We start from the raw sequence: 144,179 nt of genomic DNA, 5'->3' as shown, positions 1-144,179 counted from the left end.
CTTCCTAATCAACTGGCTCATACAACCTCGCTGTTTTCCCCAAATCCTATAGCTGCCTCAGGTTTCTAGGCATTACATTAGGTGGAAGTTGCAGCCTCCCTTTCTGCATCGAAAGCTGTAGGATGAAGTTTTTACTGTGCCTTGACAGGTGGGTACCTCCTTTTACAAATGGCATGATGGTTTCTGAGCCCCATTGAGCTTGCTCCTCACCATATTTGTGGGAGTATCTGTAAGTGGAAATAGAATCTAGAGCCACATTTGTTTCTCTCAATTGACTTCAACTAGTGTTCTTTGTGCAGCTGTAGTGCTTTTTTTTTTTTTTTTTTTTTTTTTTTTTTTTTTGTGGCAAAATAATCAAGCTTTTGATCGATATTATTACACCAGGACGACTTGAGTGATGTTTAACTATAGTGTCAATATTCAGAACTAGAGAAAAAATGTAGAGCATTTTGGCTGTTTTTCATTACCTTCCTATTCTTCTATTATAGGAAAAAAATAAATAAATGAAAACCAATGAACTTCCAAAGGAAGCTGTAAGGTGTTCATATTCTACAGTGATAAGGACTTAAAAATACCCAGATAACATAACATTATGTACCTACAAACACTTCAAGAATATTTTCTAAAGTAATATTAATGACACGTTAGTTTGAATGCTAATGAACTGTTGAAGATAATTTTTTTATGTCATATCAACTTATATATTACTACCATTATACTGATTCTAATTGATTCTCTTATAGGAGTTACAGTTGCTAATTCCGTATTCATAGTACGTGAACTTCTTCATTAGCAATTATTTTATGGCTCATTTTAACTGTGAAAGGACAGTTTCATTGCATTTCCTTCTTTTTTTTTTCTTTTTTTTTTTTTCTTTTTTTTCTTTTTCTTTTTTTTTTTCTTTTTTTTTCGCTTGTCCTCAATAACAGCAATATGGAAATTTGTCACATCAGACTTCTGGAGAGCTCTCATTCTTGTCTCCCTCTCAGACCTTGCTATGTTAGCCAGGTAAATGTGATTCAGGGGTCATATTGTTAATCCCCTGTTGCAAAGCTACTCTGCACAGTGCTGCTAAGCTACAGATGTCTAAGCAGGAAGGTCTGAACTGTACTGAAATGATGTTGGTGTCAGAATTATTAGTGCTAATTTCTACATTTTCTGCAGGAGAAGATAATGTCAGCAGGACAGAAGGACCAACTGACATGCAGCCCATGTATATCTTCTTAGACCTGAGCGTCTCTTTTTGGACTCTTACGGTAGAAATTGGGTTCTTCCATGTAGACTGGAAGATGCACAGCATCAGAAACATCTAAAAGTGAGCACACCAAAATGCTCACCAAGAACTTTGTGCATCAGAGGATTTCTTCTCCTTGAGTCATGCAGAATTCTGTGCTCAAAGCAGAGCCATGGGCTGTAGCTTGGAAATACCCATTGTAGGCTGTTTTTTTCACTATTGGTGGTGGGGAAAACTGTCATTTTTTGTAGCTTATGTAAACAAGTTTGTTGTAAGAGAATTATATTTGCTAGACATAATCCGGAAAGTCAGCATTATTCTTTTTTTTATTTTTTCCAGGGTGGATGGAAGCACTTGTTGACTGCCCTCCCTTGCTTGGTCTGAGTGGACTCGTTGCATTTGTCATGTGTGTAGTACTAGATGGAAAGAGAGTTTGCTGATGAATGATGGTGCTCCGTGCTGTCAAATTTGACTTTTTTTTTTTTTTCCTTCTGCCTACCGTTGTCTTTTCATCTATCTTCCCTTAAAGAGAGAAAAATATCTGAAAGGCTTAGATGACTTTTATTTATTTTTTTTTTGGTAATGCTATTTAGAAACCAGGTTCACTAGCACATATGCGCTGAATATACCTCTGGCAAACAGAAACACATCATCCCTACTTCAGTTTATTTTCTCCAGCAAGGAGATTTTTGAAGACTTCGAGTTGAAAAGAGCAGAGCAGACAAAGCGAGGGATTGTTTTATCAACCCCTCTCATACTAGGCATGTGACATTTTTCTGAGTGGTAAGAAATTTGTTTTCAAAAGACACTGTCAAATTCACAGATTCATTGACTCTTGGTAGCAATGTAAGCTCAAGACAGTAGTGACAGGCTTTCTTCCAGGACACTGCATATCGTACAAAATAAGCTTCCTTCAGCTGGAATGATGTTTGAGTTACGGTAGCACCATGAAAATCAACAGCAATTTAGATCAGCCGAGCAAGAAGTATGCAGGTTTTCTGATCAGTCACATACAGCTCCTTTCAGCTTTGCTCATGATCCTTTCTGTAGGCAGCATCTGTGGGGTGAAACCTGCAGCTGAGCATCCCTGGCTTCTTCTTAGACCTGTTCTTCCAAGAACTGCAGAGAGCAGAGTGCTGCAGCAATACTCAAGTACTGATTTTTTTTTTATTTCAAATTTTATTTTATTTTTTTCCAGAAGGAGCTTATTTGGCCTTTGATTTTTTGTACAAACAATTAATAAATGGGGCAGTTTCAGGACTGTGTGTGTTTTATAGCACTTGGCAAATGAGTGCACAGGTACAGCTGGCAACTGAAGTGGTATAAAACTGTGGCTACTCTTTTTATTCAGGATATATGTTCACTATATATGTATATATATATCTTCATATATATATATTTATATGTATCTTTAATACAGTGAGTGGTGTATTAGCATCAGTAAGGTGACCTTCACATGAAGAAATAGGGCAAAGAAAAATAGAAGAAATAGAGAAGAAATAGGGCAAATGTTATTATCCCAGTGTTACACAGGGTTTGCATTTGGCTGCACAAGAAGTATGTTTACAGGGAGGAGCAGCCCGAGCCAGCGCGTAACAGTCTGCAGAGGCAGAGAGCCTGTGATAGGGACTGGTGCAGCTGGGGCATGTAGGGCTCCATGGTTGTGTCTGTACTGCAGAATAGACCATGGTGAGGGGATGAAATCCTAGTGCTGCTGACTGTCCCTCATAGCAGATACTTGTTTTGCACTCTGACACTGTTTTGGGTTGTCAGGACCAAGTTTGATTTCCCCACTCTCCAAAAATATCATAAGATGCTTTACACCTTTAAGGCTTTTGCTACACCACAGAGCACGCAACCTATAGACTCAATTTCATGCTGATAAATGTTATTTTGAGTTGTGACATAGCCATCACATTATTCAAAATGCTCTGAACTGAGAATAACGTGCAGAGAAAAAATACATTATAATAATAATAATGCTTATGCATTCAGGCTACGGAGCAAAACCATTGAACTAAAGGGAAGCCCTGGGCCAAATGTTACGTAAAATGGCCAGGCAACACAAGTCAGAGCCTTGAGCTTTGCTTAGCAACATAAATACAGTCTGAATCCCCAACTTAGTACATCTGAGATGGTGTAAGACACTGCCTGGTACAGTGGAGTTTGTCATCTCTAGTCATTTTCTAGCAGTCAAACAAAGGTGGATAGGTCAAGAGGGGCACGCCATGCTCATGCTGCTTCTGAAATGACTCTTTAAGAGTCAAGCTGAAATATCTGATGCGGGAGCAAGAACTGAAACCTCTGGACTCCCAGTCCTTGTGCTCCTCATCTTCAGAAAATGCTACACTGTAATACAGTAAAAGATTAAAAAAAAAAAAAAAAGCATCCAAAGAAGGTAAAATTTATGATACGTGATGGCATACTATTTCTGCCTTCTCATCAATTCAGTGGGTAACTGCAATAGAACAGGACTAGTTCTGCTGTCTGGAGCCCCTGGGAACTATGACTTTATTTGCAGTAGAAGTTGGATTGAATTCTGAAGTAATACAAAATTTAAGTCAAATGCATTACTAAAATTATGTGTTATGAATGCATGAGGGATTAAAGAGTTCAAAAATAACAATTTACTCAAGTCAGCCTTGAGGATCAAAGCTTTGGCTTCACTGCTGTCTCAAGGTGGACTTAGTACCTCATGGGATAGTTTCATGGCTCAGTGCAATGTTGATAATTTGGCATTCAAAGCTGTCAACAGCATGGATTAATAAAGCATTTACAGTATCTTTAAAGCTGTTATTGGAAGCCAACTCTCATACCCTTCTGAGTGCAGCTGTAACTGTTTTGTTTCTGAATACAGAGTTTCTAAGTTTTATTTTATTTATTTTTTATTAAGGAAAATATCCTTGAAAAGATGGGAATAGGCAATTAAGGCCAGCAGGAAATGTATAAGGGAATTGTTGGTGGTCTAATCAGGGATTTAGTCTCCAGCAGGGGAGAAGTATTTTATAAATTAAACACAAGAGTAAATAGCATTATCATCACTTTGCAAATCAGGAACTGATTCAAAATCATTATTCATAGCCCAGGAGTTCTTGTCTTTCTTTTCTTAGCTAACTGCATCATGCCCCTGCCTCCAACAGAAGGGCAGGAAGATGTGTATAAACTGAACTTCTTAGCTGGGATTATCTCATAAGGCAACCTTAAAATTTGGCAGCAAGTCAAAGGTTTACAGCACATCACTAAATGAAGAATGAGGACAGTTCATGGTACCGCTATCAACTCTCTCTCCATCAACTTTCGAAAACCAGAGGTCAGGGTAATTATCTCCTTGTCACTTTAGGGGTCTTAGTCTGATCGCTTCATTTGCCACAATGTGCTATGGAAGCATATTATAATGCTTGGGTAGTTTCAGGACAATGCAGTTCCCTCGCAAAGCTCCATGGGCCTTGCACAGCAAGCTCTTGGCTTGCTCTCCATTTTGCAAAGAAAGGGTCTGATGCTCTGTGTGTCTGGTTCCTCTCACTGAGTCTTCTCCAAAGTGAGAGGGAAATAGCACATGGTCTTCCCCACCACGGACTTGCTGGGACTGAGTTCCAATCATTTTGAAAGCATGCTTAAGGAAATGAATACACTGTGTATTGAACAGCTATACAGGTTTGGTGCCTTGAGCAGGAGATGTCCTAGACAGACCAGTGAAGTAATTGAGAGATGTATGGATAAAATGTAATTGCTAACTTCTAATATACATATGAACACTTAGACAAATTGAGAGAAAAGACAACATGACTACCTAACTATTATGAAAAATGGTATTCATGTTTTGTACAATTATGACTATATTAAAAAAGCCTATTTCAAGCAACCAATATGCAGATCTGAGTCAGGAGAGATTAATTGGTGGTATGAACACTTAAGCTATATAATTTACTCTGATTGAAGAGGCAATGCTAAAACGTGGAATTAGCAGATGCTGGCTGTAGTTTTGCTCTGAATCCATTCTCTGAATGTGCTAGGTAAAACTCCATTTATTCTAAACGCTGAAATACTTTAATCCCCGGGATTTGATTTGCATCTGTGTTTTTTGTTTCTTTGAATTATTCTTCAAGTGCTGTTGCTGTAGCAATACCCAGTTCTGTGATGAAATGAAGCACATTCCAGATTCAGTTGTTAAAGTCTGTAAGGGGGCCCTTTGGCAAGATCAGACGGGGTCTTATTAAAAACACCCGATCCTTTCTGTTTAATGTTCAACACCACATTTTCTTTCTCCACAAACTCACTGGTCATAACAGGGCATGTCTCTGGGCATTCCACTAGGTGCTGTGAATTATTCACTGCCACGCTTCTCACCTCAGAACACAAAGTACGCATTGTGTATCATGCTGGCCCTAGCACTTCCTTAAATCCACATTTTCTGAGCCATCTCCCTAATTCCATTGGCAACGAATGAGTTAAAGAAATAGTCATTCACCCAAGCTCATATGTTCTGATCCAGAATTTGATTGCAGTATGGATGCCCCTGAAAATTGAAGTGTGAACTAAGGGAAGAGATAGATGAATTATTAAACTGCAGTATCTCAAATATGCACAATAAAAAACTGGCAGTGGTCAGAGTTCAATTGGGGGCCAACTTTTTCTGCATGGTATAGTTCTGTTTCATTTGCTACAAGCACAGAAATTAAGCCTGGATTCCAGTAGATACTATGAAAATCTACCTTAATACTGTGAAGTCCAAACGAATTAGCAGAGAGGGATCCTACTAAAGCTCTATCCAAAATGCCTAAACATGTGCAGTTAACATATGTTAAACTGAACACTGCTCTTACTATTATAAATGACTGCTTGCTGTCTTTGTCAGCAGAGTTGTGGCATTCATCCTGTCACAAAGAATAAGAATAAGATGACCATCTGCATTTCTGCAGAGTGATAGCTACCCAGAGTGGGTTCAATAAAAGAAAATTATGGCTTTGTGCATTGCTACAGCCAATAAATCACGAGCGGGTCTTGCATCAAGGCAAAAAATGAAAAATAACGTTTTGTGGAAAGACTCTCCATAGGGTACCAGCTGAGCAGCCCCATGAATGATAATGCCCCTCCAAACAAAACAAACATCATACAAAGATGGCAAATAATGACCTATTCACGAGGAATTGAGCATACCAGGTTGTTAGGGACACTGGTGGATATACATCGGGGGAAAACTAAAGGTTCCCTGATGTTCTTTCTGTGAAACAATGATGAAGCATGGACACAAGCTATCAGACCATTTTCTAATCGGTTTTCATTTTCTTCAAAATAATGCTCTTTAATGCTGGTTCAGTGTATCATTCCCGTCCCTTCTCTCTCACCTGGGGTATTCTGCAGCAGCATGTTCCTGTAGCCTGAAGGACTATTCTCTGTCTCCTGTGAATCAAAGGAGGGTGAAAGTTGGCCTCAGGGACATCTTGGAGGTGATACAGACCTTCCTTTCTGGGTTTGAATATGCTGTATTGGTTCACTGAGCAGCCCTTACAGCCACATCACTGTAGGACCTCCAATTACCCTATTTGTCAAGTAATGAAAGCCTTTCTCAGAGGTGGAGAATCCAAAATCAACTGAAATCTAAGCAGGAGACTAGAATTTTTGGTGTCCTTAATCACTTCTTCCTAAATGCAGCTTTTTTTTTTTTTTTTTTAAATTATAATTATTATTTCTTCTTTCTGATGACCTTGAATCGGTAACTGGAGATCTGGTACTTCCCTCTCGGTTATCCTGAGTAAGGGTGGATTGCATGCATGGCTTTGCAAAAGAACACAAATATGTGCCAAATGAAGATGGAGTAAATGCTGTGGAAATGGTTTCTGAGTGAAGTTTTGACTGTCATTTTATAAATATTAGATGGGGTTTAAAACGCAGCTAGATATCTTATACATCTGACTGTAATACTAAACTACATTAGTATAAATCAAAAAGAAAGATTTTTATAATTTAAAGGCTATTTGCTGCAGTTTTCTTACAGCAATACATAAATGATGGTTTAAGGCCAAATTTTGATCTGAATGTAGTAGGAATAGCTTTAGGGGTCTCTGATGAAATCAGGTGTAATATGGATCATACTGTGGCTTCATATATTCAGAACTCTACTCCTATCTATCTCTTTTTCAATTTTACAGTCTCTGCTTAAATACCGTGGTAATTGTGAGTCAAGAAATGCCTTCGGGTGGATTTTCCCAAAGGACTCGGCATGATGTCAATGGGAACAGTGCTTTAGAAAACCTCAGCTTGAACAAATACAGAAAAGGACAACAATCATTGGAATTCGGTTATCTAAAGCCACTAGTAAGTGCACTGTGGGGATGAAGGGGGAGGAGGAGGGAAAATACTTTTTTTCGAATCCGAGTTTGTTATTTATCGAGAATTAATAAACGTTTGGACTGTATTTATTCTCTAACGGACCACTAGATGTCAGCACATATCCAGGCTATTGCAGTTGGACCAACAATCATCTGGTAGTAAAAAACAACCTTCCACCCTGTAACGGTGTAGGTTGGATACCATACTGTTGCTGGCTAAAAGTATTTTTGTTTGACTTCTTAAGACTTTCCAGTACCCAAACTGTAGCTGTGACTATTGTAGCCATCAAAGTAGGAGGACTTTATGTATGTTAATTCGTGCACTCATTCTTGTCTTGCAAACTGCGTTCGTTGTGATCTGTGCTCCGTGCATTGCTCCTCAGGAAGCACTTCTCACATGGAAGTCTACCAGGTACAGCTTTAAAGGGGATGGTTCATGTATTCGTAGCCAGATTTCATGGCCAAATTCTTTTGGAAGTTGGGAAAAGAAACAGAAATCTCAGCAAAACTTCAAATGTAATCATAGCATAGTACAATGTGAAAATGATCTGTGAGATCAGGCAAGAAAACTAGTATATTCTGAATGTGCTCAACTCATCTGTGGTGCATATAAGAAATAATGAAAAAAAATTACATTATTATACATTCAGCCTATTTAAAATGCATAGACACAGTTCACTGCTTACATTATTTTTAAGTTAGATCAAAAGCCTTCTTGATCAATTTTGCCACACAGTAGTAATGATTAGAATTAGAAGTTGGCCATATATGTTCATATGTTGTGTATTCATTACTTGTATATATCCAGATCCAAATTCAAAGCAAAGAAGTGTTCTGGCAGTTTTGACAGGCAATCCATTTTTTCTAATCATCTGTGGCTGCAGAACAATTGTATTTTGGAAAATCAGATGCCTGAACTGAAAATTGCCACTTATTGTTATTTTTTTTTTTTCCCAATACAATGGAATTCAGGGTCCTTAATTGTTCCAGCAATTCAGACTTTAACAACTGCTATGAACAGGAGTTAGAGGACATCATGTCACTGCTGAATCAGGCTGCAGGGAACTGTAGCGCAACCCCTGCAGTGTTGTCAATCCATTAGTTATGAATACAGGGCTCCACGCTCCCCTGCATCGGAAGCACTCAGTTGAAGCATGCGTGCTCATGGTAGTGCAGCTTACTTCCCTCCAGAGACTATCTGAAATGCCTGCTGAAGGGAGTTAGATGCTTCAGTTGAGCACCTGAAGCTACCTGGGGTGAAATTGGGTCCATAATATGAAGTTGCTGTGAAATGACTTGTCCTTTGGCCCAGGAGTGATTTACTAGTGGTAAATTTGCACTTGGCGTATTTGGCCTTCCCTGTCCCAGCCTGCCAAGGGTTCACAGCGTATGTTTTCAGTACACTGATGCTGAGGGGCAGAACATTCAGCAGGTTGCCAGGCTGAAGTGCATGCAGTAATCCACCTCTCCCGTGATGGCTGCACTGGTAAGAGCATCAGCCTGTGTAAGGACGTGCAGTATTTCAAAGCTGATAAAAAGCCGAGAGAGTATGGGGAGGGAGATATGCAGAGGAAGGGGAAACTTGGAGATGAGTGAGATCAAGTCTGTTACCCTATTTTGCTCACAGAAAATGTATCCTATTGAACTATAAACTTGATTAAGTCACCCTATTCATACCGCGCTTAAGGCAGGTTGCCTAGCAGCAGAGATCTTAGCAGGACTGAGCCACAAACAATTTCTTGCTGTCCAGGTCTCATTTGTTATTAACATTTAGGATTCATAGGAATTTCCATGCAAAAGGTAGAAGAAAACAAGGTACAGTCCCCCCGGACCTCATAAAAGCAATGAAAACCTAGGTAGATTGGCTTTATTGCTCCTGGTAAATGAAGACTGCTTGGATTGCACACACCACCTCATCTTTTTCTAAGGTGAAAGGAAAGAATTGATCTGTTTGTTTAAACAGATTGCTGTAAATTCTGCCTGTTTGAGCAGGGTAAATAATGGTGAAAGGTGGTAAGAAGTTGAGGGGGAGTAACTGTTTGGTTTAAAAGTAAATTTCACTGTGACTACTTGATGTCTTCATGCCATGTGAATACCTGAGAAGTCTATGAGGAGACTGGCAGAATAAATATGAATGTTGGAGTCTGTTAGGAATAGTTTGCCTGCCTGAGATAAAATCAATGATTTTTATAATTAACCTCGCTTGGCACCCTGATCCAAATTAGCACAACTGTGTACAGCTCTGTCCCCTGGCCCAAAGCTGAGGCTTGTTGTCAGCAATGCTAATGAAGTTATGATGGTATCCATTTAGGTGGTCATTGAGTCGAAAGAAGTTCAGCAAAGGGAAAGTTAGCCCTGCAGTTTTCCAGTGCATTCACTGTTCCCTGTCACTTACAGAATCGGTTTAGAATGAACCGGCAAGATTTTGTCTCACCCTCGATTCTTCTTCTCAGAATTGGTCTTTCTGCATGCTTTACTTCTAAGGAAAGTCTTTGGCTTTGCCAAGTTCACACCCAGACAGACAGATAATGTTATAATGCTCACAAATTTTAAAGCTGGTAAAAGGTAGGATGATCGCTTTTCATGCTAATGTGGCACCTGGAAACATTTTCAGTTCTGTTTGGTTCTAGAAGATAAGCTATGGTATCTGCTGGTGGAACCTCGCATATCCTCATTGCAGTCTACGCTGTGAATTAAAATCAGCAGATAATTTGGCCAAATATTTCTGTAAACTTCTGTGATGTAATACAAAATATGTTGGTTCTTAGTGTGTGTTTTAGCTCATAAAATGGCAACCACCTCAAAATCCATTCAAATCTACCCCTATGGCTGATTCCTAATTTCCTTATTGAGGGTCTGTGACTTTTTCTTGGTAGCACTGCCTGGTATTCACATGCTATGTTCAGCTTTGTCTCATTTTAGTGAATAATTGTTAGTTAAAAATAAAACCAAAAAAGCATCAAGCATCAGACACTCTGCTTTGCTGCTTAGGGCAGAAAAATATCTTCCTTTCTTTCCGAGTGAAAAAGCTTGTAGCAACTGATTTCATATTCACATCTTTAATGAGATGGAAACCTCTAGTCTCCAATTTGTCCATTGGACATAAATAGAGGGTACAAGCTGCAACGGGATCTATTTTGTCCCCTTCCTGACATCAGTTGCTTTTCCTTTTATAGATCTCTGTCTACACACAGAAGGACTCAAAAAAAAATTAAAAATTTTGTAGTGATTATCCATGCTGGTGGACGCTGGGATTCAAAAAAAAATAAGCAAAAATGTGCTAGAAATAAAATACATATTTCTAACAAAGAAGATAATTCATCACTGGAAAACATTTACGTAGAATAGTGGTGGGTCCTTGATGATAGCTAAGCTATTTTTTATTTTTTTTTTAATCATGATTTGATGTTTTCTTCTGAAGGATTTGTTCTGGTTCAGTTGCACAAAATTATTGGACTTGAAGCAGGAATTAATAAGGGAAGTGTTATGGCTTGTAATATTTTGAAGTTCATTAACCATTAGTGTGAAATCATTAGTCCATTGCTAGGAGGAAATAGCCTAAGAAGAGTGTCAACGCACAGTCCTCGCCTTTCCATGCCAAAGCCTTACTAAGAAATATCAAGGGAATTATGAAATCAGAGCTATGTTAATTAATTATATATTATTTTTCTGAAGTGAGAATTTCTCCATGTAGATCACATTCTTTCTATGCATGGCTTTTTGTTGTTGTTTTATGCATCTTGCGAGTAGTCTTATTTGCTCTAAATAGGACTAGAGTCATTCATCAAATACCCACCATGGCCACATCTTTTTGGACAAGCCTGTTTGGGGAAGCCGTGTGCTTTCTGCCTGGTGTATCCACAACCCCCAAATCTTTGTGTGTCAGGACAGCCATGGGCTGGGAGTGCTTTCATGTGCTAAAGCAACACAGGAACTCTGCAAGTTGAATGATGGTGCTAGTGTATTCCTAGTTATTAATTCTGGAGTAGTACGTGTATCTTTAAATGATGAATCAGACAGAATGAAGCTGGCTGTTAGAGTGCACTTGAAGTTAATTGAAGCCATGACTCACGCATTTGCATTTTTCTTTCCCACAAAGAATGTTTAAGTAAGACCCTTTGCTCCTTTTAAGATCTCGAAATCTGTGTCTAGCTACATATCATAGAAGCTGCTGATCACAAGGTGCTTTAATCTGGTAGTGTTTGTATTGTGATTTGAACTTCTTCAACTCAAAAACTAACCAGATTTTTGGACAGTCTGACTCTTTTGCTGTCACGATTGGTAACCAGCCTATGGATTGTTTGTTTTAAAGACCCATCTCAGTAGGAAACAAATGTCTCTGAGATCTCAAGAGCTGACTGCTGAAGGTAGAGAACAGAACTGGTTATTCAGTTGCTGCAAGTCCAGGTCACTTGGCAAAGGGTTGGTTGCTCTTTGCTAGGAAAGGCCACATGTGGGCTACCGGGATTGTTCTGGGTCACAGGCTGTACTACATGTGAAAACTGTCTCCTTGCCTAAAGTCTAGTTCCTCATCATGCACACACATTGCTGAAGAAAAAGGCAACAAAAACCAATATAATTTCCTTTACTTCTTCAGTTTTATTTTTCTTGCTGAAAAGCAAATAAGGATCAAGTCACGGTGAGCAAACTGGAAGACTAGTTAATGTAAATACATGCAGCAAGTGACAGTCCTGTGCTCAGTAAAGTTTCAATTTAAATAGAGCAGGCACTTGAAGAATAGGAAGAGAAACTATGACAGAAGAGTGACAGAATTGGTTGTATGTTATCTGGCAGTCAGGGACCAAACAGAGATTCTGTCTCCACCAGGCAGAAATGGACTGGCTTGAATTCCTGAAGTGTGAAAGCCTTGCTACAACAGATTACCTTTGTAAAATGTATCCTTCTTTATACCCTGGAAAAATAAAATCCTGTAGTGTTCTGGAGTAAGGATATAATTTTCAACCAAGTTCTGCAGCTTGCTCAAATGGCCTTTTAAGTTGTCCCTCCCTGCCCTGTCCCTGTCCCCCACACTTTTATTAGCTACTAACAGGAGCTACATAAACTAGGAATTAATTTGGCCCATTAAACATTAAAAGATTAATACTTTTCTCATTTTTCTCACAATTTCGAAGTTCATTACATTGTTGCATTAGGGTCATTCCACTTAATTTTACTTTTCATGTCAATTTTCTCCCAGCATTAATTTTGACCATGTTGCAGCCTTCAGCTCAGGGCATATCTCACTGCAGTCCATTATCTGACCAGCCGAGCCTGCAGCAACAGGGAATCTTACTTAATTGGAAAGGTGCACCGATGCAGAAAAAGTACATGTAACTTCTTGCACTAGCTATACCTTCTGAAAATGCATAATTACAAAGATGACAAACTGCCATGTATTCTTTTATCTGAAAGATTTCCAGAAGTTGCCAGAGTCAGGAAAGAGAAAGGTTGAAGCCTGTAATTCCTTCCATGTTGTGTTATGGCATAGACGTGTAAAGAATGACTGTAAGGGAAGCACCAGGTGAGAATTTTTAGAAGCTTTTCAAAGCAATCAGTGAAATCTGATTTAAGAGTACCACTTCATCCCGCACTTAACTGTGTTCTCCAGATAAACTGTATTCCAATATGCTTCACAAAGTTAAATAATACAGCTACTGAGATAAATAACAGCAGAAGTAGACAGTCACAGCAAGTTATAGGCTTGAGGAACAGCTGTTTTCAGCTGAGATTTAAAATGAAATGACAAAATCACAATGCATTATTCTGTACTACAGTGACCAGAGTTTTTCTGCAGACTCCACCACACCTGAAAGCTGCCAAATAAGTAAAGCAAAGTTAATCAGACAAGAAGAGTGGTTGGAAGAGTTCGATGACCTGAACCCTATTGACACTACTTCATTGAAACTGAAGCTGAATGACACTGTAAACTGGACTTAGCAGAAAAGACCAAGTGTTACGTGACATGAATTTTCCTCTTTCTGACCTAGCTTGACTGAATGCTCTGGAGCACTTAATCCTTCACACTCCCATCTGAAGGATCTAAGGCAAGAGTCTAGCAGTGGCCTGTCCAGTAACGCAATGTGAGCTCAGGCAGTTCATTCCTGGAGTATCATCCAAAATTTGACTATCCTTGGCAATTGGCAATTGTGAGCTCTGCCTAGTTTTATTTTCCTTAATCCTAATACCAGAGCAACTTTCCAAGCTCTCACCTGCAAGAGCAACATTATTCTACAGATAGAAAGAAAACAGCCTAAAAAATACAGTAGAGTTGCATTAATTTACACCTCCTGAGAAGCTGGCTATAGCAGCTATGGCTGATCAGAGTGTGCTATTAGTATAGATTCAAATCATAATCAAACAGACAATTTAAAAATTTTGAATACTATGGGGAGAGAAGGATGGAGATACTTGCCATAATATTTGATTTGAAAAGGTCTTGTAGGTATAGTAGCCAGCTGTTTAAAGATTTCACCATTCATATACCTTTTTTAATGGTCAGTTTCTTTTAAAATGAAAAGACATGCCTATACACTTTGGATTTGACTCAGAGAGGTGATATCACTACAGTACCATTTCCCAAGCCTGAAGAAACACAAATAATGCTATAAAAGTGGCATACATTTTACCACAGTCTCTCTCTTTCTCATTTTATTTATTTTTTTATTGCTGGAATGTTGATTTATTTAGATCCTTAACTACCTTTTCCCTGTAGTACCCTTGGCATCTCGGTAACAAAGAGCCAGCTGCTTTTGCCAGTCTCAATTTAACACTTGAGCAGGAGTCCTGTCATGGCCAGCATTCTCAGGGCTCACAAGGAAGAAATGGGAGTCTGTTCAGCATACATTTTTGGGTTTGCCTGGCAGCTTTGGAAATTATTGGCAAAATTCACTCTGATGCTAGGAGCTTGCACATACAGACATTGCTCATCTAAAAGGCAATTGCTAAAGTGTTACCCAGAGCTTTCTCTTTTAACCACAACAAAACCCACAAGATTCACTCCACAGAAATTTATGGGAGAAGAGCCCACTCCAGTTGTGACCAGAGCTCAGTTTAGAACCTATAAGATGCCAAACAAGACAACCTAATCTGTCGTGGTTTTCTTGAGACTGTGATATTGAGTCAACATGAATGACCCTGACGGGTGAAGAATATAACATTACATCTGATAACATAACATTACATTTGATGAGGATCAGATACGAATATCAGTTTTTGTTAAACTGTGTGAGTTGCAGCTGCTGTTAATGTCAATCTAGAAATCAGAATTGTAAGAAGGAGAATGGCTCTCTGATGATCTTTTGTAAATATTCACTCCTAGACAACACATTTAGTATTTGAGATGTTCTGCTTTGTCATTCCTGCAGTAGAGCTTTACTTATTTAGGCCTACTGGTTATATGTTATCGGCTTAATCTCTCTGTGGTTGAAAAGATCCGTGGACTGATCTTGGCTCATCATCCTTCTTGTGCCTCTTATGTCAGATTTGAACATGAACAAGAAATCAGTGTTCTAAAGGGATAATGACAAAAAAAAGGGTAATGACAATAATACTGTGTTGCAGAGAATTTTTTTTTTCTTTTTTCATATTAGAGCTGAAATGATGACTATTTTCAAGATAGGTATTTAAAAATGCTTATAAAATAAATGCTCTACTTGGCAAAATAATGGAATGCAATTGGAACTGAAAGGATGCTTGCAAGGGAATAAAAATCACTGCAATGTTAAATGGAAATGTCTGGTGTATTTACAAGGAAAGGTATTAGCTCTATGCTTTCTAACACTGCTTCTCATTGCCCAGTGTCTCAAAGTCTAACTTAGGAAAGATATGAAGAAATCAAACAGATTTGTAACCCATAAATTTTGAGGATCTAGCGGGTTTACCAGAGGAGAGAGAAAAATCTGATGTAGTGCAACTAACTGCTCTACAGAACTGGTGTAGGTGAAAGTAAGCTTTTAATAAACATCTGCCAGCAAGCACAATGTTGGAATACATGTGGTGGTAAACATTTGGGAATCCATAAGTCTTTCTGGGCTTCATTCCTGTAAATTAATGGAAACAATTTTGATGTATGTCTGGCTAGTGAGCATTTGGCCACCCACGAAGTCATCTGCTTGAAAGCAGCGTCTTTGGTATTCCTGAGTGCCTATATTTCTAAACAAGCTCTTATTAGAAGTCAGTCCAGCATGGAAATATTTAGGGGAAGAGAAGTAAAGATCTGGGGTGACACTTGAGCTACATTTTTAAGACGAGCAAAAAGCACAGATTGTTTGACACTCCTGAACTGGCAAACTGTTTGAGGTGATGAACGAAACATAGGTGAGATCGGCTTTTACAAACTTGCAGGAGAGTGACTTTGAGGAGATACCTCCCCACCTTTTTATTTCATTTTTTTTGTATCTATGTTGGTGACAACGGAGGGAGGATATATCTTCAGAGGGCTTTGACGTTATGGGTAATGGAGCTGAACACGGTGCTCATTGAAGCCTAGCCAAAAACACAGTTTGTCAAAGACACCCTGTTTGCAAAACAATTAAATGGATATTGAAAGCACCGTTGTGAACAATCTGTATTTTTAGCAACAGGAAAGAAGGACAGAAAACTCTGTTGCCAAGACGTAATATATGCAATATACATTTCTTCTGGAACTAATTATTATTTTCTGAAACTACTGCAGTTGTATGCTACTGTGACTGAAAAGAGCGAGTGTTGTATAATGTTAACATCAGGAGATAAAGGTTCTGGTTTCAGCCTCTGCAAGAAATTAAAAATGAGTCTAATTCCAGTAGGGTTTAGCCTCACCATCAACACTGGATTGGCTTTTTGACCGCTTTGCCCTCTTTTAAAATTGCCAGCCTGAAAAGATCAAAGAGCTTTGCGGGACTTCAGGAAGTAGACACCTACATTTATTTTTGCTGCAGTGAAAGCTGAGGTAGAAGAGCATGGTAGTCTGATTTTTCTAAGGAGTCCACTCACTTTAATATGTCTAGCAAGAGAGATGTCAGCATGTGAAAGAAACACAAGGTAAATGTCTTTTATGACACCAGTAAGTTCAATTTCTGGATTCAGAGCAGAATATCAAAGCTTGCTTTCACAGCGTATTTTATTTGTGCCTGTATATTTTCCTCAGCAAGAAGATTGCAACCCTGTGGTACATACATAAACATCTAAAACAAAGATCTACAGTGGGTCTTTAAAAAAATGCCTAGATCTGATTTCACAATTACAAGGTATGGATAGTTTCACGGCCTTTTGAAGGCTGAATATAGAATGTGCAGTCTGGAAAAATGGCTGCTGATGTGCCACAGACATTAATTGGTGAATGCGTCATCAGCTTGAGATTTCATTATGTTGTTAAAAACCAGACTCAGTGAAGGGAAGCGCCCTGGAAATCAACTTGTCAGCATGCGAGGTATCCCACATCATCAAGGAGAGTTGCTGGAGCAAAGAGAGCAGGCCAGTATGATCCCAGCTCCTGCTGCTGCTTGCTGGTGTCCGCTGACGCGTGCCAGGTGACTGAATATGAATGGGCTCCGGTGGGAGGGATGGCCTTTTACTTGCAAATATTTCTTCTGCTCTTATGTTGCCCCTCAGCAATAATGGTTGGCTTTTTATAGAACATTGTCTGATTTGTTGGCAACCTTTAGGTATTTTATCGATTTAACATTTCTTCAGAGACTTAATGAAATATATGACCCACGGACAATGTGATTTTTTTGAAAGCTGATGCTGAAGTGAGGGGTATATTGCCTGGTTCAAGCTCTGCTGTCTCTTGAGTTCATTAGATGTTGTTTTAAATACAGTTTCTAGTCTGTTTATGAACTACATTTCTTTTTCCACACTTGGTAATGGTGCTGTTTTACACTGCATTCGGTGTGTATTTCAAACCCACTTGCTGAATTGAGTCATTTCACGGTGAAGCAAGCTGAATCCAAGAGAAATATACCTTGGCTAGGACACCGTAGTTCAGTATATCAAAACAAAGTGAGGAACAGGTTGGAGAACTCTCAGAATCCATTGTATTTATTACTTAAAAGTAATGAAGCAAAATGTAGTTGTTTGTGCTCCCTGAATGTTAATCTACCCAGCTGTTGAAAACGGTGAAAGGTGAGAACTGGCTGTAAAAGTTTTGTGTGCAGTTCATCTGGACATACGGCTAGTTGGCTGGCTACTGAATCACAAACTAATGAGCAGGCAGGACTGGGATTTGGCGCGTGATGGAAGCGGGTTCACTACACAAGGGTTTCAGAAATAGCAGCGCAGTCCTGAGCAGCCAAGTCTGTGTCGAGACACAGGTGGGCTACCTTTGAAAGCTTCTGAGCATGCAGCAGCCTTCACAATACACTTTATGCTAGTGTCTAAAGGTAGCTCTAACTCTAGGCTTCTATTTCTGAAAACTCTGGCCCAAGTCGTCAGGGATTTTTAAATTGTGCTGCAAGGGACAAAATGTGTAGAAGAATAGAGATAAATGTATTCACTGCCTTTTGGCAGATGGCTTATAATACCAACGTGTCAGTCTGAGCATCCTTCAGCTCCTGTTCCTGTACATCTGTATCTATCAAAAAAAGATGTGATTGAAGGATCTCCTACTTTCTCCCTCCCCTTACACTTCCTTTCTCTCTCCAAGTATCCCCACAGGTATTAGCAATGCAGCTGCTGCTGTTCAGCCAGTATTGCTGCAGTCTCTGTTCCACACATTCTCCTTTCCCACTGTAGAGATGATGCAAGAAGATATTTGATAAGCTTAAAGTTTCTCCTAGTGAAAGCTTGGGCCAAGAAGCCAGCAGACAATGCAGCATGGCAGCAGCTTTCCATATCATGCGGGGCATAGCTCAATGGTGGCACTGAATGAGCAGCTCAGAAAACTGGAGTCAGAGCTTGCTGGATTTGGTGGTGGTGTTGTTGCTGGAAGAGAGCACTTGATTAGCAAGAGGTGGCAATAGCTCCATGTAGAAACAGAAGGATTTCCAAAACCGATGGGGCAGTTTCACATTAGAGCCAGCACTAGAGCAACACAGGCTGAAAGCAGCAGGCCAGCTGGCCTTTCCGAATCCTGGCACAAGCTGCAAATCACAAGGTCCCCCTCTTACATAAGCAGTCCTACTGTAACACACACGGCTCGTCTCCGAAGAGCTCTAAATAGCCAGGGCTGGAACAGCTCCCGTGTCACCCCAGGTTGCTGCTGACACATGATAAAGTTACACTGGGATAAAAATGCTGTGGTGAATCAGCTTGGAGTGTAAACACTAATGCCTTTTTGCACGTTTGCTTAAAGCCAGGTCGTAGCATGCTCTACACAAAAGCAAAGTGTAATAAAGTCTTCTTCATCTTGCTCTGTGCAGTGGCCAACTTCTGCAGCCAGTGAGGACTGTACTCATTGAACAGCTGGCCAGGAGGGCCAGAACGACCAGACTTCCCAAGAGAAAGTCTGATGAAAGCCATGCTGTGGTCTGTACCCAACCCTTCAGTGCCAGCAGCAGAACTAAGACCTGTGATAGGCAGAAAATGTTACAGACCCTTCAAAGTAGCTCTGAATATGTCTGAGGACTTCTCCTAACACAGGCACTTTGTCCACGCTTTCTAACAAATGTAATGTCTTAGAATTGATTCTGATGTTTTATTCTTTAAAGAAGGCAGCAGGGAGGACAATAAAGTTCAATCAAAAGCATTTGTTTTATCAAGTAAATGGATAATTGTGACATTTGATGTTCATAAGAGACTATTTCTTGAACATTTGCCTAATGATCTCTCCACTTTACAAGTTCTGTTCAGTCTAGTTTAACAGTTCACCACATAATCACTTTCAGCTCTTTGGAAACATTTTATTATTATTGCTGTTATTAGACAGTGCATTCTCTTGGAAATGTCAAGGATGTTGTCAAATATTGTACTAATTTCAGCCTCCTTTGTAACAGCCCTGAACTTTATTAAGAAAGAGCATACTGTAAGTAGGTTTTTCCAGCAACCAGCTCCATCCTAAATGGCAATGGGATCACTCGGATAAGAGGCTGGAGAATCTCTATATAGTTAGAGACTCATCTTAAGGTCCCTTGTAGCCTTATTTTCTCGGATTCCTGGACGAGGCATTTATGCAACGGTATCTTTGTGTTCCAGAGGCATGTTTTTGCCAGTGAATCTGTGCCACCTAACTATAGCTGTCAGACACTTGGCATTCATCAGGCTCCCTCTGAAGTTAATGAAGGAAGAAACAAGCATCTCTAGGATGCACCCACACACCTATGATGCCTGATCTTAGGATGAGTGGAATTTCCCTTTGAAAAGACTGCCTCTTCCAGCTAGTGAAGGAAACAGAGAAATGACTTAAAATAGACCTTTCAGATCTAGCCAGGAGAAGTTGGGTAAAATTAAAGCTGCCAGAAGGAAGTGTAGTTCTGTACCTGACAACTTTATCCAGGTTCCAAAAGTGATAGTACGAATTCATGGACTTGGAAGTAAAAGTACATTGTTAATGGTTCAAGAAGCTGCAAATTGCTGTTGGCAGTCACGGTACTTTGGGACGGTCTCTACATGTTAATTTTGTTCTTGTTTTCTTCCCAAAGCTCCTAATCCTGGCCCTTGTCAGAGAGAAGATTCTGGCAGGAAGGACCTCTGGCCACACCTGCTGTGACTGCTGTCCCGTTCCTGAATTTCACCTACACTGATTCTTCTTCAGTGTTCACTCAGGTGCAGTCACAAGGAATAGACGTTGTGGGTGTCTGGGGGATTACTACAAGGACTGCGTATCATCTGAGTTTGCTTTCTGCTTCAAGCAGTCCACAGACAGCATGCCAGCCCTACATGAAGTTGGCATTGGGTCCAGAGAGTGTGAGCTGGCTTCCTGAATGGATGAGAAGGCAGAAGGCAAGCCAAGTAAAAAAGCTAATTTTCAAAGCCTGTGACTGGAAAATGAAAGACATAGATGTATAAAGAAATAGCAGTATTATAGGTCTAGACAGACATTAATGAGCATGTGCCCTAACGATCATATCAAGGTTATAAGCCACTGCTTATGCACAAGACAAATCTAGCTCATCTAGCTCAAACACCGGCTGTTCAAACTCTGTCCTAATTACAAGATTTATGCCTTTGCCTTTATCCAAAGGGTTGATCTGAAGGAATGAAAGAGTAGTTCAATCTCTAAGTCCCCTTGCTTCTTGTTCTCATTACCATAAAGGTATGGGTGCCTGTTAGATTTGGTCAGATGTTTTTATAATTAAAGATTTAAACTTTAAAAGTGAAGGTACACTTTGGAACCTTTGGTTGCTCCATCAAATATTGTTTGTGATCTTCATAATGAAATGAATACAGCAGGGTGCCGGAATACTTCTAATAATTTGCCCTCAGGATTTTCTGCACTTGATCTCTGTTTTTGTTTTAAAACATTGCTTTCCTGTGGTGCAATGTTTTGTGAAGTTCTGGCAGTGTCATCTTCAGATACTAGTTCAGATACTAGTCCTGAGTCCTTTACAGGATAAGGAGTCCAAGTTGTACATGACATGTGGCCAGAACTCCTCTGAATCTGCCAGCACCTCTGCTGCTTTTCCTATGGTCAGTAAGGAGAAACGATGGCTAATTTTGTGTATTTATGGCTGGGGACACGGAGCTTTTCATTCATTCAGAAACTGGTTTTCCTCCTTTTAGATTTTCCTGGTCTATCAGAGTGTTGAGGGCTCAAGGCTTCTGATTTATACCAAAATATCTTTAAAATACTCAGGAAAAAAAATTGTCCTACTAAATTTGGTAGGAAAAATCTCGATTGTACCCCAAGTAGAGCTACAAATATCTCTCTTCTTGCACCCCTGATCGCATAGACGCTCTTATCCTTTCCCCTCTTCCTTCTCCTGCCTTCTTTTCAAATACACTCCCATTTTCTTGTGGATATTTCTTCCCCTCAGCAGTCCCACAAATGCTTTACGTGCTCTGCCCTCCCTCGACAGGTGGGACCGCTTGGTGGTATTTTGTGCTGGGGCAGCTTGCTCACTGCCCGACCTGTCCTGGCAGGTGGGGTGTCCTTCAGAGAGAGGTGAAGAAGCACTGCTGGCCTTGCACGCAGAGATCAGTCATTTCCTTGCCAGTAGAGCAGTGGCTTTAGAGCTCATTCATTGCCTGCCTACTGAGACTGACAGTTCAGATTATTGTGTACGTTCAGAGAGAGCTAGGAAGCACATAACAAGTTTCCCGTGCCTTGGAAGTTACTCCTTTTATGACACTTTCTCTGCTAGATAGACATAGACATTTTATATGAAGAAAATAAATCAGTATGTGTTTATTTTGAGAATACAACATTGTGGAATAGATTTAATTTCATTGCAGCATTACCAACATTGATAGCAAATATCTTTAAGGCAGAACAGAAGGGAAATGCATTTCTTCTTTTTTTTTTTCTTGTCTTCAGATTGTTTTTTCTCCTATTTGATCCTGCTTCTATAGACGGAGAGCCTTTGTGCCAGGCACAGAGGCAACTTCAGCTCTCATCAGATTACTCAGTGCTTAGCAAGACTGGAGTTTAATGGGTGCTATATAGAATGGAGGGTTAACATCACTTTGTGCTCTTCCATGACAGCATTATTTTCACATTCAAATCCTTGAAAAATGTTCTTGCATGCTGGCTGGGCCAAAAACTGGATTGCACTTTAAGAAGATCTACGATTCTTTTAAAAATGCCCTACTGAAGGCATTGATGATGGCCATATGTCCAGCAAGGTTAGCGCACCTTTTCAAATTAATGCAAAGTATGAGTCTCTCTTGAATTACAGGCATTTTATGGAGCACAGGTGCACTCGATGCCTTTTGGATACCATGTTTCTGCTCTGTTCCACCTAAGCAGTCAAACAGAATTGAAAATAAAATCCTCTGGAACACATAAAAAAACATGCACATTGCTTTTATGGCCCTGGCTGTACCAGAGTGAAGAGGCACAGCATGAATACACTTGCTTACCAGAACTAATCCTAAGGACACTTGTGCAAATGGGCAGGTTTAAGAGGAATTCACAACACCCCTCTGTTTAAAAGTCTTTATTAAAACAAATATCATCCTGCTTACCTGTAACATCTCTGCAGGTTTTCAAAAGGGTATTCATATTTATCCTAACCGCTTGGGAGGAAATTCAGCTCCATTCGAGAGGCAAGAAAAGGTATAGACAACCATTTATGTCTCACTTAGAGCCTTGTTTTGAAGGTTTAAGTGCAATTTTCTATACGGAGATGAATTTGATTCTCTGGTAGTTCTAAGAGTGCTGTTAAAATTGGCTATATGTCACACTGAAGGAACAGCTCATCTCATGGTCCCTGTTAAGTTCCTTTACCTGTTCTACATGTACAATACCTTAAAACCTGGAACAAAATTGCATCCTTCTTCCTTCCCTCCTTTAATAAGAAATAGACCATATTTGGTTGGTCAGAACAATTCTTGAGTTTGAGAGGAATTCCACAATTATGTTGGCTAAGGCAAGCAAACAAATGAAAAAGATAGTGGAAATGACAAGAATGGTTCTGATATTGTCCAAACACGAGTACTTCAGCATTAGAAATTTGATTCAGAAAGGAAATTGGATACTGCTTGCCATAACAAAAAAGAAGAGGGGGTGGAGGGAGGAGGGAGGGTGTGTGCCTTTCTTTTCTCCATTAATATCCCATATTCCAATGGTTCTTGCTTGGAGTTTAGTTAGGGAGGTTTCTAACCCAAGCCAAACCTAAATCACAGCAGTGGCTCTCATGTCTTGGAACAGCCTTTGTTGCTCATCTCTAGGACACTGTGTGCTGGCTTCCTCCCATGGGAACATCTTTCTGTGCAGTAATACAGAAACATACATCACTGCAGCAAAGCGAGGCCAGATAGCATTTTTACAAGAGAGCTGGGTCCATCCAGAGGGACTCTTACTGTTCTTCTCTTGTTAAACAATTATTTTAATATGTTCCATATTAAAAATAATTTTCAAATTAAATAAAAATTGTTAAGTGTTGAGTCAATATTTTTCCCCATTTTTTGGTTTGGTGGCTGAACCAGAAAAAAAAATAATATTTTTTTTAAATTTTATTCATGACTGAAGACAGAAGAGCTTTCGAAGAATATGCTTTTAGCAATGTACATATTAATTATGATGTGCACTAGTAAGTGCTAGAGTAGGAAGTTTTGAGCAGGTTAAATAATAGTTTAAATGGAGTATATTACACAGACATAGCTATTGCAGCAGCAAACTCCCACCAAAGATAAAAAACAATGTAAAACCATACAGACTTTCCATTAACAAGATATAGCTGAATCACCGTAATAGATTGCAGGGATAATAGAAATGGCCAGCAAAAAAATATTTGGTAAATCATTTCCAGTTTCCCAGGAACCTGGGCACAATAAGCGAGCTAAGAACTGGGCACGTTAAAATAATTAAGATAAACCAAGCTCTGAGCAGCCCTTAGCTCTGGGTTCAGTGAAACTTCTGTCATTAAAACAAAAGGCTGGAGGGAGAACCATGAATATCTACAGAGCTGGTTCTCCTCTGCTGCAGCTCTAGCCCCCTTTTTTTGGCTATGGCAATAAGAAGACAAAACTCAGTGCCTGCAAAATGGATGTGGTGATGATAATTATCGAAATCCAGCTGTGCTATTTCCTTTGTTCAACTCCTATTACATAATATCTTCCTGCAAATTCCCAAGATGAATTCCTTTTCATACACACTTTTAACTTCGGTGTAGAACTAATACTTTTCATGTTGTGTCTCTGAAAATTTGCTGAAGTAGGAAAAATTGCACAGCTTTTGCATTTCTTTTGTTCTGGGAAGGTCTCCAAAAATCTGTTCCTTAATACAGGCTAATTTCCCCCTTGCCCAACCTCTACCCCCAGCATTTACAACTCTCCTCTGTCTGGCAAGTCTATTATGTTTAAAATTAAACTTCTGTTAGCATTTTGGGTAGCATTTCCTAGTTGTCTTGTAAGGCTCTCTCCCATACAAGGTATTCTCTTTTTAAAGGTTGTACCAGCTGTCTTAGATGAAGGTTACTATCTACCAGGTACACCCTCCAGGCCTCTCACCCACAAGAAACAACTTCAAAGCCTTCTACTCGAATTGTTACCACTTCCATTTGGTTGACAGGCACGTTTTAAATGTGGACTGTCATTTCTTTCTTCTCTTCTTTCTCCCTGCTCTTTTCTTTCCCTCCCCCACCAAGTCCATTTGTGATATGCTTGTGGAGTTGTTCTTCTGCTTCATTAGAGCATTGTTTTTTTTAGGTTAATTTACCTAATTCCCAGTCAATTGAGGACATGGTACTTGTAAATCATTTAGTTTCTCATTAATCTCTTCCAGTGTTGGCTCCAATTTTCAGCTGTCTCCCTGTTTACTATCTCTAGCGAAAAATATCCACCGTTCCCATCGCTTGTCACAAGTAATGTCACGGTTGCTGTGGATCCATTGACCTGCATAATCAACATTTTTTTTTTTATATTAGAAATCAAAATATTTGCTGCTGCTGTAGAAAGCTGCATCTTAAGACCCATGCAAAGAAATTCAGTAAACGAAATGCAATAAACCAAAGATCTAAAGCTTACCCTGTTACTTCATGCCAAATCTTATTCATTAGATTTTCTTTAACAATAGCTGTTGAATTTTAAGATGCTGTTTAGAAGAGCAGAAATCCTGCGAGCTGCATCCTTATGCCTTGATACCTCTCTGGCAGAGATCCCACTGAGAAGAGGGGAACAAGGACTCAGCATTCATTTGCGAGATGCAAGTATCCAGCTACAGTCAAGCGCAGAGATAAAGAATTCTCTGCGGCTGTCCTCTACCATAAAACAGTAGTATCACATCTGACTTACAAGCTATTTACACATAGATTGGCAGGCCAGGCAGGGTGCCTGCTCACATTGCAAACTAGCAAGAAAATTTTCTCCTGAAATGAAGAAATGCTTTTCATGGCAATGGGTTGTGCTCCCCATCGCAGGTCAGCACCAAACAGGGCCTAGGGAGTAGGAAAGAGAATTAGGCTAATTCATTTCTAAAGGGAATGGCTGTTACTGCCCATAGCCATTGCATGGTCTATGTTTATGAGTTTTGTTGTTGAGGTAGAACAGGGCTCACCCTTCATGTCCCCATGCCGAATCTGTCCTTCAGATGGATGCGAAAAGTTGACTCCTTTGTCCCCTAACATTGCGCTGTGCCATATGACAGCTTTTCAATGTGGTTTTTGTTGCATTTCAGAAATGCTTGCGGGTTATTTCAGTTTAAGTCTATATATGCTTTGTGATCTTTAGATCATTAATCTCTTATTATTGATCTCATTGAAAATACTTTGAAAAGAGACAGATTTTGCCAATAGACTCTTGTTTGGCGTCACTCATCCTGACTTTTCCCACAGGCTTTGTGCAATAGTCACTGAAAACAACTTCAATGCCACTGTTATTTCAGTTGGCACTCAGTGACTCATCTTCCTCTAACTGTAATGGGATTTAAGGAGCATTTAATGTTCTCTGCCATTACGGGGCAGCCACTCAGCCAAGAGAATGATAAGCATCTTAGACCTACTATAGATAGAGATGTTAGGCTGATGGGAAGGATTAAAATGGGTATGTGTTTTGTATTGGAGATAGCAAATAACAACTACTGCCACTTTAAGAAGTCCTGCGTGGGGTAGATCAGGCCACAGGGTTCTTCATGTAGCAGCAAAGGCAAAAAATATCAGAGGAAATGGAAGGAAATTGATGAAGCTTTGTTTATAAAGTATGTGCCGGTTAAATTGCTGCCCCTTGCTGATCAGCCTAATCCTTTTAATGAGGCTAGGTAAGCAAAAAGGAGGCGGTAATGATGTTGATGACTCAGAGATTTCTCTCTGTGAAAGAAAACAAGCAGAAGCTGGTTGTCTAAACAGTGCAGTGCAGTGACTCTCCAGGTGTCCTTTTCACCTGTGAAATGGTTGCTGGATGGCAAGCTAACCGAACTCAGAGGCTCCTGGTGTCCCTGGGTATAAGTGCTAGAATACAAATCTATATATTGTAAGGGTGTGAGATTTGTTATCTCTCGGTCACCCTTCAGCTTGCAGTACGCATTTTTCTGAAGCCTAAATTTATGTTGGTCCTTTTTGTTTAAAGAATGATGCAGCACAACAGCAGCTTGGGGGCTAGGACCAGCATGCAAAGACGCTGGGACACAGTGCTCTGCTCTGCCTGATGGGATTTAACCCGTCTTTCCTCATGAAACTGCCCTGATCTGAGGGTAAAGGATGGTACTTTTTTGCACCTCCTCCTTCTCATTCTGGTTTGCTTAAATAATTAAAGACCCGGGGAAAGATATACCTTGTAAAAAGTGATTCCCCTGTGGAAGGCCCTGGGACACCATCTCTTCTCCATCATTGTTTTCACTGTTTTTTTTTGTTTTTTTTTTTGTAGGTTTTATTGCAAAATGTGTAGTCACTTCCATAGCCCTGGGAATGAGAACTCCCTAGGGAGGATCCTGACAACGAGGTGACAGAATCAGGTTTCTTTCCTTCACCCAATGCACTTTAAATTTTTTATACAAAGTGAAGGAGGCTCAGCCAGAGAGATGGTGAAGGCATCTGCCTCATGAAATAGCCAGACCCTTGTGATAAGAGCAGTTTTCTGGAGAGGCAAATTTGCATGCCACCAGGCAGAACGTGGCTTTGAACGTGTGTTTTTCTGTTGCCTCATTTGCTGAATTTACCACTAGATTGCTGTACATAAGGGGGAGCAGTACTTCATCTGTTAGCTGTGCTTCAAAAGGCAGAAGTGACACTCTTCCTTTAGACACGCTGGTAGACCACCAGCTGGATCACCTACCAGCTGGAACACCAACTGGTGGGCCCCAGCAGGGCTTGCCACTTGATTGCCAAGTCATGTTAAGATTTAAGTATCTATGTCCATGGCCAGAAGTACTTTAGATACTTGGGAAACACTCATGTTTACACTTGAGTCCCTTGAGGGACTTGGGGATTTATGTGCCAGCTGAGGAAGGAAGCAGCCAGCAGAAGTTTTTTGCATTCGAGCTACAGGGTTGGGTGGTATCTACAGAGACAAGTGCAATGTAGATGCCCTATCCTTTTTGTGCATCTGGTACTTAGCAGCTTTATTACTTGAACAACATGGATTTGTGCCATAGCAACCTCATGCCAAGAAAACCACAGCAATGCATGTTTGGTGCCAGCTGCAAAAGTTACACAAAGAAATCTAGATGGAGAAAAGTTTCGAAAATCTGAATGTTTCCTGCAGGGGATTCTTTTTTTTTTTTTTTTTCACCTGCAAGGCTTAATTAGCAAGACTCCAGATTGTAACAGCGCGGTGCTTGAAAACGTGTTGGACTGACATGCATTTTATGGGATGCTTTCATATGCAAGTTTTAATGATATAGTAAAGTTGTTGAAAAACCTAGCAGCATTTGCTCAGACAGCTCCAGCTCACGCACACTGCTTTGGATATCAGAACGCATTTTTTTTTGTGGGCCAGAGAGTTTCACTTTGCCTCCTTTTTCTTTGTATAGTCCTTGCAACAGTTTTATTTTCGGATTTGTCACTGTGGAAATCTACATGACCTTTACTATAATCTTAGGTAGTTGTAGCAAGCTCAGTACAATGTATGTTCAAATGTACAAGGCAGGTGAGAATGTTACATGAAGTGCAGAACATCTCTGTGCTTTGCCTGGGGAGCTGTTAGCATACGATGCAAAGGAAAGCAGAACAGAGCCCAGTGCATTTCACACTGCATAGGACTAGCTGAGCACTTAGGTACTTTCCCCCCCCCCCACTTTCTATCAATAAACTATGAAGCAAAAATGTTATTGTACCTATTTCTAGTCAACAGCGCATTTTTGCACATTGGTAAATACCATAATTCTCTTCTGCTTGTCAAGATGTACTACCCACGAGTGTGGGGCTTCAAAGGAGGCCATTTAAAATCATAATTTTCCAATCTGGATTGGCATGTACATGCCCCCTAAAAGCAAGTCATTGAGACAGCAATTTTGAAATCCTTCTCAAAAAACACGTCGCTCTCCTGATGTGTCTGTGCACTTACGGCTGGAAACCAGTTAAATCGAGGGAATATTTATAGCACCAGTGAGAGAATAAAGTTGGTCTCTTAACTGTGACAGAGCCCATTTGAGTCCTGTCAGCTGTCTTCCCTTCTTAGCCGAACATCAGAGAGCAAGTGCTGTTCAATGGTGGCTTCATGCTGCTCTCTGCTGCTAGATGAATCTCCAGTCAAAATCAGTGTGAGTTGGTTATTAGACTCTTCTGTCTGTACCGGCTGCAGCTCCTGCTCTTGATCCCTGCTCTCCTGCATCTAACATCCGCTTGCCCTCGTGATTGTGTAATGCTTCATGGCAGTTTTCTAGTCCATCCCTATGTAGGAGATTTTAAGTATATGCTAATGTTATTATAAATTATTGACAGGATGAACACGGAAAGATCTGTTTGTTTAATCCTTTAGATACAGGAGAAATCTGATCAGATGTTTCCATCCAGTAAGCTGCTTGTCCTGTTTTCCCCTCTTTGTGTGCTTCATTTTGAGTGCCTCCTGCTTGGCAAGTGGTATGGGAAACTAAGAATGAGCTCCCTGAGTATTCATAGCTGCAAATACGTGAAGGGTGCAAACAAGTTTAGGCAGCTCAGGCTGACTGCTTATGTTGGTGTCTGCACTTTGGCACCGTGGTGACTATCACCAATTCCCTCCCTGCAGGTTAGGATGAGGATGCCCCTTTCTCAGACATGTTCAAGAGAGCCCAAAGAACAGCATTTAAGGTGGTTGGATATCATTAAAATCATAAATGAACTAGCTTAAAGTTAATAGCAATTCTTGTTTGACCTTTCAGTTATCATGGGTTGATATAAGAATTTTTTTTTGGGTGTTATCAAGATGATTGTCATTAGGAATAAGGGGTCCAAGCTTTTTTACTCCAGAAAAGATAACATATTCCTTTTACTTGAGATTAAGGAAATCACAAATCTGTCAAATCTCATGATTGCTCAAGAGGTTCCTGCCATGGAGTCCCATTCTGTTTTCCTCACCTGCTTTCCTTTGTCTTAGCCATCCACTGTATAACACCCTATCCTTTCTCCTCTTTTGTGGAGGAGGTTGTATGTGACCGATGTGATCTGTAATCTGCCTGTTGTTGGACCTGGTGCATGGGCTGTGAAGGGTCAAGGCCACAGCGCTGCCATGAAGCACAGATACACCATCTCATGAGATCCAGTATATGAAATAGATTTCTAGAACTTCTTCAGCAGGAGCCAGGTCCATTGCTCTAACACACACTGAAGGCTTTGGCACTTGAATATTGGGAAAGAAACAGCTTGCAAAGACTGATATCAGGAAGAAAAAAACAAAGCAAAACAAGCCAAAATGATCTCCTTCATGATGGCTACAAACAAAAAATGTTTGCTATGCTAAGAAATCTGAAAGCACAGTATACAGAATACAGGCACTGCATAAATCACAGAATTTGAGAATATTACTCTGATGTTCCCTCTGCAGATTCCTGTTATTATCTGAGTTTTAGAGAATATAGTTTTTATTTCCCATCTGCAAATTAATCTTGCATATACTTGTCTGACATACAAACTTAAAAAAAAAAAAAGTTTTGATTTTTTTTTTTTTTTCAGGTACAGAGTCTGTAACTCTACATTTGCTGGCACCCCAAGTTCCTCCAATTATCTGCCAGAACTTAAATCCAGGCTCTTTGATTCATGACCATGTCTCCTTTCCATTATGCTTGAGCACTGATATCCTAAATATTGATTTCTGGGAAATTGATTCTCAACTTAACAGTCTTGGCCTCTCCATCTGTGTGCACATACCCAATGGGTACCATGTCCTTATATGCTCTCAATTGCTATCTCTGTTTAGGGATTCTTGTCTGATATTTCTAGAAGTTGGAATTTGCTCTTTTGGATTTTCTTGGCAGAGAGACCTGAGCTTGGTCCTCTGCCTGCTTCCTTTGGCCTTTAGCCTTTGCAGTGGTATGTTCTTCTTTCCTGAGACCTGCCTTCATCTCAGCTGCTTGGGAGAACTCTGTGACTTTTCTCATCCTTTGCCCTCTGAGTCTACAGAGAGTCTGATCTGATTGGGAACTGCATGGGTCACTGATATTGGAAGGAATGGATTAGAAAGAAGATTTCTGAGAAATCTTGCTCCTGATGTTCTTTTTTTTTCTCCATTTCCTTTTCCAAGTACCTATCTTAACATCTTTGCTTTTCACTTGGTCTCTATTTAATATTTCATGCACTTTGTCCACTTCATAGCATTTTATCTACCTGATCATGACATTAAACTAATTCAAAATGTTTAACAGATTGCTGATTCAGGTATATATAATTCATATATATAATATAATATAATATAATATAATATAATATAATATAATATAATATATAAAATATATATAATAAATCTTAAAATACTTTTAAGAATATCAATGTAGGGAACACTTCTCAAAGGAGATTAAAAAAAAAAAAAAAGCCCTATTATTGTCCTATTATTGTTTAAAAACCAACCAAACAAAAAAGTACATCTGTTGTACTTGGGTATAGACTGCTGGAGGTGAAAAGGTCCTTGTTAGATTAAAAATTGTGGAAAAATTTGGTCTGGGGTCATTAATGATTTCAAAATAGAACAGTTAATTTTCATTTCCCTTCCTCTTGAAAAAAAACAACACATGTAATTTGGTGATCTAACCTGTGATGATGTGAACTCTCAGTAAAAGTTTTACAGATTTCCTGAGTGTTCGATGATTTTCATTGTTGGAAAAAGTTGTCGTTCTGTCACACCTACATACATATCTATTTTCATTCAGAGAACCTTTTAAAAATAATTTATCTTGCCAAGTTTTAATTCATAAAGTCATAGAATGACTTGGGTTAGAAGGGACCTTAAAGATCATCTAACTTCAACCCCCCTGCCATAGGGTGTCCCCTAGGGGACACCTCCCACTGGATTAGGTTGGCCAAGGCCCCATCCAACCTGGCCTTGAACACCTCCAGGGATGGGGCATCCGCAGCTTCAGTGGGCAGCCTGTGCCAGAGCCTCACCACCCTTACAGTGAAGGATTTCCTCCTAATGTCTAACCTAAATCTATCCTCTTTTAGTTTAAGTCCATTCTCCCTTGTACTATCATTATCTACCTGAGTAAAGAATCCTTCTCCATCCTTTTTATAAGACCCCTTTAAGTATTGAAAGGTCGCAATAAGCTCTTCCCAGAGCCTTCTCTTCTCCAGGCTGACCATCCCCAGCTCTCTCAGCCGTTCTTCATAGTAGAGGTGCCCCAGCCCTCTGATCATCTTTGTAGCCCTCCTCTGGAGAGCTAATTATTAAAATTGCTTCAGTCTCGGTGAGGAGACAGACTGAATCAGAGTGAGTCTCACAGATTAAGATTGAACTTCTTGGTATTTTAAGTTCCCCTGTTGCACATTAGACGATGATTACTGTGATGGTAGGATCATAATGATGATGATTATCAACAACACTGACCAGCAAGGCAAAGAACATCTGCTATTAATAGCTAACAATTTCCATCAAAATTAAATAAACTTAGAAAAGATGTGAAGCTACTCCTGCTCTCCTTACTTCATTCGCTTTGGATGGATTTCATATTATGTGACTATGAATGTGTAAGTGGGGTAAGAAATCTTTGCTCCCTCAAGGAAAAAATACAATTAAATTAAAAAAAAGACCAGATGGCACCTTTGACTTGGAAGTGTTGCCACAGTTAGAATATTAAATGATTTCTTTTTGGTCTGAAATAATTTCTTCCTATGGAAAATGTGCATTTGCATGTTGCTACTCTGAGCCAAGTATTTTCAAGCTTTTGCCTTGAGGTACTCTGTCCTTGACAATTCTGATCATGTAGCCATAATTCTGTGCTTTGGTACAAGCTTTCCTTTTCATTCCTAAAAATGCTTTTTTTTTTTTTTTTTTTTTTTTTTTTTCAGCTCAGTTATAAGATGACCTAACAAATGTATCTCCCATAACCTCATCTGTTGTTGGAATGGTCAATGCAACCCAGCAACAAATGTCAGAAAATTTCACTCTTCCACTTTCTGTTGCAGTGAAAAGGAGCAGCAGTTCAACACGTGGTAGGTCAGAGGTGGACAGAGAAGCATAGCACTAATTAGCATTCCCTAGGTGATTTTCATCCAGTTCATTTTTTACAGCCTGGCAGGACAGTACTGTTTTCATAGGTCTATGATCTGAAAGTCATAAGTGTCAAAATGGATCAGTGTTCTCTTCCCCTAATGCATGACTATTATCTTAATTTTTTTTTTTTTTTGTTTTGTTTTGTTTTGTTTTGAGGAGAATAATGATAATCCAGTCACTTGGTTAAAATATAAAGGCCTCTGGGAATTCCAGGTCCTATTCTTTTTTCTAGAAAATTCCAGTTAAATTGATTTCTGATAAGCTGGTAAGTTGATAATATCCTTGAAAATTGTTGTTATTATTATTTTTAAAGTAGCATTTGATCATTTGAATGTAGGTTTTATTTATCTAGGAAAAGGCATGAGGAAAGAGCTTATTATGGTGCAGTTTTGTGTATGACTGCCTTTAATAACTCCATCTGACAAGGGGGTGGCTCCTGTCAGGCTTGTTCAGGGATAGAAACATCTATCTGTTCAGTCACCCCATGAAGACAGATGAGGACAGGAGGGAGCTCCACTGGGAAACTGCAGAGCACAGCCCTGCTGGTGAACCTGGACTGGATGCAGAGAGCAACATCACTGAAGGAGTAAGGAGGGGCAACCTTGCCTACAAGCCCTCTTCCTCTGGAGCCAGGCTGCTAATTTACTTTCATCACTGGTAGCTCTACTGAGAATGTGGTCAAGTAAAGGGATGTGGCAGGAGATAACAACTTATCATCCATTTGGTGAAGCTGCTAGAACTTTTTTTGTTTGCTGTTCAAGCTAAGCAGTTGCTAAGAAAACAGCTGCATTGGTTTAAAGCCTTACAGCCCCTTTGCTGTTTGCTACCCTCCCTCTGCCAGCAGTTACTGTTCCTGTAGGAGACCTGGCAGGAAGAAATGTGTACTCATGCCTCAGCCATTCCCGTTCACAGTCTGGCGTCTTCGTGGAAACCCACCTTCTTTGGTGTTGCAAACTACCAGGCACATTGGGAGATAATGTGATTTTGTTTGAAACTTGGTGAGCGGGACTTAAACTAACACACTTTGTGTTTGAATTAATTTAAATTAACTTAAATTTTAAATGACTTCAAATGAGTTGGAAACCAGTTTTGGCTAACCTAATGTTACTTCATTGTGAAGTTAAATCCTCTGATTCATATCTGACTACTCAGAAATGTGAGTTGTTGTGGAGATTTTTTTTCCTTAGCACGGAATTATGATTTTTGTTTCAGACAGGAGTAACAGTTTTTGGTACTGCGCCATCATAAATGTATGTTACTTGAATCTTTATTGCACCAGATCAAATGCTTCAATGCAAACCACAAAAATGAAATCCAAGAAAATTGCCTTCATTAAGGTATAAATGAAACCATTTGCTGTACTTACAAAGACATTCCCAACCTGCTTTTGGCATAAAACGAGTCTTTTACAACCTATCTTTGGCGCACGACTCTCCTGCCTCCCAATTATGAATGCCTTGGGGTGACCAAGTAAGCAATAATTCCAGCTGCTCCTGACAGAAGAAGACACTGCTGCACTGCATTATTTTTCTGATGAATGTATATTCTCGATAAGCTGAAATAGGTTTTGCATCAGCAACATCTGCAACAACGGGGATTTAGAAAGTGGGTCAGGTATATTGATGGATGGGAGAAAGCGAATGTGTAAAGGAGGGTGCGTGTGAGTATGTGTATAAATGTGGATCTACTTATGCCTTCATATTTTCCTCCAAATACCTCACTAATTGATTCAGGTCCTCTGACGGTGGTCATAGAGGGAGCTTTCAGCATAAAGTACTTTACTCAGAGCTTTAGTCACCACAGCAGAAAATCCGACTCTGTTGCAGTTAGTAGTGATTCGTTCTCTTGAGTTGTATGGGACAGCATTTTTCCTTATAATTCCTAAACTAGTTCAGGGCAGGAACTAGGTAGCACATTGATTATGCCGTTTATCCTCAATACCTCTCTTTACTGTTGTCTTTGGAATTGCACACGTGGCAATGATGGTAGGTTGTCTGAGGTTTAAAATGTCTGAAATGAGATGAAATTTCAGGAGAGAAAGGGCTAAAACCTGCAGACCAAGGACTAGGATCAGCTAGAGGAAAGGGTAGATGGAAAAACTGTGTTGTTTTAGTCTGGTGTTAAGATATCAGGCAACTGGGTGGGGGAATGTATTGTGTAAACATCTGCAGTGTGAAGTTTGATTCCCTGGGGTGAGAAAGGAGATGGTGGAAGCAGCAGCAGCTGCAGTCAGACTGAGAAATCTCTGCTTTTATTGTTTATTTTAACAGCAATATTGTGCTTATGCTGTGTTGATGGCTCTGGAGACTTTCTAGCTTTCTTTTCAGTGGCTGGGCAGGACAGATTTGGAGCACTTTTCCTGGGAGCTATCCTTGAAATTGGCTAATGCATAAACTGGAAGGGCCAACTGGAGGGAGCAGGGATCTGGATGGAAGCACACGAGCCATCAAATTTAGTCCTTTGCAGTAGCAGGCAGCCCTGTGATGAATGTTTAGTACAGACAAACCGACAGAAATGCTACTCTGTGTGTATCCCAGGAGCCACAGAACACTTCTGACAGATCTGTGGTAACATAAAAGCCCATAATACAAAAGCCTGAAACAAAAAAGCACACCATGCCACAGAATGAGAGCAGAAGAGACCGGGGGCATTACAAGTGTGTTCAGACTCTAAAGTATAAGGGAATTTGTCTGCTAAGGAAATCTGGAAGGTCCTGCAGAGTTAGCAATCCCTCGTGCTATTGATGCAGACCAAAACCTTCCAAGGCTTTCCTGCCAATCTCCCCTGAAAGAATTTTTGGGTTCCATACTTGGAGACAAGCTTAACTTGACGCCTGAGCGAGATGCATCATGATTTGGATTTATCCTCCATGCCTGTTCAGATTTGTCACTGGTCTCTGGCCTCTGAGACAGGTAATGAAGTTGTCTGGCAGTAGCAGTTCTGGATGCAGTGATATTGAGACACACTGTGACTAACTGAAAAAAATAAAAATAAATCTGAAAATAAGCTAACTTTCTATGTTTGTTTGTTTTCCAGTTAGTCCTTGCTTCGAGAGGAAGGAGAAAGAGCTCATTAGAGATTAGCACAAGAGTCTGGTCTGTTGGCTTGCTTCTGTGCCACCATATGTGTCTACCTTCATTTTCACAGTTGCTGCCTATAGTAACAAGGATCAGATAGAAAATCTGGCCTCTCCTGTGCATTTTTTATAAATTCAAACCCTCTAGGTGGGACTGCTGTCAAACTAGGCTAACTTTTAGACTCTGTGTCGTAGACAATGTCTCTTAAATTACCTCGTGGGGTTTCAAGAACACTAAGGACCATATGCTTCTGGCCTTTCAATAAAACAAAAGTATGCAGATGGGTAGATGTAAGAGATATCAAGTGAAAGATTCAGTACATCAAGAAGTTATATAAAGCATTCTGGAGTGGGACACCACAAGGAGGGGGCTGTGAAAGAGTCTATGGCATTTCAGCACACAAATCACCCATCAGTCTGAACTCTGAGTTGCAACCCTTTTAAAGTCTCACATATAAATGGATGACTTGTTCCTAATATGTGGGAAATACTTGGTTTCTAATACTTTAATGTAAGAAGAGTTCCATATTCTTTTTAGTGCCAAGTAGGTTCTGAAAACCCCCTGAATGCAGTTATGTTTTTACCATTTTGCTGTAACCTTTTTATTGAATTGAATTTTTGGGCTGGTAAGGGAGAAAATACTAATTAGCTCTCTCCTTTTTTGATAGCCTGCCTTATTATAAAACTAATTAGTGCCTGACTTTTATTGTTGTATTAGAATACTGAAAAAAGCCTCAGAGTAACAAAATTAAAAATGTGATATTTTTCTAATGATTCTGTGCCTGGTCAGACACTTAATGTATTTCTTCCAATAAACTTTCATTTTCTTTGTTGAAACAAAAAATGTACACTTTGGGACACTTGAAGTTCCATTACTGCACCATTTCTTAATACTAGCCTCTGAAAAAATGGGAGCAGTAAAGTGTAGAAGATATCCAGGGTTAGACTTGTTAAGTAAAAATTCCTGTTTGCCATCGATAGAGGTTTTTGCCTGAAAAATGATGGCACAATTAGTGCCATTCATTCTAGTACTGAGGATAATCAGGAATTTGTTAGACATCTGAAATGAAACTGAAGCACCCAGAATGGATCAAAAGCCCTTATTGCCACTCCATCACTGTGAATGAAGTGAGTAACAAGGGACCAGGATTGAAAAATATATTAATGGATTAACAGAGAAGGGTAAAAAATAATAGTAATTGTGTTCATTGTCCAGATATTGTAATAAAAAACAAACAAATGGCCCTAGTAGGTTATTTTACATAAGTGGAAGTAGTCTTAGACACCTATTTTTTCTGCAGTGGGTCAATTTATATTAGTGGACTAAAACTATTAATTGAAAAAATCTGAACAGCAGGGATTGACCTTTGAAGAGGAATCAAATAGCTGCATGATTAAGAAGAATTATCTATATCAATATAAGTAGCCCTATCTTGAAAGGCAATTAAGCATGCTGATTTGAGCTACTGATTTAGCACTTCTAAATGCCAGTCGTAGCAGAATCTGTTTCAGTGATTTTGTTAGTTTTTCTATGTTTCAACTGCTACACTGACAGTAAAATTCAAACCCTTAGAAATGGATTGCTTGTGTGAAGGATGCAACACAGATGATGCAAAATGGCATGTTTTGGTTTTATGTTGCTGTTGACATTAAATGTTTGGAGGCAGTTATGATTCAGGAGGGAATGTAACTGGTTTTAATGGAACACAGTTGGTTGAGGAGTATATAATTTAACGGCATCTTTATGCCTAAATGTGTTATATACCACTCCGTATTACTTTACATAAGTAGGCACTAAAAGAACGTGTTAAAATGATGCATTTGCTCTTTGTTTAATTTTTATCAGTATGTATGTTTATACATTTTAGAGTTATATACTTGTCAAATATTCCCCATAGTTCAGTTTGTTTGTTAAACGGTACTGGCTTCTTTCCTAAAACAAAGGTGGAAGGTCATTTTGATTTCTTTCAGTTGCACTGCTTGTACTTTGTGACTCATTATGCTCTGCTCTTTCTGATATGGCTGTAGAATAGATTTTTGTAGCTGTATCCTCCTGTGTTGTCAAGCACAGAAGACTACGCAGTGTTGTCATCCCTACTGTTTTGAGTACAACCGGTTGAGTGAGCAATCGCAGCCTGCATTTCTTTACCTGGACAGTCCAAAGAGAGCTCAAGAGAAAAGATGCCTTAGCAAAGAATTCCTGAAAGGTAGGAATGGAGGATGTCTATGAAGAAAGTCGGTTCTGAATGATGAAATAATAATAATAAAAACATTTTAGAAATAATGAATCCTTCTTCCTGCTTGGGCAGTCTGAGAGCAGCACACCCCATGGAAAAGAGTCCACATAACTGAAAGATCCAGGGCTCAAAACCATTTCTTCAAGCTGCAACTTTTGTTTTGCAGCTGACTAATTTTTTCTCTAATTTTCTTTCTAGAAAGAAGTCTTAAAAATATGGTGTGAATTGTTGTTTGCAAGAGACCAGATCACATAATCCTAGTATTTCCCAAAGTGTTTGATAGTGAAAGGAGTAGTATTGCTCCAGTTTAGCTATTCAGTTCTGAATGTCTTTGCCAAAGTGAAAATGGGGCTGAGAACTGTCAAAAGGCTCTCTGGGTTCAAACTTCTCCTTTGCACACTGCCATTTCTACACTGGAAATTCTAGTTTCTATTTGTCATTCATACATTAATCAGATTGCAAAAGCTCCGTAGGTGCCCATGTCAAAACTCTACTCCAGAAAAAAAGGTTGTGCTGTACTCATTAAGTACGACATCGTATGTTATATCAGCACCTTTCTCAGGTGAGCCTGAACTAGCTTTGCTTCAGCCCTATCAGCAGAAACAGCTGGTGCTTTCAATGGGGGTCTTCTTTGGGGGAAGTGGTCTTTCTAGTCCTTAAGAAGCAGAAACAGGGGTTGCAGTCTTTCAGTAAAAAGGATATATGCTTTTCTCCTACTCAAGGGTGTGTGTGTATAACAATTCTGTATCACTGTCTCAGTCTCAGAACAAAATGTACTCCAGATGCAGGGCACTACACAGGACACAGGAGATGAGAATACAGATCCCAGCTCTCTCAGGAGTGTACCAGCTAACTTAATTCTTGAAAGTCATTTGAAGTGACATACCCTGACCTTTCTGTACACCATATTGTCTGGATGCAAGCTATGCAAGCTGTTGTCTTTAATCTAATAATAGGGACTTTTGAAAAGTTATTTAAAAGCAACGTAGGCTAAGAGGAATGAGGGCTTAGCATAAAATTCTTGTCCAGAGAGGTGCTTATATTTCCTGTTTGTCTCCTTTGGTCTTAGAAAAGGTACTTTGTCACAACCTAACTTTTTATTTATTTATTTATTTTCCTCAGTAGAAACTAGTTACTGGGGGAAATATCAAAAAAAAAAAAAAAAAAGAGGTTACAGATATTCCAAATATGCACCATATTGTGCCCAACTCCCAGTCATCTCTGTTTCTTGATGTTTAGCTTGAATTTGCATGGCCAGCTTGTTGCATACGTTGCCTATTTGTAGAAGGCAATATAGTTCAGTGCCCTGAAAGCTACGTGACAACCCGATGGATCACAACAGATTCTCATTGCAGTTGAATGTGTGTCCATTGAAAGTATCAGGTCACTTCATGTTCTACATGGAGCCCTAGATATTAAAACTCTTTACAATTATCACAATAACAGCCTTTGGCATAGCTGTGCTTTTTAACCAACAGCATACAGGGAGCCAAAAGGGCTTTTTAACTCCCTCAATCCTGACAATCCTATCATGAGAGAGCTGACACAGGCCAGAAGTGCCTTCTGGTTTCATGAAGCTAACACTGTCCTGATAAAGTTAGTCCTATCCTTATTACTGCTTCTTTTCTCCTAAAAGCCACCTGACTGAAACTAGCTCTCTAATCTACATGTGATATTTGCGTTATTTAAAACATGTTACCATTAAAAAAATAATACTTTGTTCTTCGTGTGGGCTGGCGACATCTGTTTCCTTCTTGCCTTTGCCTAGGCTCTATATCCCAGCCACAACTATTACTGTGCCTACATACAGCAGATTTCCTTTCACCCTAGACTTTTGGCCAAAACAGGTCTTGGTACAATTACAAGAAATTGTACCAGGTAACATCATATCTTAAGATGATTCAAAGAAGTGTTTTATTTTGTTATTTTTTTTGGTCTTTCCTAATGCAGTTTCATGATGCCCGATGTTTGTACGTAGAATTCTACATTTGCCATGTACAGGTGAATGTTGGAGTCATTTCATTTGCAGAACCCACAGGCTCCTTTTTTTCTTCCTCCCTCTAAATAACACTGCTCAGTATGATTCAGAAATTGCCTGCTGCTTTGCATCTTTCTCAGTCTTCTGTGGTCCATGACTCTTATTTTGCAAACAGAAAGAATTCATATAAAATCTGTCTGGAATCAATATAAGCTTTATTCTTTTTTCTGAAGTTTACAGAGGCAGGAAACTCATGCATTAGCCCTCCTTGCTCGATGTGGTTACATGCTCTGGAAGGCATTGTAGATGTGTTCCTCTTATACTTCGAGGTGTCCGTATATAATTCCAAGTGTTTCCACACAGTGCCCTGCACTGTATGGAGTGTTAGACATGACGGTGTGCATTTCTTCAGCTTATATTACTTTTTGGTGGCTGCAGGTTACAAAGGACATCAATCCTGATTATAGAAACAATATTAATGCCTCTCGTTTTATGTGTTGCTAATGTGAAAATGGCAGCTTTTTCCACAGATGTATTTCAAGATTGCATACACTTAGCCTAGCTCAAAATTTCCTACTTGTTCTTTTAGAAAAATACAAGAGTTTTTGTTGTTGTTGCTGTTGAAGTAACAAACATGCAAGCTGATTTATGTGGAAAATCAAGTATATAGGGTATTTTGAAGAAAAAGTTTTCTGATACTTCAAAATGTAAGTAAGGGTGGAGAGTCTGTCTCTTCTCCACCTCATCCCCCCTACTGTTGTACTCTGCAGAGTTGATTCTCTCAGGAGTATCCAGTGAATCAAGCTTGATTTGAACATATTTATAAAATATCTTGGAAAGGAGCCACCATGGAAGAGTCTAACTGATGCAGCTGACTCTCATGAGTCAAAGCTTGTATTTTTGCTAATTGCACCTTCAACTTTTGTTATCTTCACACGTGGATTGTATCTGCTAACTTCCAAGGTCTGTTCTGCCAGCACATATAATACCCTGTGACAGCCTTGTGTATGGTGTATGGTGTATGGTAGTGCTCTGGCTACAGCAGAGTGTAGCTCCACGTGGGCCATGTGCAAAATACCCAGCCTTGACGAATAGTCTGTGGCTTGCCTTGAGCATTTTGCTACTTTTGCTACTCCATTAGCAATATCCAGGCTCGCTAGTTTAAAGATAGCTCATACGTGCCCACACTAGCTGCAGGAACTGCAGTAGAGCTGTATCTGGTGTTTCTCTAATTTTTCTCTGTCCCTCCTTTTTGATCCTTTTTCTCTTTTGATGCTTGAAGAAGCATGTTAACACAGTTGCATGTTAAAAAAAAAAAAAAAAAAAAAGGCAGCTATGTTTATTCTAGTACCTTTGTTTATTAAACACATCAAGTACAGATACATAAGGATGAAAACACCTTTGTTTTATTAGTCTTTTTTTCCCTAGGCTTTTCTGCCTGGAACACAATGAAACAGGCAAATACAAATTATATGCCTATCAAAGATTTTGATAATGGTATAAACAATAAGAATGAAGCTTATAGGCTCTTTTTCTTTGTAATCAATGAGATCTTGAGATGAAATTAGAGCCTGAAATTTGAAATAACCTCATTTATTTGTTACAATACTTGAGCGTGGTTTCCTTATTGCTTCTGCTCACTCTTTTGTCTGCCTGATTCAAATAGCACACAGAAGCCCTGCTCTAATCGGTTGATCGTCCTATTTTTAATTTGCAGGAGTGATTTAATCCCTCTGAATTACAGAAGGGGCAAGTGACTTCATAAACCTGAATAATGAGATTTGTTAAGCATTATTTTACCATAAGGATCTTTGCTAGAGAACATATCTACCCCAGAAAATATCTAATTAAAACACAGTGGGTGAAGCATTGTGTTGATCCCCAAGTCCTGCAAGGCTCCTCCTGCTATGAGGTGTTACATTCCTTTGCCTCCCACCAAAGCCAGCATTAGCAAAGGGATATGGGATGACCTGGTTTGCCATCACTGATTAAAGGAGAATGTACGAGATGCACAAGTTCTTCAAAAATGGTACTATAATTTTAAGATCAAGCATCTTGGGTAGCCTACACTTTAATAATGTATGGTGCAAGGCTTCTTTTATTAAACATGGGAATAAAAACAGTCAGATCTGTAATCGTTATTGTGTTGAATCAACAAAAGCCAGTCCTGAAAGTTTGCATGTTCAAGCGTTATAAATAGCTGCATTTAGATTTCAATTCCTTTTTTTTTTCCCAAGAAAATACAGACATGACTTACTAAATTTAAATACACAACATGGGTATCTAAACCAGGTCTATGAAACCACAAAAGACTTGCCACCAGTTTGAATCAGCTTCCATTTGAGCAGCAAGTGAGGGTGAAGCTGTTGACATGGGGTTGCTGGTTGACATGGTGACATAGTCCAGTCCGGGCCTGCGGTGGAAGGATGGGCTGTTCTCTCAGTGCCTCTGGTTCTTTTAGGCTGCTGTTGTCTCTTGCTCACCCTGCCCTGGGACCAACTGCAGAGACAGCAGCCAGTTCTGCCATTTGATAGCTCCTTGCCCTGCCTCCTAAGAACGTGGAGGCTTTTGCTGTTTGAGAAGTGTTCCCCGTGCTTTCCTCCACCTGGACTCTTCATAGTATGTGTGACCTTTGGGTAGCTGAAGATGCTATGTCTGAGAGAAGATGTTGCCTATGTGTGTCTCAAGGGAATGACATTTCATCACCTCTGATATGCCAAGTAAATCTCCAGAAATTGTCCTGTAGTGATATTTTGCTGCTTGAATTCACTATTCCTACTGCTGGCTCTGTTGTCTTTGTTGATGCCTTCAGGGTCCAAGCCTCACCTATTGATGTTTTGTTGTTTTAAGCCTTGCTGTTCTGAACAATGTGTTTTGCCAGCCAGCTAATGTAATAGTGCTCCTTTGAAGGCATCAGATGCTGCAACTTGAGAGTCTAACTACTTCTCCACTTTACTGCATAGAATGATCAAGTCTTCACCTTCGGCTGGCCTCCAGTAGCACAGCAACATTATGCCTCTAGGCATCGAAAAGGTAATGAATGCCCTTCGACCTCTTAATCCTTTTTCTTTCCCATCTCAGTTACCTGCACTGGACTACTAATGTTTGAATTCCACAGGTGATGTGGATACCAATAGAGGTAGCCATGACACTTCAATTATTAATGCCCCAGGATCTGATTTTCGGAAGCTCAGTGATCCTGCAGCTTTTGTTTACTTCATTTAAAGTTGGGAATACTTTGTAATTCTAAAAATGAAGTCCACAGTTTCTCCTGGTGAAAACACAAAAAGAGAGGTAAGATGCTACTTTATGCAGCTTCCAGGTTAGACTTGCAAAAGTATCTGGTGATTTTGGAAGCTTCTATCCTTAACACTTTCTAAAGGACCTGCATTTTTTCTGAATAATATACAGAAATTGGAAACAACAATAGGATACCATAGCATACCAAAATTAGGCATTTAAACATCTTTGAGATCTTTATGAACAATATTGTTTTCTTGTTTGGAAAAAACTGTGTTTTGGATTTTAGGGTAGTGGAACTGAAAAAAAGTTTACATGATAAGTCCAAAATTAATTGTCTCTCTCCCACTTTATTCTTTCTTCCATCAGTAAGGAATGTATTGTCGTTCCACTGTTTTGTTTTATCTATCTGTTCAGGGCTTTCAGTTTTCTGTGTAGGTTAGAGGAGGTTCTGTACTTGATGAAAAGGTTGTGTCTCCATGTAACAAACTTCAGAGAGAGGGGAAGATGATGAGAACAGAAAGGGCATTGAGGTAAATGTTGCCATATCAACTTTGTGAACAGAAGAGAGAAGATGCAGGTTCACATCCTAGCAAATACAACAATTTAAGAAGAATGTTAGTTCATTAATGTTTAAGCATAGTTCTCAATAGTTTATGTGCAACACAATTCAGTTGTGTGGTCCTGGCTGCTTTCAGAGAGCTAGGTATTACTTGTCAGTGTCAAACCTTTTAATCCTCATTGCATACCACAGCTCATTATGGGGGATCATAGCTTCAGGTGAAGTAACTTGATTCATTTATGCACAAGCTGGGCAAGAAACATATAAATATTTAAAACTGATGTATATTTACTAGTGTAATATTGCATATAGAATTAGTTGTCTGGTTTGTCTGCCAGAGTTTCAAAGCTTGCAGTTTAATTGTCATGCTAGCTTAATCTGACGGCCTGTTTTTAATGGATTCATTCTTCTGTCCCTTCAGCTTCTCCTTAAGCTCTTCTGAGCTCCTTTGTGACCCAGATGAATCGAAACCTTGTCAGCTTAGTGCACTGACAAATGAAAATAGGTGACTAATGTTGATTGTCTTTTGATATTTCATACTCTGCTTGCCAAGAATGCCTCCAGTCCTGTGATCATTTTAAATCCTACACATTGTTTTTCACACAGGCTGATTGCAGTCAGTTGATAAAGAATATCATCTTGAGCAGATGCTCACCGGTAGCCACCTCTTCTTATATTTACTTAGTATAACAAGAAACAATGAAGATCACTTAGTTATATGGTCCAATCTCCTCTGTCTCCTATGTCATTAAATTTCATAACGTACAAGCACTGAGGGCAGTAACCTGCACTTGGCTAAAACCTGTCTTCCAGAAAGGCATCTTGTCCTGGTTGGAAGACATAAAAACATTAAAAAATTCTTGTTGCCCTCGTTAGCCTGTTCCAGTGACATACTGTCAATTTAAGAAGAAAAATAGAGTCTATCATTTGAATTTATCTGACTTCAGCTTCTATCACAGCTTCTTGTTATGCCATTCTCCACTAGATTAAAGAGCCCTTCAGACTCCTGTATTTTTTCTCCACAGAGGTACTTATATGCTGTAATCAAGTCAATCTTTTTGATCTGATAAACAGATTGAGCTGTTTAAGTTTGACTTAACAGCATTTTTCTTCAATTCTCAGATCCCATTTTCAGCTCTTAATCTGCCTCCTCTGTAATTTTTCAGTAATTTTTTTTTCCAAAACATGGACAGGAACACAGCATACAAGATTGGTCTCATCAGTGATATATCCAGAGATAAAACTATCTCCCTATTTCCTACTCCCCTGATGCAGATTAATCCTTCGTTACACTGTCAGAGTGAGGATTTACGATGAGTTGGTGACTACAAGCCCTAAATCATTTTCAGCAAGTGCAATCTCCCTTCAACACACAGCACCTACAATCCTTCATGTTTATTATAGGGATTTACTAACTATAAGTGTACTTTATTGGATTAGGCCCAGTTTGCCATTTAATTCAGATTATTTCACCTGGCTACGTAGTCCTTATTACCCTTACAATTTCTCTCATCTTTACACCATTTTCTGATGTGACCACCTTTTCACAGAAGCATTCCCATTTGATGAAGGTTCCTTACTGTCAGCTACTTTTTGTAATCAGCCATTTAAGCAAGTCTTAGTCAATTTAGCGTGTACTTTAATGATATCATGGGGTACTATATTTTCTTCCATACTGTCATAAAAGTCTAAAATCATCAATATGCACTCACCCAAATGAGCAATCTCATCAAAGAATAAATTTAGAAAAGTTTGATGAGACCTGGTCTTCATAAAAAAGACTGGATTTATTTCTGTTCCTTTCTTTGAGACCTTTTAAAATTAAATGTGTTATTCACATTACTATTAAGGATTCTGATTTTGGCCTGTATTTTCTTGTCACTTGTCCTTTTCTGACTGCTGGTATAACATTAGCACCACTTTGGAATTTCAAAAGTATTCCAAAGTCTATTAAAACACCAGCAGGGGAGTAAAAATTATCCAAGTTTGGTGGTAAGGGAATGGTCACGGCTCCTATCTTTCTTAATTACGAGCAGGCTTGAGCAGTTCTTCATAGGCCCTAGCAGATCCATGTGCTTGTTTCTGTTGCAGTACCGAAGTATTTTCTAAACATACATTTCCTGCACCAGCAAAAAAAAAAAAATCACTTGGGAACTACATTTACTGATGGGTCAATATCACCTTTTTCTTATTTCTAACGCACTTAAAATGTTTCATTTGTCTTTAGCTCTTACAACCACAGATTCCTCCTATTAACTTCCCTTATCAATTTTTGATATTGTAACTTGTAATTTCTATCCACTCTAATTTCTATAATTTCTCTTTGTTTTTCATTTTATTTCTGACTGCCACCTTTGAGCTTTAAAGGGAAAGTTACTGCCTTCTGTGATTGCAAAATCATAGTGTTTTGGACATTTAATAGAAACTCTAAGAGAGTCCCTCTCTTGGTGATCTCACTAAATATATATACATATATATATATATATATTTGCTTTGTCAGTTCCCCTCAGTGTTCTCCTCAGCTTGAGGAAATTAGCTCTTTTGAAGCAGCAGAAATACACAGTTTTGATTGGGGTTGTCCTTCACTTACCCACGGTGAATGTAATCAGGCCAAGATCACTTGTTCCCAGGCAACTAGTAACTTTTAATTTAGTGTTATCTACCATTTCTATCTATCACCATGAGGTTCAAGTACTTATCTCTTGCAACGTAGGATATCCATAGGGCTACAAAATTACCTTCTGCAACTTGTAGAAGTTATTAATGACTTGGTACAGGCTGCAGTTGAATCTAGACAAGGGCTACATTTGTTTTCTCACAAAGAAGGAAAACAAGGATACTACAAGTGAATAAATGTTTAATTCACGCCTGAATATTTCAGTAGCTTCCAAAAATCTTTGCCAAACTTGAACTGGGCCTGAATTTTAATGAAAAATGGGCTTTTGGGGGCTCTGTTAGTTAATTTTTTGACATTTTCAGACCTTCTTGTGACTACAGTGCTAACACCTTCTGTCAAAAAGAAAGTTTTTTTGAATATATTATATATGATGGTAGTAGTTATCAGGAACTAAAGGGATTAGAATTAGAAATGCATGTATAGCGTTGAATAGGGTTCATGCCCTGGCATAAACTGGAATAATGAGGTCAGCCACAATTCACACGGAGGCCTGAAAATAGCTTGTGATGGCTGTGGATGCCACGCCAGGGCTTTGATTAGCCACGGTGCGTAAGCACAATTGTGCAGGCTTGGCAGCAAAGGCAGCTTCCCTGTGCCAGCACCACCGCTCATCCACCCGGAGGGTTTCTCCTCTGGGGGCCAGGCTCTCGGAGAGGAATTCAGTCACCATCAGCAGCAATCTCCCTCCTTCAGGAGGAAGGACGGCTCGTGGATGTTCAAAACTCCTCCATCCTACCTATTGCAGCTTCTCCGGTGCAAGCTGGCATCGAGGAGTCAGCCAGGGGCTGAGACTGATATTAGTATGTTTTAATTGTGGTGTAACTCTTCAAATTTGATTCAGGCATTTCTCATGTTGACTGAAGTAGTAGAGGTAGATGCGGGTGCTTCAGCAGAGCTTTTTTACCTCAGGCAGAAAGGTCAAACCAACTGAAACTAACTTGGGTCCCCCGACACCCCCAAACCACCCATTCCCATGTTACCCAAACCCCAAAATAACACACAGCACAGCCCCACTGGGCACCGGGGGTGGCTTTGGGTTGAGGCACAGGAGGCTCTGCGCCACCTCTCCCCTTCCCGGCCCCAAGCGGGGAGCTCGGCACCGCTCCCCTGAGGGCCGCAGCCTCCCTCAGGGGCCGTTGCCCCGCCGCCATCTTCTGCCACCCCCCCTCAGAGAAGGCGGCGGCTGGCGGCGGGCCAGCGGCGCTGCGGGTATTAATAGGGGAGCCCCGGGGCCAAGCTCCGGTCCCGGCTGCAGCGAGGAGCAGGAGGGCTCGGCACGGAGGGAGGCTGGAGGAGATGGAGGGTAAACGCCGCGGGGCCGCAGCCGCCCTTCTGTCCCCCCTCTCCCCTTCTCCTTTTCGCTTCGGTGGGGCTGGGGGCGAGGTGCCGGGGGTCGGGGCTTCGTGCACGGCTCCCGAGGGGCCGGGAGCTCCCCCGGGGGTGCGTGGGGAAGGGCAGCCGGGCTGCCCGCCTGCTGCATCGCTCCCTCGAGCCTCCCCTCGCTGAGGTGCTGCAGAGACGCGTCCAAACGCTTTAGGAAGGTGTAATGCTTGCAAAGACTGTGTTACAGTGTTTTTGTTGAAATAAATTATCTTTAAAGACTCGTGCTTTTTTTTTTTTTTTATATATATATATTTTTTTTAATTTAAATTTTTTTAGGCGCCAGAATAAAACAGGCATGGCGCTACGGTTATTCTCTTTGGAGCCAGCGGTCTCAGGAAGGGAGAAGTTAATCCCCTTTTAGAAATGTATTAGCAAGTTAAATTGCTTACCTGCGTTAGCAGGGAGATCTAATGTTATTATGTAACGAAAAATAAAAGTTGGCCGTGTGTTAGTGGAAGTTGGGAATGTGAAAGACCTACGGCTAGCGCAATAATGCGGTTTCTGGAGAAGCTGGGAAAATAAGTGGCTAAACTGTGGTACCCCCCAGCTGCAGATATGCCATTATTTGCAAGGTTAAAAAACGAGGAATTCCTTGGTAGTGTAGAAACTTGTTGCTAAGCCAGAAAACAGTACAAGTGTTTGCGGGTGGCTGTGTCCTCTCCTGCAAGATTGATGCTCTTAAGAGCTTGTCCATCTATTGCAAATTGGGAATCTCTTATGGAAACAGTCAAGAAGGCTTGGGATCTGCTATGTTTCTTTTAGTTTTATGCTAAGTATGGATGAGACTTTAAAAGAATAACAACAACAAAAAATTAGCTACCAAGTTGAAATAGTCTCCTAGTGTAATTCCCAGAAGTTTAGTGTCTTGCATTTATGGGAGATGTAAATCAGCATGACTCTATTGGTGGAAAATCTCCAAATAAATGAATGTATTTGAAAGAAAGCTCCAGAAACTTAGTATTCAAGAGATAATTTCCTTTTTGCTTAATTTGCTGTAAGTGAATGAGCTTTGTAGCATTGTATGACAATTTTCTTAGGCAGTAAGGTATGTGCTAGAGTGCACAGTAATGTAAGCCTGTACTGTGCATGTAGCAGTAGTGGTGCTGTGTGAATGGCAGCAGCTCCAAAAGTGCCTTCCAGTACCATTCATATTAATATCCTCTGACACAACACCAAAGATAAGCTTCTGGTGGTCACAGAGATCCCAGTATGCCTTTCCATTCAGTAACAGTGCAAATATTGCCCAAAGTAAGCTACCAAAAATCTTAATTTCCTTCCAAAACAAACTGCTTATGTTGGTAAACTGAGTGTAGCGATAATCAAATCCCCTCCCTTACTGCAGGTTCTTCACTCTTTTATTACCTTCCTCATCAGTAGTACCTGTAAGTGCAGCATGCTCCCCCTCATCAGAAATGCTTTATTCTCCCTGTCCTCTCTTCCCTTTGCCTTGGTGACTTGTGTTTTGTGCCAGGCTCTGTCTGGTGAATAAAACCCACATGGGTGGGGTGGTGAAGGAAGTTGCGCTGGTCTGTGGCCATTGCTGGGGATGTTGTCTGTAGCCTTGTTCCTGAACTCAGGTGATTTGGGAAAAGGTCTTGCTCCTGTTATCCTGAGCTGTTGGAGAAGGGAAGATCTTGCTTTTTTTCTAGCAAGCATGAACCTGCACTTAACTACCCAGCAAGATCTGTGGTTTATGTGCAGTCGTTCTTCTTTTGGTACCAATTTATGTACTCTTAGCTGGATCTTGCTAAATCTGCACAGAAAAACATCAGGGAGAAAACGACTGAAGGGCACGTGCCTGTTGCAGCAGTAGTGTTGGGTTTGTTTTGTGCTAACTAGAGCAGCTGGCAAAGGGACACAGTTGCAGTGGAGCCATGAGACATGGATGTGCTTTCCCCGTGCACAGTTATCCGTGCTCTGGTTGTGAATGCAGTGGTAGTGCTCTTGGGGAGTGACATTGATTTTAACACCCTTAATGTATCTGAAATTGTGCGCTTGTGAGGTTTATCTTGGATGTTGCTGATTGAGCCCAATTTCTCTCTGACATTATCAGTGCTATCCGCAAGGGCAGCCTTACTGACTGCACAGGGATGAGTAAGAGGACTCTAGGCTATGCCTCCGCTAACACCAAAAACTGCAAAGCCCCTTATTTAAGCAGGGACCAAGCTGCAGGTTCCCACTCCTAGCTAGCTGCAGAAGCAGATCCTGACTGCACGTATCCTGCAGTCATTTGACATCAGTGTAACTTTCTAAGGCTGTTTTGTCATGGAGAAAGCCTGGAGCATTCTGTATTTGGGGAGGAGAAAAAAAAACAAAACAAAACAAAACAACCATGAGATGTTCCCTTGTGGGGCATAAAGGCTGAGTCTATTAAGCAGAGTCTCAAGTTGTAACTAGTTCATCAAGTACAGCAAATAGAGTCAGAGCTGGAAACCACAAGAGGAAGGGAGCAGACAGCATTTGTGCAATATGCTGCCTTTTAACTTCTGAAGTGCTGGCTTCTCAGTGCGTGTATATGGCATGTTTGGGGTGTTACGTGACTTGAGTCTGCCAGCAGAATGGGGAGATGCGTCAGCAAACATTTATTTCATGTAAGACATTGCCATCTCAAGCAGGTGTAATGTGAAGCGTGGTAGAACACTAGGGTGACTTTAAGGCTCAGGTAATGTGACACTAGGGGTAGTATTTTAGTCAGAGCAGAGGGATAGGGGTCTCTCCTGGCCCTGGAGATCTGCTCTGGTTAAAAAAAAAAAAAAAAAAAAAAAGATACTAGGATCTTTGTGAATGTCACTTTTTGAGACGAAGGGAAACATAAATTTGCAAGAAATAAAGCTAGTATCAATTAAAGTAATTCTGCAGGAGTAAAATTAGTAAGAATGTTATTGGCAGTTAATGTTTAGCAAAGAAGCTCAATTTGATATTTGAGAAGTTCCAAAAATAATGTTTCTTTCGTCATTAAGGCATCTTTTAATTGTAATTATTTTCATTTGTATAAGTAACTTCTTAATGCATTGGAGGAATCTTATTCATACTGATTCAGCTATTATTGCCTATTAGACAGCTTAGATTTCATGTGCCGTAATTTCCCTGGCCTTAATTGTATCAAGCTGCCTGCTTCTGTTAAGGCCATTTGTATATCCATAAGCATTTAGCACATGTGCAAATGTGAGAAATGGACACACGGAAATACATCCCTTTGTATTTGTCTGTTTTCTCTTTCTTTTTTTCTTTTTTCTTCCCCACATGGTCAGATTCACGCTAGTCAGTCCTGATGTTCATCCCAGATGAGTACAGAAACCACCTCTTTAGGCTGAGCAAAACTCAAGAGCTAATTTTCTTCCATTCTTTTTCACTTTGTCTTGTCAAAAACTGTAGAGGTTGGTGGAGGTAATTGTTTGTAAAGCATTGATGGCTTAAGGAGACCCACGGGGACATGGCTAAATTGAGGCCATTCCCATTCTTTTTTTTTTTTCTCTTCCCTCTGTGCACACAAGTCGTCTTATTTTATGGGGCTTATACACGGGCAATGAGGGAATAATAAATTTAAAAGGTAAGTGGTGGTTTTGTGACATGTCAGTGGAGATTCCTTCTGTTGATGGTTGTTGTTGAAAAACATAGGATTAGTCAAAGGATGTTCAGTAGTGATTTTCACCTGGTTCAAATGTATGTATGTCCATCTCTTTTGCCGTTTCTTTTGTATATGTGGTCTTGATTTTACCTCATGAAGAGCTTGTTGAGCATTGGCAAATAGAGGTGTCTTTAAAGAATAAGTCACCGGACCAGAGGTTTTTTTTTTTTTCTTTTCAGTGCCACAAATATGATGAGGAAAGCAGTTTTTAGAGACCAAGCTCTTTTGTCAGGGAAGTAGCAACAATTCTAGTTGGTTAAATCTAGATGATTTGGAACAATTTTCAGCTCTAAGGCTAGGATGCCCCAGTCCTTTGTCGCATCTCACCTTATGCAAGCCGAAAAGCCTCATAAATATGATCTTATCCATTGGCAGATGTCAAGGTCTCAACAAGAAAAGTTGTGTCAAGGTTCTTGGCATTGCTCTCTTAGTTACACTGCAAGACAGCTTGTGTCTATTGAGCTTCTTATACTTATTTTTCTCAAGCAGACCCAAAGTGGAGGGACAAGACATCCTGTGACAGCAGAACTGCCAGAGGTTTGACTTGGTAGTAACCTAGGCTGTAGTCAATGCTGAACTGGCCTCACAACACATGTGGCGAAAACTTCTTTTGTCTTTGCACAAGATGCACTCATATCAGTTTTAGAAAATCTAAAACTGCCAACAAACTGTTGTGAAGCACTTGACCACAGATGATAACGGGCACAGCATATAACCAGGCTGGGGCAGCTGGCTTGCAGAGGTGGTGATCTCCCCTTCGCTGGGGATGCCAGCTAAGGAAACTTCCCTGGCACTGAGTGGCTCTCTGGACCTTGGAAGGTAAGCCAAGGATAAAATTAGCATTAGCATGGAATAGTGATTAATCTTCGCAGATTAGTAACCGCTGCGTGATGCTTGTTGCTAAACAATTAAACTGACACCTTAATAGATTTCTCTAATAAAGTTGCTGTGCTGAACCGACCTGACTGGTGTAAGTTGTTACCCAGAACGATCCCGGCATATGATCACAACATGTACTCTATCATTTGGGGACTATTGAGCCCACTTTGATGCCAATATATCATGTTAAAAAGCTCTGACACTTGTCTGAAAGTCAGAAATCACTATTGTGCTGTTGCTGTATGTTTTTCTTTTGTACTGCATTTGCCTTTAGGGAATTGTCAGTGTATACAATGGAAAGTTAAAGAGAAAGTAAATATTATCACCAACTTGCATGAGCAGGACCAATGGGTCTGTGACCTGGAGTACTTTGGGCTGGTCTGAACAGGGAAAGAGTAGTGAACTAAAACGTGAATTTATAGCACAGTAAGGATGCTGCTGAAGGAACAGGTCTGCATGAGGTAGATTGCTTTGTTTTGAACGAGGTTTGAACTACTTTGCTATACATAAGATACTAATAAATTATGAAGGTCTACATGGGAGCTGGTTCAGAGGACCTGGTGGGCTGGAAAGTTAAATCCTGATTTACAATGCACTACATTTCCTATGGTAGTAAATAAGGGTGTATCTCAGAGCAATGTTGTAGACATAAATTAGTGAACTATTATTATTATTATTATTTGTAGGAAACAAAATGTGGAAGTGTTTATGATATTAAGAAAAAGTGAGAGGGGGGGAAGTTTTGACTGCAAATTGAATGTAGAAGTAAAACTTTATAAAAATAAATTTACTCTTCTTCAGTTTTTACATTTAACTTGCATTGAATCCCAGACAACTCAGTTTTTAGTAAATTACCGCTTTCTTAGTTGAATTTTCAAAGACTGGCATTAAAAATTGTTTATGTTATGACTAAAAATATAGTTCTTGCATGAAATTACAGGCTGTCATACACTCTTTTAAATCAAGTTGCAGGACTTCCATTTGAAGAAAAAAAAAATAAAAAAATAACCCTTCTATTTTCACTTCAATCTTTTCCAGTGGGAAGCAGAGATTGGATTCTTTACATTCAGTGTGGGTCACACACACATTAGTCATTTGCATTCATACTCCTCTCCCTGACATTGCTAACCCTGTATCCCATGCACGGTGCCCAGGTCTGACTTGAATGTTGCAAAAATAGCCACTTCCCTGCAGAAAAAGGAAAGGGCATGAAAAGTTCCTTATTAATAAACAACTTTTAATTAAAATAAAGGCTGTTTAATGTATCAGATGCTCTCTACTCTGTTGACAGGTGTTAGAATTTTGAAAATGTGAGCTGAGAGAATTTTGTTGGGGTCAGGGAGTTAGGATTTCCATTTCAGAGCTGGCATCTGCCGTTCCCCAGCTTTGGATCAAGGTGAATTCCAACTAGATGCTGCTTTTTTTCCTGACTGGAAATGTTACAGCATGAATCATTCCTTCAGTTAGTCGGTGAGGCATTGAAATGTCATTATTTTAATATTAACATCTCTTCCTGAGGTTTGCCTGCATAAAGGTTCCCAATTCTTGTTCCTTTTGTCTGCTTTTAATTTTTGTTGTAGTGTGTCCTGGTGAGATGTCCATTGCTGGTGCCCATCTCCAAGATTCCCTCTAATCTCCCAGCCTTTCCTTTAGGAATGGGAAGTTCAGGCATGGGGTGGAGAATAGGGCTCGTTGTGGTGATGCCATTCAGTGCTAGCGGTGTGCTCAGAGTCCACTGAGCCTTTGAGTCCATGTTCACGGTCAGAGGATTCCTGTGCAGATGGCTGTTGCAGACTCTCAAGATGGAAGCATCCAAATTCTTCCCTGTCCACAGGCTGTGTCTGTAAACCTATCATCCAGGAGGGCACCATGCTGAGGCAATGAGCCCTGTTACACCTGTGCATATATATGTTTTCACGTGGGTCTTTCCCAGGGCACCAAGTCAACTTGTATACTGGATTCTAGATAGCTGCATCTCTCTTACTTGCCAGCAGACCCAAGAAATCAATTTGCTAAGAAACAGTGCATCTGCCTTAAAACTGAAGTGACTTTATTTCAGTCCTAGAGATATCTGTAGCAGTGATTAAAGAAGTGTCTGTGTAGATTACTTATGCCAAGGGATTCTAGTAGTTGCATAATGAGACAAATTTGCATTTTAATATCCCGATACATGATACAGCACCGTAATAATATATTAAATGTGGCGGTATGGAGTCCCAGTGGTGAAGTTCCCTTGTTTTCTTTTGCTTGACACACTGAAAGAAAAGACTGACATCTTTTGAGTGAAGAAGCATGGCTAGATCGTGCAGGATGAAAAATGTAAAATCCGTTTCTGATTGATGCTGGCAGTTGTTGCTGCTTTTGTTACAAAGCAGAAGCCAGTCTTTGGTCGAAGTCAGCCTTTTTCATTCACTTGAACAGCCAGTGGTACCAGTAGTATAAACTGAATAGGATTTGGTTCTTGCTTTCAAGCACAAGCCACTCTTTCACAACTACCCCCTTCTGTTTTTGTCACCTCCCTATGAGCAGTAAAGCTTTCTAGGCATTTTATGGTGCTCCCTCAATGTTGTCAGAATGTGCCAACTGCAGGGCTACAATTCCTTTTTACAGTGCAAGAATGTAGCAGAGAAAGTTTCTATATGCTTACAGAAACACACACAGCTTTTTAAGTACTTGTTTCTTACATATTGATAGGGCAACATCTGAAAAATATTTATTTTTCTGTGCGTTATTTCAGCTCCAATTAATTTCTTTTCTGCTGGGAAAATAATATTGATCATAAAAATGAAATGGTAGTTGGGAATCCTTAAGCTTCTGTAATATTTCATTCAGGATGAAAAATCAGAATTATGAGCTTGATTTTGCTTTTGGTGAAGCCAGTGGTTAAATCTCCAATTACCTTAAATTGGAGCAGGATCAAGTCTTCTCTTTTGCAGAAGGATATCTTAAACAGTCAATAATCCTTAATCTCTGATTTAAGACACTTCCATTTGGTAAAGTTTTTGTTCTGTTCCAAGCCTGGAGCCATTTGGCAGAAATTGCTTTTGATACACTTCCTGGAAGTCTGTTTTCTGAGTCTGTTTAGGAGTCTGTTTCTGTAATCTTAAATGAAAAAGATACATTTGTTGCTGCCACAAGCAATATAGATTGTTTGCATACCATGTTGTTCATAAACAACAAAAAAAGGTACATATGGGCTCCACATGGAACAGATGACTGGCTGCATTCCCTTAATGCAGTAAGGTGTTGTTTGAGACAAAGATATGCAAATGAACTAAAATATTTTTTTTTTTTTTTAAGCATTTTATTCTTATTTGATAAAGAAACAGTAAATTATCAGCTTAGAAAGATAGTGTGAATGTTTGGATGCAGTGCTTGGAGAAGGCATGTCATTTCACTTGAGTAATGTGACATGAGAAGTGAAACTTGAATGTTTCTTGATAACCATAAATTGTTCAAGGGATCCTTTTAAAAAAAATATGGTTAAAAAGAAAAGCAATTTAAACAATAGGCTCTGTTCTGGAAGTTTGGACTTGTATCATCCACTTGGTTTGCCTCTTCAAGGTCTTTCCTGCAACTAAGAGGAGACAAGTTCATTTTTGAGCAAAGAGGAGTTTAAGATTCTCATTAGAACTCTGGAAATCAGACTGTTATAAGTAGAGGATTAAGTATCATAGGATTTGCAGTAAAATCATGAGTATATTTATCCAACAGTAGTTTGCAGAACCTGAATACCTTTAGCTCAGAAAATGTGTATGCTTGCACCCAATTTAGCTGCTGATTTGTGAAACAGTTGTTTCTATTATTTTCCATTAATAACCTTATACTATGTTGTGGGGTGGAATTTAGCTCAGCAAATTCAGATTGAAATGGTGATTACCATTTTCTCACTATTTTTTGTTTAATAGCTGCAAGGTGTATTATTTCATGTACTATAATGTGGGCTAAGTCCCCAGCTCCTTACTAGAGCCTTACACAGGTAAATTGCTGTTGAAATCAAGGCTCTTTTCCCTCCCTTCCTTCTGACCCCTCTGCTTTGCATTTCTCTTTCAAAGACTGTGTCTGAGGTCCAACACAGATGCTTTGGGAGTTAGGAGTGGGCTGTCACCCATTTCCCAGAGGATGTTTTCCTCCTGAGGCTCCACAGAGTATCCTCTGGAGACTGTAAAACTGTGTGTAAAGGTTAATAGATTTGCTTAACATACAGAGCTGTTGTTAGACCCATCATCCTAAAGACCTGGCAGGAAAAAAAGCAACCTTAAGTTCAGTGTTTCCTTTGCAATGATCTTAGAGGAATTCTATGAAAAGTCATGGAAGCACTGGTAACTGCTTGCTATGCAAACATGTCAAAACTGGTGCTGATGGAGTTACCAAAGAAAAGCCTTTACATAGCTCTGATTTTAGCAGAGACTGGAGAGTGCAGCAGAGGAAAAAGAGGAGTTAGTAAGCTCTCTTGCTCCAACATCTTTGGGAGATTTCTGGAGGAAAAAAGGAAAAAGTTAGTACTAGTATCTGTGCTCTGCAAGAGATTATAATCTCCCATATAGTTTTTTTTTCAAATCTTATCCTCTTTTTCATAGAAACAAAACACCATTGACATACATGGAGATGGTAGCATCTGAACATAAGCCAGCAGTGTGCCCAGGTGGCCAGAAAGACCAAAGGCATCCTGCCCTGCATCAGAAATTGCGTAGTCAGCAGGACCAGGGAAGTGATCATCCCTTGGTACGCAATGCTGGTGAGATTGCACCTCCAGTAATGTGTTCAGTTTTGGGCCCCTCACTATAAGAAAGGTATTGAGTTGTTTGAGTGTGTGCAGAAAAGAGCAGTGAAGCTGGTGCAGGGACTAAAAACCAAGCATTATGAGGAGTGGCTGAGGGAACTGGAGTTGTGTAGTCTGGAGAAGAGGAGGCTGAAGGGAGATCTCATCACTCTGTACAACTAGGCTGCAGCGAGGAGGGTGTCAAGCTCTTGTCTCAGGTGACCAGTGATAAAACATGAGGAAGCAGTCTCAAGTTGCACCAGGGAAGGTTTACACTGGACATGGGGAATAATTTCTTCATGGAAAGGGTGGTCAGCCATTGGAGTGGACTGCCCAGGGAAGTGATGGGATCCTTGTCCCTGAAGATATTTAAGATACTTCTGGATGTGACACGAAGGGACATAGTATAGTGATGGGAATTGGTAGGGCAGGTTGACGGTTGAACTTGATGATCTTGGAGGTTTTTTCCAACCTAAATGCTTCTGTGATCTCCAGATGGTAAGACTGAGTTTTTCTGTGTTTATATTAAGCTCTGGTTAGTACTTTATGAAGCTGTTTATACATAAAAGATTTGACTTTTAATCCAAAAATAGTTCCTATTCTGCCTGCCCAAAGACCTGGTCTCTTCCCATTCCTTAATACATGATGTTTTAGGTCTTGTAAAGTTGGCCTACTAGATTGTCTTTTCAGAGAGGGACCTCTAAGACTTTAAAGCTGCAATTTCTATATGATGCCCCTGCAGTGGTATGCTAAGAATCATGATGTTCAGAACTGAGCTCTCAGATGTAGAGGATTTTCCCTCTTTGCTTGATGAAGATGGAATGTTGTTTACCTGCTAGTTCTGTATCTGTCCCACAAGAACATATATGCCTCTTCTACAGTAATATACAAAAGTTCTGTTCATCAAAATATTTCTCCTTTGGATCAAAAATAGAAGCAATTTTGGAAATGCAGAGGCTTGGTGTATCATTTGTCATCCTATGCTAGAATTTCATTTGTAATATCTGTCCTAACAAGTGAAAGTAAACTGAATAGCTACTCTGAGTTACCATGGGATTGACAGGGTTTCTTTCAGCCAATGGACTCCGAAGATCTTCACTTTTCCAGACAAGAAACATTGTTCTTCTATATCCTGGAGATGAGAAACTGTAATTATGATGAGCAAGATGAGTGTCAGACTGTCTTGCAATCTTCTGGAAACTCGATTGTTTGTTTAGACCTGTGAAAAAGCTCCCTTTCATCTGTGCTTTGCAACTGGAGGAAAAAGCAAAGCAGATGGTAAAGTTGTTTTGGGCATAAAATTTTCTCCTACATACATCCTTACCCATCCAACATCTTCACTGGAGCTTTGGCTCAAAAAGACCCTCCAAGGCAGTGCTGCCTGGCTACACAGATGGTAGCTATTCTATGGCAAGCTCATACAGATGCTGTCTGTAACCCAGGTAATTCAGATGTGGTAGTTACCGCTTCTCCTTTCAGCGCTATACTGTTTCAAATGTCTGTTCTCTTGGTATCTCCTAATGTCTCACTTTCGTCTTTATCCTCACGTTGATTAAAGCTGGAGTCCTGATCTCAGCATATGCAATCAATACATGAAATAGATACGCAGTTGCCTCTGTTGTCCAGTGTTGTATAAGCATCCTGGATGTGCTTTCAGAAGTAATGTAAAGGAAGGAGTAGCCATGTGTTTATGCAACACATCAGGAGAGTACATCTCATGGATAAAGGTGAGGGATGTGATCACCAGTGGAGAAGTGAATACACAGGATAATACAGCAAGTTAACAGGTGGCTCAGGTCACTTAATAGGGTAAGGAAAGAAAAGAGAAGAGCAGGTATGTGATGTTGATAGGAATCTCAAAAGGTTTTGTCTTTGTGGAGCTTTGTCAATGAAGCTTTGCAAAAGACATGGAGGACTCTGCGATAGAACTGGCTGGTGGGAAGGGTGAGCAGAAAGATGTGGGAAGTTACATCATGGAAGAAAGGGGGAGCTTGAGAGCTGATGTGCAGGGAGATGTTTTCAGCTGAGGAAAGTGCTTATTATCTCACTTCATTTCTGTTTATCCAGCTGTATCATGTTCTAAGCCAGAACTGCATTTTCCTCCCAGGTTGGAAAGTGCGTTGCATGCTTTCTTATGCTAGAGAAAGCAGCAGATACGCAGTAATAGCCAGCTATATGGTATATAGTACTAGTCTAGGTGTCAAGTAACACAAGCAATTTAGCAATTTGCTTGTGATGTTTCCAAATGTTTCCACCAAAATCTAGGATTTTCATACATGTGGAAAAGCCACATGATTTTTTTTCTTACATTCACTAAATAATCAGCAATGAACAAATATTTAGTACTTTATGATTTCGTTGCCCAGGCCTTGTCTAACGCAGAGCTTTTTGTCTTACAGTTGATATTTGCAAACAGGATATGCTCCAGAAGAAAAAGAATGCTGTCTTGGTGGATGGGGTCATCCTAAATGGTCCAATAATGGACTCAAAAGCAGGAGAGAAGTTTGTGGAAGAGGCCTGTAAGATTATCATGGAAGAAGTGATCCAGAAAGCTAATGATGTCACAGAAAAGGTAAAGCACTATCTGGTGGCATGCTTCACTCCAATGGGCAGTTCTGGAAAACAGTGCTGAATGTGGTGCTTACCTGGTACCTTTATGACTTTCTTTTAGCTAACCTGTTCACTGCTGGTGTCTCCCTCCTACCTATCATTAGGTTTGTGAATGGCGGGCCCCGGAAACACTGAAGAAGATTCTTGATCTGGAAATGAGAGACACTGGAGAATCTCATCAGAAACTCTTGCAACTCTGCCAGGATGTTATACAATACAGCGTCAAAACCAGTAGGAATGCAATTTCTAGTGTTGTCTAATTTTGTTGTATGCTAACCTAGGATAATGCTCATAAAGTTCTGTTATCTTCCAGAAAAAAACAGGGGTTTAAATGTTTGCTTTCTACTTGCCTCTACAAGCATGCAAATATTTGGTTGGGTTTCAGTCGTTTGACTGAATGCTAGTCACCATAGGTGTCTATGATTTACTAAAAGGTATAATCAAAGGAAGCTAATCAAAAGCTAATTCCTGTAATGCCGTTGTTGTTCATGGTAGATTCTGTCCTTTTGAAGTCTTGTGAAAATTGCCTAGACAGGTATGATATAACAGTCTAACAAAGTAGATAAGAGAAAAACCTTTGTATGTAATTTCATGAGTGGAGTCACCTTTGTACAAATAAGGATGCACTCTTAGTGATGATTATCCTGCATTTACTACTGCTTTCTATGGAGCAATAGTCTTATAGGATGTTAATTTGCTGATAGGCAGTAATTCCTGTTCCAGACTCTGTGAGAAGAAGAGCCTGCAGTGTTTTAGAGACAGTACATGACATCTCTGCAAGATTAGTTCTCTACAGCTAACCTTTCGGCAACATGTGAAGTACAATTCAATCTTAGCAAAAGAGGGATGAATAACATCTGTTCAGGAAGTAGTGCACTATATCAGAAGCTCAGGATTTCAGATGTGACACAGCTTAGGATGTATATTGGAAAGTGAGAAGGACATGTGATATAATAGCTGTGCATTTCCAGGGCACATTCCCTGCTACAGTCACTGTTGCTACAGTAAGTAAAACCATAAAATAATTTTGAAGGTGAACCTATGCCTTTGAAAACCATAGAAAAGTACTAATACTGATCTAAAGGGACAGTGCACTAATAATATGCAGATATCATTACTGAATTAATGGAAGACATTCTGTTTATCTCACTTTTGTAAATTGACTTCAAATTTCCATTTGTTGCACTGTCACTTTGGAAAGAATATTAAATATGAAAAATTTGCTGTGCAAATAGTTTTTAATCTAAGTATAAACATTTATTGAAGTCTCAGCTCTAATATGCATAGAGCCATACAGTTTATCTGACTTTGCATGTAGGAGTACTATGCAGTGGATTAAAATTTAGATGGTGACTCCATTGCCGAACTGACTTGCTAGTATAGTCAGCAATAATGTAGATTTTTCTCATAATTTAGTTATATCTCAGTGTTTTGAGGCAGGTAAACAATTCCTCTCAGCTTCTCATTCTAAGTCTGCAGCAAGCTTTTCCAGACTGTTACACTGCCTCCCTATACCAACACTGAGTCTCTGGTGGGAGCACAGGCACAGCTGCCTGGGATTGGCAGGCTCCCATATTCTACTGCTGAGCAAAACGTCTCTGAATGTCCATCACAGCCTCTAGAGACTGCTGGTAAAGGCCACCGTGCATACTCTGTTGTCAGTCACTTCTTTTTTGATTTGTAAAACTTGTGAATAACCCACATTCATTCTGCGCTCTATTTACGTCTTTCAAACCTTGTTTTGAGACCTGAAAAGGCTTGCGACTTTTACTTTCAAAGGTTTGTCTCTCCTGAAGAAAGGACAGTATGTCCATAAAATACTGAGAGAATGATGGAACGAATTGTGGTTTGCAGTGATCGGCATTCAGTTGAGAGAGCCTGTGATATATTCTCTTTTCATGTACATTCTGTCATTGCTTGCTTTTCATCTATATTTTCAGGTCATCCAAGATTTTTCAATCAGCTGTATGCTGGAATAGATTATTACTCATTAGTGGCTCGTTTCATTACCGAAGCATTGAACCCAAGTGTGTAAGTGTAGTTTTTTGTACTCTTAATGATGAATCTAGCATGCTTTTTGAAGTAACAGCTTCCTCCCTTCCCCCAGTCATTTTCTGTTTTCTGTGTTTTTCAGTGTTATAGAGGAGAAGGTAGGAATTGTGCAGGAATTTGGGAAAGAATACAGTCTGGATTGGCTGAATAGCTCAGCGGAAAGTTGGCTAAGCTGATGATTTTCCTAGTTTGTGAATTGGGGCATAAGAAGAGAGGTCTTTTTTCCAACACTTTTAAACCTAGACTTTTTTCTTACTTAGTGCATAAAAAATATAAAAATGAATTAATCAAACTTACTCAGTTGTTTGCTTCCTTTGAAACACACTGCACAGAGCTGAATGCAAATGATTACCTGTCTACTATTTACTTGCAGATATAAAGCCTAAACAAAAATGTGATTGCTGCTTGCAATAGATCATTATAGCTGAAGCTTAAGCATTGTGACCTATGTTAAAATCAAACTCAGATGTATTACTTTGAGAGTGGAACTGTCAATGTGATGCTGTCAGGAACTAAACAATTGCTCTTCTGTGTCAGATCCATGGTGTTTTTAGTTTAGAGTTTTACTGCTGATGGTGGTCTGCTTTTAATAAAGAAACCTCTAATTTTCACAAGATTCTGTAGCATGAGTTGTGTAATCTTAACACCAATCATTATGCTTTTATTTTTGTTCAGATATACATATGAAGTATCCCCTGTGTTTCTGTTAGTGGAAGAGACAGTCATCAAGAAAATGATTGAGTTCATAGGCTGGGAAGAAGGTGATGGCATATTTAATCCAGGTAAGAACAATACATATTTTCAGGATGAGTAATGATAAACCATCTAATATAGTAATTCAGTGGACATTTGATTTGTGTAGGCCATTTGAAAACGCATGCAAAATCCAGTGATGCACAGATAAAACTATGACATCCAGGCTTGTTTTAGGTATTTCTAATAGAATGTGAATCCGATCAGCATCTGAATGAAAACTGTTCTAAATATAATTGTGTGGAAATAAATTGCTTGCAACTGAAGCCCTTCCTGAACTTCATAACAACAATACCAACAGCTTTATTGGACTGAGTCACTGGTTGACAGACGGAGCTGATGTAGTTGCTAGACACCAAGCAGTGGTGCCTAGAGGCACTGAAGTGTGTATCCTGGGTATCACATGTGGGAGCCAGAGTTTGTTTTAGTGGGTTTGTCATGAGTTTGATTTCTTTGAGTTTTGTTAGTTTTTTTTTGAAATGTTACAAATAGACCAGTCAAACAAATATTTCTTAAGCTTCTTGATTGGCCACAGTTTTCAAATGTTCTGAAAAGCAGCATTCCAATCCCGTACCTGGAAATAATTAAGTGTAATGATATTATTCTAAGTTATGTTGGATGTGAAGCTTTCATATCTAAGTTGGGGATGGGAAAATAAATTAAATGAGGAAATGAACTTAGTGCCAACCCTTAAAAAAAAAAAAAAAAAAAAAAAAAAAAAAAAAAAAAAAAAACAAGGCCAGGAATTCAGTCCTACATGCAAGTGGTAGAAAAATAAATAAAATGGAATCCCCTGGAACATCTGTGGAAAAAAAATATTAATATGGATTTTTTATGTCAGATTTGATGTGTACTTTCAGTAGAATCCTTGCTTTAAATGCAGAAGTGCTTAATTCAAACTTACCAAGATACTGCCAATAGCTAAACAAATCGTACTTTTTAATGCTAGTTTTATGTAAGGTTTTTCTTATTTTGTTTTCTTTTTCCTTTAAGTAAATAAAACCTGTCCAAATCATACCTTGCAGACCTTTTCAGATCTGACTCCCTATGGATTTTCTAATTTTTTTTTCTCAATTTTCTTCTCATAATACTCTGGCTGCCTGAGGGATCTAGACTCTGTTAGGTACAGCCACAGTTGAGCTCAGTATAGGCAGCTGTGCTGGTGCTGCTTTGGTGTCTATCAGAAGACCCTGTTGCAGGGTATTTTCTGCCAGGGAGAGCTGCTCTTACTTCTTACTACTTTAATCCTTACTTCTTTAGGAAATGCCTCCATTCAAACCTCCATTCAAACCAGCTGTTTCCATAAATGCTGAAGAGCCCACAGTTCTTATATCTGCAGGTTTTTGGGGAGGAATTAAGTTATTATGGGTGCATACTAATATGTCAAGTACTCAGACACCAGAAATGTGCTAGAATTATGGTTAATATGATAAATGTATTTCTCTTTCGGCAGGTGGCTCTGTTTCTAATATGTATGCTATGAATTTGGCAAGATACAAGTTTTGTCCTGAGATAAAAGAAAAAGGGCTTTCAGGTTTGCCAAGACTAGTCCTGTTCACTTCAGAAGAGGTAAAAACAAAAAAAGCTTTTGTATTCATTTTAGAGCTTCTAACAATGAACTTTATTTTTCAATGGCTGCAAAATTATATTTGCCTATCTGATGGAGCCCTGGTGCAATGAGTTTGTCATCAGTGAATGATATGAAATATCAAAGCTATATGGAGAAGTTGGATGACAAATTTCCCTGCAGAAGCTCTCTTGTTAGACCACAACAACAGATGCTTGCGTTCTTGGGAACAGCTGATAAAAGAAAAGGTTGTATCTGGGGCAAACCTGAAGATGAATGCATGTGGGATGTTATAGAGGTCTGCAGCTTTTGATTTCCCACAGCATAAAGTCTGGCAGGAACCATGTGTAGGTTTCAAATGTCAAAGCTTTTTCTTGCAAGTTTAATTTGTACTGAGCTGAGCACTCATGGACCTGTGAAATGGCTCTCTGCAGCTCCCACTATACCCTGTATCTGAACACAGATTCTCTGTGGTAGAAATCCAAACCTACCATGAAGTATTTTGGCAAAAGCTGCTGGATCTTTAGACAGCTCTTTTTTAAATAATGGAAAAATGTGGCAAGTCTAAAGGGTTTTGAGTAATATCTGCCCTTGGGAAATAGAGTCACATTCATACATTTATTCTGAAGCAAATTTATTTTTTTTAGAGGCTCTTTTCTCTCACCTGTCCCTCAAATTTTATCATTGGATTAGTGCAGAAGTATTATTACAGACTCCACTGTTCAAAATTCCCAGTGGCAGTGAGGACTTCATTGTATTAGGAAGTATATAGTTAGCGACATAATTTTAGCTCTTAAGTTTTTTATGCCCCAAACAGTTTGCAGGGTAAGTAGGCAAGAGATGCTTATATTGAAGAGGCCTGAGGGACACAAGCATTGTGTAAGTTGCCCAAGACAACATGTATATTCTGAAACTGAATCCAAATGTCCTAAAGTTGTATTTTTATGTCAATATTTTTCTTTCTGAAAAACATGTATATGAAAATGACATGCCAGTTCATGCTTAATTCATCACATTTCATCTTCAGAATAGCTCAGGAGGAAAAAATGAGGTTGAAACCCTTTATTTTAATGCTTCTGAAATGAAGCATGGAGAATTTTCATCATAAACTAACATTTGATTTAATTGAAAATTTTAAATAAAAGTACGCTCTTACACAAAAACAAACAAATTGAATTTACTTTGGTATTTTTGCTTTACCAGAAAGATGAAAACCGTAAAACACAAAATTAACCAGAAAAAATAAATTGTTAAATTACTTGTGAGACAATGGTCTTCATCTGTTATACTTTGCTTGATTCACAAAACCATGTTGTCTTTAGTACTCAGTAATCATTTGCTATAAAACTGCCATATTAAGCAGCTAGATATTGTGACTGTTGTTTAATATCTCTAGCTCTTATTCTTCATTATAAGGGAGGAGATGTATGTATTCATGTATCCTTATTTTAGATTCATCTGTACCGAGTCCAAGTTATGTTACTTTTTGGAAGTTAGCTTAATTCAGATACGTAGTATTATTGCGATTATATTTAATAAATGGCCAACACTGAAAAGTACACAAGAGGTCATATCACACACTCTTCAGTTATCATCTTTTATCTTGAGGTTTCTTTTGTTTAGCATTTTGTTGTTGTTTTCAGAAGTACCTGGAGGGCATAGACCTGTTTTTCACTGTGGAAGCAATTAAAAAAAATAAATATATATATATATATACATAAAAAAAAAAAAAAAAAGGAAAAGTTACATCCAGTGTTTAGCTTTAATAGTGGGTAAGGCAAATAGCGTTGGCATGGGGAAGCCACGAGGCTGTAATGAACTGAGAGTATTGATAAGGAGTTAAAACACAAAAACACACTGTCAACTCAAGACACTCATGTTATTTCAGGGCTTGGCTTCAACACTGTGTTGAAATGAAATGATTTTTGCCTTGAGTTGCCAAGTCCCACAGTTCCAGTCTGGCACTTGGCAGACGGAAAGAGTTGCCGTGCTGTAGAGCAGGGGAATGCATGAACTTGTCACTGAGTTAATTTTATGTGACCTGGGGCTATGTATTCTGTGCATGTTTGTGGATAATCTGAAGGTGTATGTTTTAATGTGTGACCCACTAAAGGTCCTCAAAAGCTCTGTTTGGCCAACAGCAAAAATGCTCCTCGTTCCTACAAGTAAAATGCTAAGCTACTTAAAATTGTGGCCAAATGATGTAACCACGTTCTTTTGCTGGACAATTACAGTGATTCTTCTTGAGATAGAGTTAGCTGTAGACAAATTAATTCCCACTTTCTTGAGGCATTATCATTGTTTCTGTAATACCTGAACACAGCTGTAGTTGTAGAACAGAGCCCACATTTTGATTATTTTTCACTATTTGAATTCCATTTCAACTTTTTTTTCTAACCCAATAACTTTTTACATTGATCTGAAAGGTAGGAATTTGTGAAATTTGAGGCAATTTGAGGGTACAAGTGTATGTGTAAACAGTTGAAACATACATGCTGATACGAGTAATTTTTTGGATGCAATGAAACCAAATTCCTCCCCAATGCAACTTGATCATGAAAGTAATAAAGTGGGAGAACACAACATTAACGCACCATGTTGTCCCCTGTTGAAATTACAGCAGGCAAAAATGAGTAATAAAAGTCTCATAAAATTGTAATTGCTTTATGCAATCATGTTTCTAGGAAACTCTTCAGAATCAAGAAAATCCAAATCTATCTTCTGTTTTAATGAACACAGTGGCAAAGTACTTTATCTTTGCAAATGTCATTAGGAAAAGAAAACTGTCTAGCTGTAGTTAAAAGACTACAGGAGCACATCTTAAATGCACTGTTTTGGTTTGATCTTGTGCCTAAAGGCATTCACTTCTCACTCTTAATGGCTACCGATTGAATATGTCCAAACAAAACCACAGAAGACATGGCAAGAGAAATCTGAACTCATAGTACTAAAAATTATTACTTGATATTATGTATATAATCTAGGTACATATAATATCTTTTATCTGAGTATTCCTTTCTCTTTGGAAAGGGCACTATGAACAAATGAACTAGTTGACGTAGTGACTAGAGCTGCTAAATGTTCTCTGGTGTGTGTGTGTATATATATTTAAATGACGTGGAGTAACTTAGTGTAATAGCTTCTGGTTATGATAGTGAAAAAAGGAAATTCTTGTATGTATTCAAACAATAAAACCGAAAGATTATTCATCAAAGGAAGCATATTTCAAGTCTACGTTTTAATATGTCTTGTCCCTTTTCTGTCTTACTGTAGACCTACCAAATTTTTTCAGGTCTTCAGTAGGACAGAAGGAGGAACAGAAGCATTTGAGAAACAGTGTATCTTGCAACCTGTTTTGTTTTGGTATTCCCTTTATTTTGCTCCTTCCTTCTGCTCTCTGGTATAATCTCTGATGTGCTCAAGCCTCTTATCTCTCCCATCCAATTTTTTATATTAAAATACTTGATTTAGTGATAGCTTCTTTGTTAGTATGCTGATTTTGCAGACCTACAGCTTTCTGAATGTGAAGCAGTCATATTATTCCAAGTGATTCATGTGGAGGAATGGTTAAGTGAAATAGGACACGTGGATGTTGGGCAGTTAAGAGGCAATGGGCTAGTGAAGTACCGTACTCAACTCACATGAGTCTGGCACGTACACAGCTGGCTGAGAGCCAATCAGGCTCAAGGACACGATGCCCTTGAGCGATGGGGAAAGTCCCTAAGGCGGGACGGTGGCTAAAAGAAGGAGGAACTACCTGAAAAGAGCGGGAAAATGTTAGCCAATCCTGAGCTTAGTTTTTGCAATATGTATGAGTTGATTATGTTCAAACTAGATAAAAGGCGACTGAGCTATCCATTAAGGTTGAAGTTCACTGTTCACTCATACTGAGCGTCTGTGTCTTCCTTCCGTCGACAACAATTTGGCGCCCGAACAGGGACCTATCTGAACGGGATTTGGACACTGCTGGCAGTGATCCTGGGCCACGTGTTCGACGGAATAAGGGAGGAACTGGTCCTGCAACGCAGCCCAGGAGGTGGAAGGGACAAGAATCCCCGCACCCGCGTCGGGAAGGTGAAAGGGACGTGGAGTCCCCGCACCCGGGAGAGGATCCCGACGGTCACGCGTCGCCAAGGTCTGAAAGGTGAAAGGGACAGGAGTCCCCGCACCCGCAGCTCAGAAGGTGGAAGGGAGTCCCCGCACTCGGGATGAGCCTATAAAGGGTCCTGCCGGAAAAGCGCCGCCGAGGTCTTTGGAAAGGCTGTAACTGTATATATAAAGGTATGAAAAACAAGCGGCGTATAATTTGCTCAGATGCTTTTTAGAAAAGCGGAGTATTTTAGATATAGATTGTAGAAAAAGATTTGCCAGGGTTATTAGCATATGCAGTAGCGCAGGGTTGTTTTACAAATCCTGATACAGTTTTTTGAACAAACAGAGTGGCGTAAATTTGGAGATAAATTGTTTGGTGATGTTATTAATGATATTAAGTCTGCTAAAAAATTTATTGAAGCCTTGGAGAACAGTCACTAGCGCTTTAGCTACACATCAGGCTGAGCAGAGAGTCGCTGTTGCCGCTACAGAGCGACTGGGATTGCCGGGAAGTGCTGGAGCTGGGCATTGCCCACTGCCGCCTTCAGAGAGAATGATAACGCTGCCTTGGGGCTACGGGGCAATGGGAGCCTCCCCACCCCCCTCAGTCACCGCCACGAGCAGCGCTGCACTTGGAGTTCACCGTGTGGCGAGTCGGCACAGAGCAGAGGGACGGACATCAGGACCCTGCAGCCTGTCTGACGTAACCATGGAAGCAGCGGCGGCTGTGCTGCTTCTCTCTGGCATGTTTTTGATCTGTGGAGACCGTGCATGGCAAGGAGTACCAGCCAATGCTTTTGGAGGACCGTGTTACCTAGGGCGACTCACACTTTTCACTCCAGATTTACACTCGTGGCAGAACTCGACAAGGAGCAGAAGAATTAAACGAGAACTAAAAACTTTGGGTTCTGACTGTAATGATGATGTAGAATTGTGGGGTCCAGCAGAAAGATTCTTTGCTTCTTTGGTGCCTGGTGTGGGAACTGCACACGCTTTGACTAACATTAATAAGCTTGCTTGTTGGGCTGTTAAACAATCAAATGTAACAACACAAGTTCTTTCTGAAATGTCACAATATATGGAGAGTCTAAGACATGCTGTATTGCAAAATAGGGCCGCTATTGATTTCTTACTGCTGGCTCAGGGACATGGGTGTGAAGATGTAGAAGGAATGTGTTGCTTTTATCTTTCCGACCATGGTTAGTCAATTCACGACCAGTTGAAATGGTTAAGGGATCATATGCAAAAAATTGTAGTACAAGATAGTTGGTTTGAAGGTTGGCTTAAATCTGTTTTTGGGAACATGGGTGGATGGGTTTTGTTAGTTAAAGAGGGACTTCGCTTTCTACTTATAATTATATTGATTATAGTTGCTGCACGTATAATCTTTAACTGCCTAACTAAGAAACCAGAGCAACTCACAGAGAAGGTATTTGTAGCGCAAAATAAAAACGGGGGAATTGTGGAGGAATGGTTAAGTGAAATAGGACACGTGGATGTTGGGCAGTTAAGAGGCAATGGGCTAGTGAAGTACCGTACTCAACTCACATGAGTCTGGCACGTACACAGCTGGCTGAGAGCCAATCAGGCTCAAGGACACGATGCCCTTGAGCGATGGGGAAAGTCCCTAAGGCGGGACGGTGGCTAAAAGAAGGAGGAACTACCTGAAAAGAGCGGGAAAATGTTAGCCAATCCTGAGCTTAGTTTTTGCAATATGTATGAGTTGATTATGTTCAAACTAGATAAAAGGCGACTGAGCTATCCATTAAGGTTGAAGTTCACTGTTCACTCATACTGAGCGTCTGTGTCTTCCTTCCGTCGACAACAGATTCATACCTTTCATTTGAACCAAATGGACAGAAATCAATGATAGAGGCTACTTGTATTTCAAATTATTCACTAAGTTGTTGAAAGCATCTCCAAACTTCTACTAAGCAAAATGTAACTACAGTCATGTTGCCATTATCGATATAATGTATGACTAATTATCTACCTATGTATCTTGTTATTCTTGTAAAAGTCTAAATAAATGAGTCCTAAAAGCTTTGTGGATGTGTCATGTTACAAAACCAGGAGTTCTTAGAACTACCAGATAGTATCAGGTAGTATTTTTGCATGCCTGTATTTAAAAAGTGGGCGATGATGGGGAAAACCTTTTTGTCAAAAAGAAAAAGAGGCCTTTGAGATCATCTGTCTCATCAAAATCAGCATGACAGGCTTTAATACCCCTAATATATTCATACCCACACATTAAAATGTTGTACATTTTTCATAATTATGTTCTGCTGTAACTGCATTTATGTGAACTCTCTGGAAGAAAATTGAATTAATTATCCACCTGGCTTCACCTCCTGTATGAAAAGCAACAATTCTAGACATCTTCACAGTTGCTGGAATATGAGTTATTTAACTCTTCAGTAATAATGTTAAATTTTTTTTTTTTTTTTTTTTTTTTTTTTTTTTTTGAGAAGAGATAATCCAAGGCATGGATGATCTTTATTCTGAGAAGAGAACTGTATAGTCCTATGAGATGCTGATATTCTCAAAACTGACTCCACTGACATGAGTGGGTAGGCATTTGTCATGCTACAAGTTGTTCAGAGTAGTTTTGATATTTAATAATGAGTTCAGATTAAGAAGGTTATTGCATTTTGAATTCCCAGGCAACTCTTGAAGATGGATTAAGCTGCGTGAGTTCAGCATACTATTATTTTGGAATAAGACAAAATACTCTTATGCTGGAACAACAGTATCCACAACAGAGCAGGTCCTAGCATATAATGGTGAACATTGGAAAGATGGTAACATAAAGCCTTGACTATTAGTTTAACAGAAAAAAAGCGTACAAAGTACAGGGTGGACAGTGAGCTCAAGTATCCTTTTCACCTGAGACATTTCACCTCTTTATGATTGAATAAAAACCAATTTCTAACATCCTTTGGTCAGGTGAAGGGACATCTTTTACAGTCACATTACAGGCTTCATACACTAATGCCCTTTATTCAGTGTAAAGTGAGAAGTGCACTGTGTGTTTCTGTACTCATTTGCATTCATTTACAGACATTTCTGTGGTGAGACCTAGCTAAAATTCTTTGCTGAAATAATAATTAGTGGAAACGTAGATAGGTCCAAACTGGAACTTCTTGCAAAATCCATGTTAATTTATGTGCTAAGTCCCATGTAAAGCCTTTTTGCTTTCATAATGGCTTTCAAGATCAAAATTAATGTGGACAACCTTGGTCTAAACACCAAGATTTTCAGGTCTTTTTTCAGAGATAGGAATTTGAAAGCTTTGGAAGTCCTGACTGTACCACCTCTAAAAACATCGGTAAGTCCTGGGACTTGAACTCCTTGAGTCTATGAGACCAGAATTGCTGGATCAGACCAAAGGTCAATTTAGCATGGTATCCTGTCTCTGGCAGTGGCCAACAGCTGATGTTGAGAAAATGTATAGAAAACATTGGAATTATGAAGTGGTAGAAGATTTAGGCATTTCTATATACATCTTAATTAGTCCCAGTTTACGAGGAGTGGTGCTTTTGGGCTTTCAGACCTATAGGTTGCCTCTAGGCTGTTGTGTTCAATAGCCTTTGGACCTTCCTTCTTGTGCATTTGCCCTTTATACCTATTGATACTTTTAGTTCTGTTCTATTAAAACATGCTGAAACAATTAATAATTCTTTCCTGATGACATTACAAACTTTCTATTTTTCATTCTAATGGAGAATCAGCTTAAAAAATGTGTATGTAATAGAGCTTTTTATTTCTAAGTTTGTGTTTGAAACGTGGCACACATCTTTTTTTTTTGTTGTTGTTGTGTTTTTTTTTCTATTATTTTCCTGCTCTTTAGTGTGTCATTAATTGTGAAGTATGATATGTCTTTTTGCTGCATAGCTTTGTCAATTTGCTTTTTGTGTTAGATTATACTGTTGTCACGACTGTTATATGCTGATATTAAATTAATTTCAGTGTCGCTGTTTCCTATACTAAGGAACTTTTCATTCTTTTTACTTGTTTACTCACTCTTTTTTTTTTTGCATGCTCTTTCTTCTACAGTGCCACTACTCCATGAAGAAGGCAGCCTCTTTTCTGGGTATTGGTACAGAGAATGTTTACTTCATCAAAACAGATGAAAGGTAAGCAAGCAAAAGCCATGGCTGTGATCTGTGAGTCTTTTAAAATGCAGTAGTGCTGTACTAACCAACCTATTTGAATGTAACTGAAAAAGTTTTACATCTGTGTCCCTTAGAGGTAAGATGATACCTGAGGAACTGGAGAAACAAGTCCAGCGGGCCAGGAAAGAGGTGAGAGGGGGAGAGAAAGCATGAAGGAGAGAGGAGGAGTGCATGCAGACTGTGTGCTTGCGTCTGAGTGAAAGGAAGGAAAACTAAGAGTGAGTGAACTCTTAAAAATAGGACAGTTGATGTGCCAGTGTTTTTCTTACAGGTGTAATCCAGCTGCCCCAGACTTGTGGAGCGAGCCAAGGCTCTTAGGTGTTATGCTGCTTCTGGAGAGTAAAATTCCACAGGGTGTTCACTATTAATGAAAACCCTGAGTACAATGCTGCTCTGAAGTATTTAGCACATTTCTTCTATACCTAGGATTTATTTTGCCCTTAATCCCTTTTCAAACGGAATATATGCAGTATCTGCTTTCCTTAAAAGGCAAATGAAAACTGTAGGTTTTTCTGTTATTACAGAAGCTATTGCTTTAGTCTCTGCAGTAAGCAAGAGCTATAAGATAAGGCTTTTTGTCTCTGAAACTATCATACATGCTGAAAATGCTAAATTTCATCCTTTCTGGTGCTGCAGGAAAAGTGTAGAGATTGCATTCTGCCTCTTTTCCCACAGGGACTTTACCAAGCAGAAAGTGATAGATCACCATTTGGAAATGTACTCGTGTATATTTGGACAACATTAACCTACATTACCACGTTCTGTAAGATAGAACTTAATATAGTCAATACAATTTACTTTAGAGAACTTAGGGGATTCAATGTGACTTAAAAGGCACATTGCATCTTCTTTTGACTTGATTGGGTCACCTCATTTCGAGTTTGTTCATGACAACAGTAGGATTCAGAGCTCAGCCCTTAGTCCATGATCTGGGAATACTAATCAGCTAGTGCAACATCCATAGTGTGGACATTGACTACCATGAAATCCTGCTTTGGAAACTATTGTGGCTGACAGAAAAGGCATGGCAGTGCTGTTGTGTTATGCACTGGCACGGTCACAGTAGCTTTCAGTAAAATGTTCCTTAGACACATCTTCTGCCAAACAACCATCTCCCCTTGGAGTTTCATGTTAGGTATAATAGCTAATGATATATGGTGTCCCTAATTACTTAGGAAAATCTTGCTTACCTCTCTGTGCACTTTGCCTTATCCATGAAAGACAATCTGTACTTTGCTCATCTGAGTGATCCACAGGAAAAAACTGAAATATGAAGCAAGAGAAACCAAGCAGGAGAATGAGATCTGTGCTCTGCAAAAACAGATTTTTTGTTTGTTGGTGTAATAAATTTGGTTGTTATTTAGAAAAGATTGCCTGGCATCTATGTTAATAATAAAAAAGTCAGCCTCAGTACAGTACTCTGCAATTTAGAACCAATGTTCTGTATTAAAATGCTCCACTTACAGGAGTGTTACCTTTGAGAAACACTTACTATTTCACTTGCCTTTTAATGGAAGTTAAAGGCATCCTGGAAGTTTTCCATCTCACCTGAGCTTCAGTAACTGTCTGTCCTTGATAAAGTGCTATTTTATAAGTTTTTTACAGAAGGACACTTCAGTGAATTACAGTGTGCGTTCTAATGACTCTTAAACAACAGAGGATGCATTCGTAGAATCGCAGAACCATAGAATGATAGTATTCACTAGTGGTAGGAGCACAAAATGTTCACTGACTGTGAACAGCAAGAGTCTTAGACTTGTTTTTTGAGCATCTGGTCAAGAAAATCTATTTAATTTTATTGGCCAAAAGAATAAAAACATGATTTCCTTCTTTGCAGAAAGGTGTAATGGTAACAATAATCTTTTGAATTTGTAGAGATCCTAGACTTGTCCCCATATTCAGTCATGTTACCTTCTGGCAGCTGAGGAAGCTTTGTCATTGTGATGTAGCTGTGGGAGAAAAATGGTGAGAATACTAACAGAAACTGTTAAGTGTAGCAGATAAGTCTTTGCTTCACTCAGAAGTGTTTTGTACTTGAGCTTCAGGCTGGTTTGTAAGTTTGATTGACTTTTTTTTTTTTTTTTGTAGTTTTTAGTAAGAATGACCATGCAGTGAATTACAGGCTGGTAATCCTTTGTGAATGTATGAGATGAGTTTAAATTTATTCCAAGGCTACTTTTCACTGCTTTAGTAATTTATGATTTGTTTTTAAAATTTCCTTACAATTATGCACCATCCTAACAGCCATCTACACTGTTAAAGAAATATAAAACCGTCAGAATGCAGAAGTTAATCAAGCCTGCCTGTCTCTGTAGTAGATTTTAAAAGCAGCAACAATTAAAAAAGAGGACAGCAGAGGAGATCAGATTTCAGCAGAAGTGAAGCTATATAGAAGACTTGCGTGTAGAGTTTGATTTTTCAGCTGGTGTCTGATTTCAGTGAAGCTACAGTACGTTACATCAGCATAGAGATTTATATTGAGAGATTTAATTCGCTGCAAATGAATCCAGGGATCCAAGATTATACGATTTATAACAACTTTAGTGCCTCTTCAGTAGCAGCATTGTTATGCTGCAGGCCAGATGCTGAAACAAGCAGAACAGTAACTTCAGCATGTGTTTACCAGCACGTGAGATTGGTCAGTTATTGCTAGGGCTGACACTGTCAATGTCATAAAGTCACTCCAGACCCCACCAATTCTTTTCATTACTTTGGTTTCTGCTCCTGTGTACACGCAGGCACGTATATTTGCAAGGGTAGGTACAAGCTGCTATATTTGACCTGCTTTGCTATTGCATACCTGGTATTGGTTGAATGGGAAAACGATGAGCAAAGCCATTAAAGCCAAAATGGATGTCTTGTGATAATTGTCCGAGGCTGCAACCTGACAACAGTCAGAATTGCACTTGGCTGTAGACCAGGCATTTGGGTCAGATAGCGATGACTGTCCCAGTTGTGGTGTATGCCAGTGCTGCCCAAGGCAAGTCATGTTCCCTAAATGAAGGTTCCTTTTCCCTCAGCAAAGAGCCATAGGCATTGTAGAGGGAATGCAGGTGAAGTCCCTAGAGGGGTGAGTCATGTCCCTGAGGGGTAGCCTGCTGGCTGAACTAATAGCTTGATTTGTGTTTGGCAGAACGGCAGCAAAATATAGTAGTAAAATGGGGAAGACTGGGAAATGAAAATCAATGTACAAAGAGATGTCGAATATCCAGAGTGCTTTCATCTTGACAAAACTAACATCTGTCAAAACAGTCTGAAGCTGGTGAAGTCTGCCCTGTGATGGTGTTAGCTGGAAATACTTTTTTTTTTTTTTTTTTTTTTTTTTTTTAAATAGTCAGCACTTTGTAAATGCAGTAACTTCTACATGAGGCTCTCAGTGCTGGGAAACTAAAATGTAGACTGTCACATTTCTGTCCTACTTTCCAAGACCTTGTTATACTTCAGCTCTCCAAATATACTGGAGGAAATGAGCAGTGCGAATGACAATTTTTTGTTTTGAATCCTATTGCAGGGGTCAGCACCATTTCTTGTCTGTGCTACTGCAGGCACAACAGTGCTGGGAGCATTTGATCCTCTGGATGAAATTGCTGATATCTGTGAAAAGCATGGCCTCTGGCTTCATGTAGACGTGAGTTTGTATACTGTGTAGTTTTCTTTAATTTTATTTTTTTTTAATAATTGATATTTTTCTTTGACTGTTAATGTTTTTCTGTATAGTAGTAAGCTGGGCTTTAATATATATATATATACATTTTGCATAGAGAGCAGAAAAACTTACTGATTTGTCTGTGTTCCATCAGCTGAAAACCAGCAAATAATTTGCTTGTGACAAGCAGTCAAAACTTCCTTGTCATTGTTAGGTTATATTTCAAAATGATTTTAAAATCAATTTCCTGTTCCTTCTTGCTACTGCAAAAATGATTCAAGGATGATTATATACAACTAGAATTTTAGATTGTTTCCACAGTCTATTGGAGAATGGACATGTTAGAATTGTGGTGCATGGTTCATACAGGTTAAAATGAAGGTATGCTTCTGGCTCAAATGACAATAAATTATTCGGTTTCATATTCACAGGTTAGTTTTCTGTAGGTCCCCTGAAGTTTTCCTAAATGGTTCAAATTTTTTTTATTGAGTCATTTCTTTATAATTTTAGCTTTGGCTTTAAAAATCCATTCATGAGCCTTTTTGGAATAATCACTGAGTCCTTTTATTACCTGGAGGAGTTAGCTATAAATGTATTTTTCTAAAAGTAGGTCTCTTCATATTTTCTAAAACTGGATTCTCTTTATAGTGATAATGCCACAAACCTAGAATGGCTGTGCAAAAATCCATGGAACAATGAGAGAATCTGGAGCAACATTAATAGAGACTTTTAGACCTGCTTTAAATTTTTAAGTATTTGCTTAATGTTGAGTATTTAAAGAAAAATAACATAGACACGGATGTGCATTTCAAATAAAAAATGGCTCAGACATTAATAAATAAAGTTTCTGTGTGTGTGATTCAAAATTTCGTTTTCTTGGAGGCAAAACGACAAAATTCAGCCCTAGTATTTAAAGTGCCTGCAGAACTTCCTTGTGGTTGTATGCTGGTGAGGATGACCCAGCAGATGTTCAGCAGGAGGATGATGTGTAGTCTCCTAACCCATTCCCTGCAGCTGAATAACTTCAGTTAGGTGGGATGAACCTGGGCAGTACTCTGAACTATATTTCATAAGCAGTTGCTAGTGTTTTGTAAATAATTACATTTCTTCTTCCAACTTTACCTCCTGTTAAGCTAGGGTAAAAATGTCAGTGAATATCTTAAAGTTAATTTTCTGTTTTCACAGTGACTGTAGCTGTCAGATGTTAATTGATTGCTGGTAGAATAACAAATGTACAATCATAAATTGGGTAGCTTTTGGTCTAGAAGACTAATCTTTCTATTAAGATGGGATTCATGTTATGAACCTCTCAATGAATTCTCAGCCTTGATTGGTTCTTAGGAGTTCTATCAGTGCATTTTCCATTTTTTCTTTCACCCTCTGTTGAACTGTCAAAAGTTGAGTGCATGGATATTTTATTTTCGTTTAAAGTTTCTGACTATTTATATGGGAGCAGGGCATAGGGAAGAGACTGGAACCTTTGCGTGTAAGTGATATCAGACATATGTATATATAAAAATGTGATATGGTAAAATGAGCAGACTGTAATTCATAATGTGACCTTTTTATCTCACAGCACCATTAAAAATAGGTTTACTGGAATAATAATGGGAAGAGTACAGTGAGATCAGAAACAGTGTATAAGAAACATAGTGAAGAGTTCGAGATTTTTTTTTCTTTGCCTTTAAGCAAGCCTACCTTCTTCTAGCCTTATAGACAAGAACGTAGCGTTGGGAAGCTTTGAGGATCTGCATTCCTCTGAAAGGTCTGGTTTCCAGCTGAATGATTCTTACAGCGTGTACTACTTTTTGGGCCTGCTGTAACTTAGGAGGAAAAAAAATATACAGTACTATTAAAACAATCATTTTAAAACAGGGAAAGCTGTAATTTAGGACCAGCATTGGTGGGAATCAGCATTATCTACTGCAAATGATCTTGAGAACAGTTTATACAGTTATTACATGAAAGTCTGTGATGTTACTTGCAGTTTTACACTGATGTATCTTATTTCAGAATATTTTCTGATACCAAATATTGATATGGTTGCCTTAGGGAGGCTTTTCATTAAGTGTGAAATGATAAAGCTCATGATTTGTAGGAGGGGTGAATGTGAGAACATCAACATAAAATTAGTGGGTTTCGGGAAGTTAAATTTAATTGGAGTCAGAAATTGCAGATAAGTTCTCACATGGAGACAAAACTGAAGAGAAAAAGGGACTTAAGGAAAAAGTTTCAGGACAATACCAATAAGATGAAACTATCTCAGCAGTCAAGCCACTCAACAGCCGGTGCAGTAACCACATTTTGTGCACATTACAGTATTCATACATTGGTTATGGCAATCAAACCTTCTTTCTCTAGTCTTGTGCAAGGAGAAGAAGCAGTTCATTTACTGTGTCTTGCCAATAACTCATAGGAAATTCTCATCAGAAAGCCTGCCAAGCTGCAACAGTGGCAGTGAGTGAAAACCTGGCTGGAAAATCATACTTGGAGAGCAGTTATTAGTGGTTCACTGCTGAAAGGTGGAGAATATTTTGAGTAGAAATCAGGAGAGGTCTATCCTAGGTTAGAAGTTACCCAGTATTTTCATTAATAACTTGGATGAAAAAAAATTCCACTGACTAAATTTGAAGATAACATGAAGATGACACAGAACTGCAAGAATTAGTGGGAGGACAGGATTAGAAGATGGAGATCTTGACAGTTTAAATAAAAAAAGTGGAAAAAACAGGCTGTAGTTCAATGTAGATAGTGCTCTAGGTTTAAGCTCCAATAATCAGCTGCACAAACATCTGGGGAATGTTGGCTAGATAGCAGATCCCCAGAAAAAGATACAGGGTTTGCAGTGCATCACAGATCATCAGTCTTAAGCCTGTGCAGTTGGGATAAACATCTTGACAGCTTCTTTGACTAAAGATACATAAAATAATTCTTTCTGCTTGGTGCTTCATCTGCCTTATCCAGACTGTGTCCAAATAAAAAGCTGCATATCAAGGAGGTTAAGGACCTACAGGATAAAGATTAGAAAGGAGTAGAGCGGTGAAGATAAATGGAATCATATCCAGAAGTTATGACCAATGAAGAAAGATTAAAAGCAGTGATGTTGTTTAAACTAGAAAAGATAAAGAGACTATATGCAATACTCTACAGATACTTTAAAAGCTGCTACAAGAAGAAAAGAATGTGTTTTCCATGGCCACTGCAGATACAAGGGGTAACACCGTGTACATTTCAATCTGTAGGGTTGTTATTGTTAAACATAAATTAGGTGGCTAAGTTTTGCAGCCTCCATCGTTAGAGCTCTTTAAAAACAGACAAAGCCAGTGATTCTCGGTATCCTTGGGTGCCTTCTCGTTCACATTTGGTTTTTGCCAGCCCTGGATCTCTAAGCACTTAGTCTATGAACTGAGTAAAGAAGCACAGAGCACAAATACATCTTGTGGTACTGTGGCTCCAGGAGAGACTGGGAGGTGGTAGAGATGCCTGGACCTATCATACCTCTCTTCAAGATACATAGCAGTAGTTTTTAAAATGAAGGTAGACGGAAGTACCAATCGGGTTGTGTAGGCAGCAGTTTCACCTTATCTTTCACTCTGATATTAATCCCAAAATGGGTGTGTTCGTTGGTTAATAATCTCTACAAATGTTTGACAGGAATGCCATAGGTATGGCTGATCCTGCCTTTGGGGGTGGCACACAGGTGAGATGAACACTTGAGTGCCTTCCTAGTCCTATTTTTTTCAGAATAGTGTGAAAATGTCAATTATTCCAAATACCAACAGCATTGGATGCAAATTTTTAAAAGATTTATTGTCTGCCAGTGCATTGCTTATGAATTGTAAAAACTGGGGAATAATTTAATGACTACTTTGACTGTATTATAGAAAGAGAAGAGCAAAATCTAGCTATAAAGAGTTGATCGTCCTTCAGTAACATGGCTAGTTTGGGCTAGCTGGGGAACCCAGTTTGACATCATGGTTCTGTCACTGGTTTACTGTGAAATTTGAGGCAAATAATTTCCTTTCTTAGGTTCCAAAAGTAGATTGAGCAGCAGCCTTTTTCTCAGCACGAATGTTGTGAGCATGACAACATAAAATATGATGTGGTGTTTGTGTTTTGCATTAATGAGAATGATAAGTGTTAGGACAAGTTTTTAACCGTTCATTTCCCTCATGAGCTTTTACTATTCCTGTCTCCCAGAAACAGCAGATTTTTTCCCTAATATATGACCTATAAAGCAAAAACTGACGCTTAATTCATAGATCAGCTCTCACAGCTGTTTTGTTTGTTTTCAAGCAAAAACCAAAAGCAACTCCCCCCCAAGCACCCCCGCCCCCAAAACCAAACCAAACCAAAACCAAAAAAACAACCAACAAACGGAGCACCTAAAGGCGAGCAAGTATGACCGCATTATATTTAGATCAGGAATCTTCACAGCAGTGTTTTCTTCCTCAGTAATCCAAAATATATGAATCTTTTTTTTTATGATATGCTGAGTCCGGGTGTTTTTTGGACTGATGCCTCTTCTGCATCTCTGAGGAGTCTTGCTCATTTCACAGGGAACTTTCTTTTGTGGATTCTGTCTGTATGAATGCTGAAATCCCTTTTTTCATATTTAATAATATTTTCTCAAATGCAATATATGACATGCATTCTGTTTTTTGTTGTGTGCTCTCACTGCACCACCCTGACCCCATGGATAAATGTTGCTTGAGAAATGAAGATTTACTGCAGCTAGTGGGTGATGTCTGGTCCTTGCTGAATTCATAGACAAGTCACCTTCCCTAACTTAAGGCGGCCAGAAGTCAAACTTGTGTAATTTATGCTTATTGTCTGAGCTCCTTTTGTAGTGCATGGAGAGAGACATCTGCGAAGGTGTCACTCAAAGACAGGTATCTAAAATAGATAAGAGGACACTTGATAAAGAATGCCAGTGGAGAGCTACTCACTACAGAGAATGCCTCACTGATGCTTAGGCCACACAGCTAGTTCTTAGATGACCTGAGATCGATGTGGTGAATGCTACACCATTTTAACATCAGTAAGATTGCTGGTCACAGAAATGCTGCTATTACCTACTCACTGACTTCACTTTTTGTATCAAAACTCCACTGAGTATTTGAGCCTGGGCTTTGCAATTGGCAGAGATTATCATTCTCTCTTCCTTTGTGAGAAACTCTCACAAAGGAAAAAGCTAGGAGGAGGAATGTGTACAAAATGGGTCTTTTGACTGTCATTGCTTAGGTTTAGGCTGGAGGAACTGAACCACCTCCTATGTCCTGGTTATGCAGAAGCCCTTCAATTCTTGCTGTTGCTTACACAGAAGTGAAAACATAGCTTGTGGTTCACATAATGGCACAAACCCTTGGTTCCTCTATTTTAGGCGTAGTCTCAGGCAACCACCTTTGTTTGTAGCTGCTGCTAAAAGCAAAATTTAGTCCACTAACCATGTAATAAACTAAATTTCAAATAAGATAAAAACATTGTCAGTAATCCTTGATTGAAGCATTATCAGAGAGCACCAAGAACTTTATACAAATAACATTGTCTTGGCTTTGTAATTTTTCCAATAGGCTTCTTGGGGTGGCTCAGCTTTGATATCAAGGAAGCATTGCAGACTTCTTCGTGGCATCCACAGGTAAGTCAGTTTTAGTTTATGGGCACACTTACAGGGATTGAGATAGACAAGCCTCCATGAGAGCTGTATTTTTCAGAATGCGTATTGTCATTAACTGGAGGGATTGCTAAACCTATGGGTATGCGGAAAAATTGGAAAAACTGATTTATCTGCTTGGGTTGCATTTGGGCATTTTTGCCTCTCGTACCAGTGATTATAGGTGCAATTCCTATGCCTTCTCCCCTATCTCCTTTTATGAATTTTGCAGGGCTGATTCTGTTGCTTGGAATCCCCATAAAATGCTGTTGGCTGGAATCCAGTGCTGTGCTCTTCTGGTGAAAGACAACTCTGTAAGTCCTTCCGTTTTTGTTTTTGGTTTTTTTTTTCCTAATTTTTTAATGCAGTAGACTGTCATTGCTGCAATGAGGAAGTGGAGATAAGAAAACAGCTGAGTCAGTTTTACTACACTGTGGTGCAAAAGCTGTATGACACTGTTTTGAATTTCACCAAGAAATTAGTAAAGGGTGACTAAGAGAAGGGCCAAGCTGATCCAAGTCACTATACTCATCAATGGTCAAATGCAGCTGGTGCCCTTTCTAGTTTGCTTCTGTGCATTTATATTCAGAATTGAGTATTTTGTCACCTGTGTCTCTAGCAGTTTAAACACTAAGCTCATCAAAGTCACCAGAACAGCTATCATCCACTAGGACTGCAACAGCACTGCATCTCTGTTTAAAGAATGCCATGTAGACAGAGCTACTCTCTGTATCACCTTGCATGGGTGTACCAGGGTGAGAAAGGAGTTGAAGTGCATGCAGCCAAAGATGCAGAGCCTTCTTTCCTTGCTGTGCTCATTTTTTTCTTCATTACTAGGATGACTGGGACTTTCCAAAAAACATGCATAGTGAAAAAAATCTAGCAAATAAACAGCAAAGCTCTGATGTCAAGTGGCACAAAAGACACTTTAGTCTGCAATGTGATTGAAGTCCCTGTTTATATCTTTATGGAATTCTTCTACCTTAATAAAGAAACTAGTAAGAGCCTAATTATTTGAAGCACCATTGCAGACTCAGCACTGCAAAAGCTTATGTCCATTCTCTAGCATCGGGATAAGTTTTATCTACGTTCATCAATGACTGAACATTGTGAGGATATGGAGTCCCTGAGGTTTGCGTCACTGTTTTGTGGCCATGGCTTGTAAATCACTTTTATAAGTCTCTGTCAAAGCAGCTGATGGATTCCATTCAGCTGCTAGTGGTTAGCTGTCCATGTAGCTGCTTACTAACTCCTGGTAGTAAGAACTAATGAGGACTGAAGAGCATAGATGCTAATCAGTGCTCCCTTGGAGCAGATCACTCCAAATCATGGGTGAGATGTGGCAGGGTAGCAAGGAGAAGTGTGCTTCCTCGTTTCCTTAGACTAGAGTCTGTGGGATTAAAGAGGATTACAGATTCCAGAACTACCTGTCCATCATTTTACCTTTATTTCAGGATGAAAAACAAGCAGAATGAAGTTATTGACTAAGGTTAATGTAGTCTCTAAATTGCAGGCTTGGGAAGAATTCAGTGCTGTATTTGTAACTAATTAGGCCCAGTGTGTAGGTGTAGCCTCAGGTAATGATTAGACTACTTTTGTTGCATACTGGAAACTTCTCCGAAAGAGAGAGGAAAGAAACAGAGAGGAATGAAATATTCTAGCTGCCTTGGCATTTAGAGTCAATTTACAAACATTGTTCCAACTGCCGGGCTCTCCTTCCATGAAGAGTGATGGCTGGTAGAGCAATCCTATTCCACTTCCAGATCACAGCTATGCAACATTGTGCCAGAAATACTTGTAGATAACAATTTTAGGTAGTTGGTCAGCAATACTTCTGTGTTTTCACCTCTCATACAATCAGATCCAGTTGTACAGTGAGATATGTTCTAGAAAATAGAACACTTTGCTGCATGGGGAGGAGAAGGTGTTTTAGTCAGGGTTTAACTCCTAGAAAACTGGCACTTATGCATTTTATGTTTGTGCCAGTGCAGACCTTACGCAAAAAGAAACATGTCCAAACTTGGGTACTTTCTTCAGCTTTTTGAAAAAAGTAGAATATAAATCTTTAAGGAAAAAAAAAATCAAATGAATATTTATGACACTTTACTGGAAGAACCTTGCTTTACTTTCATCCCCAGATCCTCCTCCTCCTCCTCTGCACAGCTTTCCAGCCACTCTGCCCCAAGCCTGTAGCGCTGCATGGAGTTGTTGTGGTCAAAGTGCAGGACCCGGCACTTAGCCTTGTTGAACCTCATCCCATTGGCCTCTGCCCATCAATCCAACCTACCCAGGTCCTTCTGCAGGGTGAAGCCATTTGGTTTGGCAATGCCAATAGTCTTAAGGCTAGATTGCAGCTAGATTTTTAGAATGAAATACTGTGTTTATCTCCTATTTTGAAAATCTATATAGGAAAATATTTAAACTGCAGAGAAATGCTGATAAGAGGCAATCTTCTCACCTCGATGAAAGTAAATAGGAGTGGTTTCTGAAGAAGTTAGAGATAGAAGAGAGAAATATGTGTTTGACTTGATTAGAAGGGAGAAGTGTTTTCACCAAAGGAAAAGAGAGATTGGTTAATCCTCTGAAAAAGCTCAGATCAATGACAATGGCTTTTCAGTGCTTAAATCACTCAAGAAATGCACAGCTATCCCTTGTTCACTGCCATGCACTGAGTAACTTTCATCACTTTTGTGATGAGAGACTTACTCAGAACATACCTGTATTGCTCTGATGTGAATTGCAGTGACAGTTTAAACACACAGCTACGGGGACTGATATTCTCAAAACTTTAGTAAGTGAACTTTGTTCTTGAATGTTCTTAAAATGCTATGAATCAGTTTTAGGTTGTGCATTTTCTTTTAAAACCAGACCTATTCCAATTTGTTTCTTCTGTAGTCTGTGTAAACATGATTACTGTCACCATATACACGGGGAACTAATATTTATTACAAATGCCAAAGTTCTGTGATTCTTCAGATCTTTAAGTGCAGCACTAGGTTAGGTAATTAGTAATCAGTTCTAGGAAACCAAGAGAATTCTAACGAATAAAGTTAAAAATAAAATCTAAAAGAATGTACCTAATGAAGTCCTAGTTTAGCACAGAGCATTACTGATTGATCATGGTAAACATACCTGCAGTGTAATCTCTTCCTCATCGTTAGCAGTGTCACAAAGATATCTACTTCACTAATTTCTTTCCAGAGCAGCTGCAGGAAACAAACTTGTTTTCTATTTGGGTTTAGTACTACTGAGAGCTCCTTCTCACCTCTTGAAATGAATTACAGGGATGGCCTTTTGTAATACACTGCTTTTAAGAATTTTCAAGTATGCCATTCGAAAGATCATCCTTTTTGCTTCAGATGAAGCAAATCAAGAAGACGTTTGTCTTGGGAGGAAAAAGCTGTTCATGTTTTGTTAACAAAATTCAAGTTCACTTAGTAATGGAAATGGAGGGAGATCAGAAGAGTTGCTGTAGATAAGTCTGTTCAGTGAGGAAAAAGGTGTTTTGAATTATGTACCATAAGAAACTGCAGCTTGTCTATATTTGTTTTAGTATCAATAATTATTCATTTATTTGCCACTAATTATAACACATAACAACTATCTGTAGACTTAATCGAAATGAAAAGTTGCTTGAAACTTCATAGCGGACCAGGGCCTTTATGAAAATAGTATTTCCATTTTCTGAAACTCTAACAGCCTCAATATAAGGCAGAGAACTACCGTTAGCTTCTGATCAAAGGACAGAAACAGATAAAAGATACTGAAGGAAGAATCACAAATTTGCAAGCGAGACAGTTCTAATGAAATGGTTGCAATTTTCCCAAGTTGCTGGAGCAGTTCAGTTACTGTGCGGACAGTCATCAGGATCATCTTGGGACTGATAATATTGAGTTAGAAAGCGTATTTTTCTTTCATTTTTTTCTACTTTTCCTTCATTTCAATGGGAAAACTGAGATGACATCTTATGTCCTCAGCTTGTTTGAGTCTATTCCTTTCAAGACACTAGAGATCAAGGAGTAACTGCTTTTTTGAGCAGAAAATTTATCTTGGATTTTTTTCTTTTTCTTTTCCTCAGCCCAACAGCCTATCCTGCAACTTTTCCGTTCTCCTCCCCCTTTGTTCTCCACCTTGCTTTTTGCACTGGTCTGGAATATTCCCTTTCCCTTGCACAACACATGGTTTTCATTTCTTCTCCTGTCTGCTCTAGTGATGTGCGAGGGGACATTACTGTCCTTGCCTCTGGAGATTGACAGTAGGCAACATCTTCAACGGGTTTTCTTGAGCATGTTGTGTTATCAGTAAAATGAACAGATGGAAAAAGATCATCAAGCCAGCATGTCTTGTCAGCTTTGGATGCACCAGGAGAGTAGGAGAGTACCTGTGTTTTTGTTTGTTTGTTTTTTAGATGAAAGATCTTCTCAGGAATTTGAATTCACTGAGATATTTGTTCTTGCTTGGCTTTTCACTCTAGAACATTTGTCTGACTCCTTCTGTAATAATACCAAGTTAAAATTTCTTGTGACAAACAGAAGTTATTTCTCAGATGATGGACATTAGGGGAGCTAATATCCTGTGGTGTCCACCGTGCAGCTGTATCATGTTCTGATAATGCAGAAGATAACCCCACATTAACTGGCCCTGCTATACACTCGCTGCAGAAACATGATGCAGAACTTTAAAGTCAGTGATAAACAAAGCAATTAACTTCAATTTGGGGGTGTTGCTGACTTTTTTGTTTGCTTTCTTTTCTCTCTCTCTCTCTTTTTTTTTTTTTTTAATTTTAAAATTTATTTTTTATTTAAAGATTTAGGTACAGAGATCTAAATGAGCATGGCACAATGTCTTGACAAATAGATTCCCTTTCCTGTTGGGCAACAGAGAACACAGAGCTGTATAAAAGCGGTGAAGGATGGATGTGTCAGTGCTTGACTTTTCTTCAGTTTCCAGTGTCATCTTTTTGCCTTTTGTTTTTCCTCTGAAAAAGCTGGAAAGTGTTGTGAGAATCTGAGGTGCTGCAAAAATACTAGGCCCAGCACTGTCTTTCCAGCTAATGCTACAGTGAGCTGCAGCAGCACATTATAATTCTTAGCAGCCACTATCCCTTTCTTCCCAAGCTGTCACACAAACTGTCCTCTCACAAGGCTGAATGTGCTGGTCCTGGGGCTAGAGAGTTCATACTGAATTTGCTGTCCTTTTTGCAAACCGGGGTATTACAATAGGATTGTCAAATCCCTGCAGAAGTAGTGGAGAAGCTTTCTTCAAGGTTGTTTTTCTCCTTTTGTGCTTTACAAATAGGTGTTCATGGCATCTTTTCTTTCCTTTTTTTTTTTCTTTTTCTTTTCTTTTCATTTTTTTTTTTTTTTAATATTGACAGAGGGAATTGAAAAGGCTAGGAGAGAGGGAAACTTTATCCTGTTTATGCCAGTGGACTATTTCTCATTTTCATGTGTTCTTTGAATTCCTTGTCTTGAAGTCTTTTTCTCTATTTTACTGTCAGTGCTAAAGTTACCAGTAGTGTACTGTAACATTGATTAAAAACTGTACCTCTGTTGCAGGAATATCATACTTTGACTAAGAGAAATGTCAGACTCTGTCTGCCGTTTCGAAGTCAAAGTTGCTGCAGATGCAGAAAAATGGCTGTGATATGTGAAAAGCCTGTTCAGTTGGTTCAAAACTGAAGAGTGATGTTCAACTGAGAAATGAATTGTTATTTGCTAGAGTAGTTTAGCATCTTTTACCATGTTGTGTGCTTCTGTTCCTTGGTCTTTGCTGTATGGAAGACTTCTGGTTCAACTGTCGCTTAAATACACATTTGCAGATCTGAATCGGATGCTGTAGCCATGTTTTGAAATTCATTTGAATTTCTATTCTAGTATCACCTTACAGATTTTTTTTTCTCACCCTCTTTTAATTTCCCTGACAAATCCACAAACCTGTCCTGTCTCCTGGGCCCCTTGCAGGACCACCCTCATCTCTGCTCTCATAACTTCCTTTCTGCTAGCCCTTGTCTCTACTTCTTATTCTTCAGCCAATGGGCCAGTCCTGTGTCTCCTTTCCTCACCTGCACCTTTAAACATCTAACAGCCTCTCTGCTTTCTATTTCCCAGCTTTGTTCTTTGCTGGAGCATGCCACTGTACTCATTGATTTTTGTCTGTTTTCTGCTGGCCATTTCTGCCCAGACAATCTCCTAGAAGTTGGAGGCTGGAGATTGCTGAATGAAAATAATTTCATTAACAAATCATAGTTAGTTTGCACTAAAGTAATTTTCTGAGACTTATTTTCAAATGTTAAAGTTGTCAGAACTGTGAATGGAGATGAGACATGGGGTTATGCTAATCTGTCGGTGGTGTTTCCACTAAAACAGTCAGATTAACATATGCTAAATCTTCAGAAGCTCTCTACTGGTAACAGGAAAACACTGGATTTGGGGCGGAAATATTCTTTACCCATAACTAACTGTGCCATATGTGAAGTCTTTTGTCAGAGGAAAGAAGAAACAGACTGAGCCATTTCTGAACTTCCTGGAAGCTTTTCAGGCTGTTCTTCCAACCTACAGGCTGTAGCAGTGGACACAGGCTTCCCCTTCTCCTCCTTACCCACACATTCATCTGTTTGGGCAGCTGTTTCTGTGGTACCTGCTCCCATGGTTTCTTGAGATTTGGGGCAGAATTGCTCTTCAACCTACAGCTCTTCAGTGACACTAGGAAGTAAATAATCAGAAAAAAAAATATTAAAAATTGTGTGGTCAATGCTGACTTTACTGGGTTCTTCCAGGGTTCTTAAACAATGCTGTAAGCTGTGAATGGTGACATGCACATCCAGTTCTCTTTTACTAAATGATTGGTACAGACAGGAAAAAATGCTTTGGCTTGTGAAGATAAAAAGATTTAACAATGCCTATCAGCAATCTAAGCCTCTGTTGTGTTTCTGATAGGGTCTCCTGAAGAAGTGTTACTCTGCCAAGGCTGCGTACCTGTTCCAGCAGGACAAGTTCTACGATGTCAGCTATGACACTGGTGACAAGTCCATTCAGTGCAGCAGGCGTCCGGATGCATTCAAATTCTGGCTGATGTGGAAGGCGCTGGGAACCACAGGCCTCGAGGAGAGAGTGAACAGGGCACTGGCTTTGGCTAGGTACCTCCTCACAATTTTGAAGATGTCTACTCTGTGTCATTGACTGTCTGAAATGTTGACAGTGCTAACACTTCTTATCTTGGAACAGACCAAACTGTTACTTTTTCCCCCCTTTTCTTTCTGTATAATACAAGAAAAAAACTATTAGCAATAGCAGTAATAACTAGTGTGATTAAATTTGCTGCAATATTTAATAGTAATTACTACTTGTAGCAATAAGCATAGATGTCGGTTAAAAAAAGAGTCTGAATTCAACTATTGATATACTTTGCTTAACATCCATGTTATCTGAACCATATGTAGGACAGCATCTACCAGCATCCCCTCCCTCTTCTAACTCTTAAATGTATGTTCTGGTATTAATGTAAAACAGGCACCATGTGCCAGGTTCTAAGCTGTGTCTAGCAAGAAGTGAATTTTCCATTCTTGTGTCCACTTCATTCCTCATGACTGAGAAAACACAGAAAAGTATTGTTGTGGGGAAACATGAGGATGCTCTGTTAATGTTAGGGTGTAGTAGAGCTATACGAAGATAACGGCAGGTTGCTGAGGTTGCTCAGAGCTAATGTATGTTTATTTTTTCTTCATGGGTTTGCTGAAATTCTTAATGCTTATAGTATATTCCATTAGGGACTGAAGCATGTCTTTTTCTGGTGTTTTTTCTCCATTTTCAATTTTTACTATCTTTTTGGTCCTGTAGCACATGGTTTCACAAGTGAATTCCATAAAATTCTTGCTAGAAGGTGTTTCTAAAGTGATGATGATGTCTCAGTTTCTGGAAATAAACTTCCATACGAGTTGTTTTGTCTTCTAATAGAAAATATGGTCTTGAAATAAGATAATGTCCCATTAGAAACAATTCAATTGAAGTATGCTCAAAATGTATTCAAGATAAAACTGCATCAACATCTTCATTCACTCCTGGGCTAGCTACACACTACTATAATGCAAATCATTAATATTTAAAAACAGTCACCTCTATCATATTGGCATTATATTTTTGATATGAACTGCCAAGTTTAAAAGAACTGAATGTTTACAGAAAACTAAAGGAATGTTCTCACTTTAAGAAAGTCACTTTAAAGAAGAAGTTGAAACATATATGACGTAAAACCAGAGTAGATTAGAAATGGAAAAAAAAAAAAGTAAGAAAGAAGCAAACCCAGAAAATCCCAAATGAGCTCATGAGCTCTGGCCTTATTCTCTATTTCTTCAAAGCCGCTCATTATTCGACAGATTATGTGTTCTTAAAATCTTCTGGTTAGATTGCACCTTGTTTTTGTTCCTGAGCATTGTAGTGGTCTGTGTCTGTACAGACTATGTAATTCATTGCACTATCAGTAGGCGAATTCAGCCTTATCAAGGTCACTGGCCAAGGTCAACTAACTGAACGTAGTGATTAATGACCTTTCTGGGATCGATATTTTCTTTGAATGTTAGGATTCAGCTTCTAAGCTGAATTTGTTTCTAAGGACAGAATGTTTTTTTTTTTTTTCCTTGTTTGAAGAAGAAAATTAATTCTTTGTCATTATCTGATGAAGTGTATTCTTTACAGTAGCTGCATTGCTATCTGGAATTTGCGTGGACATGGGCACTTTGCAGCTGAGACATCAGGTTTACTGGGCACTGTGCCAGGTCTCTGAACTACTCAACAGCTGTGCAGCCTTTCTCCTGTTTTGTTACAGTAGGTTTTCCTTTGATGTTGCAAAGATAGTATTTCAGTGTTCCTGAACAGAGACCTGGATTAATGCTGGAACTGGTGCATTGGCTATACAATTTGAGAGCAAGATTATTTTCCATGGATAGGCAGAGCTGCAAAGGCTTTAGGGTAATTGCAGTCATGCATTTCTGTTGCATCAAACTTTGCTTATTGGCTATTCCATCAATTTCTTCTTGGTTTAGAGGTGAATCATGTTTTCAACATGGTAGATAGCCCTAATATATTAGATGTAATTATCCACCTCTTCACTTTATGCTTCAGTATCTTTGCAGTTTTTATGCCTGATCACTCTGTTGACAACACCTACTTTTAACAGACATACATCCACGTTTGCTGCAGTTCCCCACCCCTCACTTTCTGCAAGGCTTAATCGTAGCAAATAGCACTTCTCTGTGCACTCCAGTCCTCACTGAGACTCGAGCCCTTCTGACATTCTGCAAACGTGACATGATAATAAAACTCCTCTGTCAACTGTGGAAAGATGCACAGAGTAAATTACTCCACTGCCATCAAATGGTCCTGGCAAGATAAATCATGGGTGATGGATTTTTCTAATGGCTGCCTTCTTAGGCCATTGGCAGTGTAGTTAGGAACATGATTAACGGTGTTGTGAGCTTGACCAGCATCAGATATCCTATGTCAGACAGTGGTATAAGAAAAAAGGTGCTTGTGGTAAGAGAGCAGGGTATTATGAAATGAAAAGTAGCTCTAACACACTTTAAGACCTCAAAAAAATACGTGTTCATACTTAGATCTCTTTGAAGAGTTTTTTTTTGTTTGTTTGTTTGCTTTTTTTCAGGATTAAATTAAGAAATGGTTTGAGGGCCACTGTTTTGTGAATGGCCTGCTGATTATGATAGATGTTTTTCAACACAGACAAGAATCTTCTAATCAACAGAATGGAAGCACTAAACTTGTTTTTGCTTAAATTCACCTACAGAAGCAGGTTCCCTCCCCAGTTATATCTATCCTCCTGCATGCCTTTCAGTATGCCTTGCTTTCAACCTAAACAGTAGCTTGGGAATTAACAGCCAGGTAACAAACAACAACACACAGTAGGATTTCAATGGTCGTGGCAGACAAGATCCAGATCATTGACTTATTGCAGTGAAGAGAAACACCTCAGCAGTGCACAGTTTGGTGCAACTCATAGAGCTGTGCTGTTGGGAGCTGGCACTTTGTCACAGCAATCATTTTACGGGGACGTGTGCTAAGAGGTAATGAGTCACATGCACAATACTTGTTAATGATAAACAACGTGGCAACTCCCCATGCTCTGTTTTGAAAAAATTAGACCATCTAGGGTATTGTTTACTGCCTTCCTAGCCAACCAGTTTCTGCAGCACGTCTGCTGAATCTCAGGCTTTGTGGATACAGCTGTGCTAGTGGTGTCCCTGTGAAGGCAGATTTCAGGCATGTGAATAGTACCAAGGGGGGTTATTCTAACAGTATTTTTCTTCCTCTAGGAGTGAATAAAAGAATTATTCGTGTGATGACCAATAAGGCAGCTGCAGGCAGGGAAGTGCTGAATTAATGAAACAAAAGAGCATATTTATACAAAATCTGTAGTTTAACTGCCTCTGTTTTATTACTATTAGACAGCAATACCTTTGTGTAGAAGACTAAAATTCTGTTGACATGGGAATGCTGTATGAGTTTGAGGTAATTTCTTTGGAGTTTTCATTGGGAAGGCTTTGAGAAGGCATGTAATTAAAAGAGCCCTAGCTATGACAAATTGTCCTCTTTGCTTCAAAAAAATGCTGGAGTGACACCTGCTAGTGGCAAAGTTGAAGTCATGTTTTAAAAAAATTGGTGCTGTTTGGATCCAAAGTTTGAATTCAAATCCATCAATCCATCTTTGTATTGATTTTTTTTTTTTCTTTTCTTTTTTTTTTCCCATGCTGACAGGTGAATGATACAAGAAATATTTATTTTAGTGCATTGTTAGCATAGGATGCCCAGAGATTATTGTGCATCAGCAGAGGCTCACTGAAGGGAAATGTGCACTGTTTTGTGAAGTACGGGACAAGGACAGTAGCAGGAAAACTGACGGTCTTTTGAAGTACGTGGAAACTTATGTTCTGGGCCAAGATCCTGGTGACAATGGTAATAGTGCAAGAAATGTCAGGGTGACCATGAAATAAGATGGCAGCACAGCATCAGCACTTGAGGAAAAGAGATTGAGGAATTAATTTGTAGAGAACAGCATCAATAGAAATTTGCATCAGGAAAGTTCACAGCCTGATGTAAATAGGATCAATTTGTGCCATGTGGCTCCACTGAAAATCTGTGCCTGAGGACAGAATTTGGCCTCTTCTCAGTACTCCTTGGCTGGTTGTTGCCTTTATTTGTTTCCAGGAGCTGATAGCTACTGTATTTTCACAGCAGGTAGAAATGAGGTTTAACTCTGTGGTTTCTTCAAGTCGGGCGGGGAAATAAAATAAAATAAAATAATAATTAAAAAAAAAAAAGATGTTTATGTGTTTAAGGCCTTTTCTGTTGTTGCCTCTAAGTATTGTATTGTTCAATGTCATAAAACCCTGTGTTTTTAATTACAGATATCTAGTGGAGGAAATTAAGAAAAGAGAGGGATTCCAGCTTCTTCTGGAGGTAAGTGAAAATGGAATTTAACATTTTTTTTGCCTGTTGTTTGTCTTTGTTCTTTTTAGCCAAATGCCATTTCGTATTTGAAGTGTGTAACTTAATAAGTTACGATGCACAGATGTGCTTGGACACATAGTATGTTCTGTATTCCCTACCACCAGTCTACCCATTTTCATAGGTAGCTTCTGGGCCTGTATTGCCTTAGGGTGTATAAATGGAGCATTTTCCTGTGAAAGAGAAGAGTCTGATTGCAAAAAGGCAGTGCCTGCCAGGCTTACAGATGAGACTGAGTGCTGGAAGAATAATCAGAATATCTTGATCCTAAAATGAACTTTTCATCATTGAAGTCCATATTTTTTCCTTAATTCTATTTCTACATCCATCTTCCTAAAAACTACCAAAAATAGGTAGTTTTCACCCATCTTTGCTAAACCTGTCAGCTTTTTCTCTTATGATGGTCTTGCTTAGGAGAGAGTGAGCAGGGCTAAAGATCTCAATTTTTTCTTCTATCCCCAGCTCTTTGGTAAGTGAGGTTAATATCTTGAGAGGCACTGAAAAGATCTGTCATTTTTAGAACATATAAGTATGTGAAAGACAGCTGGACGAGTACCATGGGGAGGAAGAGAGCTCATGGAGAACAATAAATGTAATGATGAACCAAATTTCCAAATTTGGTTTACATTTGTTGATCCAATAAGCATTCCAGGTTAGGCTGGAATTAATATGAAATTTAAAAACTATTTTATACCACTTGTAAAACTTTTCTGTTTACCTTTGAAAACTGCTAATTTGGAAGTGCATACTGGGAAACTTTACATGAAGGGTGCTGGTAGCAACATATGATGGGCAAATGATGACACAACATATGATGAGTAAAGTGGCAAGTTCATTAAAAAGATAACCCTTCTCTGTTGTGTAGAGCTTAGTGTAGAGGGTAGATCCACCTTAGGCGTGAAAGGTGCTGGTGAGAGCAGAGGTTGTTGTTTGGTTCCTGCAGGAAAAGGACACATGGATTGAGAATGGGATTGGAAGGAGTGTGATAGTATGGGCTATGAGAGGGAGGTTGAGCAAGGGTTAAGAAGAAATTTTCAGGAGCACAGGAGGACAAGCAGTGAGAATTTAAAGAAAGACAGCTAGGTAGGCAGCTAGGCCCCGTTAAGTGAGTCCTTTATGAAAGGAAGTTGGACTTCGGACAAGAAGCTTGGAAGATGATCCTCAGATACATGCAGTGAAAGTCCTGTAGCGAGGACTCCTCTACAGCCTGGAAATGCCAGTTGTGCGTCTGTCATCTTGAACTCCTCTGTGGTATAATTGCTTACCTGCTTGGATAAGAGCTGTGAGAAGATGACAAGTAATAGTGAAGCATGGCTGGGGGTAGTTATTTCTTTCTGGGATGAATGGTATTTTCAGAGGGGGATGAAGTTATCTGATGTGTGAAAGGAAACTGAGACAATCAAGGAGGCAATATGATAATATATGCCATCTGCTTAGTCCTGCCATCTGATTTTAAACAGCTTTAAAATAAACCCTCCAACAGTCAACTAGTGCTTGCATTCATGAGGAAATCGCTGCCTTTTCAGGGTCCGTGTTTGTGTGTACTCAATGCATGCTCTTTGGGGAAAGAAATGGGACTTTAAGCACTGAGCTTTATTTCATTCAATGACAGCAGGTGGCAGGTTTGCAGTTCTGTTCCAGCTGACAACGATATTCTCCTTGATGATTAAATTGTATTTAATGCATTCTTTGAAGTGAGGCGGAAAATGATATGAGCAGTTCTCAGTGCTCTTTCATGAAAGAGCATGTCTCAGCTGGTGGGCTCTCCTCATTCAGGAACTGCCTCAATTGTAAGAGCAGCCGCAGTCACAGTGGGGCAACGAGATGGTGTGACCCAGCTATCAAGCTGCCTTTTAACTTCTTTTTTTTGTTTGTTCAGCCATACTAATGAGGATGGTGTGTGTGTTGGGGGGTAGGGGCGTGTTAGTTTATAATCCATGTTGTAATTTAGACCCTAGGTAAATATACTGCATTGAAAACAAGGTAGGTCAACATTAACTGAGTGTTGTTATGGGTAGTATTGGGTGGGACTGGAAAACACATCTATTCATCATGCTCTTGCTATCTGTACAGGTAAAAAAATAAAATATAATTTGTTCCAAATTAGCAGGAAATGTAGGCAGATCCTGGGTTGGTCTGCTGGAACATTTTCTCAATCATGTACAAAATAGAAACCTCATAAAACAAAATGCTTTATTTTATAATGCATGATGAACATCCATTCTGCTTGTCAGGAGGCTTGCAGCTAAATCTCCGCTGAGTTTAAAGGCAAATTTGCCCAGGAGGGAAGCAGAGATGTGGAGTCTTTGCTCAAAAGGCCTGCTTAGTTATTGGACAAGATATTTTCAGGCATGTATCGTACAAAGCATCCTGAGATTCTTAAAACATGAGAACTGAGAAGGCCAGCACTAACTCCAGAACTACATAGTGGGCTGTATGATATAAAAGGAGAGTAGTCATTCAGTAGAAAAAATGACTAGGCGTGCAAACATTAAATAGTACCAAAAATAATGAGTTTGTGTGTTTTGTGTAAAATGCATCACAGGAAATTTCCATTCCGAAAAGAATATGAAAATTTCCCTTCTGAAAAGGAAATGTATTTTTCTCTTTCAACTTCCTTCAGTTTTGAAATCCAAGTTAGCTCTCAATGCCTCTCTTACACTTCTTTTTTTTTTTTTTTTTTTTTTTTTTTTTTTTTTTTTTTTTTTTTTTTTAAAATTATTAACCAAGGCAAAAGAAGAAATAAAGAAGGAACCCCAGCAGGCTTCCTCTTCCTTCCTTCCTTCCAACAGGGGGGAGATAAGTGGACAATGTTAAAAGTGTTTCTTGTTTCAGAAAAGGGAAACAAAATGTGTGTTGGAGAAGGAAGTCTTGATTAAAAAGGTGTAAACTCCTTCTGTCCCCCTGATCCCTCAAATAAAGCACAACTTGCTGATGAGCTGCAATATATATCTCTCTCTCATTTTGTTATATTTCATAAGCAATCACTTCTTCTCTTGTTTAGCCGGAGTATGCAAATGTTTGCTTTTGGTACATTCCACCGAGTTTAAGAAAAATGGAGGATGGACCTGAATTTTGGCAGAAGCTACATGAGGTGAGTGCCACATGAACGGTGTTATCTGTAGCTTACTGATGTATCTATGTAAGAACGTGAAATAGCCCCTGGCTTTTCCAGACATTAACCTATCAGTGAAATGGTGATTTAATCCTCAAATAGATGTTACTAGGATTTTTAAGTTTGTTCCCTATTTAGACAAAGCAAATTATTCTTTTTCTACATGCAAAAAGATGCACACATTTCCAAGTATTCCGCTTACTATCAAAGCTGTTAGCAGATGGCAGAACTGAGAGAAGATGAACAGTCTTGTCTGCATCTCTTGTCTAGACAGAGTATTCATTACCTATTGCAGACACTTAACATTGTCCTTGGAACTTGTCTTGCATTACTGTAGAAAAGGCAGGTGAGGAAATGCTTAAGAATACATTTCTGATGTTAAACAACCTGTAAATGAATACAGAAATACAATGGGAAAAACTTCAGTGATGAGCATTTTGGTAACTCTGCCTGCCATTCATATACATCTTGGAACAAAGTAGCAGTGAAATTTTGAAGTAACAAACTGGGAATAAGTTGTTAAGAATTAATTAGGAAACAATAGACACTGGTATTAATTAAGCTAATTGCTTGCTCCTCCCTGTAGCAACTTCAGTATTCTGCATTATTTTTTCCCCTAGAATTTCTTACTAGAAATTTAAACTAGAACATAGATATATGTATACCATAGACAGACAAAACATGCATACTTCCTATAGAGGCTGCTTTTCTTCCAGCAGTTTTTCCTTCACAGGAATTACTTCAATTTATAGTTGATGCTGTTGTCTTTTTGGGGTGAGGTCTTCCTTAAACCTGTCTGTGTTGTTTTGGAAAGTATATTTAACCCTTGCAGTTCAAAGTTGTTCATAACCACAGTGTACATTCACTACATTTTCACAAAACATGAATGGATTGTGATCCTTTCATATAGGGCTTACCTTCCTTTTGTTAGAGTGGAAGGCATATATATACATATCTCCTGTACCCGTGAGGATTTGGAAAGGGTGCAATGGGAAGGCATAGAAGAAATAATGCTGCACCTGCCACCTTTGATTTATGTATGCAAGTGAGAGGACTGAGGAGGGAATGGGTGAGGCACAATGAAAGTCTTTGAGCACATAAATTGTGTGTGATTGAGTGGATTTTTGAGTTCCTGATTCCTTGCTGGTGCTTCCAGTCAGAGGGTGGGGAATAGATGCCTAACTTTATTATATGTACTGATACAGACAGTTTCCTAGCAGGTGTTTTGTGAGGGAGAGATTGTGTGCAGATTTTCCCAAGAACTGAGCACCACTGCAGATCTCAAACATTCTTTTCATTGGCAAGGTGACATATTCTTGATTCTTAGTGCCTCTGATGAAGCACTAAGAAAATAAATAAAATTATAATTATTTATATCCTCTCTCTATATATAATTATTTATATCCTAAATTATAACCTATTTCTCTCTCCCTCCCCAAACTACCCCACAAAAACAAACAAACAAAAATTAAAACAAATGAACAAAACCCAACCAACCAAAACAAAACAGAGCAGAACTCCTTAGCAAAGCAAGACAATGCATGGCACAAATTTCTCTCCCGGGATGATGAGATGGCAAGAGAGGAAATAAATGAAGAGTGCTAGTTGCATTGATTTAGGCACTACTAGGAATTTGTTGGACATCACAGAACTGAGCTTGTTACAGAACTAGAGGATGTTATTTCACCTCCATCATACTTGGCAGAGACAGGTCTGGGGTTGCTTTGCTTTTTGGATGCTAGGGTCCAGTTTGGGTCACAACATGCATCAGTGAGCAGAGAAGATGACAGCACTGGGTTGTACAAAATAGGGATGACTTGACTTTTCTAGCTAATGTCAATTTGTTCTGTAAGATTGCTGTTGCAAACACCATAGTCATTATATTAATATTACATTAATCAGTACAGATACATAGGCATGAAGGAATGTACCCTTACTAGCAATGTGTAAGTGATTAGAAGATGCAGCCTGGAGATATTTTTGCATCGTGCCATCAGCAGGCAGATGAAGATGTGTACAGTTTCCTGACTGCAAGTGCTTCCTGAATCTTCCCACTTTCACAAAAATGAGCGTTAAATACTTTAGTTCACAACCTGTCTTTCCACACAACATTTTTTAACAATTTTTCCGTTTATCCAGAAATCAATCTTCCTTTTTTGTTGACCTGTGTATCTGACAATAATTAAGGAAACGTATGTCTTAAAACTCCCTTGAGCAAATGATTGATTTTGTTAAACTGATTGTTCAGCAATATTTTTTAGAATAACATGCTGTCATCGAAGGTTAGTTAAGTGAGCTTTAGTGCCGGTGAAAGTTGATAAACCAATATCCCTGATCCTCAGCTTTCTGAAGAATTTGCATAGTCCTATGCAAAGTAACCCTGAAGGTTTTCTGCTGTTCTGGCTCTTCTCCAGATTTCATGGCCCACTTTATGTGGAAATGTCAGGGATGACTGGATCACAGTGTGATACCTGATTCTGATGTCAAGTCTTCTAGCTGTCCTACATAAACTGTGTCTATCTGAAGGTGATTTTTTTTTTCTTTTTGGTGTTTTTTTTTTTTTTTTTTTTTTCTTCTTTTCCTTAAATGAGGGGGCCTTGGACTTTAGGTCTGCCCTCTTCAGAGTCTCCATCATGTAAAATGGAAAGGTGATGGGAAAGAGTGGCATGGACAATTTGCAACAGCCACAAGCTGGTCATGTGAGTCACCACCTAAACACTTTAGAGAACGAGAAACAATATGGTGTTGGCAAAGTAACAACCAGTACAAATGGTACATTATCCTGTTACCCAGTGAAACAGGAAATTCTGTGCACAACCGTGGTCTAACAGCATTTTCATCGCTTGGAATTACAGCAGCAGTTAGCGGTACAGTGAAGCTGGTTCTTTTTTTACAGTACAGCAAGGCACTGGAGGCAGGTGGGTGGTCCGAGATAGTTCATACCCTGAATATTTTGCAGTACTCTGTATGTAGCACGATGTAACCCTTGCAATGCAAAGTGTCTTTCAATGTCATTGCTTATAAGTGAAGAGGGATTTCTTCTTGTAGAAACCATATGAATGGCACTCTGTGGTAATTGGGGAACTACTGTTTAATTCAGCTAGACATATTTGTAAGTGTGGTTGTTTTGTCGTTGCAAAATCGAGGCAGTTACTGCTGACCTGGAACGACATAATTCATGGATGAAGGAACCAGACTTGGAATTGCTTTGTTAGTGCTCTATGTGCCCCCTAGTGGTGTTTTTTGCTCCTTTCCCCTTTATGAAGCGCGGTAAGATTTACTTTGTTTACTGCTGAGGACAATCAACGTGTCACTTAGTCACAGTGATATAAGCATAACTGGAAATTATAAACCAGAAGTGGAAGTGAGAGAAGTAAAAATTTTCAGACCAGACAATTCCAATATTCATATTTTATCCATAATTGCAAATACCTTTGCATATTCCTACTTATAACAATCTTCTCTTCAAAAATTCAAAGGTTCAGAAATTCATCTCATGCTGGAATGTCTCCAGGTGATGCAGAACCAGATGATTATTAGTAATACTGTCTCTGAAAGGCTTTCTGGAGGCATGGAGTGTGCTAGGGCACAAGAAGAGTTTGGAGGGATAAGTCTGGAACTATTGCCATCCTATTGCTAACCCAGCCAGCCAGCCATGCGTTATATGTTCTGGATCAGCGTGTAGTCTGCTCAAACTCATTGTGGTCTAGAGGATTAAGAAGGAGATGCAGAAGTAGCTCTCTTTAACAGAGCCCCCTTCTACTGAGCCTACTGGAGCCTGGCCTTGCCAAAAAGTCGGAGCATAAAAGTAGGTAGACTGCTGCATGTTAAATATTGCTCAGAAAAGAAAGCTAGTAGTACTTATTGCCAGGTATTGAAGTTCTCAAAATGGGGGTTAAAAAACTTTTAGTAGGTTCCTGGTCCATCTTTTACACTTTACTAAACTTTACCTATTCTGTAGTTCTAAACAACACATATTGGAATATTGGTTTTCCAATGCTTCAGGAAAGCTTTTGTACGTTGTTTTTAATTTCAATTATTCAAAATTCTAGCATCTCAGTCTTGGATTCTTGGATTTTTTTTTTTTTTTTTAATGTTTATTTTTGGCCCTTTTTTGGATTTTTGGCCAAAGAATGCAAAACTTATTGGTAACGTTAGAAGGCTCAGGATACAACTTCATAATGAGACCTCTATAGCTTGGAATGTCATTTTGGCCCCTCCCCTCTCCCACTCAGTAAAAGGTAACGTCCCCCCTCTTAAGAATATGATGTCTGCTAACTGAAGGTATATTTGTAAAATAGCCTGTCACGCTGACTGGTGTTTTGATACATTTATATAATGAGAGGTTTCATATCAAAGCAGTAATATAAGGAGGTTGAAGTGGTGTTGCCTTGGCAACCTCTGAATCTTGTGGTCTTTGTGGTATAAATCAAACACTAATCAAGGACCCGATTCAATATTCTCTATATATTCAAAATATCTATTGACTATGGTAATAGGTTTGAATGGGAAGGGAAAACAACACCTTCAACAAATTGCATTAATAAAGTTTGCCCTCAATATATTGTAACAGCTAGAGAAAAATGGCATAGATTATAACCATGGCATTAAATGCAGAGGGCCCAGTTTGATGCACAAGAAAGGTTCCTAAAATGTCACTGCAGCTATATTTCCACTTAAGATTGTATTCAAGATGTTGTCAGTAAAATGCCTGGCATCCTTGCATAAAATACTTTGTGTTATTTTTACATTTGAACAACAAAATACTTAACTATTTTAATGTGTGTTAAAAGTGTAGTATATGAAACCTGTTGCTATGAATTATTCTCACATGAGTAATTGTTATGGTAACAAGTATCCTTACTGATTCTAACTTCTAGCTCTCCTTGACACGAGTTTCTTTGGAGAGCCACATCAAATGACAGGGAAATCAATGGTAAAATTTACACAGAAATATATGGGAGTTAAATTGGCTAAATCATTGTGACTGACAGCTCTGGAGGTGTTCATCAGTCATTTGTGAATACTGTCTGCTGATCTAATTGTTTCTGATCCCTTTTGTTTTCTTGTTGCGTTGAACTAACGTAATCATATAGAAATGCATTTGGACAAGAATAGAGAGAAAAAGAATGGGTCAAGGTGTTTTTGTTTGTTTGTTTGTTTTTCCAAACGTATGTGAAGAGATGGTACCATGACTTTTTTGCCTTCTCTCAAAGCCACCTACAAATCTGTTGTGAACTTCAAGAAAAAAGACTCTACAAGTAAAAGAGATTGCTTTGGCAGGTTTAGAGGTCTAAAAAGAAATATCTTCCAAGGGGATGGATGATCATCTCAAAGAACCAGATGGGGATCTTCCAGAGAGGTTGTCTGAGGAATCTTGGTTTGTAAGGGAAATCTTCAGAGTCAAAAATTCCAGCTTCATCCTCTTTGACTTGAGGCAGATACTCAACAAGGAGGTGGCACAGCTTCCCTCCAGCTTCAGCACAGAGGAAGTCCCAGATCATGACTCAAGCAACCTAAAGTCAAATCCACCCTTTGGAAAGAGTTGTCTCTCCTCATTATTTGAGAGAGGAAATTTAGAGATGCCAGGATCCCAGAATGGATGCCTTAGTTCATAGACACAAATAAGGAGAATGCAGTACTAAGTCTTGAGTATGTGGCCTTAAAACAGACCTTCATTTCACCAGCCCTTGAAGAGAAGAGCTGCAAAATTTCCTAACTCAATGGGCCCAACTGAATTCTCTATTTTATGTTCAGGGGAGGCAGAATGGCAGCATTCTTGGAGAGGTGAGAGCAAGAGGCCCAGCTGAGGCAGGGCTGCAGGCAAGTACCACAGGGAGAGAGGTGCAGTAAGCCCTGAAACCACAAAATGAGTAATACAGTAATAAGCAGGACTTATGTTGTAGTATGACTATTTCTCAGGAGAGAATGGTGCTCAGAAAATCAATAATAAAATGTCACTTGTTAAAGTAACAACATCTCTTATTTTGCAATTAATTGTACATAATATGCAGTAGTAGATGAATAAAATCTTTGTAGTTTAGCTGCATATAAATTATTGTTATTGTTAAGCAGAGAGATTTAGGCTCTGATAAGTGAGAAGAAACAATGCAATGGACTGTAATAGTACAGGCAAATTATAGCACTGTATTCATACCTTGTTAATGAGGGATTTGCACACTTCCCTTTTCATATGTATTTTCTGCAGTTTTATATGACTCAGCAGTACAAAAGTATTTGCAGCTGTTAATTAAAGAAGAGATTTAGCATGACTTTGTTTTAAGTATCTCATCTGTAGATATGAATTGCAAGAACATAAAAATATTATGCCTTTAAAAATGTATTAATTCAAAATATAATACTTTGTTTTCTGACTGGCAATCTGCACATACCTGGAGTTTATGACTTTGCTCCATGTTATACTTATTCATGCTTGAGTACTGAAGTAGTAGCACTACAGTAAGGGGCCAGATTCACTGCTAAAGTCTCTTATCAGTAGAATTAGGGATCAATACTTTTAATATTAACAGTGCCGATCTCATGTTAGACCTGGATGCTCGCTGCACTCCAGTATGTATATTACTTTGGTGGAATTGTACGCCTGCTTAACTTTCAGTCTCCATGCAATGGTTTGGGAGACTGTTGACCAGCTCTCAAACTTGCTCTTTGTGATGTTGGCTGGCATATCAAATGGGAAATAGAAAGAAGGTATATTTGTGTGAATGCACTGTATCCTACAGTAGAGGTAATAAGACAAGGAACAATGTGAACTGCTTCCAGCCTGTGCTTTCTGCAGTAGTACTAAGTGGTATTTTAGTAATTCATGATGTGGCATTTGTAGAGATTTCTGTTACAGAAATCTTTTTTTTTTTTTTTTTTTTTTTTTTTTTTTTTTTTTTTTTAGGTCAGAGAAAACTTTTCATTGAGATAAATAGGCAAGAATCAATATCAGTAAAAGAGTTGATAATTACCTTCCAATTCATTTCACCCATCCAATTTCTGTCCTTTGGATAGTTGGCTGTTTCTTTTCTGTCCCCTCAGTCCCTTCCTAGACTTGTAATACCAGGTTATAGCTGTAACTGATGATATTTACATTCTATCCAGCAACAATAACATATCTGGCAACAAAGCATTTCTACTGTAAGAAGACTGTTACACAGCTTCTAAAACTACCCCTCAATTCTCAGAACAAAGAAAAGAAACCCAAATGGCTTTGCTGCTGTACTGTTTACCAGATGAGAGTGCAGGGCAACTTTTGTCAGAGACTTAACGTTGAGCTGTGCATGTTCAGGGCCCACTGGGGACTGAAGTCTATTGATCCCTAGTGCTCAGCCTACAAATACGATCGAAGCTGTGGGGAAGGAGTCTGCTGCAGCTCCATCTGTTGCATTCAGGCTGAACAAGGATTTCCTCTTCCCCAAGCCACCTGCAGAGCAAGATTGCTCAGATCTCCAGAGGTGAAGTAGATTTCACACTAGTCGTTTTCTTGCTTGAAATTCTTTAAAGGATAATGGAGGGTCCGATCATTTCTCTGTGTGATAATACACATAATGACATGAAATGAAGCGGGGGTGAGGGGGAATGGACAAAGTGGAGAAAAATATTGTGAGGAAATAAAATTGTGAGACTGACAGATCCAAAGCAAAGAACCCAGTCTTTCAAGGAGATCAGTGCAAGATGTATTTTCATCACAGTATGTAAGGCTGTGTAGCTAATTCAAATGCTAGGAGCAGTATAGCCGTGTAAGTATGGCGCTTAGTTAAGGTTAAAACTATCTCACTAGGAGTAGTTAGCTAACAGGACTGTTCTTTCAGGACCCAAGCAAATCACCCCACCTATAGTGGGGTATGTTTTGTGTAGATGTACTCCCTTCTTACAGAGGAACCACAAGTTCAACTTCTCCACTGCCCTAATTTTTCATGCTATCTTACTAAAACCTAGGGGTCTTCTAGCTTTCCATTCAGATACAGAAAACAAGTAGATTTCAAACACTTGCATTGTTAAAAGCTTTGCATACAATAAATCTTTCTGTTTACATGTAGAAAACATCTAAAGAGGCTCATTTTCAAACTGAGATCACAGAAGCAAAGGGCAAGGGGATTCACCGGTACTGCAATCTCCACTACACTTCATTGCCAGATTCAATTGGTAGAATGGTGCTAAAGCACAGCATAGACTCTTACTATTTCTGTGTGAAACAGTAGTATTTAATACAGCAATATTTAATTTATATCACTTTCAAATAGATACCACATGGAGCAGTGGAAATCTTGTAGCCTTTGTTAGAAGTCTTGCTGATTACAGAATGAACAGGATTGGAAAATTAAATTCAATTTCTTTAAAAAAAAAATGTTTTTTTTTTTTTTTGTTTTGTTTTGTTTTGTTTTGTTTTGTTTTGGGGGGGAGGGGGATTAAATGGAAGTTGGCACAGTTCAAACAAATTAAGTAGGCAGGTGGTGACATACCTCAGAAAATTGTCCTTTCCACATTTGTGAAGAATTGAAAAAATATCTAAGATATCTAAGTGCTTCTAATTTGGAGATAATGGTCATCATGATTACACTAGGGTAAAACTGAAGCATTGAAATGGTGTATCTAATCATGAATGACCAAGGTAGAAAAGAAAAATAATGATCATTCCTGTGAACGTAAGAACAAAGAATAATTTAATATTCTCTATTACAGCTAGCTGGTCCTTAAGCTAGTATGCAGAATAGCTAATCTGAAAACTAATTCAACCTTGTAATGTTTTTTATAAGCAAATGTTAAACAATTTTAAGAGGATAGGAAGCCAAAGGGAATTTAGACTAAATCTCTCCTGCTAGTTAAGCCTTGTTGCATATTTGAAAGGCAGGTAAATTAATGATGAATTATCAATATGGTACAGATAAATAAGGGAAAAAAAGGTATGGATGTAAGAATTTCTAGCATTTGTGCATTTCTTTGCACTAAGAGCACTCCAACACGTTATCCTTATTTGTATCTCCTGTCATTTCAGAATAGCACAATAAAAATAAACACTTTATATTTTGAGTCATGCTGCCACACAGAACAATATTGCATTTTTGTTCATTACTGCTGTAGAAATGAAAAATTACATATTTCGTAATGCAATACTACGAGACTTTTCAGAATCATTCACATGCACATTTTGAATATAAATGTGTGTGCACGCTCATGCATATATATGTTTATGATTGTGTATATATTTACATATTGGGATCATCTAAAAACCATTCTTGAAAAGGGGAAGGATAAAATAAGGCATAGTATTGAATTAAGTGTATTTTTAGAAAAACTTGTTAATGTAATCATACAATCATAGAATAGTTGAAGTAGGAAGGGACTTTTAGAGGCCATTTGGTCCAACCCCACTGCTCAAGTAGGGACATCTAGGGCCAGCTGCCCAGAAGATTTTGGAGATCTCCGAAGAGGGAGACTCCACAACCTCTCTGGGCAATCTTTGTCAGTGCTATCACCTTCACAGTAAATGAGATGAAGTGTTTCCTGATGTTCAGAAAGAACCTCTTGTGTTTCAGTTTGTGCCCATTCCCTCTTGTGCTGGCACTGGGCACCACTGAAAAGAGCCTGGTTCCATCTCTGCACCCTTCCTTCAGGTATTTATATACCTCGTAAGGTCCCTCCTGAGCCTTCTCTTCTTTTGGTTAAACAGTCCCAGCTCTCCCTTCATGAGGTTCTTGTCAGCCAATTTCTCCAGCCTTTGGAGGTTAAAAAAAAATCTGTTGTCTGCATGTTCCAATTTCTGTTAAACATGGTCAACATTTTTGGTATTTTAAGTCTTTGTTGGCTACCTTTGTAAAAACAAACAATAACAAAAACCCAACACAAAAGCAAATACCTCCTCATCCCTTGCAAATATACACTTTCTGATACATGGTAACCTTTAAATCTATGGTTTATTCTTTGAGAAAAATGTAGTATGACTTTTTAGCCTATTTACAGTCAAATATTTTCCATTCTGAGATTTGCTTATAGCTGTAGCAAACTGCTCTACTCTTGATATATTTTGTTGGCTTCCACTAGTGCATCCACATTCCGGACTGTGCTACTTGTTTGCCCAAACAACACGTATTTTCCTCTGCTTAATAAGACTAATTACTCTTCCTTTCCTTTGCTTCCTTTTGGAATTAGAACATATTGACTAATATTTTAAATGGTCTTTTGTGCTTGCCTGTGAAGAGAACTGCTTTTAATAAGAAAGCTGAACTTGAAGACATTTAACACAGTTAATTTAGTTCTGGTTAACCCTATTGACTATGTTCTTAAAAAGCAGCACTCTGTTCCTACATATCTGTGCACCACTTCATTATGCTCTCTCAGTGCCATATGCACATTAATAACCAATGATGGAAGAAAAAAAAGTTTGAGTTACAGGCTGAACTCCAAACTACAGCTTTTCTGAAAGTGTCATAGATCACATTTAATAGCCTGTGGATCAAAATGAAACCCAATATACATCACAGGGGAACTCAATAATTGAAGCATCCCAGGAATGTCTAAGTACTGGAGTCCTGAGGTCACTGGAAGCTTCATTCTGTGCTCAGTTTTTACCTGAATAAGCACTGTCCCCTCTCCCCATCATCTTTTCTTTCTATAGCAAATGGTAATTATATTTTAATGCACTTAAATGATTTTACATGGCATTTTGGAGGACAATGAACTCTCTTGTCTTCCCCTTCCTCCTCCCTTTTTTCTGTCAAATGAGAAAAACAGTCATTCAGAGGTATTGGCATTTCTGAGTCTTCAGTACACATGAATTGCAGCTATCTCCTTTCTGTGCTAGGTGTCTGCAGAATGGTCCCACAAGGGCACTGAACATGGGCTCTGGGTCTGTGAAGCTGATCTGCACACCAGTTCTGAATTTACTCCTTTTGGGGGCTCTCCAAAGCATCCAAACTGGTCCCTCGGTGCTGTGAATGCAGTAATTTGCAACCCTGGGGCTGCACAGGTGGTACTGTGTGGGTAGGGGGGAGCACGCTTAGGTTTGTCTCAGGAAAGCAGCAGTTACAGAAGGGTTTTATAGACTCTGTGGTTTACATAGGGGATACATTTCATTCCTATGTGAAAGGTGGAAGGAAGGTTGAATTTCACAGCATCCTACTGACATGAAAACTAGGAATGTAACCGTAAAAAGCCTGGCCAAACTGAGGCCCTTGGGCCTTTCTTGAGTTGCGTTCACAGGGCTCCAGTACCAGGACTGTACCATATGACTGTAGCAGAGCTGGGCTGGTGCAGGGTGTGCTGGTTTGTCCTGAGCCCTAGGGCCCTTAGAGGTAGCGACACAGCCATGCAGCCCAGGCCAGTCCCATCCTGCTGTAGGCACCAGTACTCCCCAAGGAGCTGTTATTTCACCTTATGCATTTTAGCTGCTCCTAGAGCTGGCCTTCCTGAAGCTGTCTGCTCTGTGGTTCCCCAGCTCTGTGAGGATTTTGGAGAGCTGCTCAGAGGACCCAAGGTTCTGTCTTTTCTGACATACGGTGGGACTTTGAACTCAATGGGGTCGATGACTGATGAATGCAAATAAGGGAATAACAGATGATTTTTAGGTGAACACTTCCAGGGAACATTCCGGGAATGATGAGATGATTGTCCAGCAGAGCCTCTGGTTTGATACATGATCATTATATATATTCCCTATTCTTGCTAATACTTGCTATTCCAGCACTGTAGGATTTATGTAGGATAAAAGTAATGCCTGTCCCTCTCACTGAGAGTGAAAACAAAGAAGGCAGCTAAGCAAAAACTATTTTTGGCAATTGTTTCAGTGCCAATGTATTTCTTAGTTTTGCACTCAGCAAACTGCAGTGTTCTATGGAAACCACCAGCTCTTGGTTTGCACCTTGTCAGTGCAGCCTCTCCCTCTGCAAGGGCGTGGTAACAGGAGATTCTCCGAATGCTTTCAATATTTTATGAAGGTCCTTGAATATCAGAAGTTGCAGGCGGGCTAATGACAATCTCATGAATGAATAATGACTGCCAGTGTGGTCTGTTGGTCACGGCTTTTTAGACAAACCCTTTCTACGCTACACAATAAAGTTTCCTCTAGTTACAAATCTTTCTAGTGGCATTGTTGCCATTCTGCCCTGCCAGCTGGTGCCTGCTGTGGTATCTGAATGAACAAAGAGTTTTCTAGCATTCTGTTGTTTTTGGCGTGTTTAATAAATAACAGCAATGAATTGGCTCTAGTGCAATAATAGTGATTACAAGATTAATAGTACAGTGATTTTTCTGGTCACTTTATAGGGAATTGGACGGAAGGAAAATATAATCTGAATTCCATCCATAGTTAATGGACCCCTGCAGCATGACCTGATATGTTTTTGATGGAAAACTAGATAAGATACCTTTTTGCCTAGTCAGCCAGAAAACAGCAGCTGCTTAACCGTAAAAGCCTTTATTTTACTTCAGAATTAAAGGCAGACTTCTGCTGTAGTCTGAAGCCTGGGCAGCAGTTTCAGCACTGTCTTAACCTATTTGGAGAAATATTTTATTGTATTTGTTATGTCAGGTATAAGCGGGGAGCTCCTGTGATGTATGGGCACTAGGGCATATGCAGCATTTTTGGAAAAGAATGACAGATATCCCAGGGTTGCAAATGTCTGATCAAAGGGTTGTCAATGGTTGTTTTGGGGTACAGGAGAAACATTTATGGCTTTACACTTCTGCGCATGCTGGGCAGCTTGTGTAGATTTTGTGAAAGTGCAGCAGTGCATGGAAATGTTCTTGCTTTGTCCCTCTTAGTCCAGATGATGCATTTTTTGGAGGGGCACCAGAGCAGGAGTACAGGTACTGTAGAGGAAAGCATGTTCTCTGCCAAGGAAGAGCAATGAAGTTGTGTTTTCACTGCCATTCCCGTCTCTTTTCGCTTTCCTACACCTTCTGCAGCATCAATTCTTTATCACTACAGCGTTTGTGTTCTTGCCCTCTGAATGGACATCTCTTTCTATGCTGGGAGACACTCGTGTCTGGACAAGGGATGTCCAGAGATCTGTAGAAAGACATCAGCTGGCTTTACCTTTTTTCCTTGAAAGTACGCTTCAACTGTGCTTGTGCTGGACAGGAATGTATGAGCCCTTATTTATTGAGCTTTATATTCCAGCATATGAATTATGAAACTAAATGAAAAGCTACAGGTGATTTGAACCTAGCCATGGAACTGAAGCCTACAGTCAAAAAGAATGGAAGGATAAAAGCAACTACTTGGCTTCCTCTTTGTTTTGGGGACTTCTCTCTGGGAAGCCCCTTGACTTTCTACAAGGACATCTTCCTGAAGGGCATCTATTTTTGACTAGAAAAAATCAAGGAATGGCAAAACTGCCATTTTCCTTGGCACCTCCTTTCAACGGTCAGTTAGCCTTTCTGTATAAAAGGAGATTGGGAAGGGATGAAAAAATACCTTTACAAAATAAAATAGCCTTCCCTAGTCTGTTCTTCCATCCTCACATACTCACAAATTTTCATCAAGTCACCACTCGCTCTTATTTATAAGCTAAATAGATTCACATCTTTAAGCTTTCATTGGCCATTGAATCACTTCTGTGGATGTCATCAACATCCTTCCAGCTTATCATTATCATAAAAAAATACAAATAAACATCTGAACTCTGTATTGTTGCCAGTACCTGAGTGTCTGATACAGCATGTGGGGGAAAAACTGCCTCCTTAATACTTATGTACTTGTTCATAGCAATCACAGATCATACTAACTTCTTTCTTCTGCTTTTCTTTGGGAGATCGAGCTGATGAAGCTTTGCAAAATACATACAAACTAATGACGAATACTGAAATGAGACCATTTTTACATGTGTGTTTTTGTATACATGACTATTTCAGGAACAAAAGAATTTGTGTAGACACTTTTAATTTCCCCTCCCCACCCCCCCGTTGGGTCAGGGAGAGTAATGAGTGGTCCTGGGATCTGGGGATCCATGTTTAAGGTCAGCCCCAACCAGTTTAAAGCGTCCAGATATATGACCTAATTACAAAACTTTGTTGTTTGTCTTTTGGAACTTTTAAGAGCTGATTTGGGGTGTGACGTAGAATGAAAAGAATTGCTGAGAACTCAGTTCTCAGTTTCTTGTCAGGAAGGATTCTTGGTTTCTGATAGGTGACCTGGAAGTCCATATAAATTTTGATATTTTTTTTTTGTTGACTACTACAGTTTTCAGAGTCATTATCTTTAAGATAGTCATCTGTTCTTAGCTGAGTCTATTTTTTTTTTCCCCCGTAATGCATAGCTTACCTTTTGGCTATATTAAAAAGCTGTCATTAGAGTGGATTTGAGCACACCATGGCTGTGCAATTGCCTGTCTGCCTGTTTTCTTCATTTACGAGCCTCTTGCTCATGAATAGTATCAGCTGTCATTTATTGACTTCCAGAAAATTAACAATACGGATTAGCATCAAGACTAATCTCGATCTCTGTGGAGCCTCACTAGCAACTGCGTTTGATTAATGCTCTATTTGCTGCATGTGGAGATCTGCTAGTTACTCAAATCTTGCTTAGTTTTACTTTATTACTGTTATGTAGTCCTTTTTTTTTTCTTTTTCTTTTTCTTTTTTTTTTTTTCTTTTTCCTGGGTGCTGTTGCTGTGTGGATTTTTCCTGCTATTTTTCATCTAAATGGCTTTTGTAAGGCTTTCTTATTAGTGCTTTGTGTGAGTAACTCATTGAGAAACTTGTAATATCAGCAAAATAGTGAAGGCAGGCTGACCCCAAAAATGGCGTTCAGCAAAGATATAAATGTAACTAAACACAAAAGGCTGAGTTTAAAATTTGTTTATGTCAATTTTAAAATAACTATATATTTGTACCCTCTAGTTCATTATAAATTAAATTAGGGATAAATGTTTCCTTTGTTTTACTTTGTCCCTCTCTTTGCCGCTTCTAATCCCGGTGCTTGTATTCTGAAATTTTCTTATTATCCCAAAATGTATGCAAAGATTCAGCTTTTTTCAGTTTTGGGTACAAGCCATCCAGGCCTGTGGATCTGAAAATTTGCCCTTACTAGGTGTTTAACATCCCAATAGCTGCTAATGGCTTGGAAAGTTCATCAGCTTTGTGGGAATCCTTCATTCTGCTCCCTCCCTGCAGAAATGAAAAGCTTATTGAACACTTCTGCCTCGTCTACAGTTTTAACGATTAACCATGGCTTGGGCTTCGCTCATCCCTAACATACCTACTTACCTACTTAAGATGTTTCTTCTTTTCTTAATCCCGTCAATCAAAGATTCCTTTTTCTTCTGATAAATTTTCTCCATGTCACATTTGTATTGATTGCTATCTGATCCGTTTCCCCTTTTCAACTTGTTAAATATTGCTTTGCTGTCTTTGCTTTGCCAATGAACCAGGATGGACTTTTAGATAAAGCTGTCTTCTTTCTTGATTGAAAGATTGCAGCTTTTGCCCTTCTAATCTCTTTTAAAAGAGCTGTAAGCTTTCATCTATTTTCTACCTGAAATTCTCTGGAAATTAAGACTTTTGAAAGGCCCTCTTTGATTGGGAGCATCCTTTTCTTTTGCCTGCACTGCGCCAGGATGTGATCAGTTCACAGAGGCTGATTTTTAGACCAGTGACAGTATCTCTGTGCCCCAGCGTGGTTGAAAATGAAGATGTAACATACTGGGTGTGCTCCACACCCTTGCTGGTGAGTAGGGACAGGATGCAGTGCTGTATAAATCTTGCTTGTGGACCTTGCTGGGGACAGTCTGGTTGTGCTGGGTCAGCGTGAGTGACAGTGGGATGTGGGAAATGGGGAGCCAAGGGAAGGCACGGTCAGTGCTGGGTACTGCGTATCTTAGGCACTTGAATAATGCCAGGGTTCATTTAATTACATGCAGTTCTCCACAGAGACTCAGTAAGAAGTGTCTATCCTCGTGAATCGGGTTCATTTTCACAATCAATGGTAGCTACAAAGTAGTTGTGTTGACCTGGAAGATTTGTTGCCCAAGCTGCCAAAGCACTCTGCAGGAATTGTTTTGGGGTTGGTGGTTAGGACCTGGCTGTAGGACTGGTACTGTGTACCCTACTCTGGAACCCATATACTGAAAATATTTAGTGCAGGTAGCTGTGCCTGAGCTCAGAGCTCAAGCTTTCTGACCCAGCTGAGTGGGGAGCTACCCATGCATTTGGGGATTGCGTCTTGAACACTTATTTCCAGTAGCTAGTTTTAAGCCATCGCTAGCAGTAAGCCAAGGCGACCATCGGGGGGCACCAGAACAACAGGAATATGTTTGAACTGCTAATTAGTGCACACACTGCTAATGTCTGTTTGGTGCATTCAGGAAAGGAAAAACAACAACTATGTTTGAGGAGAGGAGGAAATATCTTCCAGTTCTTAAATCAACATAATTTCCATAGTGATACTGCCAGCTCTGCTTTGAAGGCACGGACTGTTAGAGTGAACTACAGCAAGCATGAATTATCTCCTGCTTCCCAGGCAGCATGAGATTTTTCTTCTTTCTCTCCTTCTCTCATTCTCCCTCCCTCCCTTCTTTCCTCCCCTCTTTCTTTCTTTTTCTTTCTTTTAATCCTTTGTATAAAAATACATATTGCTTACAAGGTTTAGAGTTAGAAAGTAGATATTTTGAATAATCATCTCTGAGAGGTCAATGTCTAATAAAAACATGAAACTGTGCTTGTAAAGATTTTACAGTTCTCTGCTTCCCAGGCATTTGGATTGTGCTCTGTGAGGTCTGAATCCCACGATGAGGCAGTACAGTTTTAACAGCAGTTGAATGCTGAGTGACAGTTCAGCTGATGCTCTGAACTCGAGACTCCATCTATATGGATTTTGGCATGGACAGATATTGTGTAACAGTGGCTGGATGCTGCAGGGAAGTCACTGTGTCAAAGTGTCTTTGCCTGCTCCTTAACCTGACCTCACAAGGACGATGAGGAGCATGCCTGCCTTTTAGTGTGGGGAAGAGCAGTACTTTTCCTGTGAAAAAAAGAAGGCTGTTCTGTAGGCAAAGACTTCTTGCAAGTGTGTCTTATGTAACATCCTGAGATTCCTCCTGGTAATCTTTGATGAAATATTGCATGATTATTATTTAATTCTGAAGGTGTGACCCTGTTTCAATAAAGACGTCTTTTTTTTGTTTCGTTTTGATTTTGCCTTTTAAAGTTCCTCAGTAAAGGTACCAAGTTCCTGTGTGTTAAGTCACAGCATGTTTTCTGAAAGACAAGACTACTAGCCAAGATCTGACCTTGCTTGGCTGGTGCTATTGGAAAAATTGTCCAGGTTTTCCTCACTGTCCAGTTGCCTTACAGATTTACCAGTCTTGAGGTAGTGTCCATTTTGCATGACTCAGTGTTGAGCCCACAATTACTCACAATATGGGTTTTATCCGTAGCAACACATAGTCTGTTTTTGTAAGTGAAGAATTTCGCAAATAATATTTCTGACAGTCTTGATAAAAAAAAAAAAAAACAGATGACAATGACACAGATGTAGCATTTAGATACTGAGACTTGAAAAGGTTCCTGGTGTGAAACCATGTTGCTTTTTCTCAGTAAGTAGTTTGGCTTGAAGAAAGATCTTCACCGTGCAGATCTTGCCTTTATATCTCTTGACCATCACAGCACCACCGTGTAGAAAACAGTGTCATTATGCAATATCTGGCTTTCATCAGGCAGCTCAGGATGCCTGGAAATTTCTGCGTTCTCAAACTCACTAAGCCTATCTGAGGTCTTCTAAAAATGATGAAAAGAACTGTTAATCCCGCTGCTGCTTACTTTGAAATCAGTCTCTCCCTGAATTTGTGCAGTTCCTCACTTTCTGCACTAGATGGTGATCAAAAGCAACCCATGCCGGGTTCTGTCTTGGCCTCCTGTCAGTTGACAGAGGATAATGAAAGTACATGAGACTGACCATTTTTCCTGCCAGCTTTTAAAGTTTTTCTCTGTCCCCGAGTAATTAATCTTTTTGGCAGAATCCTCTTAAAGTGGAAGTGAAAGTCTTTAGTGGCATTGCTAAGTTCTAATATCATATTGAACCTGTGATTTTTAAATTACTTGATAAACACATAGGAAGCATTTTTTGCCATTGTCATCACCAAATATTCATAAAATATCCTGTAACTTCAAGCTAGGATTAGTGGTGTTTATATAGTGCAGAAAGTCAAATATGCCAGTTTTCAGAATAGTTGCTACAGACCCAAACCCAGTTGCTGAATGTAAAAATTGAGTCCCGGTGCTTAGTACAAGGTAGTAACAGGGAAGGGGGAGCACTGCTCTGAAAATGTGCTTACAGATTTTTATAAGGTTAAAAACAAACTAAAGAGAATCCATCTCTGTACTTCCCACTCCAAAATTATAAAAACTGCACTAGTCCTGTACCTTGGGAATAGTGCTGGCTTCAAAGGGAAAAAAATGCAAGATGTATTTTGCATTATGTAACTGGAAAAATGAAGTCCTCTGAAGAAAATCAGTCCAAAAATGCTCATTTTACCAAAAAAAAAAAAAAAAAAAAAAAAAAAAAAAAAAGAGTAATTTTGGTATTGGAGTCTGGTAGGTGGATTTAGACAGATTAGAGACCTGGGAAAGGCTAGTACAATAGTGCTTAGAGTGATGGTTTGTAGAAAATATCAAAGGTGCAGTGTTTAAGTAGTAGGAGGATGTGCACTGCACTGGACTTCTGTGATCTGTACAGTAGACAAACAGTTGAAAGAAGGAGGGTGTCAGATAATAAGTCTTAGTAGCTGGGAGGGTTTTTTTTTGTCTTGTGCTTATCTCTTTAAGTAAAGCAGCAACAGCATGACTCAGGATTAGTTACTCTGATGCATGCATCCTTCCTCTGGTGGGATTAAAGCTGGTTGAACCAGCCCTCTTCCGCTCCAGCTCGGAGACAGTCCCATGGGGGGTGGCTATGGCAAAAGATACAGTGCTGTGGGAAGGTGAACTACTGATGCACAGTGTATGGCTTAAATTAGGCATTGAGAATCCTCTGTTCCTCTTACTGAGCAGGACACACACACTCAGTCCTGAGGTCTTGTCCCAGGAGCTGGCAAGTTTAATATTTGCAACTCTTTGTCACTGCTACAAGGCAGTGAAGACACAGATGATCAGCCGATAGGAAGCTGGAGAGCAATAAATAAGTATCTACTCACAGGCGATTGTAGGGTTAAAAAAAGAGCAAAAGGAAATTTGATGCAGCTACAACATGTTTTACACTGGTGATGTGTGTAGCAATGAGGAAACGCATGGCAAAGCCAGATTCCAGACAACTGAGTTGATGATATGATTCATACACTTACTTTTTAACTCAGCACTCAGCCTGATTATAATGAGAATCATCTGAGGGAAGTAAAATAACAACAGTTTGAAGCTTGTAGGAGGACAGTAGCCTGCAGCCATGCTAGATGCAGAGGACCATGTCAATTGCTCTGCAGCATGTTGGAGAAATGGAGGTTATGCTGTGAACTAGATGGAGGTTTTTCTTTGCCTTGTGTTTTTGTGTTTGTGTTGTTTTTTTTTGTTGTTGTTGTTTGTTTGTTTGTTTGTTTTCAAGGAGTCCTCTGTAAGTCTGACTTTTGTTCTGAATTGGTCCTCCATGGCTGCATGGATGTACTTGTATGCATGTAATATATGCAAGCAGATAGCCTGTGTATACATGAAAACTGGATCGTTGCATGTACACACAGCCAGCTTGGCAGCTGTGCACCAAAGGGATTTGCATGCACTCAACTTACAAAAACTGGCTCTGAATGTATGAAGGGAAGTAACGTCAAGAGAGTCGAGGCACACCCTTAGTATGGTATTAGCACGTATTCTCACAACTGTTCTTGGTTAAAGATGGCTCTCCCTCAATCAGAATCAGAACTGCAAATCTCATATTGTCTCATTCTGTACATTTTAAGTTTCTGAGCTCAGCGACCTTACAATACAATATGATAATGAGGTAAAAGCCTATGCGAATTTTATCCTAGTCTGAAGTTCTCCATTTCGTTTGTGGCAGATGAAGATCCCCACATACATTTAAAAGGCAGAGTTTTCTAATGATCAGTATGCATGTGTGGGACCAACGGGACACTTCTGGGATCAAATGCAAATGAGTTCTTTTTTTATAGGAAATGATTCAAAGCACATGTCCCTGCAGTTTCAGTGAAAATTGTCACCCGTCAATTGCCAACGACAGAAAAGACTTCAGAGCAGTAGCAATGCAGTGCAGTGTCAGAAAATGGCTGAATCCAGGTGCCCTAGGAACTCAGGGGGATTTCACCTTTTCTAGCCTGATAGGTATGAGGCTACTGTGGTTCTCTGTCCCTGGGTCCTTAGAGTACACGCACTCACGTACTCATTTCAATATGAATACAGACTGTGAAAGCAGGACCTCACAATCCTTCTAACTTTTGGGGTACACATACACACACAAAATACATGGCTGGCCACACAGATAAAGACAAAGAGCAGTGTCTTTACTGGCATCCAAACATTTATAGCAATCATACAAACATGAACAGTATGAACCACCCAATTCTCTTTAGCTGATCAGGACTCAAATCTAGTGGGATAAATACATGCATATTATGGTCGCTCTGGTCGCTGGTCTTAGGTCTTGAGTCTATCCAGTTGCTGGTACCTGGATCTGCAAACCCTGCAGGTTGCAGGTACTCAGACCTCTTATTTCACTACTTTTGTGCGTCTTGAAGTTCACTAGTGTTTACACTTCCAACAGAAGATAGAAATAATATTTAATGCGAATATAGGATAGACTGCGGTGATCAAGAACAGGGTTCATCCATGTGAGTGTACTGACCAACAGTTTTTGTATCTGATGGTACTGTTTATGTTTTTCTTCTGATTTCTCCTAGTTGTTTCTCCCCAATTCACCTTGACCCTTCCCCATCCACACCTTTGGTCCTTTCACCTAAGCATCGCAGAATACATTTTTTTACAGTCCCAGACTTTTCTTCCTTCTGCATCCTGTAAGATGTACTGTACCCCTCTCCTTGCATTCCTGTGAGAGTTTTTCATTCATTGCTCTTTGTGGGTTTCACACCAGGGGCAAGTGCTCTCCTTTGATAGTCGGAGGAGTAGTCCATGTGGTGTGCTCCATTTTCACTGATCAGGTTACTAGGGTTCCTCTGCCTGTCATTGTTTCTCTGATCCTTGCTGAGTCTTTGTGTTCTCTGTGGTTAGCCTTTAATCACATCACCTAACACATATCTACCGTGTCAGTAACTGGGGAGCACATGGCTCTGCATGATCCTACTTGTACTCTGGATATGCTCCCTCTGCACTGTGACCAATGCAGATCTTAGGCCTATGCAGGAAGGTAGATTTTAGATATCTTTGATTATGGATAAACTGTCAAGATAAGTTTAATTTTACCGTGCTTTAGTCACCTAAAAGCTGGGCGGAGGTGTTCCCTGAGGCCCACAGACAGGGAGAAAGGCTTTTCTAAATCAACCCCATATATCTTAGATGCCTGCTCTACGATGAGATAAATCACTCTCTAGAGGTGCATCGTTTCCTTCCTTAAAAGCAAAGCCTAAATGTTTAGGCTAGATGTCTAACCTTCAGACTGCCAAAATGATGGGAGTTGAATCCTACCTTCCATATTTTACCTTCAGTGCTGGAGGCCATTTCCCTGGGTAACACATGATGTACAGTTCAGTGCACCTGACACACCTTCTCAAGTTATTGCTCCCCCTATGTGTGAGGCTCTTACAAAATTAAGCAACAGCCTTCTGTATGCAATGCAGGTTCTGATGGAAAAATACCACCCAGGATTAATACTATAAGGAGCTGAAATTAGGAGCTAGGGGTCTATATTACTCATGTGTGTAATATAAGAATGGAATGACCAGGATTTAATTTTGTGTAGTCCATCGTGTCCATGCTAAATCTTCACGATCCATGAAGTTCACACCAGTTGCCAACCATAGGTATGTGTTGTGTTGTGCGGAGTGTTAACCACTGGAGGAGTTGTCATCTGTGCTGCAAGTTTTCTAAAGGAAACCACTTTGAGCCAAATGGCAGCAAATTTGTCTGGATTTTGCAAGTCTATTTACAAGGCAAATATGCACTAAAAATATCCCATCCTGCTCACTAAATCACTAATGTACCTGAGTGGTGTCTAGCTTTGGCATAGAGTTGTGGTTAAGATCTTGGTTATTATTTCCTTTTTGTGTGCCTCGGTTACTTCGACAGTAAGGATGGTACTTCCTCTTGCACATTCAAAGGTAGGGATGGAAAGCACTGTAAAAATCCAAAATAAGAGTAATTTTCACTTAGAATTATGACTTCTGTGGGTTTTTTTTGTTTGTTTGTGTTTTTTTTTTTTTTCTTTGGGTGGTGGTTCCTTCCCCCCCTCCTTTTTTTTTTTTTTTTTTTTTTTTCCTGACAGCAGCTGCTTATTGATTTGTGTTCTTGCTCCTTACCTGCCTAATGGATGGATGTGACTTTAGCAGTACCAGGTTTTAAGACAAATGAGAAAGTTCAAAAAATGGTATAGCTCAAGCAGAGTTTTTGAATTCTTAGCTATGCTGATCCTGGTAGAAGAATGGAAGGAAGGTCTACAGCAGTGTGAAGGAAGAACCAATAAAATGTACAATAATGCAGTCATGATAGAGAAAAAAATATTTCCATCCTCAGGTATTTAGTTTTATTGGAAATTATTTGATTCAATTATCAAAAGCACAGTAATTATGACCCATGCAGTACTAATGACTATTGGCAACAAGACTCACGAGGACACACAATCTAATTAGCTTTAATGAGATGGATTTAATAATACATTGGATTAACATCTGTTAGAACCAAGTATCAAGATTTATTGTTCTCTGAATAAATATTGACCTCGTGTCTCAGGTCAATAAATCTTAAGCTTGCCTGCACTTAAATGAGTATCTACTTATTATGTTAACACTCTTTTGTTTTCTATCACCAACTTCAGTATGAGGAGAGCTGCACTTCTCTCCTGCTGTGTCAAACACTTCTTTAAGAAGTAGCAAGAAAGCATTGAATTTGCAAATTGAAGACAAAAAGGGTTGGAGCCTATACCCTTTGTCTTTTCTTCTTATAAAACTGCTCTTCCTTGTTGCTTGCTAATTAGTAATCTCAGAAATGTCCAGAAAATATCAATAGTAATGCCACAGAAAAACTGTGTAGCTCGTATCATCTGCTCAGTTAAGCAGTCTTTGTATTTTGAGTAGCGTTGTGAGTGGTGTTGGGAAGATGTGTGAGGATAAGTTGGAGGAATTCCTCCTCCTCGATGTGTACTGAGATACCAAGATACTTCAGATTTCATTTTGTGCTTCAGATATTTAAGCTCATATTCCTTTCCAGCTGTAGGCATCTCAAGAGGATTGAGATGGAACATGTTTCTTTTTCATGCCTTCAGGGTAGGAACTTCTTGATAATCTCAGAAGGGATCACTGTGGTCAGAAATATCTTCAAGTCTTACAACATTTTTTGTAACCAAGAAGAGTTCCTTTTAAAACAGTAGAAAATATTTGAGACTGATATTCTTTCAGCAGAGTATTTAGACCTTCCTTTCAAATTTAATAGAGTTATAAGGGAACGTTTGTTAGTCTAACTCTACTCCAGGTGAAGTCAGCTATAAAACTGCTAGGATCTCTCACGGCAGAATTCTGTAGGTGAATGTTGATTAATGTAGAGGATCTTTTTAGTAGAGACACTGATGAATTGGAGACTTTATAAACTTTGTAGGAAGATTATTTGTATTTATTGAATTCTGTGGAAGCTTTTCAGTTACGGAGGTGAAATCTGGCAGACTTTAATGGATGAGTTTTATACAATACATCATAACTGCTTTCAAAGATCAAAAGGTTTTCTTATGCATGTTCTCTCTCTCTCTTGTAAAAATATGTATGCTGTGCAGAAACCTAGCAAAAATGTTTCAGTTTTTCACCTTTTTTCACCCTTCTATTCTTTTATCTCTAACTGTATGACCAACCTTTACCTTTTTGGTGTGATTTAGAGGTTGCTGTGGCACTAAGGGAAATTGTGGAATTTACCATAATCCATGGTGAATACCGTAGGCCAGGCTGGAGAAAGAATAAGGTTCTCAGATCAATTTGGTGTACAGGATTAGAGGATTTAATCTGTGCTTCTGGATGTTGAGCCATAGCTATAGGTATGTAGAGTAGGCCCAATGTTAGCAATTTTTTTTATTCCCTATATTCCTTTTGAGGTAAGTATGTTGTTACAAGTCTCTGCAGGACAAATGTTAAATGTTGAGCCTTTCCCCCTCCAACTGCTTTCAAATTTTCTAAGGATCAACTGCAATCTATCTCCTTTTAATCATAATCATATATAATTTTGTTCTTTAACTGCAAGCAATTGTGGGTGCAAGCCATTATTTTCCCCCTACTTTGCAGCCTTTCATAGTGCAAGAAAATTTGCAAATTCTGAAACCCTAAGGATCCTGCTTTGCTCTTTCAGTTCAGCGTCTGTACATGGGCTTAAGGACAAAGATTTTTAACATATGTTGCTTTTCACTTGTGGAGAGAAAGGAAAAAAAATATGCTAACTGGGGATGAGTTGATGAGGAAGGCTGAGCTGGAATGAGCGTTATCCTGGGACAAGATCTATATGGATGAAGTGTTGTTGATCTTGGTAGGACTCCATGTGAAAGGGTTTGATAGCTTTATTTCATGTCCAGATTAGGCTTTAAGTAAATCAATCTTGGACAAGCAAAACAGTTATAATAAATGACAGTTATTGGTCCTATATTTCACTGGATGGAAGGGAGAAGGGGTCTTTTTTTTTGTTAAATTGGGTGATCTGTTCAGACAGCAGCCCTGCTTTTGTGGTAGCAGTGTGGGTCATGATAGAACAGCCCCACCTCTCCCAAACAGATTAGAAGCAGCCTCTGTGAAGGTCATTATGCTGTTTTTAAGGGGGGAGAGGGGAGGAAATCCAGTTTTGTTGTAATACTCGTTTTTCTTTAGAACTTTATAAAGAATATGAAAAAAGACTCCTTCCTGTTCTTTAATCATTACTCTAATGCAAATACACAAGGTGTTACAAGTTGGAAATCATTCCAACTTTCTGAAGCAATGTTCGTTCTTCTACTCAAGAAGTGTATTGAGTTTTTGAACTTGTGTCATCAAATAATGTAATCTTTCTATTGTAAAGTGCTCCTCCCAGCCCCAGACATTCATGTTGCACTGTTTTTTTTTTTTTCCCCGGTGGAGAAGGAGAACAGAAGCTCATCCCTATGCATACAAACTAAAAAGGTTATTTTTTTTCCTGTTAGTTACTCTTGCTTTCAAGATGACAAGCTGCCCTTTCATCCTGCATGGAGAAGAGAGAGCTTGTCTTTGGCAGCATTGAAAGGACTGGAAAACCTAGTCACTAAAATGGAAACTTAGCAAAGTGTTCTGCAGAACCTTGCGTGCACTATGAAAGCTTTTAAAACAATTGTTTTTATAAAAACCAGTGGCACTCGACTCTCTTGCTACTGTTTAAGCAGTTCTGAGTGCTCTTGCCTTTGGACGTTTCTCAATGCCTAGACTTTGCACATGACTTGTTAATAAAACCTTGGTAAAGCAACACAGAAATGTGAGAAATAACAAGGAACGTTATTCATAATAATAAGGAATCCATGTGAATTGTCTTGAAAAGACACGTGTACTCAGACAGAAGACAGCATGGGACTGCGTACCTGGAAAACAGTGGTGTTCAACGAAAGTTTTATCTGTAAGTGAACACATACCCAACCATCTTCACATGCTGACTCGTGACTTCTGTCTGTTCTGCCTCCTTCTCAGAGGCAAATACTGTTAATGTAAAAGCCTTGATCTGAACACTTTTTTGTTGCATAAATGACCGGCTAAAGAAGTCATTCAAGGCAATCAAAATCTGAAACCAACCTGTCATCTCCTATTAGTCAGGTCGTTTGCAATGATTTGTGGGGTTCATTAGTGGGTCTTCTGGCAAAAAGTAACCGGTGAGAAGATGATGGGCAAAATATGATAGCGTAGACATGCTGCACAGCCTTGCGTTGAAGGTGCATGAAGAATGTCTGTATCAAGACAAAAATACAGCTGCATCTGGTCTCCTTTGATATGCTAGTTGTTCCAAAGAATGTGGAAGTGGTTACTGCTATTTTGACAAATGCGCTTATTTCTCCTTTTGTTGCCTGGTGTGGCACAAGGGGAACACTGGCGCAATAGTGTACAGCAATAATTTATTAGTGGTTTAGGGATGTGGGCCCAGAACAAATTCTAGACAAAAGAAAAACATGTTTGGGTTTTACAGAGCGCCTTGGCTACAGGAACAAAGCCATGATTGGGTGTGCAAATATTTGGTATTTCGATTGTCCCAGTTGGGGTGACAGCTGACAAATGGTCTGAGTTTGTTTTTAATTATCACCAAAAGAAAAAAAAAAAAAAAAAAAAAAAAGCTTGTTGTTTCAAAGCCAGCAACTGATTTTGCAGCACAAGGCAACAAAAGATATTTAACAGTGGAGGATATACTTTCTCAGTGTTACAATATGCTGAAAGCACTATTACTTCCAAATATTTGTAGTATTTAGCTAGTTTTGTGATTACAACCAACCAAGCAAAGTGTTTTCTTCACTTGTATTGCATCCAATGATCAATACTAAAATGCCAGCTACCGTGCTCACTTAATGCTAACTGGTATCATTGATATCAATGTTATCTTCTGCACACACTGGAAAGGGCAGCTGATAGGCGGTGACAGATGCTTGTGAGACCTATTTGGCACAAAAATTACTTAATATATATCATACTAGTGTACAGAGCACCCGTGAGGTATCAGGGTCAATTACAAGAGATATATGAACACACAGAGACTTCACTGCCCGGAAGGGTTATAGGCCCCCTGTGAAGGGAAGAAGAAGCATGTTACCCAAAAGAGATTGAGTCATTTGTCCAAGACAACCCAAACAGTAGGGCAAGGGACCAATCCTGTTTGTTGAGTCTGTATCCATTATTTCAACCACCTCGCTATCGTTTAAGTAAGATAAGAACAATGTTGAGAAGACCCACTGAAATTAGAAGGCCATATATAAAAGTTTAAAATTGTGCCCAAATGCTTAATTGAATTGGGGTTTTGTTTACTTCTTGGTTGCAATTACTGTACAACAGTTGTTTTCTTCTGAATATACATGAATCCGAATCATTTCTTGCAGGAAGTGTAACTTGTCAGAATTTGAATAGCCAATAAGTCACCTTTTAAGTAAAAATCATGAACCTCTGAACAAATTTGCCCTTTCTAGAGAGGCCAAAATGGATTTTTGTGGTTGGATGAGAGAGACTGTTCTGCATGAACTTGTCTTCTATTGCAAGAAAGAATTGAGACGAGAACACAAAATGTGTTTTCCATTTTTGTGAAATCATGAGAATGTGATCTTTCCATTTTGTCAAAAGGGTGACTTTTTTTGTCTTCTAGCTACAGCCTTCTGCCAATTTCTAGTGCAGCATTCAGTACCTCGGAAAGTTTCATAAAGACTGTATTTGAGGAAGAAAAATAGTTTGATCTGCGAATATGCTGCTGTCCTTCCAACAGTGTCTAGCCTGCTTTTGCAGATCCCTAGAAAGATTATTGATTTACTGCAAGTGTGGTTTTCTCTAGTAAAGGCTGAAGGCTGTTTGCAAACTGCCACCTGAAGCGGATGCATAAGGAGGAAATTTAGATAATTGCATTCTGCTTCCATTGGAGTCTGCGACAATTTTGAAATGATTTTCAGGAGGAGAGGAATGGGCCTGGTGACTGCGAGTCCCTGCTGCCAGGAGCTGGAAGAGCTCATCAGCTTTACTTTGCATAGGTGCTTGGGGAACTGGGAGCTGTAGGAAAAAAACATTGCAGATATAAGTTGCCAGTATTAACACTAGTTTTTATAGACACTTTCTGACTTTGTAGTACTTGCTGGGCTAGCAAGATTAGAGTCAGCTATACTACTAAAAGCTGTTCGCATGAGATTCCCAGCCAATTTTTGCCGACAGAACAGGCAGTCCCACAGATTTTCTCATACTTTCTGTCTTTTCTGGGGGGCAGAAATTCTACAGACATTTTAGTTAAGTGGTGTCAGCACTTTTGATCCCATGTATTTATGGCTGTACAAATAATGGATTTTATTATTTTTTGGTTTGGCCACTGAATTAAGAAACTGAATAGAATTCTTGGTTTTAGTTGACCAGAAATAATTTTTGTTTTCAGATGAACTAAGATGAATCAGTCTGCTTGGTTTCAGTTTCCTTATTCCTTTTCTACTCCCTGCAATAAAAAATGGGTCAATTTCCAACTGAATTTAAGTTTTAATTGAAAACATTGTTTTGAAACAACTATTCAAAATAATTTTATTTTATTTTAAACTTTTCTGGTTTCTGTATTTTTTCTGACGAATGCTATTTTTTCATTTGTGCTAGTTTTCAAATTGACAATCTTGCTTCCTTCAAGCAATATATTTTTGCAAATTCATTGCTTAGTGGATTTGTTTTTAGTCAGCACTGTTACCAATTTGTAACTTATTCCCGTTGGCTTAGCATGTAAATAAGGAAAATACAAAATTTACAAAATGTTGCCCACAGTTTGGAAAACCTGTTGTGGTGGTATGTTAACATCTGATACGACTAGACTAATACAGCCAGAGTCTTTGAGAATTACAACAGTGCTGGTAGCGTTTGGGTAACAGAGGTATAGTGTTAGAGGTACAGAAAATCGTTTGTGATGGGACAGTTTGAAAATACTGAATTAGGTCTAAAAAGAGATTCATTACAGGTAACGGAAGTACTGAATTAGGTCTAAAAAGAGATTCATTACAGGTAACGGAAGGCTTTGAGAAAGAAATTCATACCCAAGGTAGGACAACCTTCCATTATCAGCAAGCTATTCTGTAGAGGTCCAACCTGAGTTTCCCTTACAGTGAGTGAAATCAAAAGTGTTATACTGTGACATGAGTAATGGGGCAGGAATATCACCTATTCAACAGAGCTGCTCTGGAGATTTCACTTTACGCAATAAATCCATGTGCTAGGAAATTATCACATCTTAAGAGCCGTGTTTACATAGCATGGCCACTTTGAGAATGGTTTTGGAGGTCTTGCTGTCTGGTAGGAGAACAAATGATCTCAAATAGGTGTTCCATCAAGGTCCTCTGAAAGGATTTTAAGAATCCAGACTTGGGAGCTAGCTCTTGGAGACACTAGGCGTATGCTTTTCCTGCCGAGAAAGTGCTCAGCTTTGTTGATGAATCAGTCCTTGATAGCTGCTGAAGCATGTTATGTGGTCACGGCCTGAGCTTGGTGGAAATTCGTCAAGTGTTAGAGAGAGCTACATTAATTACCACTGAGGAGTCAATCGTGGGAAACACAGTGGTTTTTAAGGTACTGGCCTGTAGCACGATTGTGCAGAACCACTCTTCTCAAGGATACTTAAGATATGAAGAGGGAAACGTGATACTTTCCTGGTCCTCCTGGTGCATGTCGATACTACAGCTGCAGTGTCCATGCTGGACCTTTCTACTTACCACATAGATCTATGTCTGTTTATGCGCTGGGAAGGAACATTGTCATCTTCCACATGAATGTATATAAGGGTCAGTTACAGATTGGGCTCTTGACAAAAACAGCTTAAATTTTAGGCTAAAATTTTCTGTTGTTTCTAGTGTGGCTGAGTGCTGGCAGGGAGTAGGAGGAGAGGCCATCGCCCAGGTAAATGGAGAAGGGTTTAACTACATATGTCATTGCTGCTCTAATTTTTAAAACCTCTGCTATTAAAAGTAAGGGAAGAATCCAGGTGGCATGAGATGTTACAGCCCCTCTGTTACAGCATGGGGAGAACATGATGTACAGATCAATCCCCAGGCAAAGCCATTCCCTGGGCCTCCAGTTGTGTGCCATGTGTACAGCTCTGCTGGAGGAGGGCCTTACACTCACTGCACTCCCTCCCTGCCTTCCTACTGAGTCTGATACCTAATACGCTGCTGAACTGAGCTTTTAAAATAATAATCTCCAGGGTGGGCTGGCAGGGGAGGGCAATGGTGAGAAGGCAGTGGTGAGGAGAGGGAAAGAGAGAAAAGAATTTAGGTTTTAGGATACATTACACTTAGAATTCTGAGACTGTTCCACATATAGGCAACATAAAGAATTAGGTTTACAATATATATAGTAAGTTCCATAGTAAAATAATTGGACTGTTGAAGCAATCTTGCTCTCAATAAATTGCTTTCCTAGGAACTTATCCTGACTGGGGCTGTGCAGCTCTTTCTGATATTTGAACATCCTCTGTTCTCATTGACTTCAGTGGGAATTGAACTCATTGAACTCCTCACTAGGTAATTAGTTCCTTATAGGGCTGATTTTTCTGCTTCAAATCAGCAGTTGCCTTAACTTTCAGTTAGCAGTCATACCCAGTGCTCCTCAAATTCATGCCTTAGCATCCCATGCATCATTTAATGGCTTTTTTTTTTTGTGAGACATGTACTCAAGCATTTGTGCAAATGTTCTGTTCCTTACTGTTTGCCGTGGATAGGATCCATAATAGTTTTGTTACACTGACTGCATCACATTAGCAAATAGAACATGCAAAATACGTGATGGAAAACCTTTCCAAAAATAATCCTGTCAAAAGCCTGCAAGACAGTTTTTAGTTTAGTTTAGGTTTGTTTTCTTTATAAGTAGGAAGTGTTTGTTTTGTCTTCAAAAAAGGAAGGATGCACTTCAAACATATTAAGAGCACAACTTCATTAGCATGGAGGACGAATGAGATAATGACTGAGATAATGAAAGAGAGATTTCCTACCTTTCCTTTCTGTGAGAAGATCTACTGAAATGCAGAACTTCTGTTTTTACAGAACTTCTGTTGCTAAAGTTCAAATTGTGTTTGCTTTCATGGTCCCCATTTCTGCTGCTGCACATTTTGGAATGATGGATTGTGGAGCATTGGGTGTTGAGATGAAGAGAATCAATAATATGATACCAAAAAAAAACAAACGGAATAATTCTTGATAGAACATCAATAAAGGCTAAAAGTTGCCATAGGGATTTGAATCTTAAAGAAGAGCTTAAGAAAGTATATTAAAAAGCATTCACTTCTCCCCTTGCACTTGTTCTGCTTTTGTTCCCTGAGTAGAGGTCGCATGGGGGTTCTTGTCAAGGACAGGGATAGAGGTGTTTGTTTCTTTTTCTGTATCAGTAGGTGCTCAGTATGCTATCTGCTGGTGTGATGTCTTCTGAGCACTGTCACAGCATTGTTGCAATCTCAGCCCACAGTTGGCATGAATAAAAATGGAAGAGTAGAGCTCTTAGTAGCCTTATACACTGTTGAAGGGTTTAACACAGCAAACTATGGGAGAAGTAGCAGAATATGTATCATGACAAACTTACTTAGTGTTTAAGAGAATGTGTGTTGCAGGTCCATACATTGGCGTGAATAACCAAGAGTGATCCCAACCAAGAGTCTTTCCATTTGACTCCACTGCTGGCAACTTGTGCAAGAACAATTGGAGTCCAGATCTTGCCCTCGTGCTAGCACTGTACTGTACGGCATTCAATGATTTGTTGGGACACAGTTTGGAATATTTGATCTGAAATAGAGAGGACTGTTTGCCAAGAAACATACTTTTCAGGACAAAGGAGGCTGTCTCATGCAAAATAACTGCCATCTCCATCCAAGCAGAACTCCAGTGCATTTTTCTTTTTGCTTGAGTATGGACTAAATGAGGTTAGTCTGATGTGATTCTGAGCCATAGAACAACAAAACCGAGGAAATCTTGAATCATTTGCCAAGCAGACAGAAACCCAGGTGGGAGATGTTTTTCTTTCCATGGTATAGGGAACGATTTGATGAATTCTCTTTCTAAATGATGCACGTGTTGCACATATACAGTAGAATTGTGATTTTGTTGCTAGCTTTCACTAGGATCTTTATGCAGGAGGCACGCCCGGAGCTCTACATTAGATTTTATGGAAATAGGTGCTGTTGAATGTGAGTGAAGGTATCACAGTATGCCTCTAACATTTCTGCTGTAATTCTTAGTCTTCCTGTCCTCATCGTTATCTTCATGTTTCTCAAATGTTTATCAGAACTACTTTCATAACTTATTGCTCAATTTTTGCTTGCAGCATTATGCAAAAAACAAACTTCTGTTTACAGATTGCGTTCTGAAAGGATATTCATTGCTCTCAGGTGTATAATTCATACCGATGTCACACTCTGGACTTTAATTAGAATGCTTACTCCATCACTCTCATAGTTTAAAAAACAAACACTAAATAAAACACGTAGCTTTGTCACAAAGATAAACCAAATTCAGAGAGGCAAATTAAGTTAGAACCATACACATTCCTCCTCTGAATTCAATATACATTTTGAAAGAATGGTAATTTAGACATCTACCACTGAGCAAATATGGAAAAGGTAGGCTGTTAGTGTTGAAAACTGTAGGTGTTTCTATCTAAGCAAACCGTATGGGAGTTGCCTACTAAAATGTGCCATGTGCAAATAAAGCTATTAAGGCAAGGCTGGCATCATCATTTTTCTTTTGCAGATCAGCTGGTAGTTTCCAGCACTAACTTTTAGAGCTGAAATAAATTAATGCAGAAACCAAGGTTAGGTCATACACGTTTTTGCTTGTTCCAAGTTAAACCATCACAAAAGGCTGCAAAGGAGTGCACTGTTCTGAAATACATTAGTGTTATTAGTAATATATTAAAATGCAACATGTCTTTAAAATATTACTTCTGTCAAAATACTTATGTGCGTTGAATTCTGTCTTCCAAGGAACAGAGTACTTAATCCAGCAATGCATTTAAGCTTATGACTTATTTCAAGCATGAGGACACAGAAGAACTGCTCGCATGCTTAAAGTTAAGCATAAGATTAATTGGACAAGGTTAATAGCCCTGCTGGGATGAGATCAAGTGTTCAGCTATAAGGACCTGACTCTGCCAATCTTACTTATGGCTCGTCCTGCACTGAGACACCTATGAGATTTCATCCCGTTCAGTGCAAGAGCGGAGTAGCCAAATGCTACTTGCATCGTAAATCTAAGAGATGAAATCTTAACCTCCAGGATCAGGACTTCTCCCTTAATATTGCATCACTCTGACTTCTCTGGCAGCTCAAGGTTCACAGGGTTTTAATGGAGAGTGTCCTCTAGGGAGGGCTGCTTTGCAGATGTGGTGGGACAAGGGCCATGAAGTACAAGTAATCATGCTTAGCCTAGTTAGCACAAGGAGATAAACTGTACCCTTAACCGGCTGCAGCTGATGTTCTGCCTGAGTTCAAACCTTTCTAAATCTAGGGCTTAGGAACCTTAACCCAAGCTTTCCCGTGTTGCAGATGAACGCTGCAAGCAGTAGTCTTTTGAGTGATTTAGATCTTGCTCTGATTCCCCTCGGAGTCCCATTACCTCAGGGTTTCAGTGCACGGTCTGCCTCTAAGCCTTCAGGTTTGAGCCTTAATGTTTCTTGGGGCAGGCAACTGGAAGACAGGCAAGGAGTGCAAGACTCAGACACTTCAAAAAAGCTTCATAAAGCAAAAAAAAAATTCTGTCCAAATCTGGCGTATTTCTGAGGGTGACAATAAGCCTTTTCTGTCTCTGCTTTCAGGTTGCTCCAGTAATTAAGGAAAGAATGATGAAGAAGGGCAGCATGATGCTTGGGTACCAGCCTCACCGGGGCAAAGTCAACTTCTTCCGCCAGGTGGTGATCAGCCCACAAGTGAGTCGAGAGGACATGGACTTCTTGCTGGATGAAATTGAACTGCTTGCTAAGGACTTGTAGCTGTAGCTCTGCAGCACCAGGCACTGCTCACGTGTGATATTTATGGACAGAGAATGGCAGCAGCATCCTGGTGCTATTTTGTCAAAGGTAGTAAAAAGCTTGACATATAGGTTGGAAACTGTTGTTTAACATAGTGATGTTCAGAGCTTTGCAGGTAGAATACCTCTTCACACAAAAGTATTTGCTGATGGGGGCTGAGACAGGCCAGTGCTTGCAGCACCACCGCCATTCTGGGAAGTGTTTCCTTGGGGGAACACTTCTGAAAATGGTGTCCATGTCCCAAGGAGGGCAGCTGTTTATGGGGTGCCTGTGCACAGTGTAGCTCAAAGTGATCGCTTATATATACAGGCAATACTCCTCTTGAGTTACTGGTAGTAGTGAATTTAGCTCAATGAGCTTTAAAATGCTAGTTAGTTCTCTGTCTACTCTGTCAAAGCTGTATTTTGGTATGTGTTTAGGGGTAGAGGCCTAGTTGGTATTTACAGTAAGACTGGAAATCATAAACTTAAGGAGTTCCTCAAGGCCCCTGATTAGATGAGTTGCCCAGATTTTCCACTGTGAGCACCATCAGGCAATAGAACGAGGGCCTGGCAGGGTTGTGCAGTCACCATCCTTGGAGGTTTGCAGGGTCTGGCTGGACAAAGCCCCAAGAAGTCAATATTGACCCTGCTTTTAGCAGGTAGAACTAGATGACCTTCTAAGGTCCCTTCCAACCTAAATGATTTTGTGATTCTGTGAAGTCAAATGATTAGGCCTGGTCAGTGTTTGCCAATGTTGCCCACACAAAACATCACCAGTGCTACAGCAGTGCTGAGAATATAGGAAAGGTGTCTTAGAAATACTTAACTCTTTGGTAACAGGAGTTACCTGTAATTTCGGAACTGTTGTTCATCTTCCTCTATTTTTAAAGCATAAATATTTATTTAACAGATTTAGATGCACTTTAAAATTATTGCAGAGAAAAAAAAAAAAAGCATATTTACCTGAAAGATGTGTATTTTTAAGCATGGTAACTGTATGTTAAGAATGTAGCAAAAATACGTATTTGTCATTGTCTGTCTATATTTGCCTACAGATTTTAGGTGACTTGGTTTTATGTTATGAGTGTATAATTTATATTTTGGCACTGAAATTAAGGTGGCAGTGATCAGTGAAAGCCTAATTGCTTTTAGGATGGGAACTACCTAAGTATTTCTGGTCAACCTTAAGATGCAAAATGAGGTTCCAAACTTTGTCTTAATGTTAAGAATTATAGTATACTTCTGATTTGTTTTCATTCTAGCTATAAAATGATCAATTTTGTGAAGACAAAAATTTATTTCTTGGGGTGAAGTTCTTGCAGCAGATTAATGGAAATAACACTGTATTTCACACTGTAATCAACACCTACTTACCTTAGTGTTTTAATGGTTGTTCCCTATCCTGTATTCGAGGTAACACCGACCAATATGAACCTTTCTGCTATAACATTTTCTGTATTGCTGAAAGTTGTCTTTAAACACAATGCTTTTATGTTTTCAGTTCCTACATCGTACTAGGATCCAAAATTGCGTGACATTCCTACTTCCAATCTCCAGGATGATGGTATAGAAAATTTAACAAGGTCATAATAACCAAGGAGGTCACAATATCAAAGCAGTAGATAAGAGGAAGAATCAAATCTGCAGAACTTGACAGATGTCTTTAACAGTGTCCTGGAAGTGAATTTTCTTGTGCTACTATAGGGAGTCATTGGATTTCAAACCAAACCCCGTGCTGATATTAACATGAAAATAAATGGCAGAATATGGCCCCTGGATTCTGCCCTGTAATATGTGCAGAATACTTTTTTATTACCTGTTTTTTTATTACCTATTTTATTATGTGCTTTTGGGTTTACCAGTTATCATGATTTTGGAAAGCATTTCACTAAATTCAGGGCCCATAAAGCTTATTTAGCCTCCCAGTCAGTTGCAGAGTGTGGCAAGGGGTGCTGAATGGATGCAATGACTTGGCTTTTGCTTCTTAAGGTGGATAGGACTGCTAACCCTCCTCCTTTTCTTTTTCATCCTTGAAGTGAAAGACATGATAGTGTCAGGATTTTTTGATTATGATCCAGATTCTTGGTGAGTACTTAATTTTTGATTCAGGGGAAGCTATGTCACCTTCCATCAGCGAAGAATTTGACCTGTGGTGTTTTTTTGATGACACTACTGTCAAAAAAGTGTTGTCTCTCTTCATGTTAGTGCATTTCTCTGTGCAGATGCTGTAGTGGCTGTAGTTCTTTTTTAAATGAGAGAACTTTTTCAACGTTTGCAGAAAGTGTGTCTCAAGCCAACATGTGGGCGGATGTCTTTGAAGGTGTAGTTTAACCTTCCAGTGTGATGTGAGTACTTCATCTGATCTCTATATATTTTCTATTGTTTCTGACCCTTTAACACATCCAACGTGCGCGATACGGTGGTCTCATTTCAGGACTAATGTAATTTTTTCATAGTTGCTTATTTAGAACTGGTATGTACAAAATGTGTATTTTGTAGCTAATCGTTTTAATAAAAAGTGAAGTAAATGATACCCATATAAATAGAGGCTGTGTTTGTCATTTGTCGATTTAAAACTGCAGGGATATATATAAAGAAGGTGCCGATGAGCTCTCCAGATGGAGAAACAGCAAGCTGCATGCACAGCTTTAAAATGTGAAATCTAGTTTAACCCTGCTTCAGGATGTGGTTTATCTGTGTGTTGTGCCCATATCATCTTTAATAAACATCTTGGATGAAAATATGTCACAATTTATCTTGCTCTTGCTTTCAAATGCAGAACTTAAATTATTTTTGCAGAAATAGCTGCCTTTTTTGTTATTATTATTCTTTTTTTCTTTTCTATTTAACTATATGGGATTGGCTAATGAGTTCCCAACTCTTAGTTACAAAAGTGCCATTTCTCAGCATGCTAAGCCGAGTTCTGAAAGTAGTGAAGTGCAGCTATAAATCAGCGTAGAAACCAATCCACTGGCAGATTCACTGTTTTTAATTTCTTGCGTCTACTTTTAATAATCTTTTTTCAATATGGAGCTTTAGGAAGAGAGGAAATATTTAGACAGAAGGGATGCTGAGGTAGTTTTTGCTATCAGTTCTGTGGATGCATCTTGTGAGAACTTTGGGCATTTTGTGTTGGATCCGGTGTGCAAAATCACATACACAAATCATCATGCCTAAAGCAAGCTGTCCTGGTCTCAGGGCTTCGAGTACGATTTTCTGTGATAGATTAATACTAATCAGTAGAGTCTGGTTACGTATGATTTTAGTTCCTCTGTCTCTGACTGATTTAAAGGGAAACCATTGCTGGATTGGGCCCTGAGTTTTATCACTGGGATCTTTCATTTCAATACCAGCAGTTTGGCACTCACAACATCTCAGTTTATCTAGTCAAGGCTCATGCCTGAAGATTCAGATTTATCTTTGTTTCTGTAAGACTGAATTGAGATGTATTTTCATTTGTATCATTCTATGATGCATTAAGATGCTCTTCAAATATCATTTGACCCTTAAAGGACAAGAAATGTCCTTTCAGAAAATCCTGGTAGAACAGGAGAGTTGAGTTGCCTTCCTAGAATGCCAAGTAAGAGTGTGTAAAAGCCTGCTCTGTGTTCAAGGCTTTCTCATACACACAGATCATAGCATTAGGTCATGCTCAAATAATTTTTATTTCTAAATCCTTTGGTAGCATGATCAGACTTAAGAAATTGATACGAAATGTTAACTGCAGAGGAGGAGAACAACTCAGAAATATTAAAGACTAAGTATGCTGTCTCTTTTTATATCACGTGAGCTCTGTGAAAAGTCAATGGTACACTAAAAGTGTCATTTTAGTCCCCAGTTTTCAACAGCTCCACATCAGCAGAGCCTCTCTTCCCTGGTGGCTACTTCTGTGGGCCATCAACAGGAGAGTAAAGTGTGCTCATCCTGGAAATTGGTTGCACGTAAGGCCCACTCACGTGCCTGCCCTCCTTCTTGTGGCATAATTGGTAAATGCTGATGAGTCATTTGAGCTTATAGGCACTATATCTCGTACAGTAACTGCTAAATATTGCTACCGTTACATACTGAAATAATGCAATTGCACACATTCATTATGTCTTAATTGCACATGCTAATTGCAGGTTAGATGCAATCAAAGCAACGCTGCCTGGCAAATGCACACTGCAAACCATGAGAAACCCTGGTGAAGGGGTTTTCTTCCTTTAAATTGAATCTAGTTTCCCACAATTACATGCTTTTGCTTCAGATGTACAATTAGATGTTATTACTCTAATTCTGTAACTACACAATAATCAACTAAAAATTACTTTGAGAAGCAAAACAAAACAAGGAAATTTGCACAGCAAGAGGTACAATAAAGAGAACGTCAAAGGTTTAAAGGCAAACCCACAAAAGGAAACAATGGTTATGGGAACAATTAACCTTTGCTAAAATCTAATTTACGTGAATGCATTGTAAAGCTGTGCTGCAGAAGCAGCACGGTGAAATAGCACCCATTACAGAATCACCAAAGAACTTGCATATACCTAAACATTGCGGCTGTCTGCCCCAAAATATCATGGTCCATCCACTGATCCTAGAGAAGCCCTTAAAGAAGGCAGCACACGTTGTAGTATACTAATGACCTTGTGTATATCAGGGTTAAGTTTGTTTTACAGCATTCTTAATAATAAAAGTGAAACCGAAAGGGCAATCTTGAAGAAGAAGTCCCACAGAGATGACTTTATGTCCTAGTACCTCATGTACATTTGAAAAACAAGTGGTCACATTTTTAGATTAATTAAAAAAATACAATATGGTAAAATCTTTTGTTTTATGAAAGATAAGGCAAATAATAGAAAGTGATGGACATGGGCTGTTAATAGTCAGTCAAACACAGATGTTCTGTTTTGATGAAGTAATTTCTTTCTTGTGAGGAACTTGGAGAGCATTAATTTCTACAAAGTTATTTAAAAAATGGAAAGTATGAAGAAAACACTTGCCATGAAAGAGCGGAGGCCCATAGAAAATAACATCTGTCTTTGGGACTATGTGCTCTACATTGTCCTCTGCACAAAGCTGCTCTTCCAAGAAACTTTCACCCAGCTTGTCGTTCTGGGAAGTGAGTCCTTGAAGCTGGCAGGCACTGATACTGGAAACTACAGCTTTATCCATGCTGCTTCTTTCATTCTGGCTGATAGGGAGCATTTTTTTACCCTTGCTCTGATTCTGTACACTCTCTTGTACATTATTTTTAGAGGGATAAATATGGGATTTTTTTCACGTATTTGGCACTATAGGAAAAATGTCGGAATAGCAGAAGGGGAAAGACTGAAAGCTGAATGAAAAACAACGTTCAGGGTGGTATCTTGGCATGGTGTTTTGCCTTCTCTGTCTCACACATGGCTTTTTCTCGATGCTCGGGTGATTGTCAGCAAGATCAGGGCTTTACTATGCATTGCACAATAGCGGAGACCAATTTGGCCTTGGGAAACTAAGATAAAGAGTGACAGAAAGAAATGTTAGTTCTGTTTTATAGAAGAATGATGGACAAGCAAGTTAAAACTTCCATTTTTTTGCCAGAACTTGCACTGCAGCTTTGGATTAATTGTTGAAGGTGTCAGTAAAAGACATAGGGCTGAGTAAAAAATGGGATATAGTGCAATAGGAACACAGAGAGACATGGTGCTAGGCTAACCAGATAGTTTCCTGGGGAAAAAATCATTTGCTGGATTGGACATTTGGGAGAACCTATGTAAGATGGGAACAAGGACAGAAAATGTGAGGTGGTTACAAATATCTAATGAGAGATGAAAATAGCTAACAAAGAGAGGAAGGCAACCACTCAAGTAATGGTATTGATTCAGGGCTAATCTCATTTCATATGGTCATCGCTGACTCTTTCAAAAAAATAAATGTACGTTCATGAAGTTTGCTGATGAAGCTAAGTTAGAAGTTTTAGAGTTTGACGTTCATAGAGAAGTAGGTGATTTTCAGAGCTGATGGTGGTGGAACATGGTCGAACAGTGCAAACTCCTCAGGGACTTGCAAAAAGCTACGAAAACATTTTGCTAAGAGGTAATGTATTAAATACTCAAGAAACAGAAAATTGTAGGGATAGATACAATGATAGCAGAAGTAATGAATGAGCTAAGCCTAAAGTGCAATACTAATAAAGTCAGACTAGAAATAAGTTAGTAAATATCAAAGCAGAAAAAAAACCTCATCTGGAACATGGCAGCAAGAAAACTCCAGCTGGGCACAGAGTTGGTGGCCATTCCTGGCCTCCAGCCCCCAGCTCTGTTATCACAAGCTGTGTGCAGTGAGGAGTGATTATATTAATTGTTTTTTTAGAGCGTTAAAGAGCAGCACTGTCTAGTCTTGTGCTCCATCTACTGGTGTTTCCTCTGGTAACAAACTTTTGACATACAAAGGCTTGTCTCTTCTAAAGAACACTCTTGGACATGGCACACATGGCAGAAGTTGGAAAATATTGCTTTCCTCTAGCCAAAGTTTCCCATGTAAACACTGGATTTCAGTGGACAGCAAGGAATACACGGAAAGTGTCACTGCAAATCTGTGGTGATCCTTTCATCAAAACTACATAACAATGGGAATGTGTTTCCATGGTGTGTGACTCATGATGACACTGGTGTGCTTGGGCATCCAGGGTTTTGGCTGAGCAATAGGGAGCTCAAATGCTTTGAGACCTTCAGCCCCCTCAGCTGAGCAGTGAGTCCTGACACTTGCTCTGTACCAAGACTGAAAATGGATTCAGGAGCCTGCAAGCCACATTTAAAATGCATGGCATTAGAATGATGAGTTTCCAGACTTGATTTCCTTCTGAAGCAATCAAAATATACATTTTTTTAAATTATTATTATTTTTTTTTTTATATATTTTCTTTTCCATGAGGACCATCACGGTTCCATGGTTAGTTATGAAAGAGGATATCCTATACTCTTAACCTTGTATGGTTTGGAATTTCCCATAGAACAAAATTTCTGGCTTCTTGGCTGCCCTGAAATAACACCCGTGGAAACAGAGACCAAACACAGCTGTAGCTGCTGTGGCAGGGAAGGATCTCAAGATGTCATCCAGACACTATGCCCTCCATCCTGAGATAGGATCAGTGATACCAGAGAACTAATGTCCAATTTTTGCATAGCGTGAAATTCATGATCTCAACTACTAGCCATTCTGCAGCCTTCCCATGAGGTTACCTTAATGGCTAATTCTAAATCTATATTTTCACTGTCCACCATCATTACAGACAACCACTCCTAAGACAAGACATATTGCTCCTTTTTGCAGCTTCTGTGTGTTCAAAGATTTTCTTTACAGCTCCTTAATCATCATCTTTTCTAGTTCTTATCAGCAGTCATTCTTTCCATATTTTCTCAGAGGCCACGTTTGAAAGTCTTCTGCTTACTCTGCTACCCCAAAAGCCAGAGCAGTCATCTGAAACCTTACCAGGGTTTCAGAGAGGGAAGATTGCTTTGTCTGTCTCTCAGCCACCAATGCTGTTTATACATCACAACTTGATGTTTGCCTACCTCTGTTGACTCTTGCTAGGTTTGTGATCCACTCTGACCACTAGAGCATCTTTGGCTAACTGCTCTACATGGCTTTTCCCCATTAGACAGCTGTATATTTAATTACTCCTGTGTAAGTGTCCTCACGAAAGAGGATCAGGATTTTTCAAAACATTTAGTCAAGCTGTCAAGAACAATTTGACTTGTAATTCCATCCTGCATCACACTTGCAGCCTCTCATAGCACGCTAAGGCTTGCAGAATTAATAAGCATAATATTTCAGTCCATCACCTAGGCTACTATTTAAAATACTGAGTAGGGCTAGACCCAGGTCACTGTGGAACTACACTCAGAAGCTCCTAGGGATGTACACGGTAATTATTATGTCTTTCAAGAAAGCTTTGTGCCCACTCTTTACTTGAATGTAGACATTTTCCTAGTTTGCTAACAAGAATGTCAGTTAAGGCAATGTCGAAAGCCTTTCTAAGCTCCAGATGCATGATATTTACTGTTTCTTCTCCACTTATAAGGGCTACTGCCATACAGAAAGACAAAAACAAGAAGGCATGACAAGGCCATGTTGACTCCTACCCTGTCAAGTCAGACAAGTGCCCCCACTTCATGCAGCGGCCTCTGAATAGTCACAGATAAGCATGAATGGAGCTGAGATTGCTTCTGCTAATCCCTTTGGAAACCAGAGGAATTTCAGCTAGATCAGCAGGTCTGAAACAATACAACATATCCAAAAGTTTTCTGCCCTACTCTTACCCTGTGCTAGACTGAAAATTCATCTTTTGACACTAGAGAGGACTGATATAACCACACAAGTGCCAAACAGTTTGGCCTTTTCAGCCACCCTTCTTTTTCAGTTGTGTGGTTCTTCCTGAAGGGTTTTCTTTTCTGTATTCTTATGTAAGGCTCTATAAAAACATCCTCAGTGCTGGGTTTCTTTAGAATTGAAAGAGAAAGCCATTGCTCTGGTCCTGGAGTATTCAGCCTGGCAAGACAATCTTGTAGGAGGGGTATTTTTCTCAGATGCATGCATAAAGCATTTAAAAAAAAAAAAAAAAAAAAAGAGCTCCTATCCCTCCCTGTTTAAGAGCCCTTCCCCTCATAATTACTGTCTTAATGAAAGTGCTGCATGCAGCTTACAATGCCGATAATTTCATTTTAATTACTCCTAAAAGACAATTAACTCAGTTATTTAAAATGCAATTCATACCATAAAGTCTAGCAAAATGGAGACAGGAGCATACGCAAGTTATGCATCTGAGCATTTAACATCCTCAAGTCAGTGATTTTATCATTGCCAAGATGTGTGGCTCAAGCAAGAAACATGGTGTATGATTGTGAGAGTCACTTGCACTATGGCCTTCATATATTCCCACTGCTAATGCATTGGCAGCATGTATAGAAAGGGAGATGACCCTCCGTCCAACCCTTATTTCATGCATTTGTCCATGAAATAAACTTCCATCTCTTCTTGAAGCTGTTAGGATTGATTTTGCACATCAGGGCAAGCAGTGCAGAAAATACCAATCTGCAGACTTGCCAACCCACGTGAAAATCAGGACCCAACAAGGATTGTCTAAATTCTCATTGGGAAATTGAAAGGCAAAAATTTCCTTGTATAAATTCATTGTATTTCTCTCCAGGATTTTTGAACAAAATACTGTATATCAGCAGCAACGTGAAGGTATTTAAAGAAAAAGCACCTTATATGCTATCCTATGATCATTCTCTGCACATTGGTGTGAAAACCACACTGTTCATACTGAAAATCTGTCTATAATCCATAGACGTAATTTGTCAAATCATGACGTCAAACTTGCTGAATTCAGCATTGTTACAGTGAAAAGAAGAGATGTTTTTAATAAGTGTCTCTTCCATGAAAGCACGTGGAACAGGAGTCATCTCACCAAGCTACAGCTGTCTTTGCTAGGGGTCCCTCATGGTTTCCTTTGCCGTCATGGAGGAAACCACAAAGGCCAGGGAAGAGCCTACCCCCTTTCAGGAGCAGATTTTGCACCAATTTTCTGATCTGGTGAAGTCAGAAGGCATCTGCTGCCTCTCTCTCAGGAGAATTTTCTTGAGAATATTTTACATTCAAAAGTGGATCTCCTGCCAAAATGTTCTTTTCTCTAGACCTAATAAAACCAAATTAGACTGGTCCCCAGATCAGGAATGAATTTTGTCTGGTTGTGTGTCACGGATATAATAAACAGTTTATACATGAGCAAAGGCTGTGTTTAAGTATGGCTGAATCCTGTTTGGTTTACTGTGATTAACCTAAACTATTTATAAATAGATGAAGTAAGTTAATTTAAATTCTTTCTTCAATTTCCTATGACTTTGTTAAGATTATTTCCTTAAAAGCAACCATTCCAGAAATTATTTCAAGACAACCAATTTAACGAATGTTATCATTCCTACATTAAAATGAAATTTCCATATTTTTTCCCCTCGTTTAATAAGGCTTACATGTCCTTTCCAGAAGGGCTCAGGCTGAACAACCTGCTTCTTAGTGGGAGATGCTCTTAATGCCTTGAAACACAGAAGCATTTCACTATGCTGTTCAAAGCACTGCAAGAAAAATTTCAGTCTAATCCCCTGCAAGCTGCTCTTGCAGGCTCCTCACTGGTGACTGAAGTGGTGGTGACATTGTCGTGCTGCAGAAATGCTGCCTCTGCTTGACACGTGGGGTTCAGATGAGCAAAAGGAGCCACAGCCAGAGCACATGAGTAACTCTGGAAGAAGTGTACAAGACTTAACAACTGGAAAATTAAAAGTTCTGGGATGAGATTTATGCCCTGTTCAAAATCTTTTAGCTAATTAAAGGTATGGCTGACTCTCTTCTGCCTCCAAGAACACCCTGCGGATGATGGAAAGTGAGCATCTTGGCTGAAGAGAATCGATACCCTGGCTTTAATTTCACCAAAGGAGGAAAGCTCACCTTTTCAGCAATAAGACTGCATTCAAGCATCAGTAGTAATATCATCTTTCACTTGCTAAGCACCTGTGTTATGGATAGGCTGCTCGTGAAGGCACTGCCTGTTAACCCATGTGCTGCAAGACACATGGCACCTGCTCCTTGGTGGCAGCATTGCGCAGCTTTTCTTCCTGGTGCTGAGGGCAGGAGCTCTTTGTGTTTTCTTTTATGAGAGCCTTTCTCTAAGAGCCTTTAGCTCAGTTTTGTTAGATCAAAGATGAAATGCTGTTTTTGCCATTGCAGGCATTCATATACCCTGTATAAAAGGCTGTGCTCTTTCAAAAATTGTATTTTACTTTAAATGATTTTCAAATGATCGTTGCAATGATTCACTGAAACAGCCCCGAGTGGGCCTTGTATTTTCTTCACAATTGCTGAATCGACAAGTTCAGGGAGGCTTTTCTTATACGTTGCCAAATGAGGTATTCTGACTTCATATTGACACGTTTATCATTTTATTTTACTGGGTGTCATAGCATAGGCAACCTTACTAGATCAGTGCAGAAATCCTCTAAGCAGTCACATACATTTATGGGGAATTCAGTGTATAAAGATTAGTCTTTTAGTCCTAAATATTTGCAGTCACAGACAGACAGACAGACAGATGTTTATCTTAGGTCAAGTTTATCCTGTCTTCTGTTTGAGAAATAGAAAGACAGTTTTCACCTTCAAGGAAAAGTGGGAATTAGATGTAATCAATATTTTCTGTAAAATGTTTTCTACCCTTAAATGGTCTCCTGCAAGGGGAAAGCACGAAGAACCTGGTACTTTTACAAGGGAAAGCGCAGGGTTTGGGTTTTGTCAGGAGGGAGGGGATGAGGAGCTCAGCTCCTGTCCCTCCCCATCTAGCTCTGATGATACATCCTACACCCTTTACACCTCTTCAGATCACCTGAGTAAAGAAGTCCTGTAAACCCCACAAGCAACTTGCTTGTGGCTGAGGCATGGCAAAAAAAAAGAAAAAAAGAAAAAAGAAAAAAAGAAAAAAAAAAGAAAAAAGAAAAAAAAAAAGAAGAAACTAAAAAAAGAAACAAGAAAAAAGAAACAAGAAAAAAGAAAAGGCATTTCAAAGGTCCTTGTTAAGCTGCCCTGTGTGATACAGCAAACCCAGGGTGGTGGTGCATTTTCACTCATGGCTCAGCAGGTGGGATTTGGAGTGGGTGGTGGTGGTGTTAATGCAGATGCTTCACCCCAGAGGATGCCAGGAAGAGATGGTGTGGTTGATGTGGTCATACTCTCATAGAGCAAGCACAATTTGTTGCTTCCATCAGCGCCCTGATCTGACAATGGAGGTGCCACCTGATTTCTGTGCAGAATGGTGTGTGTGGCCATGATTTTAGGCACCTGATGAGGTGATGCTCATGGTGGGCACAGGGCTGGGAGAAAGGGGGTGCTGGGAGGGATCAGAAAAGGCTCAGGATTGTGATTGCAGTCTGGGAGGATGTGGGGAGCAGGGGGCAAGGGTAGGCAGTGAGCAGGACTTCCTGGGTGGAGGAAAAGTGAGAAAAGCATTGGCTTGTGTTTCTTCTTCCACATAAAAGCTTTGCTGCAATGCAGGAGGATGAAGGGGAGTGTTTTCACCTGAGAGAGAGTACCTCCTGAGAGACCCTGGCTAAACATGGGAAGAAATATCAGGGATATTGGCTCTACTTAGTTTCATGTGGCAGGTCACCTGAGGAACAGACATCCATTAGTGAGAATTCAATCCTGTCTACTCGAACTGTTGACTGTTTTATTTTTTTAGACTTTAGCTAGGTAAGTGCAACAATCCAAAGAGATTGGTTTGTCACCATTATAACCAAGCAGATGTTTCACAGCAGATAATTTATGAGCTGACTTTTGCCTTTGCCTCTTCATGAAGTGATTAGATGGTGCTCAAAGCATTCATTATTCAACAGATTTAAATCTATTTCCTGGGCTTGGTCCTCCCAGGAGCCTCACAATTTGGTCGTATTTCAATAAACCACTGGCTTTGTCCTCAGCTTTCTGCCCATAGGCAAGGCCTTTCAGCTGCCTGAGGTCAAAAACAGGTGAGAGCTGCCAACAATCAAGGCGCTGTGAGCCAGCAGGCCCTGGACAGCCATCACGAGACACTGGTTTCTGGCCAGCTGGATCTTGTGGGTCATGCTGTGAATCTCCCAGGAGGATACAGGTGCCTGAAGAGACACCAAGTCATGCAGTGAGGGGTGTGTCTTATACCTGCTCTGTTTGCTAGAATGAGACTGGCATTTTTGGCACCTGCAGGCAAGAGCCTTCTGACCATGCACATGGTATGCACCCTCTTGCATGAATGTCAGCCAAGTAATAAGCAGCATGGATGCAGCCAAACTGTGTTTAGGAGCCACAGGCAGACTGTCTGAAGCAGACTTTGTTCCATCTTCTTTGTGGCTGGAGGGAAAAATTGCCATAAGCAGTTTTTTATTACACACATAATGTGGTAGGAAAAAAAAAAAAAAAAAAAAAAGCCAGGAGAAGGAGCTAGGGAGCAGGAAATAAATGAGTGAGTGTTCCTAGCAGTGTTCCTTTTGGAAGCCCTTGGGTCCCAACACAGCTGGCTTGACAAGAGGACAGTACTGCAGGTGCTGGACACATGGCACAGTTTGCTTCCAGGAGCATTCAGAACAACGATGCCTTAATGCTGCTTTTTTTCCCCACCGCAAGAGCTAGGTCGTGATTTTTTTTTTCTTCTTTTATTGTTTATGTCTTTTCCAGTAGCTATTGGAAATCGCCTGGTGGGGTGAAATCCCCGTTGCAAAGGGAGTTGTGCAAACTGGTAACACGGAGGCAGCCTGTGCCAGGGAACTCTGCCATCGCACTTCAGACCACTGCATGGGTCACTACCAAACCCAAAGGTTGCTTTCTGCAGTGCAGTTTCTTGTGTGTCTTGGTGCTAAAATGGTGATTGACATGCTAATTAAGAGTTGCTTACAGAAGGCTGTTGAATAGCATGTTTAGGACAAGAAAGGTGGGCAAAGGCCTTAACTGAAAAAAAAAAAAAATTAAAGGTATATAACGAACTTTATTTTAGGGATATTGTGTACTTCATTTCAAGACTGAAAGGGCTCTGTAGTTTGCCTGCTACATTTTCTTAATATGGTTTTTATTTGTTTTTGCAACACTCTCTTGCCTTGTTATGCCAAAATGACTTTGACTTTACTCCAGCGTAAACAGGATGTCAGCGCTTGAAGCTCTTTGCACAACGCACGGCCAGCGGTGGGGACCGACAAGGGGCGGCTCCTGCCATCAGCGCACCAGCGAACACCGGGGCCCACCACAGTGACGCTGGTCGTGCCTAGGGCTTGGCAGGGCGCTGCTGGAAACCGCAGCGGTGTGGGCAGTGAGGCTTTGCCTGCCCATCGATGCTGCGAGCTGTTTTGTACCTGTGTTTGCTGAAGGATGGGATGGCTGCAGGGCACCCCACCAGGCCTTTCTGTCAGAGCAGCCATGGCAGGCCTGGTGTTGGCAGCACCTCCTGTCCCGACCGATCCCCACAGGTCCCACCACGCTGTCCTCTCTGCAGAGCGTCCTCACTGTGCAGCTTGATTTTTGGTGTGGTGGCGTATGTGGGGCAGGGGGGAGGTGGTGTGACGGGACAGCTGGTGACTGCTGTCTGTG

The 144,179-nt window shown here is 39.5% G+C and overlaps 1 protein-coding gene across 1 annotated transcript; it reads left to right on the top strand.

The window, feature by feature from the left end:
- Positions 1-59,023: 59,023 nt before the first annotated feature.
- Positions 59,024-130,041, top strand: GADL1 (glutamate decarboxylase like 1; the record flags this gene model as incomplete). The annotated part of the gene is made up of 15 exons (XM_084281607.1): positions 59,024-59,060; positions 59,516-59,688; positions 59,831-59,957; positions 61,667-61,757; positions 62,454-62,560; positions 63,985-64,100; positions 72,247-72,326; positions 72,440-72,494; positions 75,877-75,993; positions 81,585-81,649; positions 81,897-81,978; positions 88,603-88,802; positions 93,081-93,132; positions 96,185-96,274; positions 129,868-130,041. The coding sequence occupies 15 exons, from the start codon at positions 59,024-59,026 to the stop codon at positions 130,039-130,041; spliced, it is 1,566 nt and encodes a 521-aa protein (XP_084137733.1).
- Between the last annotated feature and the right edge of the window lie 14,138 nt (positions 130,042-144,179).

Source organism: Netta rufina (assembly GCF_964035555.1).
Source record: "Netta rufina genome assembly, chromosome: 2".
Lineage (NCBI taxonomy): Eukaryota > Metazoa > Chordata > Aves > Anseriformes > Anatidae > Netta > Netta rufina.
Note: the sequence above shows the minus strand (reverse complement) of the source record. Positions and strands in the feature narration are given on the sequence as shown.